This window comes from Lissotriton helveticus, chromosome 2_1 (assembly GCF_964261635.1).
Source record: "Lissotriton helveticus chromosome 2_1, aLisHel1.1, whole genome shotgun sequence".
Taxonomy (NCBI): Eukaryota; Metazoa; Chordata; class Amphibia; order Caudata; family Salamandridae; genus Lissotriton; species Lissotriton helveticus.
In genome coordinates this window covers 1,887,092,761-1,887,236,939 of record NC_136059.1, presented here as the reverse complement: position 1 = coordinate 1,887,236,939, position 144,179 = coordinate 1,887,092,761, and positions in this window count along the sequence as shown.

Below are 144,179 nucleotides of genomic sequence, written 5' to 3'. Positions count from 1 at the left end.
CAATGCATCAGGACAACATCAGTCTGCACTGCGTCACATTCATAGGTCATGCCCATACCAAACTCTGCAGCTGACAAGTGCACAAGTACGTCCCCTGCCATACACTATTCTTGGACTATGATGAACCAACATCACTAAAATCAGGCATATGAGGGACTGCAAACAGAACTACCTGAACATGAGCACCTCACAGTCTGCTGCTAATGACACACAACTGTGTGAAAGTCACTTTTGCATAAAGCAATGTGCACAGTCAACTGACCACACCCATATATGCTACACAGGTATGATCCCCATTGTCACAACTCAGATGTCCTGCTGACACTAAAATCCTCGACACACCAGTTGTCAGAAAAAGGAAGCCATACCACAATAACATTGTGTCAGACAACTGATAGCACATTTCAGGAAGCACAATCAGTAGGTCCATACATATGAGTGTGAGTACAGAGTCTCCCAATGCCCAATGCCGTGGAGTGGGCATGACTGACCAGGTAAACCTGTAACTGTGTATTGGTCTGGACAGTAGGCATGGGTCTGGGCTAGTGTGACATACTTCCTATACATACTCCTGAGGACACTACATGGACTTACCTGCTGCATGGGTATGAGACCAGGCATAGTGCAAAAAATAGACCCACCCACGAAGCACACATCAGAGTCCCAGTCACATGTGCTGTGCAGGACCCTCAGCATAGCTGATTGAAGGGACACAGTGCCCAAGTGAAAAAAGTCACAGACTGTAGGGGCCACAACTATGGATCAGATGAGGAGTGTGACTTACACAATTGAGGGACATGAGTCCTGGACTCCAAGACCAACGTAATGTGGAAGTTTGACCAGGCCAACCGACTGCAAATAGCACGTCAGACCTGTTCACAGGTCAGGCATGGACTTACCCCTCCTTGCTGCTGTCAGGCCTTCAGTTGCCCATCCATGTCCGGGAAGACCACTGCTAGAATCCGGAGCATGTGGGAGTCATAGTCCGGTGTCCGCCCCTATGGCGAGGAGGCAACAGCTTCAGCTGGACCCTTGCAATCCTCCGGGTCCAGCCACGTAGGTCCTGCCACCTCTTCTGGCAGTTGCGGATCCGGCACTTGTAGACCCCCACTGATCTTACTGCCCGGGCGATGGTCAGCCAGATCTCTTGCTTCTGGTGGGCATCAACCTGTGAGGATGACAAAGTGAAGAGGACATTACCACACATGCCACATAATTGTGCTGCATACAGTTGAAAATACATGTAGTCATCACAAAGCTAAAAGAGGTAAACAGGTAGTGCACCCATCGAAATGTGCATTTGTGCTGCAGGTCTGACATGGTAACATTGGCTAGGAATTTAAGGCTAGCACTACTGCACTACTGCAGCAGGACACCTGTTCATCACATCTACCCACATAAATTGCTTGCTGAAAGTGCATATGCCTCTCACTGCTGTGCACACTTCTATTAATGCTAGTCAGACAACTTGCAGAAAATTATACGCAGTGGACTGCACACTCACCTGCTCCCCTGGTTTCCCATACAGCTTGCTGTACTGTGGGAGGACCCCATCTAGCAGGGCCTGGTTCTCCTCCTCTATGAATGCTGGGGCCCTCTCCAGAGTACGTGCCATTGCAGGATCCTGAGGAAGCATAGACAGCAGCAGTGGAATCTGAAATGTGGCCCTGTAGCAAGTAGTGCAGGCAAGTGAGCTCCCTAGGGGCCTGTAAGCCTTAAATCAGTAATGCAGAGGCAGATTCTGTGACATTGCCCCTTACTGATAGGCCAGTCACTGTTGCATTCTATGAATCTGTCCAATCCATGGAAATGTAAGACTCCTACACGTCTTCCGCATCGTTTAAAACTCTCACCTTCAGAACACCCTAGGATTGCAACATTGTTGTAGGCATCCAAATGAATTTCCAGCGCACGTCTCGAACGATTTTTGAATTCGCGTCCATCTCCATGACAGCCCATTGCAAATGAGTGCGCATGGCTTTGTAAACTGACTATACGACGCGTATTTTTTAAACCAAACGCATCAGTCTCAAGACGATTCTATGGGCTATGCGTGCGCACATCTCAGACCAGAACAGCACGACGCGTCACTGTAGAAGTCACCGCGTCGGGTCACATTGCATACTGGTCGTACATGAATGAAACAAGCCGTGCGCACGCTTTGCCCATTGTCATCAATGTGATCCGATGTGGGTGACTGTACTGCATACGCATCGTGCAGTCAATGGACAAGGTGTGCGCACCACTCGGTCCATGCATATATGACGCGTCTGCATACAAGTCACCCGCGTCGGATCACATTGGTGTGACTTGCAGACGGTTTACACACAGATTACATTGCCATGGCCACACCTTCAACACCACTGCATGTCCCACACTGCATCCCATGGCATGTAAGGCTGCCTCACCTGTGTGTGTATGGGGGGGCAACATTTCTATTCTTGTGTGGCACTTAGGTGCATCCACTCCCAGGTTGGGCACGGGTTCATGGGGACAGATTCGTTTTTGTGTTGTGCACCTCACAAATGTAATGTCCAAGTGTTTGCTTATGGAAATGAGCCATGGACACAGTACCAGTTTGGAGATGTGTATGACCTGTCACATACATCATGAGTACAGGGTTGCATTTCATGTACATCACAGCAAGACCCATGGCCACAATCATGGTGTACCCCCACAGTCTGTGTGCATGTTGTGTCTCTGATGTTTGTGGTTCCATGTGCCCAATGTGAGACAGTGTCCACCATGTTTTTGTGCATCCACATTTATGCTGTGTGTGTGTCTCAGGGACTTCCATGTATGGCCTGCAGGGACCACAGGAGCCACTACCTGTGTGACTCATGATTGGTTGTGGGATGTTCATGATACACAATGTCATTCCAGTGCACATGTGGCAATACTGGGACCATGGCTATCTCCCTGACATGGAGTTGTGATGCCTGTGAAACATCAGTTCTCACTTGTCACTGTGTTGTGTGTTGTGAACATGACAGCAGTAGATACGTACTGTGCCACAGACCAATGATTTGCCATTGCACTCCATGGAACTCATGTACACATGTCTCATTGATATGTGAGATGATGGGCATGAAAGTGACATATATGTCCATAACCAACAGCACACACCTCCGTTAATTGTGTATTGCTATGATGTATCATGTGATTTTTTCTCAAGGTGAGTGTCACATGGGTAGCTGAATGTATAATCGTACTTTACCCATCTCTATACTGCAGGGCACCAGCAGTCCATAGACCGTTTCCTGTTCTTGAGACCATGGTGGAACACGACAGCATCCGACGGTACCGCTTCACCAGGAGACTGATCGATTAGTTGGCAGAGCAGTTAGCGCCACATCTGCTACCTGGCCGGACATACCCGACATTACTGACACCAAAGGTGAAGGTGATGGCATCCCAGCACTTCTTTGCGACCGGTACCTTCCAGCACACCGTGGCTAGTGCTGGTGGTATGTCACAAACTAAGTTCAGCCGTGCGCTTCGTGATGTCTTGGAGGGGATGTTGAATTACCTAGACCCCTAAATCAAGTTTCTTAGCGCGGGGGAACTTGCTGACATTAAGGATGCCTTTTATAGACTGGGGAGGTTGCCAAACGTGATTGGATCAATCAATGGCACACATGTGGCCCTGATACCACCAGGCGCACATGAACAGACATACCGCACTAGGAAACATTTCCACTCAATCAATGCTCTGGTGGTATGTCTGGCGGACATGGTGATCACACATGTGTGTGTACGTTTCCCTGGTTCTGCGCACGATGCCTACATCTTGCGTAGGAGTTGCATACCGTTGATGATGTCACAGATGCCAAACCAGCGTGCCTGGCATGTTGGTGTGTACTGTTTACCATTGTGTGTGTTTGGCAATGTTGTCTCTCACCCCCTTACAATACTCAACTAATGTGTAATTCTTTGTATGTAGGTGACTCTGGATACCCCAACATGCCGTGGTTGCTGACACCCTCCAGGAACCCTGTGACAGCATCCAAGATGCGGTACAGTGAGGCACATGGCAGAACCAGGCGAGTGATTGAGCGTACCTTTGGTCTCCAGTGATAAGCTGCTTCCGCTGCCTGGACAAGACCGGAGGGGCCCTCCCATATGAGCCTGCAAAGGTGTGCAAGACCATCATTGTCTGCTGCATGCTCCACAACATGGCAGTGCGGAAGAAGGTGCCTCTCATACAGGATGACGATGACCAACATCCACCACCTGTGGAGGATCCTGGCCTGGGGCACGAGGCCAGTGATGATGATGAGGATGTCGTCCGCACACAGCTCATGAACGCTTCAGCTGAATGTGAGTTCACAGCGTTGTCATGTCAATGTCCTGAGTTAGCCTTTGATGTGTTTGTGCACCCAAGTAAAAATTAAAAATGAATTATAACTATATGAAACCAATAATAGTTATTAATTAAAATATAACTTGGAAAATTAGGATAACATTATTTTTATATTTTTAGGTCAAACATAGATCCCAAAATGCCAAATGTATCCACTTTAATTTACTGTCAAAAGGAAAACCACTCCTAATATTACCTTTGCAATACATACAACAAAGAGCACAGTAGCTCACCATATTGCCACTAGAAATGTATTAAATGTTATTCTAATGGTTGTTATGGAAATGCTACCTCTGCACTATAAATAATCATATGGAGAATGTAACTCACTGAAGTCTCCTTCCAAACACGGTAGAGATTGAGGACTACAACAAACACAAAACATAGAAAGTATCTACAAGTTCCACGGCTTCAAGCCAAACTATACTAAAAGATTATGCATATAAAGTACCATGCAACATTATAGCCGAACCACACTCTGTACCCAAAATGAAAGGACTAGGAAAAGAAGAAGAGAAACAATAGCTAATCTTGCCCCTACGACTTTTGAGAAAATGGGTATTTCTCACACCCAAAACTCATCCATACAAAAGACGATTTCATTTTATTTGCCAACTTAAAATAATTAAAATCATTCTTACAGTGTAAAACCTACTAATTCTAATAAAGTCTCCCACCTGGCTAATGGATGGAACTTTTAAAACCTGCCCACCTCCTATTGATCAATCATACAACTACTAATCCACCAAAACAGCTGTTGATTTTGAATATGCAATTATGCATACAGGATCACCTTTCACCTTCAAATGTCCTAAAAAGAGAGCAGCAAATTTGTTCCCACACCCACCCAAAACATATATAGTACCATTTAAAACCCTAAATAAAACAAAATAACAATACCACATTACACCAATAATGAACATATAATATACATTACCTACATCCCTAACAAATAACATCCTTAAGATGAAAACACCAATAAATGTACATAAACACCAAATGACTACTTTAAAACAACAAATAAACTCCATACACCTTAATCAACATAAATACACCTACCCCTAAACATAAACTATCTAGTAAAATATACACTATAAGCAACCTTAACTGATTCAAAGAGCTGAGACCTGACCTCAATCTTTTCCTTTGATCTCAGTTGAATTAAAAGAAATAAGAAAGACTGCAATGCAGCATTACCAGTAAACAAAAAAAGCAGTTTATATAAAACAAGAAAGTCTTTTACTAGATGCAAATAAGACGAAAATATTATTTTATGTTAACAAATATGTAAAACGATACAAAAATGTTAAATGATCTGTTACTTTTACATTTATTTAAAATTATTGCATTTTATTTAAATTACAACTAGCAATGTATAAATAAAGCAATGTTTAAACAATATATATCATTTTGTATATATAGCTACAAAATGTATTATTAGTGTATTGAGGTAAATGAAAATTACATAAATGTTAATGAATGATATAAAAAGATTCAAATTACTAAAACATGAGAAGTCTATGTTTTACATTTCAAAAACTTTATTTGGGTTGTTTACTTTAAATATCAATCATGTTAAAGTATAATATTGTTTCTGATTACATTAAATAAAACTAAACAAAAAACGAAAACTAAATGTTAAATAATATAATATATCTGAAAACAATTGTCTTACCTTTTTTTATTGAGATCCATTCAAATTTACAAATTCATCGATATATCACAGTGTCATATCAAGTAATGCACTTCCGATCAATAAATATGGCATACATATTCAAGAGTAAAGAGGACTACACAATCAGAATAAAAGCCAGACTAACTTTGGACTAAAAATCATAAGAGACCCGATACAGCACTGTTAGAACTGGGGGTCTCTAGTTGGCTGAGGCAGTTACCTTAGTCCAAATAGGGAGCCTTGCTTATAGTCAGGGAAAGGAGTGACACCCTCTTTGATGACCCCTGCTCACCCCCTGGTACCTTGGCTAGAGCAGCCAGGCTTATCTTCAAGGCATTGTGTAAAGTACTTGCAACCACAGTCCCAGTGACAGTGATAACACAAGTGGACACCACACTGATGTATGAAAATAGCGGTATCTTTATCAAGAAGAAAAATACGATAAGATCAAATGATAAAATTCCAACATATACATATTCGTAATATTTCACTTCGCCGGTTATTAGGCCATGAAACACTTGTAGGTTCTTGGTACTAATGAGCAGTTCACGACATTCAAATGCAGTCCTAATGCAATGTTATGCAGTTCGTATCGTCAGACTAATGCAGTTTGTAATGTAAGAATAATGCAATCCTCAATACACGTAATCAGGCAGTTCGTAATGCGAGAATAATGCAATCCCCAATTCACGTACTCAGGCAGTTTGGAATGCAAGTAAAATGAACTCCTTAATGCAAGTAATAAGGCTGTTCGGAATGTGAAAATATTTCAATCCTCAATGCACATAATCAGGCAGTCCGGAATGCAAGTATAACGTATTCCTTAATGCAAGTAATAAGGCCGTTCGGAATGCAAGAATAATACCAGGCCAATCAATTCGATTAGCGCGGGCAGCACTAGGCCCCAACCACTGACAACAGTCCTGAACTTCCGAGGGTGGCCCCAGTACTGCTGGGCAGGTCCGGGCCACTTGATTACTCAGTGCGTCTAACGTGATGCAGCAGGAGAGAGACGGGAGCACTCCTGTACTCCTCCAGTGCCTCTCCAGGCCTCACACGCTTGCAGCTCCCAATCGGAGTCCAAGCCTTACCTGGGGGATGCGCTGCCTAGCTCTCTCTCTCTCCCTGCTCGTCTGACGTCCTGCTGGGGGATCAGTGACTAAATATCGAGAGACAAAATATCGACTACAAAAAATATCGACCCCAAAATATGGAAAACCACAATATCGACAGGCAATACTTAATTAAAAATATCTATATATATTGAACCCACTATATCGACTTAAAAAAATATATTGTTTCTAACATTACCGAATGACAAAATATCGAAATTACAATTATCGCAATTCATACAATTAAAACACAAATACCCATGATATCGAAAACAAAAATATAGAAAGCCAACAATATTGATACTAGAATATTATCGATTAAATATAAAACACTTTATCACATATAAATTCATATAAAACACACATATTTATGACACAAACATACGCAATACAATTAATACATATAAATAAATATTTTTAAAACACATTCACGCCATATATATATAATATTGACAAATATTACTTAAAAAGAAAAATAAATAAATACTTTACTAAATAAACACCAAAATATTTAATACAAAATTATATGTAAATAATATCTAAACTATAACATATACTTAAAATGAATTACTATGACTTAATTAGCATCTTTCATATATTGAAACACCCCAAAAAAATTCAAACTAAACACAACAACAAATCAAAATGTTTCACAAACAGAAATAACCAATAACAGAAACTAACTAATTAAAACAACATCATAAAAGCCCCAAAAATGTTTTACTCTTTTCCACTTCAACAGCAAAAGAAAGCAGAAGTGGAAACGCTACCAGTTTATTTCCTGATAACAGGGGCCCCATTAGGATGGCGGGTTGGTAGCCACCGCCGGCCCAGCGGGGGCGATCCGCCCGCCATCTTCCCATTAAAGACCCCCGTCATATTACCATGGCGAGGGTCCGCGGCGGATGGAAAGACCAAAGACACCGCCAGCCATATTACAATGTGGCCTTTCACATGCCTTTCTGTGATGGCATTGCCACCACGGAAAGGCATGCGGAGTCTGGGGAGTCGTTGCACGCCCCCATGGACTCCGGGGGGTGGGGGTGCACATGGGGGGTACCTATCAACGGACAGCGTGGCAGGCACCGCGTGGTGCTTGTCACTTTGTGCACTGAAAAGCACAACATGCATTTTTAGCAGTGCGGCGGGCAGTGCATTCAGAACCTCCGGCCGCAATGTTAAAAATACGGGATGTACCCTCCAGTGTGGCGGGTGCATCCTAATGGGATGTACAGGACCGCCACACCCTTAGCAGGTGGTCCCAGTTTCCACTGGTATGGCAGGCGGACTTTGTCCGTCCGCCATACTAATGTGCCCCCAAGACTCCAATTTAAAGAAAACTTTAAACTAAAAGAAGTAAATAATCTTTTATAAAACTTTATAGTGCTAACACGTTCTAAATAATGCTTCTAAATTATATCAAACTAAAATATACTTTCATTTATGTATATATCCACTACAGATTCTTCCAGCCACAAGAAGAATTATCTACAAGTTCGAAAATAAAAGTAAACAAAAAGTAACTAAATAATCTTTTGTTACAACATTAATAATGTTAAAATGTTCTTAAAAAGAAAACTAAATAAAATTAAACTAAAATATACTTTCATTTATTTATATCTCCACTACAGATTCTTCCACCCACAAGAAGAATTATCTACAACAAGCAAGAAAATAAAGTCAAACAAAAAGTAAGTAAATAATCTTTTGTACAACATTAATAGTGCTAAAATGTTCTTAAAAATACAACAAAATGAAATTTAACTAAAATATACTTTCATTTATTTATATATCCACTACAGATTCTTCCAACAACAAGAATAATTATCTACAACAAGCAAGAAAATAAAAAAGTAAGTAAATAATCTTTTGTACAACATTAATAGTGCTAAAATAATCTTAAAAATACAACGAAATGAAATTAAACTAAAATATACTTTCATTTATTTATAACTGCACTACAGATTCTTCCTGCCACAAGAAGAATTATGTACAACAAGTCAGAAAATAAAGCTAAATAAAAAGTAAGTAAATAATCTTTTGTACAACATTAATATTGCTAAAATGTTCTTAAAAATACAACTAAATGAGATTAAACTATTAAACTTGGTAAGTGGCCCTGGGTGTGGGTGCTGATAAGTCACCTGAACGCTCCCGGTGCCTTTACAGTCTGTGCTGATCACTAGATCTGTAAGGATGACCAGCCTCACCCCACCTGGCAGTGGCTCAGGGGAAAGATGAAGCACCGCTCTCTCCGTCGGTACTCCGTGCCGGCGTCCTAGCCGACCGGGAGCGTTCAGGTGACTTATCAGCACTTGCACTGTTACCCTGGTGTCATCTTTCACTTATTATTTTTAATTCACTTGGTGCAGTAGTTTTTATTTAGATTGGTCCTGAAGAATGCAAGGGAACTATAGTCCCAATATTGCAGAAACTAGTTGACCTACTTTAACCTAGAGCAGTCTACCTTATGAGAAGGCCTTAGGTTATATTTGTTTTTATACTTTGGTATGTTAGGCAGACACGGAATAAACTTTTTTCAAGTGCCTATTCAAACCAATTTTAAACATACACTATATGGGTTTCTTTCACGTTATCACTTTTTTTAGCACTGCACACCCCAGTCCCACACCCAGGGCCACTTACCAATATCAAGTGGTCTACCACACTGTCACTGCCATTCTCCTTTGAGGAACCCCCTTACCACCGGGTTGACCTCTCAGTGTGGCACCGAGCTCCTCAGACGGGTGGTACAGATAAAATCCCAAATGATGAAGGGCGGATCCACATGGTGACTGATGGGTATTCTCCTCATCCTGTTGAGAATCTTCTGTGTTGTATCACTGTGGTTCACTGGGAAAGGTTGGCTTTCTGTTTCATGTGGGCACACTCCTCGAGACCCTCTGGTACCTTTTGTTGTTGATATACCACAGTTTTAGAACACGTTCTCTGTCACAGAGCCTTGTGACTGAGAAGTTCTTAAAGCACATTTTCTGAATTCTCAGATATCAGAAAGATTTCTAGGAGTACTACTGGGTAGTTACATCTATAGGAGTGTTTCAGGAGTACATTTGGAAATATGTGAACAGATGTAAACAATTTGCTTACAACGTCATTAGGTTTGAAGTTGTTTCCTGCCAATTACCATTCTGGAAACAAATTTACTCCTGTCGTCCTTCACAGAAGTAAATCTCCAATTGTTTCCAGGGTGTGAATGGGCAATGAAAATCTTGTTAATAAATATGTTGGTGCACCCATATGTTCAAGTGCAACACAACACTGTTGTAATGGGATCACTGACATAATATCGACGGACAGAATATATACTAGCAAAAATATTGATGCCAAAATATCGACAGACAGAATATCGAGTTTGTATCTACAAACAGGTAAGTACAAAAATATCGAGTCAAAAATATCGTTTACAAAAATATAGTTTATTAAAATATCGACTTTATTGAAAACAGTGTTAAATTAAATTAATAGTTAAAATTAATTACTAAAATATACTTACAAATACTTAAATTAACTTATAATATTTAAATAATTAATAAAAGTTATAAAAAAAATATTTTTACAATCATATTTGTTAAAACATATATATATAGTAACATTATATAAATAAATAATATCCAATATTATTACCGTAGGATAGCAGAAGTGTAAAAAATACTATTCCCACTCCAGAGAGTGTAACAGTAGGGAAAGCGTTGGATAGCGTAGAGTTAAAAATTACTATTCCCACTCCAGTGAGTGCAACAGTAGGGAAAGCGTTGGATAGCGTAGAGGTAAAAATTACTATTCCCACTCCAGTGGTTGCAACAGTGGGGAAAGCGTTGGATAGTGTAGGGGTAAACATTACTATTCCAACTCCAAAGAGTGCAACAGTAGGGAAAGCGTTGGATAGCGTAGGGGTAAAAATTACTATTCCCACTTCAAATAGTGCAACAGTAGGGAAAGCGTTGGATAGTGTAGGGGTTAAAATTACTATTCCCACTCCAGGGAGTGCAACAGTAGGGAAAGCGTTGGATAGCGTAGGGGTAAAAATTACTATTCCCACTCCAAATAGTGCAACAGTAAGGAAAGCGTTGGATAGCGTAGGGGTTTAAATTACTATTCCCACTCCAAAGAGTGCAACAGTAGAGAAAGCGTTGGATAGCGTAGAGGTAAAAATTACTGTTCCCCCTGCAGTGGGTGCAACAGTAGAGAAAGCGTTGGATAGCGTAGGGGTAAAAATTACTATTCCCACTCCAGTGGGTGCAACAGTAGGGAAAGCGTTGGATAGCGTAGGGGTAAAATTTACTATTCCCACTCCAGTCGGTGCAACAGTAGGGAAAACGTTGGATAGCGTAGGGGTAAAAATGACTATTCCAACTCCAAAGAGTGCAACAGTAGGGAAAGCGTTGGATAGCGTAGGGGTAAAAATTACTATTCCCACTCCAGTGGGTGCAAGAGTAGAGAAAGCATTGGATAGCGTGGGGGTAAAAATTACTATTCCCACTCCAGTGGGTGCAACAGTAGGGAAAGCATTGGATAGCGTAGGGGTAAAATGTACTACTCCCACTCCAGTGGGTTCAACAGTAGGGAAAACGTTGGATAGCGTAGGGGTAAAAATTACTATTCCAACTCCAAAGAGTGCAACAGTAGGGAAAGCGTTGGATAGTGTAGGGGTAAAAATTACTATTCCCACTCCAGTGGTTGCAACAGTGGTGAAAGCGTTGGATAGTGTAGGGGTAAACATTACTATTCCAACTCCAAAGAGTGCAACAGAAGGGAAAGCGTTGGATAGTTTAGGGGTAAAAATTACTATTCCCACTCCAAATAGTGCAACAGTAGGGAAAGCGTTGGATAGTGTAGGGGTTAAAATTACTATTCCCACCCCAGGGAGTGCAACAGTAGGGAAAGCGTTGGATAGCGTAGAGGTAAAAATTACTATTCCCACTCCAGTGGTTGCAACAGTGGGGAAAGCGTTGGATAGTGTAGGGGTAAACATTAGTATTCCAACTCCAAAGAGTGCAACAGTAGGGAAAGCGTTGGATAGCGTAGGGGTAAAAATTACTATTCCCACTCCAAATAGTGCAACAGTAGGGAAAGCGTTGGATAGTGTAGGGGTTAAAATTACTATTCCCACTCCAGGGAGTGCAACAGTAGGGAAAGCGTTGGATAGCGTAGGGGTAAAAATTACTATTACCACTCCAAATAGTGCAACAGTAGGGAAAGCGTTGGATAGCGTAGGGGTTTAAATTACTATTCCCACTCCAAAGAGTGCAACAGTAGAGAAAGCGTTGGATAGCGTAGAGGTAAAAATTACTGTTCCCACTGCAGTGGGTGCAACAGTAGAGAAAGCGTTGGATAGCGTAGGGGTAAAAATTACTATTCCCACTCCAGTGGGTGCAACAGTAGGGAAAGCGTTGGATAGCGTAGGGGTAAAATTTACTATTCCCACTCCAGTGGGTGCAACAGTAGGGAAAACGTTGGATAGCGTAGGGGTAAAAATGACTATTCCAACTCCAAAGAGTGCAACAGTAGGGAAAGCGTTGGATAGCGTAGGGGTAAAAATTGCTATTCCCACTCCAGTGGGTGCAACAGTAGAGAAAGCATTGGGTAGCGTGGGGGTAAAAATTACTATTCCCACTCCAGTGGGTGCAAAAGTAGGGAAAGCATTGGATAGCGTAGGGGTAAAATGTACTATTCCCACTCCAGTGGGTGCAACAGTAGGGAAAACGTTGAATAGCGTAGGGGTAAAAATTACTATTCCAACTCCAAAGAGTGCAACAGTAGGGAAAGCGTTGGATAGCGTTGGGGTAAAAAGTACTATTCCCACTCCAATGAGTGCAACAGTAGGTAAAGCGTTGGATAGCATAGTGGTAAAAATTACTATTCCCACTCCAGAGAGTGCAATAGAAGTGAAATTAAATACTTCATATACTATTTCAATAAATATAAATTAATATCTATAAAAAATTAATTAAAAGTAATTACCAATTTAATATAATATAATAATTAATCAATTAAAATTACAAATTAAAAATAAAGATTACAATTATTTACCTAATACAAATTAATTACAAATTAACAATTATTAATTTAACATTTAAAAATTAATTAACAATTAATTGTAATTAAATACAATTAAATACATTGATTTATTTAATTAATTATAAATAAATAACTTCCCACCCTATTCCCCTATAAACCCGCTACAGAAAATAAATTAGTAAAATTAACATAATTAGCAAGTATTCAATTTATTAAAATTAATTGCCAATAAAAATGTAATTAATTACCAAATATAAATTAATTAACAATTAATTAAAATAAATACCAATACATAAATTTACATATTTAATTAATTATATTTAAATTACTTCCCACCCTATTCCCCTATACACCCACAACCCGCTACAGAAAATAAATTAGTAAAATTAACATAATTAACAATTAATCAATTAATTAAAATTAATTGCCAATTAAAATTTAAATAATTACCAAATATAAATTAATTAACAATTAATTAAAAATTAATACCAATAAATACATTTACATATTTAATTAATTATAATTAAATTACTTCCCACCCTATTCCCCTATAAACCCACAACCCGCTACAGAATGAAATTACGCAAAAATGTTAAAAACAAATTTCATTAATTAAAATAAATTATAACATAAATACACACTTTCCACACATATAATAACATAAAAAACACTATAAAAAATTAGATATTATTAAAAATTCGATAATTTTAATAACCTATATTATATACTTCGATATTTTAACTGTCTATATTTTTAACATTCGATATTACATTACTTACCTTAAAAACTATATTTTTGATGTCTATATTCTGTCTAGTCGATATTTTGCCCAATCTATATTTAAAACTCGATATTATGTCCATTCGATATTTTGCAGTCGATATTTTGACTGTTTACCGTTGTAATGCTAAGTGTGAACACACATATTTAGATTTTGTGACTACAAAATGGGTATTTGCACTCATAAATCATGCCATTATCCACTAGTAAGTTCAATTTAGATTCACAAATTGCTTTCAGAACCAGGCCCAGAAAGTTTGGTGAAATGTCAGGGCTGACACGTGCAGAGTGCCAACACCTGTGAACACCGTGCTAACAATTCCAAACAAGGTACTGTACATTTACAAGTATGTCTCCTCTCCCTTAATCCTTGTGCTGTTGAGAAATCCTTTGAAGCTATTGTTTATATGGTGCGGGAAAATGTTAAAATTTCAAAGAAACCCCATCACTCCCAAGTCTTCAGGAAGGATATGAATTAACTTACTCCTTGCAAAATCATCTGACAGAAGAACTTCGCATGTCAATTGAAGATTATGAGATATGTAGAAACAAATAGAATTGTAGAAATTAATTTTCTGGCATTTTGCAAATCTGTGAAAGCATATTAATTTCTTCATTGTTTATTCTTTCACTCCTTTGTAGAATTAGGAACCAGTAGACCATTGTGTTAGGGTATTTGCAAACTTTAAAAAGCCCATCAATCAATTGTTAATACTAAGCCCTACATTAAAAGTAGTGGCAATTCTACAGGTGAAATTATGTATCTTGCATTCCGAGTCTCTAGAGCCCTAGAATTATTGGGACTACAAATTCTGAAACCGATAATTTCAGGACCAGAGACACTCAACCTCACTGTGTTGCTGCAGGGGCTGCTGGCTCCCGCCCTCGCTTGACCCCTACAGCAGCACAGGGAAACAGAATACTTCCCCGGACAGATAGAAGGCTGCCCTGCGTCCAAAACAACAGGCCTCCCCCCACTCCCCACCTGTAACTGGCCCTCCTGCTGGCATTTTATGCTTTCTAATAGAAGATGGAAAATGTAAGCAATTGGTTCAACAAGTATGAGTAGCCAGTTCTTTTTCAATCATGAGAGGGAATGCAAATAATGTTCATGGCCAATGAATTCATAGTAAGTGAAGGTCAGAACCTTGTGTTGGTTAAGTCCCTGCTTTTAGTACACACCGCCTGAAGCAAGTTAAAGTTCGTTAGTTTATTCAAGTTCGCCAATTGGTCCTGCTGGGATAAGCAGCAGCCCTGAAGGGATGAAAAGAATAAAACTTAACAATTTAAAAGAAGTAAAGCTTGTAGCAAGGCTTATGCAGATGAAAGTGCTAAAGGGTCATTAATGGTTCTGCAGCCTGAGTGATGCTGTCTGTTCAAAATTAGCTGTGCCTGAGATGGAACCAGATACAGAGCTCAGTTCTCCTATGATGTGGATTTTCTGTGGACATGAGATACCTGGTCAAGGGCTAAGCTTTGGGAGGCCTGCCACCCAACTAACCCAATTGACATGACTCAAACCTTGGGCTGGCAAGACAGAGAGCTAGGCTACATGAACTGGGACTTTCCTCTTGGCACACAAGTGATAGTTGAAGCAGTCAGCTGAATGTCATGCTTGAAATGGGTTATGACCATGAGTCTGGCTTTCTCCCGCTTGGAAAGAAGGCTTGGGGTTCTCCTCATATGCAGGCTGGTCTATAGAGTAGCCTGGGCATATAGGTAGAGCTCTGACCTGCCCAAAAAAGACTAGAACGTATACTTGCCTAGCAAAATGTGGGGACTAAATCACTGCACTCTTGACCTACCTGAGATGCCTTGATGCTTGGGCTTGCAACAATATTCCCATGTCCTTAAAGCCAACGACTCTCTAAAGGCACAAAGATAATTCCCAGCTCATTTTGATGGAGAGGGAATGCTGATCATACCTTAACCACTTGGATGCTAAGGCTGTTTTGGATCATTAATGCAATTTCCATTGAAATCAATGGAAACTCCATGACGAGCTGGGTTCGTCATGAGCGTCGAAGGTTAATGGACAAACCTCAGCAGCTATTTAAGAATTGCCTTGAGGGCAAGGAGATAGTGGTGCTGTTCAGACGGTTCATAGAAGGTTTGGAGAACGCAATATGCAAAAGCCCAAAATGATCCAGGAAACGAGCTTCAAATTTTTGGGTTAAGAGATTCTAATATAGAAGTATGTGACCCTAGAGTGCAGGCCTCACGTGGTATTTGTGATGAGTTGCATCAACCACTCATGCATTTTAAGCACACCCCATTAGGGAATTCATTGAATAGAGTTACTTTTGCTACAAATCTGATATTTGCTCAAGAATATGATATGTCAAATTTTGTATAGACTCCAACATATGTAGGGGCAAGGTCAAATTCAATCATTGATCACATATTAATTGAAAAAGAAGTATCTCAGTCTTGAAAAGGATGTAAAGTATTGATCAGTTGAATAAGTAATTGCAACCCCTTAATATAAACCCTAGACCTAGTTTTGGTAAGTAAGTCGGGCAAAAAAACACAAGAAAGAGTACTATATAATAAGAACAGGAGTGTAAATATTAAATGGAAGAAAATTTATAAGGAGGCCTTTTTAAGAGATTTTGTAGTCAAAAATCAGGTACAAATTGAGGCAGCTTTATTATATAACCTTAATCCAATTGATGGTATACAGGATTTTGCATCCTTAAATAGATATATGGCAGTTGAACTAGCTAAATGTGCCAGTAAAATATATGATACCCTAAATGGTTTAATAGTGCCTGCTCAGAGGTCCATAGAACTTTAAAGCGAACTGTAAGCAAAAATCCGAGGAACAAGGAGGAAGTAGTAAAGACCAAAAAAGCTTATGAAGAAATAATTAGCAAAATGGACTTGAAGAAGAAGGCCTGGGAAGACCTTAAAATAGCATGCACAAGGAAACCTTAAAACATCATGCACAATGAAAGATCCACAAGATTTTTGGAAGGTCGTGAACTCTACTACTTTGCTGGGGGACAAAATGCCTAACTAGACTACTGTACTAGCTAAAGATTGGATAAACCACTTCTCAAAAATATCCCCAGACTCTTAATCTGGCTTTGGACCCAAAAGTTCTATTTGATAAAAAAGCAGCTCAGGCCCTGAGTGATTCAATTGAGGTAGCTGATGTATTTCTAGCTATAGAAAATAGTCACTCAGAGTAAGCTCCGGGACCCAATAGAATTCCAATAGATTTGTATAAATATTTATGACAATATTGGGCCACGCTGATAACTAATGGAAAAAGAGCTGCAATAGTGGGATCTCTAGTTAAGACCAGCACATCCCATTGTTGTCCCGATTTTCAAAAATGTTGACAAGAGCCAACCTCACCGTTACTTCCGTATCTCCCTGCTTGATGGCACAGTAACATTTGTGGGCAGGGTCATTTTGGCAAAATTAGAACTCAGGAAGTCTGAGACTCAAGCGCTTTTGGTCTTTCAATTTGGGTATTGACCAGGTCTTGGAACAGTGGGGATGTCTTTAAACCTTGTCCCAATAGTCCAAAAATACACAAAGGCACACAAAGACTGTGCTCATCTAGCATTCATGGATTTAACGTGTGCGTTTGACCCGGTGGACCATTCTAAATTATGGTTTCTTATGGATCCGTTAGGATTGATGGAGTAAATATCACTCGGCTCAGTAGGCTCTAGAAGTGTACACCAGCCAGAGTCTGTTACAACAGGGATGTGGATTTCACAGAAGAATTCCCTTCTGATGTGGGGGTTAGACAATGGTGTGTCCTGAGACCATTCCTCCTTTTACTTCATATTAATGGGCTGGGAGGACATCATTGTGAAGTGGGGAATGATATCTGGAGCGCCAATTCATGTCAAATCCCTGTGTTATTATATGCAGATGATGCTGTTCTCATAGCGAGAACAGCTAATGGCCCACAAACTCTGCTTGATGCTTTTAATGTTTTTAAGAATAATTTAGGACTTAAGACAAATTGCAATAAATCGTTTATAAGGAAATGTGGGCCAAAAATAGCTGAAACAAGAACATTATTACTTGAAGGTGGAGAAATCAGAAAAGTCCCTCATTTTACATATTTGGGAGTATCATTTGATGTGGATATTAATCGGAAGTTTTTATTAAGTGTCAGAGCTATGCTATTCCAAAAGTTGATTGAGCTATTTTTAGTTTTGCTAAAAGACTATCACACAAGCAAATCAAACTATTGCTCTCTGTTTTCAAGAGTACATGCCTATCAGTTGTCTCTTTAGGGGCTGGAGTCTGGGGATACATAAACTGTATTTCAGTACAAGTAATAGAAAATAAGTTCTGAAGGAGATTGTTTGCAGTGCCCCAAACTACCTCTGTATCTTTCACGTCTCAAGGAAAGTGGACTGAGTTCCCTACATGATTATATAAAACTGCTACCCTTGTTGCTCTGGGTAAGAATCTGGATTAACCCAGAGACACCTTTTTGTGCAATAGTGCTAACAGATCGTATGAAACTGGACAACTGTTTAGAAATACTGCAGTTCAATTTAATCAAAACAACTTTTGCCAGGGTGGGCACTCCGTAATATTTACCAACTCAGATACTATTAGCAATGTTTCAACTGCTACAATTAAAACACTTATATACCAATGTTCTGAGCTGTCACGGCTCGCAATTTATACCGTTAGGCAGATGGATTTTTATCGACAGCCCCAAATACAGCCTGCACTTTATTTGCAGCTTAGCCTGCATGAGAGGCAACATTTTTTGCTGACTAGGTTTCAATTAAAAACAATGCACTTTTTTGCAGATTTTTGAACTCAGGGTACGTGGATTCCCCCCCTCCCTCCCTCCCTGTCCATATGATGGCTCTGCATATCAAAACATCAGTGACTTTATTTTATTTTGTATTTTTTATACCCCCAGAGTAGGCAATTCCTTGGTCCGTTACTATTAGCACTGGGGATATGGTCTCATGAGTTGTCGCTGGCTTATTTATTATCTCTAGTTCTTATAGATGTTATATATGGAATACTAAATTATATCTTAACTGTGTTTAGGACTCACAGCAAATATTAGATTATGACTCTCTTTTAAAGTGTTTTCATGGACATATATTTTTAATTGTTTTAATTTCTATTTATTTATTATTAAGTCTGGAACTGTATATGATTTTATCCAAACTTTTATGGGGCAGCTGAGTTGAAAAGTATCTTTGATGTGGACTACCATGAATACATGATTAGTGTCCATTTCATGAATTCATTCAATGGCAGTACATTTGGCTCCTTTTATTTGGCATCTCCCTGGCTGAGAGACCTAACTGCTCATTTGCTTTGAAGTTGCACCAAGGTGACTCTCATCCTGCATAAGTGAGTCCTGTCCCCACAGTCTAGTGATGTCAGATAAATGTCCAATGAGGAGGCAAGGTGACTGACCTTCCTGTATTGCTGGATATGTGGTGCTCGGTTCAGTGCTGCCTCTTTACATTTTAAAGATTCTAAGAATGTTACCCAACTTATGCTACAACAGGTTGTGCCCACATGAGGTCATCATTGCGAGGTGTGTCTATTTGTGTCTGAGTGGGTTAGCTATGTAGATGCTTGCTACCGAAGCCTTTCACTGGATGGTGGATCAATTGGCCAGTATGGGCTCTCATGCAGAGCACCTAGAACATTTTGAAAATCTAGATCAACTTCCACCAAGAAAGCCTGACAGAGTGCTGGTCCAACCATCCACATGGGAGGCATACATGCAGTGCTACTATCATCCTAACTCTTCAGTTTATGCAAGTGGATTAGTAAACCAAAGGTTACCTGTAAATCTTAGCCATGGATCACCTTTCAAAGTGTGAATTAGAGGATGCATTGATCACTGACACCGTGAATGCAATATAAAACACTATAACGCCTGTGGGTGTGCTTGCCTTAGGGTTATTTGAACATCTCTCACCTAGTGAACCCACTGTATATCCAGGATGCGAGGTTATGCACTCAAATGCTCATATAGGCTAGGACATCATATTGCAAGTGCATGGGGACTGGACTATCAGGATCTTAGCTCCAGTTAAGTAGGCCATTTGGTTGTTGACTGCAGGAACCTACACCATTTGGTTGATGGCGTATAGACCAAATGATTGGAGTGACATTTGGACCAAGTAACTTCAGCATTTTACTCTTCCAGTGTTCTGTAAATTTCAACATTATTGATAAAACAAATGGTTTCTAGTTGCAACAGGATGGAGCAGGCTTTTAGTGCCTTCTCCACTTCCCTAAAATGTGTTTCAGGAAGCCAACGACATACGTAGGTGCTCCCCTCCCCTCTATCTTCCAAGAGACAGAGGAAAGTTGACTGCCTCTGGCAACGTGGGAGAACTGTAGATAGATGTGAGATACTCCACATAAACGCACAGAGAGTTCAATGCAGACTATGTTGAGCTTCTTTGGAAGCCACAGTCACCTTCACAATGGTTTTCCTACTTGCTGTTGAGAGACAGAGAATGACTCATAGAACTTCACTTTCATTTTTGTGCTTCGGTTGTGGTGCTTGGGTTTTGGGGTAGGACTTTAGTTTATTTGCTCAGGAAGAGAACTAGGCCAATGCGATATTGGTCAGCACAACCTCTGGTTCACGTGCATTAAGAGGTGCCAATGACTGCCTACCTTGAGTTGATGGTGTCAGGTGAGGCAAGGAAAATCAAGAGCTCAGGGCATTCCAGGCATGGGCCGAGCTAGAAGGTTAGAGGGCCTGCAGAGACCTCTCCATTGGCTGCCCAAGGAAGCACCTACTTGTACTTGCCAACTTAACATAAATTATGCAGTCTTCTCTCTTAGTACTTTTGCTCACATGCACCTCTGGTGTTTAGTGCTCCTAGCTTTGATTTTAGTTTTTGTCTGAATAAAATTCTGTCATATAAGCAGCAAAATCAGTTTGGGAGTTAAGCAAATCATAAGCATCACTAAAGAATGGTTCTAGGGCTGAATGATGTTTGAATTGTATTCAATTCAATAAGCTTTATTTGGTTGAAATAAAAACGACCATAAAAGCAAATATTAAAACATTGTTATAAACCTATACAATTCATTATATCAATGGAATACATTCTTAACTGTTAATGCACTTTAAAACATCATACTTTTCTTTAAATTAATTGATCTTAAAATATAAGTTGCAGTATAAAAACAAATATCAGGCTCTTGCATGGTAAACAGCAGACTCATAGCAGCATTCGTAGTTAAAGTGCGATGTTTTTTAATCAAAGGTTCAAAGAAAGCAATACCGAGGTTCAAATACAAGTCACATATTAGGAGAAAGTGCAAGGTGCTCTGTTTAGAATGTCCGTCACATGGGCACGGGGAAGCGGGATACTTTTTAAAACAAGGAAATGCTACCAAATGGTGGACAAGGTCTAATCTCAATCTTATAAGAACACATCGATGTGATGATCTAGTTACCTGGCACAAATAAGCCTGGAACCCCTCAGTTTCTAAATAAGAGTAATAGAACTGGCAAGTTGTCAAATGCCCACTCCTTTTTTTTCAGGTCACGTTTTTTCTCCCGCAAAAATTTACTTTTCAATTCAATCTTGGGAATTTCTATTACTCCATTGGGGTTTTCCAAGATATTTATATTAAATAGATCTTTGAAATTTGTACTATATAGTTAAGCCAAGGAATCTTTAAACAATTATCTAATTGGAGACAATCTTTAATAATGTTTCTGTTAAATGTAGTCTCTTCTTTCAACCATATAGATCTCCATAACAATAATGGTCTTAGCCCAATTAGATCTGTAAGGTAATTAATCCCCACTTCGCTGTGTATTAAATCAGAAGATGCAGAAGTGGGTAAACAGAGCAGCTTTTTAAGAAACGTATTTTCCTCTGTTTGCAGGTCATCATGATTATAATGGCCCCATACCTCCACACCGTAAAGTGCGATTGAGGTACATCTAGATAGCAAACCTAAAAACCCGTGCACACTTTTTACCAATTTGGACCTAACATTCATTGTTTCCTGCGACCATTTACTGTTACCGGAAAAAAATTATCCCTAAGTAACAGAACTTATCTACTGTTTGTATTTTCTGGCCTTCTACAAAAAAGTATTTGGTTTTCTTGGGCCTCGAGAATAAGTTTTGGTCTTATTGATCTGCAATTTTCTACCCTTAATAAAATCAACAAACATATCTATTAGCCTCTGTAATCCTATAGGTGTTTTCGATAGAAGTACGGCATTATCTGCATAAAGCAGAAACGGCAAATCTTCACCTTCCACCTGGGGTGCATACGACTTTACAAGTTTAAGTTCTGCGTCCACTGCGTTGATAAAGAGTGTAAAGAGCAATAGAGCAAGGACGCAGCCTTGCCGGATGCCTGATTTAACTTCAAATTTGGGGGTACACTCACCCCTTTTGCCATACCGCACAGATATCAATAATTTTTCATAAAGCCTAGCCAAAAAAAAGATAATAGACCCTGGGGCACCAAGACCTAGTAAAATCTCCCATAACAAGGCATGATCCACTAAATCAAATGCGCTGATAGATCAGCGAAGCATAGGAAAAGGGACCCTTGCTTTGCACATGTATATTTTCCTATTATTAAATCCAAATTAAAGGCACTGTTCAAGGGTTCCTCCCCCTTTCCTAAAACCGTATTGGGACTGTGTTAAAATCCCATTTTCCTCAGCCCACTCCTCTAACCTAACTAGTAGGACCCTACTCATAATTTTAATTGACGAGTCTAAAAGAAAAATCGGCTGGTAATGTTTTGCTTCAGATGTATCCCCTTTCTTAAATATGGGAATATTTATTGATTTGCCCCATGTAGAAGGGGCTCCTTCCATTACAGCAACATTAAAAACTCTATTTAATATGGGGCCCCAGAGAGCAGGTATGGCTTTATAAACATCTATTGGAACACCATCCGGGCCAGGTGCTTTCCCTCCCTTGCTGCTGTTAATACCTTGTTCTACCTCCTTTAGTGTAATATTTAGTGGTAAAATTGGCCAGATGCCTGAATCCCCGGAATCCGTTGTAATTACATTTCCTGGGTTAAAAATACTAGAGAAGTGTGCAACCCATGCCTCACTACTGACGTGTGATGTCATTTCAGGAACCTCCTCATTTTTTAAGAAAGGTGAGTTAACTGTTTCCCAGAACAACTGGCTGTTAGATGTTTCCACGGCCAGTGCTAATTTGTCCCAGGCCTCCTCTTGGAGCTGTCTCTTTCTCTGATTCAGTTGCAATTTGTAGGTCAATCTTAAATTCTTAACAAGCACCATATCCCTACTCCTACTAGACAGTGCGTGTTTTAACTGGTTCAGGGAGTGAGTACATGCATGGTTAAACCATCCTCTATTCTCAATCGGTTTCTTATTAGAAGTCCTAGTCATAATACTATTAATAAATCCATTGATTTTACAAAAATTCATTCAAATCTGGGCTGATTCGACATGAACTTCCAAACTCTCCATGATCTCAGTGTAACCAACTGTAATAATATTTTTTAGTACCTTGTCCGGGTTGACCCCTTTCTATTTTATCCTGGTACCATTAGATCTATATGGGGCTATATTGCCAATCATTGTTTGTATTACTGGGCATCTATTGCCCCAATCCAGCTAAAATCATATTAATACAATTGTGACAACTTAATAATAAGTCTTCTACCCGGGGTGTGGTACATAAAGAGACAATGTTTGTTGAGACCAGTACATGATCTATAATGGTGTTAGTATTTCTACCTTTAAAGGTAGGAATCAACTTACCATTGCCGTCTTTTGCACACTGCATTATGTTCGAGTCAAATTTAGCCATAAATGTATTTAAAATTTCACCATAATGGTTGTGTGGGAAGTGCACACAGTCATCTCTTGTATCATTCCTAAACCCACATACCTTGGTTGCAGACAGGGGGCATAATTGTGTATTAAAATCACCCACCCAAATTATATCAAAAGTAACGCCTTAATCACTACCCAATTTATCCACTGCATTCTCCAATTCTATAACTATCTTGTGACGTGTGTGATCAAACAAGTTAATATAAAAGTTGATTAACAAAACTTCCCTGCCATTTTTCTGATGTAGCCAAAGTACCTGTGAGTGGCATCCAACATTAATAGATATTTTGACTTCTATAGGTAGGTCGATGGACATAAGTATTAACAACCCCCCTTTGCTCTACCAGCTGTGGAACGCAAAGCAGGTATATTATAGGAAACAAACCCATCAAGATTAACATGTTCTAAACACCAGGTTTCCTGGAGATAAATAATGTCATGTCTGTTAACAAAGTCCATCCATCCTAACATATCTCTTTTCTTGGTCAATCCGGCTATGTTCCATGAAGCTATACTAAACCCTCTAATTTTGGGTCTCTCTGTGGTTTCTATTCTCTGGGTCATTAGCGACTGGTCGTCCCCAGTCGCATTAACCATATTGGTCGCAGCCTGGATCAAAAGATCTGCCTCTATAAGTTTCTTCATATTACCATCTATGATCTCTCCCTGTTCTTTACTCAGATTCCTACCTTCCAAAATGTTTATATCCCCCTGTGGACTTAGATCCTGACTGGATGACAATTGCCCTACTGACTTCTCAGCCCCTTTTTGGCTGAAACTCCTAAAACCCGTCATTCTTTTATTGTGGCGGGCGGGGCTGTGTCAATCGTTCTCCTCGAGGGTACTAAGAGGTAGAAATCTATTATGAGTAGGGAGGGCAAAGTGTTGCGAAGATGGCAATGACCAATTAGCTCTTGGATAGGCCCGATCTGATCTCATGGGTGTATCTTGTTTTAAAGGACTATAGAAAAAACCAAGGGGAAGGGCTAAAATACTTCCATCATTATCTGTCAGGGCAGAAGCTCTCTCCAATGTAATCCTGGCATAATATGGGTGCTTAAAATTCACAATGACACAGTCCCCCTTCTTTGTTTTCCTTGTAGGACCGATCCAATTTACTCTTCTGGTCGTAAGGATCTGGTTTGAATGGCTAACAGGGAAGCCACAATTACGATTTAACCAATCTACCACTTTATTTTTTAGGGATGCATGTGTTTCTGTTAAGCTCGGGCTAAGGGGAGGGATGTTCACTAATACTGCCACATACGGACAGCAATCCGGGGGCAAATTAATGGATCTAATCCTTATTCCTGCCTCTGGGTCTTTCTCTGTCAGATTTATTGGTACCTTAATAGCCTCCTTATTCCTAATACTCTGGCTCCCTGCCTCACAGGGGTAACTATCCCTTAGTAATTCCTTTCTTTGTCCTACAGGGACTAACTTATTTACTGCATTAGACACTCCAAGATTAGAGCTTACCAATGGTCCAGCCCTTCCATTCCTTGGGGTATCAGATACAGCCCCTGGGGCAATTGTTGTTCCCGTACCTTGTAAACCTTCCTGCTGGCTATTAATATTATCTTTAAGCAACTTTTCTAAATTGTTAAATATCCTGTTAAGTCTAACAACCTCACCATTAAGTTTATTTATTCTGTCTTCCAATGGTTCAAGATATTTTTCTAATGTAAGGGTTAAGGCTGTTATGGTCTTATTGACCTGCACCTCACGGGAAACATCCTTTACAACGCAACTTTTACCACGCAGTGCCTTTATGACGCAACTTTTACAACGCAAACCATTACAACGCATTGCGCTGGGGGGCGCTCTAGGATAGGGAATAAGTTTACTTTACTGTCCAACACCTTCCCTAGTGTCCACGGGGACTGGAGTTGGAATAGTAAATTAAACTATTCACTATCCAGCACCCCAAAGCGCTATGCGTTGTAAAGGTATGCGATGTAAAAATCGCGTTGTAAAGGCATGTGATGTAAAAGTATGCGTTGTAACTTCATACATCCGCACATCACACATAATCCCCATATTAGATGGATCTTCTGCTATAGGATTAGGAGATAGAACCTTTGTGCCTTTAGGTATCCCCTGTTTTTGCTGGACTTTCCTACAGCTCCTTTTCTTTTTAGTGGTAGGTGATCCTTTACATTCCTGTAAACTGTGTACTTCTCTGGATTCAGAAGAATCTGGAGCAGGATCTGAGCATATAACATTCAAATGGGGGGTAATGTCTAGTTCTTTACTTATATTAGGCTCAATATTAGACTCCAATGGTGAGTCAATCGCTTTAGTGGGAACGGATACATTCCCTGGTCCTAGTGAGAGACGCCGCTCAGCCTTATCTATCTCCACGCTAATGGCGCTAACCGCCTTCACGAGATAGCATTCAAAAGTGGAGCCTGGGGTCTCAATAAGGTTGTTATTTCCTTTTGGTGTTTTACGTTTCGACATGTTGTTAATGGCGTGTTAAGTAAAAACCAAAAATTACATTGAATAGAGAACCCCCATTATTAAGATTTTTTACTTGATACTAATAGAGACACAAGTACCCCTATACACTGGATGTTATAAGTGTAGTACTTATTCCAAAAGCTAGGACCTAGTACTCTGATGTAACCAACACTCGGGAAAGATAGTACAGAATGAAGATAAATGTCCAATCGGATATCCTGATCACATAAACACCCTTAAAATTGTAAAAGTAAAAAAGCTTATTGATCATCTAAATTCCAGAAAAAAAAGAAAACAAAATTACATCTACTAATATTAAAACTGCAGGGCGATTGAGCATGTCCGGAGGAGCCGGTTGCATAAGTTTTAACAAAACACAAGCATAACCAGTTACTCACGGGTTACTTTTCGGTCTCCAATTGCAAATCCAGGGGTATTGGCCCAGCCCAGCTAAGACGGGCCCACCCTTGGACCGGGTTTCGCCCGGCGCACACCCGCGCAGCGGGGGCCGCGAGAAGTGATGTAGGGCTTGTGGGCGGGAGAACAGGCAGCACAGGTGGACGAAGTTACGGGGCTCCTGGTCCTTGGAGTCCCTTGCTCAGCAGCCAGTCCCTGCAAAATCCCAGAAGCGAGTGGCTCCCGCGCAGCGGGGGCCGCGAGAAGTAATTAGGGCTTGTGGGCGGGAGAACAGGCAGCACAGGTGGACGAAGTTACAGGGGTCCTGGTCCTTGGAGTCCCGTGCTCAGCAGCCAGTCCCTGCAAAATCCCAGAAGCGAGCGGCTCCCATGCAGTGGGGGCCGCGAGAAGTGATGTAGGGCTTGTGGGTGGGAGAACAGGCAGCACAGGTGGATGAAGTTACGGGGCTCCTGGTCCTTGGAGTCCCGTGCTCAGCAGCCAGTCCCTGCAAAATCCCAGAAGCGAGCGGCTCCCGGCAAGCGGGGGCCGCGAGAAGTGATGTAGGGCTTGTGGGCGGGAGAACAGGCAGCACAGGTGGACGAAGATACGGGGCTCCTGGTCCTTGGAGTCCTGTGCTCAGCAGCCAGTCCCTGCAAAATCACAGAAGCGAGCGGCTCCTGCGAAGCGGGGGCCGTGAGAAGTGATGTAGGGCTTGTGGGCGGGAAAACAGGCAGCACAGGTGGACGCAGTTACGGGGCTCCTGGTCCTTGGAGTCCCGTGCTCAGCAGCCAGTCCCTGCAAAATCCCAATAGTGAGCGGCTCCCGCGCAGTGGGGGCCGCGAGAAGTGATGTAGGGCTTGTGGACGGGAGAACAGGCACCACAGGTGGACGAAGTTATGGGGCTCCTGGTCCTTGGAGTCCCATGCTCAGCAGCCAGTCCCTGCAAAATCCCAGAAGCGAGCGGCTCCCGCGAAGGAGGGGCCGAGGGAAGTGATGTAGGGCTTGTGGGCGGGAGAACAGCCAGCACAGGTGGACGAAATTATGGGGCTCCTGGTCCTTGGAGTCCCGTGGTCAGCAGCAAGTCCTGTGCTGCCAGTCCCAAAATCGTGTCCATGGAGACCTCCTGACTGCTGCTCATCCAGTATCCATCTCGTTAAATGCTCAGCAACATTCACTATAATATGATTCCCTTGGTGTTTTAATATGATCAGAATTTTTACAGTGCCCTTTGGTGACAACATATTGCATTGTATGACATTTGTGCCATGGAGTGAAATGGATTTAATGGGACAGTTGGAGTTTCTGTTTTGTAATTTCAACATTTGTATTGATGTTTCGAAGCAGATGAGCACTGGAGAATTAACAATTATGTAACAACTCAATGATGGCACCGGATACATATACACTATCTTCCATCATACATGACGTTTATAGAGTGTAGTAAAAGGTTACATAACTGTACTAAACTAGTAATTCTCACATGCTTAATTATTGAGATAGTTGTCAGACCCCATTTGGAAGGCCACAGAGCTAAAAAGTGTTCATTTTAAAAGTATCAAACTGTCACAAGTACAACTAAAATAACCACACAAAATATCATTAACCAGCACAAATGAATGTTGAAAACAACATGAATAAAATGAATATTTCAACTAGAGTTAAAATGTTGTCTAAAAACCTAACACCCTAATACTTACCTATAAGTGCTACATTAGGATAGCATGGACTAGCACAACTTGCACCTACGGAAAATTAATACACAGCATACTTATATACAGCTAAATGCTGTGGTTATCAGCAGTCAGAGAGACAGTATTCCATGCAAAAGGAAAACATGTCACATCAGCTCCTCCCTTCCCCGACGTTGTTCGGTAACAGCATAAAGCTAGATGAGCAGCATCCAGGTAAACTAGCAGTCAAGATCTTCTCTGGCAGAAACTTATGCAATAACCTGCCATGAAGGGCATCATTTCTTAAGTGGTCAAGTGGCATCCCTTTTATATTGTATCTTATCTGAGAAGGGAATTTCTGGCATACCCTTAGGAATGCCTCACATGAGCTATGCACATCATGATACATTCTTACAAACAAATAAGGTAAATACAGGTCAATTCAGATGACATTATTTATGTTCTTGTTTGTGTCTGATCTTGAAATAGAAATAACAAGGCACTTATCCCAGACTGATGTCTCATAAAGTGTTCTTATCAATGCTATTGCTTGTGCGTCTATGTCATTGTTTGAATGACTTGACAATTTCACAGGTTCTTGAAAAGATAAGAATAGACAACATCTGCATCAAAGGTAGACATGTTAATGATTTTGTAAAGAATAGAGAAAATGGAGTCTCGACCTGCTCAAGATGGGGTCCAGCCTCATAGACTTTATGTCAAGGACTCTGCAATTGGGGCCATGTGAAATCCTCCCAGGGAACTGAGGGTGAGAAATTAAGGCTTCTTATGGAGGTATGGTGAAAAGCAAGATCATCTTAGAATTCAAAAGCCAACCAACAGAAACAATAAAGTACTGTCCGCCCAGTGTCAGTCTTTTAAGTAAAAGAAAGTACTTTAATCACACAGAATTGCTAAATACTATTCATTCTGAAGGTCTTTCAGTTACAAGGTTGCATACCCCTTATGGGATGTAGTGAAAAACAATTACCCGTATGGTGCCTGTTTCCTCCTCTTCTCTCTCCTGTGTGACTCGGGCAAAACTATGGGTTTAGGCATAGGCTAGGCACAGATGCAGATCCCTAGTGATTATCCAAAGATTGGCCCATAGTTCAGTTCAATTGTCTTTCAGTCCAACAAAGTTGTGCAGCAAAGGCCAATGTTAGCAGCAAGAGTTTCCCTCTACTTGCATTAAAGCATAGTCTAAAGGCCAATGTTAGCAGCAAGAGTTTCCCTCTACTTGCATTAAAGCATAGTCTCTTAGTTTGGGCAGATTCAGTACTGTGTTACCTGTTTAGTGATGCCGGTGAGTCCCAGGAGTGGACTGGTGTGAACAACGTCTTTACACTCTTGAGATTTGGTACTGGGGTGTGACACTATGGATGGCCCTCTAGCCCACTACAGGATCACGAGTGCTGAGCAACTTGTTTGATGGGCTTGCTGTCCATCGTGGCCTTTCGACGAACACAGTTTAGCTTTTGCCTTCAGTAGTTGTGGTCCTTAGGACCAGTGCATGCAAATTCCATCTTCTGCAGTTCAGGTCTTGGAGGTTGATACAGGTGGTCACTTGTCTTCCGCAGTTGTGGCCCCAGAGGCCAAAGCAGGGGGTTTCTCCTCTTTGGTAGTTGTGCCTTATGAGTACAACAACTCCTCTCAGGTGTGATCCTCAGGTGGCAGCGACAGCACCAGGTCCTCAGGATTGATTACTTTAACATCGGGCCAAAGAGTGACAGTTTGTTGAATACTTCGGTACACAACTCACGCTGGGAACAGCAACAGGAGACTAGGGGTTCAAGCCAGGACCAACATTTCTCCCTCTCAGCAGTCAGCTATTCAAGGGTGCCTCATGCTCTGTAAGAACACTGGACTTCACCTCCTAGACAGTCTCTCTGCTTGCAGGGCTGGGCACTTTCCTTTCCTCTCTGAACTGGCAGGTAGGCATTCAGGCATTTAAGAAGACCCTCAACTTCTCCAGCAAGTTGCAGAATGTTCCATCACCCCAGGGAGACTGGATGTCATGCAGACAAATAGTCTAGTCACACAACAGTCCTTCGGGTACTCTGGGGAACACTCTCTTCCTTGGTCATGAAGTACTTGGTAGTGGGTGGTTTAGTTTCTATTGTATACATAATTAGCAGGCATTAGGTGTGGATCCACTGTATCAGGCTTCAGCACCTGTTTCAGTTGGTTCTCTTTTTTTTATTATTTTAATGTCAGCAAACAGATGATAAGCAAATTAATTCCAAACAATCCCCATAATTCATACAGTTTACATTTTAACATTTGTATCAAACATGATTCCTTTAAACATACAGCAAGAATAAATTAACGTCAGTCCACAATCCGCAGCCTCTTAGAATCATATCCAATTTGTTATGGGAGACCACAAATTTACCCCAAAAGTTTTATTTCGAATACCTTTCACTTTATACAGAGACATCTCTAAATGATATATGGACAATAATCTGGATTGCCAGTTAAGAAAAGTTGCTGAATCGGTATCTAACCATGAAGATGTGATACATAGACGAAAAATAGACATACAAATAAAAATAAACCGTTCTTCAGCTACCGAGCACACTCCACCAACATTTTCTTGAGCACCAGAAATTACCAACCCAGCTGACAATTGCAATCGGATACCCAGACTATTTGTAATAAAACACTCAACTTCATGAATAAATTGAGAGAGCTTGGAACAAAAAAAACCATATGGGGTGCGTCTGCCGCCACAAATCCACATCGGTTGCATTTATCTCCCCTGGTTGAGTTCCATCTAACTAATTTACCCGGCGTATAATAAAGCTCAAAAATAGACATAAAATGTTGACTTTTTAACGAGCCATTAAATAATACATGAGTGGATAGTGCAATACTTCTTGCCATATTAATACGTTCAACCCCCAGTTTTTGTCGCCACTTTAATTCCCAATCTTCTAAATCGTCCTTCATTTTATCCATAAAAAATTGGTATATAGGCCCCATCTTAGCTCTTGATTTAATTGCTTCCAAGATTTCTATGTTATTGAGTGTAATCTGATTTTGGGTTATTTTCTGCTCTACAAAGCTCCGTAACTGGAGATATTTAAAAAAGTCAGTTCTGATTCGTTTTTATGTCTTTTGTAAATATTCAAAATATGCCATCTGGTGCCCCTGAAATAAGTCTCCCATGTTATTTATTCCAACACTATACCATCTAAGAATTACCTGATCTCTAAATATCTCCGGTAATAAGGGACAATCCTTCAATGGAGTATAGAAATTCAGCTTAGCGCAAACTCCCAAATATTTTTTTGTTTTTCTCCATACTTCTGACGTGGACATAACAACTTTAAATTTTGTTCTCTTATAGTAGCTGGGCTCAATAATCCGATTAAGAGATTGCCTCGCCTCTGATCCCAGTAGCATCTCATATATAGAAGGAGGTGCAAAATCTTCTGTGGGATCTTCCCGCAGAATTAAGACCCCCATATGCTGAAGAATAGCTATCCAATGATATAAGCGAAAATTGGGAACACCCCAGCCTCCTCTTTCTCTGGGTTGCATACAGTATTTGAGGGCTCGCCTAGAACGATGATAGCTCCATAAAAACCTCGAGCACATTCGCTCAATACGGGAAAAAAAGTGGGTAGGAATAAGTAAAGGAATTGCACGAAATAAATCCAAAAATATAGGAAAAATAAGCATTTTTAAAACCTTACTACGCCCATAAATAGATAAATGTACATTATTAATCCTTTCTAGTGTCTGGCTGACAGAACCTATAATTGGGTCCAAATTAATAGGAATAATATCGTCAACTTTAGCAGTTATTTTAACAGCAAGATAAACTGCCTCAGATTCAAAAAGCATACCTGCTGGACGGCCTGCCTCTGAGTGAATCATTTGTGTCTTGGAGACATTTAATTTATATCCCGAATACTGACCAAAGACTTCAGCTGCCTCGATAATCCTTGGGAGAGCTGTAGTAATTTCCGCGGTCACCACCGCAATATCATCCACATATGCGAATACTTTAAATGACCCATTATTTATCTCAACCGGTTTAATTGCCCTGTTCTTCTCCAAAGTAGCTATAAAAGGATCAATATATAAGGCGAATAACAAGGGGGAACAAGGACAACCTTGTCTTGTCCCCATTGCTATCGCGATCTTCCCTGACACGTTACCCGCAATACGGAAAAAAGCCGATGGATGACAGTATAATGTCTGAATGGCCGTAAGACATTTTTTCGGAAACTCTCGCCACGCCAGGACCGACCACAAAAACCTCCACGAGACCCTGTCGAATGCTTTTTCAACATCCAACAGGTCCACGCCAACTGGAGAGTTAGTACCCTGCGACCAGTCCAACATGGAGATAATCCTTTTAATATGGTCTGTGGTATCTCTCTTCTGAATGAAACCATGTTGTCTTTGTGACACTAATCACGGCATGAGTTCATTCAGCCTGTTAGCAATAAGCTTCGAGTATATCTTACTGTCTGTGTTCAGTAATGAAATAGGCCTGTAAGACCCCAGCTCAGTAGCAGCCTTACCTTTTTTCTTAAATACAACAATGGTTGCATTTGCCCACGAGTCAGGAGCATTACCAGCATAGGCTTGTTGGCAAAATTCTAATAACTCATTTTTCAAGATATCACTGAATGTGCGGTAGAATTCTAGAGGATTATTATCGGGGCCCATGGCCTTTCCTAAAGCTAAGCCCAATAAAGCCTGCTCGACCTCACTCCACACTGGAGGAGCCGATAAGATCATTTTTTCTGTATCGGACAAAACTTCTGGTATCAGATCTTTCAAGTATTCATCCTCTTCCTCTGTAGCTAAATCTGGAGCCAACTGACTATATAAGGATTGATAAAAACCTTGAAAAGCTTCCAAGACACCCTCCTTAGATTCCTGCATCACTCCATTTATGTCTGTGACTTTCTGAATATTGTTATAAACTGCCTTCTCCCTTAGTCTCTGTGATAACGGTAGTGAGACAAAATATCGAAATTAAAATATCGATATACATTAATATCGAAGTTTTAATATCGATGGTATAGAATATCGATGTGTAAAATATCGACAGACAGAATATCGTTTTTCAAGGTATGTATGTTACTAATATCGAAATTTACTAATATCGAAATGTTGTTTAGTGTTATGTATTTTATTATGTTGTTCATATGTTTGTTAAATATGTTTTGTAATGTATGTTTGAAAATTACTAATTTTGTTTACATTTTGCGTTTTAGTATCAGAGCGGAGTGGGTTTATAGGGGAATAGGGTGGGAAGTAATTTAATAATAATTAAATAATTAATATATTTTTGTAAATATTTTTAATTAATAATTAATTGGTGATTAATTAATATTAATTAGTTAATTACATTAATTAGAGTTAATGTGCTAATATATTTAAATGTGGGTTATTGTTAATTAATAATTAATTGGTGATTAAATAATATGAATTAGTTAATTAAATTAATTAGAGTTAATGTGCCAATATATTTAATTTTTTGTTATTGTTAATTAATTAATTGGTAATTAAATAATAATATTAGTAAATTAAATTAATTAGAGTTAATGTGCTAATATATTACATTTTTTGTTATTGTTAATTAATTAATTGGTAATTAATTGATATTAATTAGTTAATTACATTAATTAGAATTAATGTGCTAATATATTTAATTTTGTGTTATTGTTAATTAATAATTAATTGGTAATTAATAATTATTAAGTGATTAAATCATTAAGATGAGGAGCAGGTCTAGGAGCCTCTGGAAATAAAGAATAGATGGCTGCTACCTGATTGAGGAAAAATGTACCTAGAATTTTGCACCTATCCTCCAAGGAGGGGTGGAAGCAGGCACTCGATCCAATGATGAGAGAGCGTTAACAATAGTAACAAGCATTTGCAATGCAATAGGTCTCGCATTTGGAAAGTTTGAGCTATTGTTTTTTTAAATGACAATTTTTGCATTTATGTATTGGTTTTGAAAATAGCAAAATTAATAGCTTTGTCATTTACAATGCCATAAGCAAATGTGACACCTATAGCATTTGTAATGCAATATGTGTTGTATTTACGTGACTTAGATGTATTGATATTACAAATAACAATGGCTTTTAATTTTTTTAATAATGAATACTTAAATAAAAGTTATTGTAATTTAATGACTGCAATAGCTTAAACTTTTGTAAATAACTTTTGTGAAGATTATGTTCATTGTATTTTATTGTGACAAAATCCAAGAACAGAAGTGAAATATTGATTTTGGAAAAAGGGGGTGGTGATGGACAGAGTTTCTGAATGATGCAGAATACTCTTACCAAGTCAAGAGATCATGGTTTTAATCCATCACCTGTTTTTTTAGCTCATTGCACCATCCCAGCTCAGAACCTGGCTATATGCAAATTAGTCTGTTCCTGTCCCAGTGCATGATGGGAACAGTGCAAACCAAACTACCAAGCCAATTCTTATACTGGGAAGGAGACAAGCTTCCGGGGACCGGTTTCTGGCATCACAGCCTTCGTCGGCCCGGCTTGCTTGAATCCTGATGGTGCAATGAGCAAGCGACTCACGTCTGAGTATACCCTCCCACACATAGTGTGGATAAAATCGATTTTGGAAAAAGGGGGTGGTGATGGACAGAGTTTCTGAATGATGCAGAATACTCTTACCAAGTCAAGAGATCATGGTTTTAATCCATCACCTGTTTTTTAGCTCATTGCACCATCCCAGCTCAGAACCTGGCTATATGCAAATTAGTCTGTTCCTGTCCCAGTGCATGATGGGAACAGGGCAAACCAAACTACAAAGCCAATTCTTATACTGGGAAGGAGACAAGCTTCCGGGGACCGGTTTCTGGCATCACAGCCTTCGTCGGCCCGGCTAGCTTGAATCCTGATGGTGCAATGAGCAAGGGACTCACGTCTGAGTATACCCTCCCACACATAGTGTGGATAAAATCGATTTTGGAAAAAGGGGGTGGTGATGGACAGAGTTTCTGAATGATGCAGAATACTCTTACCAAGTCAAGAGATCATGGTTTTAATCCATCACCTGTTTTTTAGCAGTGAAATATTAACATCTTTTTGTGACATTTGTAATAAAGCTTGAAACATTGAGAGAACATATTTGAACCAGTTGTTGTTGAATGGTTGCACAGATTGATGAGGTGGTGGCACTGAGTTATGTTGTGGTGGTGATGAGTGATGCTGTGGCATTCAGTGATACTGTTGTAGCGCATAGTGATGTTGTGGTGCCCGTGAGTGATGCTGTGGGGGTTCTGAGTGATGCTGTGGTGATGCGATAGATAGAGTGAGTGTGATGGATAGAGTGAGTGCGATAGATAGATAGAGGGACGGTGATAGTTAGATAGAGGGAGGGTGATAGATAGATAGAGGGAGGGCGATAGATGATAGAGAGAGGGCGATAGATGATAGAGGGAGGGCGATCCAGAGATAGATAGAGTGATGCCGATAGATAGAGTGAGTGCGATAGATAGACAGATAGAGTGAGGGCAATAGATAGACAGAGTGAGGGCAATAGATAGAATGAGACGAAGGGATAAAGAAGAAAATGCAATGACACGGTGAATGAAGGAGAGAGGGGAGCATGTAAATGGGTCTAAGGTGACGTTAGTAAGAGAGGCAGAGAACAACAGAAGTGAGTGGAAGGCAGAATGTTGAGAGGAGAGAAAATAGAGAAATATGAGGTGTTAATGGGAGAAGAAGGGAGGGGACAGCAAGGCAGAAAGAAGGAAAGAGGGATAAAAATAGAGCACGAGGAGGCTGGAGAGAAATTGTAAAAGGGAATGAAAAGACATAAAAATAACAAGCTGCACGTTTCCAAACATTAGAAAGAACACAAAGCAACCAGTCAAATTTTGTTTAACAGTGGTAGTTGTGCTGGAAACATTTTTAACCGCTTGTACTTGAAGGTTTGCGCTTATAAATTGGCTTGACCTAAAAAGAGGAGGCGGATGTAAAAAACGAGGAGAGAGAAGAAGAAGTGGAGGTAAATGAGGAATAGGTGGAGAAGGGGAAGCAAAGAGACATGATGAAGTGATATGTAGAAAGATGGAGCAATACAAGTGATAGTGGAGAAAGCAGGGCAGCGAGATGAAGGGAAGAAGGGAGATTAGTGCAGAGATTATTGTTAAACTGTGACATGGAGGCAAAAGCAGTTAATAACCAGCCTGCACCGTGGCTTACAAATCCTACGTTCTCCATACCCCTCAGCCCTGTTAGTCATACAAAGGGGACAATGGCTTGACAAGTGACTTCTCAAACAAAAAGGAGGTACCCTTTGAACCAATAAGGGACAGGGTATGTACAATAAATTACAACAAGAGCACGTCCCAAACAAAGACCCACAATTTTTATGAGTCAAGTTACCGTCTGCCACAGTGTAACTGTGGGAGGCAGTTGTCTACTATTAACTAGGACAGATAAAAGCTAATGCAGTCCTACATGAACCAATATACAGAGGATATATATAATCGTCAGAGGAACAAAAACTGTGAGTTGCAGTGTATTTAGAATATAAAGAACAAATAATTAAAAACATGAGAGTTTTATTAAAACGTTACAAAGTCCAAGGCATTACCTTGGTATCAATACATAGATCAACATGTTCATAAAAACAATCATAAAAACCAAAAAGTCGACGCGCGTTTCGGTGCTTTGAAATGATGAGACACCATCTTCAGGACGGTTTTTATCTCTCTATTCTTTAAAGACTAGTGTGAAAGTTACACACAGCAGTAGAGAGTGTATGACACCCTGGTCATTGCAATTCGAGATACGAGGATGGTGTGAGTCTATTAAACATCCACCTGTAAATGAAGTATTCCTTGCTTAAAAATGAAGACTGTACCCTGGGTGACCACCGTTTAGTAGCATCAATGTCAATTCAATTTCGATCCCTCTGATAAGGTATCTGTTAATATATTCCCATTGTGGAGTCTGGCAGATAACAAACTTCCAAATCATTGGAAAACACGGTGGCTTTATTCCTTTACCCCCTCACTGGTTCTGGCTTTATTTCCATAGACAATGTATCCGGACGGCCTCCCTGTCACCGGATATGGGTACAGCTTCCTGGGAAGCTGTACCCATATCCGGTGACAGGGAGGCCGTCCGGCTTGCTTAAGGTTTGGTTTATGACAGACCCATACCTTACATTGTCTATGGAAATAAAGCCAGAACCAGTGAGGAGGTAAAGGAATAAAGCCACAGTGTTTTCCAATGATTTGGAAGTTTGTTATCTGCCAGACTCCACAATGGGAATATATTAACAGATACCTTAACAGAGGGATCGAAATTGAATTGACATTGATGCTATTAAACGGTGGTCACCCAGGGTACAGTCTTCATTTTTAAGCAAGGAATACTTCATTTACAGGTGGATGTTTAATAGACTCACACCATCCTCGTATCTCGAATTGCAATGACCAGGGTGTCATACACTCTCTACTGCTGTGTGTAACTTTCACACTAGTCTTTAAAGAATAGAGAGATAAAAACCGTCCTGAAGAAGGTGTCTCATCATTTCAAAGCACCGAAACGCCGCGTCGAATTTTTGGTTTTTTATGATTGTTTTTATGAACATGTTGATCTATGTATTGATACCAAGGTAATGCCTTGGACTTTGTAATGTTTTAATAAAACTCTCATGTTTTTAATTATTTGTTCTTTATATTCTAAATACACTGCAACTCACAGTTTTTGTTCCTCTGACGATTATATATATCCTCTGTATATTGGTTCATGTAGGACTGCATTAGCTTTTACCTGTCCTAGTTAATAGTAGACAACTGCCTCCCACAGTTACACTGTGGCAGACGGTAACTTGACTCATAAAAATTGTGGGTCTTAGTTTGGGAGGTGCTCTTGTTGACAAGTGACTTACAGAGTCTGACCCCTTTATGTAAGCCTCCTGTAGACAATAACATTACCTCCCAGTTTAAACCTAATTTCAACAGTTTTGCGTAGTGATCAATGTTTGCGCAAAAAAATGCGTACATACAGAGGAGCAGACCAAAAGGGTGCAGCAGCACTATGTAAACATTGAACTCCAGGACCTCAGAGAGCCACAGAGATTGACTTATGTTTTGTCTCTGACAGACTGCTGTGCCAGGGAGCCTGTAAAGGGTGGCCTCGGGAGAAGCCTCGGGTGACTCACGCCTCGGAAATCCTATGGGGCGAAAATTGGTGGTCAGGTACCAAGAGGAGTTGGAGATAAGTCCAAATAGAAAACAACTCAGGCGGCAAACAACACTGTGAACCTTACTCTGAGCATCCCTTGCCCTACCAAGAACATGACGTATAAATACAGAAAATAACACACTGGATACCTCGGCGTGTCAACACCCCTGTAACATAGGGGTGTGAATAGCCAATAGAGGTCTGATTCTGGGGTGGCAGCCTTATCCTTTCTCTTTCGCAGGGCAACTTAAGGAGTATTATAAAGTCGGTTACCAGTAACTCATGTTTTCCTCAGTGGCATGAAGGGTCGCCCTGTAATTTGACTGTCTCTGCCCCAGCCCAAAGAGCACAATGTGCGACTGAGCTCAAACGGCGCGGCATATCACTCACTGTCTCTGCCAGTCCGTAAATTACTAAGTACCGATCTTACATGCCAGCAGCCTTTGATTTCCCAGCGGAGTGTGTCACTTGACCTGCTATGACTGAAACTCATTGCCCTGTAGAGCAGATAAAGAGTGCAGACCTGTGCCCAGACTGTCTGATCTGCAGGCTGACACTCAAACATGGGACCCTTCCCATGGCCTCTGCCGTTCCAGGGCTCGTGGACTCTCTCCTCTCCAATTGGGAGGGGGCAACTGGGGAGTTCCTCGCGTGCCTTTCATCTGCTGCTCAGAGGCCATCCATCACAACAGCGTGGTTCCCTTTAAGACATTGCATGCTTTGCAATCTTAATTGGCATCCGTCAGAGCATGTTTGTATGTAGCACCTGGCGCGCAGCGCCTCGGCGATGCAGATAGACTGGAGTGTTACGCTGACCTGTTCGCGCAGTCAGGAGCCTATTTTTTATTGTAAAAACGAACTAAATAAGCAAGATAAGATAACCCACACAAAGGCGCAAACGCAATCCGTTAGCAGATGAGATCCGCAATGTGCTTGGAATCAAATGCACTTGAAATAAAAAAGCCAGGGAGAGCAGCTGTGCACCACAGAGCAGTAATAAAAAACAAGGAAGCAGTCCCTATATAAAACATGTATAGGCGCTGTACCTGGATCTGCGGCTCGTGCCCACATCCGGGCCGGGGAGGAGACGGGGGTGGGGGGAGCGAGGGCTGCTTGCGCATGCGCTGTCCCTGGATCTGCGGCTCGTGCCCACATCCGGGCCAGGGAGGAGACGGGGTGGGGGTGCGACAGCTGCTCGCGCATGCGCTGTCCCTGGATCTGCCGCCGTAGTTAAGGGACTGCTGTGAAACTCATGTGGCCTAGGGAGGGGGCTACTAACTCGTGCAGCCGCCACCACCGTGGGACGAGAGGAGTCCGACAGACCCGGTGAGTGGGGGGGTGCGCGTGTGTGTCTGTGTGTGTGCGCGCATGTGTGTCTGTGCGTGCATGTGTGTCTGTGTGTGTGCGTGCGTGTGTGTCTGTGCGCGCGTGTGTGTCTGTGTGTGTGCTTGCGTGTGTGTCTGTGTGTGTGCGCGTGTGTGTCTGTGTGTGTCTGTGCGCGCGTGTGTGTCTGTGTCTGTGTGTAAAATCCACTTTCTCATAATCTGAGACAGGAGATGTGCACAGCGTGTGGGTGAACGTGCGCGCTCACATGGGGAAATCGCCTGCCTGTGCCCATCCCCTGTCTCACATTCCCAGGAAGTGGATAACAAAAGATGCTTCGCTGGACGCAGCGCTTCACCCTCCTTACACCAGCTCGACCTAAAAATCTCTCTAGATCTGTTATGAGCCTCTCGATTTTATTGCCATAGAATTTCTGTTCTCTTTCTTTCTTTCTTTCTTTCTTTCTTTCTTTCTTTCTTTCTTTCTTTCTTTCTTTCTTTCTTTCTTTCTCTTTCCTTCTTTCTTTCTTTCTTCCATTTTTTCCTTCTTTCCTCTTTTCTTTCCATTCTTTCTTCCTTCCATTCTTCTTCCCATCTATCCATATTTCATTCAATCTGGTTTTGTTTTGTTTCCTTTCCTCTTTCCTCTTTCTTTCCTTTCTTTTTTCTTTCTTTTCTTCTTTCTTTCTTTCATTGTATTATGTTTATTTCGTTCCTTCTTTCTTTCCTTCTTTTCTACTCTTTCCTTCTTTCCTCTTTTCCTCTTTTCTTCCCTTCTTTGCATCTTTCTTTCCATCTTTTATCCTTTTTTCCTAGATTCTTTCCTTCTGTCTTTCATCCTTTCCATCTTTCTATCCTTCTTTTTTGCTTCTTTCCTTCTTTCTTGCTTTATTTCATGTTTTCTTATCTTTCTTTCTTTTTTTCTTTCTTATTTCTTGTTCTAAGGGAAGAGCTGGCAGCTAATGGCAGAACGATTGGCTTCTTTAGGTCTGTGTTAGCCAAGATCTTTTGGTTTTACTAGAATTATGTGTATGGCACAGTTACTTATAGGGGTTTCCTGCCACACGTCATCGATTTGGCAAATGTTGAAGTAGAGTTTTCAAAGTGAATCCTGCTTTGGTAATATGCATGTGTATGATGTTTTTGAATCCTACTGATTTTCAATTTTTGGGCAGCAGCAGATTTGTACATGACAGAACAGGAATTATATTGTCTGATAAAAGTGCTGGCCATTTTGGAACCGTACTGTTTCCCATAGATCAAAAAATATGCTGTATGAAACAGAATGGCTCTTTCCATGCTTATACAACATACCCTGTATTTGCTTATGGTTGAAAAATCAAAGGGCCTTAATCATAGAGTCAAACTTACACTTTTGGTGCACATTTACTACTTTTTTGCTATTCACAAACTAAGAGTGTTGTATCTTTATGACTGCAGAGACTGTCCTGTCTTTTATGTGCAGAGTTCTCTGCATTCGTAAAGATACTACACATAAAACAACATTCGTAGTAAATTGTAAACTTACACCAAAAGTTTAGATTTTCTTTGTGAATATGGCCCATGGTGTTCATCAAAAAAGTGTGCTTGTTTACCCATATATATTCAAGGTGAAGCCCATGCCCAGTATACAGTTTTGAATCCTCTTGCTGTTTTCTAATATGGCAGTCAGGAAGTACTATAAATACCTTACCACTGGGGAGGCCACTTTCCCATACCATGTCTGGTTAAGGAGAAGGACATAGTCTAGCTGATGCTGCACCTCAATTCAGATGAGAGACTGACCTGCCGAGTATATTTTTAATGTTACTACAGTTGGCAATTGTAATCCCAAATGCCACCTTGACTCTACACTGCCCTGTACAAAGTGACAACCTCCTTCTGCTTTGCCTAATGGCGTGCAGCCCTGAGGGGGTCAAAATGTCCTGGAACAGCCAAACCTCAAGCTGACTGTGAATAGCCCTTATTCATGAGTAAATGCAGTATAGCAAGTTGTGCCACAGCAAGACCATTGGTCAAAATGTTGACCACCTACACTTGACATGTAGACCCTACCCTTCTTTAAACTATTCTGTTTGTTTTCCAGATGTGCTATCCGTGAAGTGGACATCATAAATGTGTGGACTTTTTTTGATGTGGGATCATGGATGGGAGACTTGCCAAAGCATCTTCATGCACTCTACCTTCTGCTTCATTTCCTCTGATGCCACTTTAATCAGGAGGTGCCACTGAGAGAGATGATTCTACAGCCACTATCTGTCTTCTGACTTTCTGAATACTTGGGGTCTGCATGGAAGAAAATATGTTGTAGAGAGGTGTGCAGTGCTTGTCAATGGAGGAAGAGGAAATATTTTGAAAAGTCCTCCTATTCCTCGCTGGACAACGACTTAAGAAAAATACATGATTGTGAAGAATAACATGTTTTTTCATGTGGCTAAAAGAGATCTGCAAACTCCTTCTGTGGATGCTTACATATTAGGCGTGCACAGCTGTAATCCTTAGTAGTGAAAACAACTGAATGTCTGCACGTAAATGCAGATGTGGAGGGACCTTTTGTTATTTTCCCCAAAATACTAGGAATGAGAGTCGTAGCAAACAAGGCAATGGGACTTAATGTCTGTCGAACTGCGTCATCAATAAAATCAGAACTTAACCCATTGAAACAACAAAAGATGCAAGGTGGAATGTTTTCAAATGTCTCAGCCACTAGCATTCACTGAGACCACCTTTCAGTCTGGTTGCATTTTGCCCACTTTGTCACTCCAGAAAAGGAGCAATCATAAACAAGTCTGTGTCGGTCATTCTCCAATAACAGTAGTGTGACCCAAACTGTCATGCCACATCCACTCTGAATGCGAACATGAACAACCCCAGACTGGTATTATTAGCCTTGTTGGGCCTCATCAGTGAGGTGCATCTCGGATCTTATGACGCACTGAACAAGGACCCCATGTCTGGGCATACCACACACTCAGGACATCACATTAACACAGCTAAAGAAGATGCGTGTAATACTTCACATTACAGTAATACCTCGTATTACACTAATAATATAATTCATTATTGATGAAGACCTACAAAAGAAAAATGGGGATGGGATTGCTTGTTTACCTTGCGTTCTCTTCTAGAGGGATGTTGTAACACAAAGTCCATTAGCCGAGATGTATATACTATAGATGGTTTATTTAAGCTTAGTTACAAGGTAAGTTCCAGGTAAGTAAGCAGATGATAACAGATTGCATTTAGATAGCTGATAGCCCCACCAGAAGCAGCCTCCCTGCTGCTCAGCCTGCACACTCTAGCTGACACTCAGCACATCATCAGGCACCCATGCATTCTATGACATCACCAAGCATTCAGCATTCCACTCATCACCAACCACTCCAGCACTCACCCTGGCTGAGCAATAGGGAAGGTGGAGGTATGGAAAAGATATGGAAACACTTAAGTCACAACAAGGGTGGCCCAATCGACTACCACTGGCTGAGAATAATTCAAGAATGTCAACCATAACATTTATATATCTATAGGAAACACCCTTAGTGTGATGGGTATGCCCAGAAGTGGATCCTGTGACATAAGACTATATGAATCTCACTGGTTATTGTCTAGTAGGCCTACACCAGTCCGGGTTGCTTTTATTACTGTCTGGGACTGCAAGATTCCTATTGCAGCAAAGCCAATTCCGATTTTCTCATGGCTGACACTTGTCTGGAGGAGCATCGTGGGAAAACCAGCAATGAACTCGAATGTGGCCAGAGAAATGACCAAGTATTCCACTCACCACTTTTTAGAATAAGGAAAGTTTATTTCGAGTCCTTCGTATCATTAAGAATGGGAAGATTTTGGCATGGCCTAACCTTCACCTTGTGAAACGTTGTGTTCATCACTTTCTGTTCCTTTTAACTCTGTAATACTAGATAAGACACAGTTAAACGCCTGTCATCGTCACTGTGTAAATCGCCTCACAAGTTCTTGTGTGGACAGACAGACCTCTGAAGGACATCGCTATTGAACTAATCATTTCCATGTGGGTAAAAGTCAAGATTTGGAAATGTACACAGCCAGGATGATAGTGAGGAATTCAAAGAAGTCGTTTTGGAGAGCACCTGAAAAATTGAGTGAGAAAAGGACTGATTGTGACTTGGATGTGCAAATAAAATCCCCCGGGAACATTGCAAAAGAAATAACATGACACATTACGGATTTATTTACATTGATATAAGCAGAACTGTCACAGTATTCTTTTGAGAAATTATCCCATACTAATGCAGCTAATGTATGTGATTTTTTAAATATTTTATATGCATTTGTTTATTTATCATCTCAAACAAATAGGCTGCACATCAGAGTCACCGATTATGGTACGAAGGATCTGGTAGGTGCTTACAAGCATAATCCAGGATGAATGGAGGCATGTTGAGAAATGATGTAACATACGAAATTGCAGCATTTGCATGCCAATCCATGCAGTTTTCCATGATTTTTCATTAGGTAGCAGGGACTCCCCCTCCTGAATTTAAAGCCTCAGACTAAAAATTTTCCTCAGTCACGTGTCTTTCTTCACAAGTTGTTGCCCGGCCCGTCTGAATCTTGGTCTGTGAGGGTCAGCGTTGCAGCAAATGAGGAGAAGCCGTGTTCATCAGAGCATGGGTAAACAATCAGTATAAACACATGTGGGGGCATATTAACCAGAGGTCAAAAATAACGGTAGTGAGGCACATTAGTAACAGTTTTTAACTTGTTTACAAACAATTGAAGTTCTTGGGTGCACACGAGGTATCTCCCTCTAACCTTCAGGGAGTAAATCCAAAATGTATATAGCACTGAGTAAGGGTACTTAGGGGCACATGCATCAATATTGCATTTTGCGATTCCTTAATGGTGAAAAATAAGGAATCGCAATTAAGGAATTGCAAACTGCAATGCATCAAGAAATCGCTATATAAATAGCGATTTCTTAAAATTCCTTAATTGCGATTCTCTAGCTGAGAATCGCAATTAGGGAATACCTCCCCATCCATTCCTATGGGCCTAGAGCCCCATAGGAATGAATGGAAAGACATTCTTAATTTGCAATTCACCATTAGAAATTCGCAAATTAAGAATGCAATTTCAAGGGTGCAGGAGTGTCCAAAGGACACCCTGTTGCACCCCTGAAATCTGCTTAGAAGTACATTTTGCACACTCACATGCCCCAAGGGCATGTGTGTGTAAAATGGAACTTTGAAAAATGCACTTTAGTGCTTTTTTCAAAATTTTCGCAAATTACCATGAAGGTCAACTTCATGGTAATTTGCTCGCAACTTTTTAAAGTTTGATGCATTGCATTTAAGGAATCTCAATTTGAGATTCCTTAAATACAATCGCAATTTAAGAAATCGCAATTTTTCGATTTCTTAAATTGCGAAAATTACAAAAATGTTAATGCATCCCAAAAAATGTAATTGCATTCGCAAACGGCCGAATTTTGCGATTCGCACCATTTGTGAATGCAATTTCCATTGATGCATGTGCCCCTTAGTGTCCCTCTGTTGCACTCCGTAAATGGTCGTGAAGACCTTCTAGAAATTAAAGGTATTCCACGAATAAATTCGTACTGTCTTGGATTCCAAGAATAATCTTGTTTATTGATCAGTGTAACTCATCATAATGAAACTTCTCATATATGAATGTTCATTTCAGTTTAACCATGCATGTCAGATTTCAACGCATTGCGTGTGTTATCCTTTGGATGATCCCAATGCATTTCGAGTCAAGAGACTCTTCATCAGGGGATAATTATCCTGATGGTAACCAAGCGGAAAAAACGTGGTAGGTTAGAATCAACACTGTAAAGCGTATGTTTACATCTGCGTGGCTTCATGGTGAAACGACCAACAGGGTAAAGTGGTGAAGTATGGTGACGAACACCGTGGTTTAAACGCGTCAAGAGAGGTTCACCCTCTCTTGACGCATTTAAACCACGGTGTTCGTCACCATACTTCAACAGTTTACCCTGCTGGGCATATTAAAAAGCCCATTATCACTGCTTTAGTGGCCGTTATCGGCCGAAAAGTGGAGATAATGGCATCGCAGTATCAGCAAGGACACGTTAGCGCCTGTTTCCTTGTCGTAGCACCGGTTTTTCTTATGCCTTGCATCGCATCTCTAATGAGATGCAAAGTAGGCGTTCCCGAGCAAAATCACAGGGAATAAGTCGCTAACCGCACATCGCGGTATTTACAAGGCCTGCCCAGACACATAGCGATGTCAAAACCTGCGCTAACCCCAGTTATCTCTGAAAGCCTCTGAAAGCTAACGTCTGCTGAAATTCAGACTTAGCTATATGTGTAATGGGGGTGGAATCTCAGGCTACAACCACCCAGGCTATTTACAAGTAATTCCCTATCGCCGCAGGAATATCGCTGGATTTCCAATGATATTCCCACATTTCGCCGGCTATTGCTGGATTTTTATCGCCGGGGTGATAAGTGTTGTTAATAATGCATTACCCGGGCGATAAAATCCAGCGATAGTCGGCGATAATTGAAATCGCACTACTCGCTCATAGCGATATTTAGCGCCGGTTGTTGGTAATATGCCCTGTGGTTCCGTCAAAATAACTTCAAAAACATTCACACAATTGTTGAGTGCATTAATCTTTACTCCCAGCTGTTTCATATCGAATACATTAAATAATGGCAACCAGAATCAATGACATATTACCCATTTCATGCTAACAATATGTTTTTATAAGTATCAACACATAAATAATATATATATTTCTCAGAAACAGGATGTGCCGATGTGCTGATAATGAAGTGGTCGTGCAGTGCAGAAAAGGTGGTAATACAAAGCAACAACAATTTCTAAGTGAAAATATTAAGATTTTTTGCAAAAAAAATGGTTACGAATATGTTATGTTATGTATTTGTAAAGCGCTCTAGGGGCCCGATGTAGGAGCCCTAATACCGGTCGGAAACGGCCGATTTCGGCCGTTTCCGACCGGTATTAGTGTTTTCTAATGTAGGAGCATGCTTTACAGAATCGGTATTTTACCGAATCTGTATTTACAGATTCGGTAAAATTACCGAATCGGTAAATACAGACTCGGTAAAAATACCGATTCTGTAAAAGCACATGTAGGTAGCACATCTTTGAGTGCCGCAGGCCTTTCAGATTCGGTATTTTACCACCCAATCCAATTGGGTGTTAAAATACCGAATTCAGGTGTGCATGCACATGTGTGCATGCACACCTAGCCATGTGACAGACAGACATGCCCTTAGGGCATGTCTGTGTGCCACATGGCGCACATGCCTATTTTGGGGTGCCAGAGGGTGTCAAAGTGACACCCCCTGCACCCTTGCAAAATTCGGTATTTACCGATTCTGTAATTACAGAATCGGTATTGCCCATTGATTCCTATGGGCTTCAAGGCCCATAGGAATCAATGGGCAATACCGATTCGGTATTTACAGATTCGGTAAATACCGAATCTTAAAGATTCGGTATTTACAGAATCTGTAATACCTACATCTCCCCCCTTCATATTTACCGACTCTTAAATACCGAATCGGTAAAATTCGGTATTTAAGAGTCGGTAAATATGAATTACCTACATCTGGCCCTAGATATGTTCAAGCTTTGGCAGAGAAAGTGAATGCTGTCTCCTTTGTCCTGTTGGTGCCTCCAGCATATGGGTGTCGTAGACATTTTCGCCCATGTAGTTTGTAGGGAGTCCAGTCCCAGGTGAGCTACCCTGAGAGCCTTGTCATATAGGGACATAAAATCAGCCCAATCTTCTACAGAGAATGTTTTTTGAAGCCTCAAATACCATTTAAGTCTGAGGAGGCGTTCTGTAGATGTCAAAAACTCTTTTGTCATAAGTTTCTATACTCCTGAGATCAGTTTTTTTTATAGTGATCCATTTTCACCAAATAGATAGGTAATGAAAAGGGCATCTTATGTCGTGATAGGTGTCCCAGCTTTAGCATTAGCCAGCACAGTAATTGTAAGTGTTGCTATAATTGGTTTTCTATTTAGACCAAATTTACCCATCATTGTTGCGCATGATTTCAAGGTGTTTTCAGGGCACACCTGATCAGCAGTGTGGATTCCTTTTGGATCCATTTCTATAAGACGAGTTTATTCCTTATCGCGGGGACAGCGTTGTTCTAGAGTGAGGCTTCGGAGTGTAGGTGTCCTTCTTCCCTGAGAGATCTCTTTCTCTCAGTAAGCGGTTACCCGGGGTGACTCACGAATTTGGTGTCTTTGAAGAGAGTGTCGCATTCGGTTGTTTCTCGTTGCAGGGGGCTTTCTATCAGGTCCCAATCTGGTGTCGCAAGATGGGTGATGAAGCAGTATGCTTGCTGCGAGAGGTGGGGTGAGCAATGTAATATGTGTTATGTGAGGACGTGTCAAGAACCCCGACCTGATCGTAGCATACATTCGTGTTATGGCGAGTCTTATTGGTATTTGGGCCCTAATATATTTCCTGATTGAAACATTTATGGATTTCAAGACAGGGTCTCGTACTTTAGGTGGCAGCATGTGAAGTAAACAGTTAAACCTAGGGGTACCACCATTTTCACTCTGCCCCAGAGGCACAATTGACGCTTTTCCCATTTGACAAAGGGGCATATTCTCAAGGAGTTATCACCAAGTTAATGGCACTTTATTGCAGCCAAAGTGGCGATAATTTTATCGCCCCATTCACAAGCTGGTGCTAACAGCCCATATCACCAGTTTACGTGTGATAGCAGCCGTAAAAAACATCGCCACAGATGACTCCCGCAACTATCCCTAATGAGATGCAGAGTAGGCGTTCCCATGCCAAAAGCCGCAACAACACCACTCCGCAACATTCTCAATGACCTGCTAGATCGGCGATAAGAACCCAAAACAGGCGATAAGGCACGTTAGCAGCAGGAAACTAACTGCTGCTCTGACCTGGTCTAAAGTCAGACTACAGCCTGCATCACAAAAGGGAGCCCAGGCTAGAGCCACACCTGAAGGGCAACAGATGCCATGGAGGCAACGATCATGCAGCTGGGAGCCCCAACAGGGCCACAACAACCACCCCCCTCCACTCCCCTGGAAAGACATGCCACATCAACTACACAAAACGTGTACCAAAAAAATCAGCCTGATGCTGTCGCACAATCACATCCGGTGGCATGCATGTGTTGTCACAAACATGAGCATCACACATTCACCTTCAAATTAACAATCAAATATTTATTCAAAGAAACGCAGAACAGAAATGAAGACACATGGAGGCTCTCCTCGGGACAATCTGTAGGTCACATCCTGCAAGACAAAAAGCCAGATGAAAAGGTGTGTCTTGGGCTCATCCAAGGACAGAGAGAGAGCGAAAGGAGAGAGAGAATGATGGACTGAGAGGGGGAGCGAGAGAAAGACGGACAGAAAGGGAGAGAGAGAGAAAGACAGACAGAGAGGGATAGAGAGAGAAAGATGGACAGAGAGGGGGAGAAAGAGAAAGATGGACAGAGAGGGGGAGAAAGGCAGACAGGGAGGGGGAGAGAGAGAGAGAAAAACAGAGAGGGGGAGAGAGAGAAAGACGGACAGAGAGGGGGAGATAGACACAGATAACAGAAGAGATGGACAGGGAGAGAGAGTACCCACACTGCGTACCCAGGCCTCACTCCTCACCTGCTGACACCGGTGTGTCTCCAACCACATGCCGGTAGTAGTGCAGTTCACCAGGTCCCACATCTGAAACAGATCCGTCATCTGAAACAGAGTCCAGATATGTGAATGGCAAAGTACATACGATTGCACACAACATCATCGCCTGTCCGCCCCTGCACACCCAGGCAGCTGGACCCCAGCCCCTCCCACCGTCCAGCGTTGCATGCCCACCACGTGCCGGTGCAAGCCCCAAGCCCTGGCCCATGGACAGGGCACCCTCCACATCATGCAGCCCTACTCCGCAGGCCACCAGGTCTCACATTTGATTCTGGGTCTTGATTTCACCATGGCAGAGGACATACCAGTGCACCAGTATCATCGCAGGCTGCACATCCGCTCAGCCCTTGAGGTGCCACTAACTCTGTGAACCAGGAGGCCATGCCATGTGGTGGTAGGTCTGCGCTGCCCGCTGGCTCTGGCCTACACTGCAGTACAGCAGGGCACACAAATCCTGAGCAGTCCAGACAGGGCATCCTCGCATTCTGCACACCCGTTCAGCACTTAAGGTGCCCCTACCTCAGTGCACTGAAAGTCACCTTCCCAGGGCAGTGTGCCTGTGGCGGCCGCAGTGTATCAGTGCCTCCAAGTCTGTGCCCCGCAAGTCATGGACCCTGTATGATTGGGTATTGTGGTGCAGACGCCATTATGTCACCTCTGGGCCAGAGGAATGTGATGTTGCAGGGCCCTGGGAAATCAGGCCTACATGAACACCACACAGATACACCCAGAGAGAGGTTGGAAATGGTGTCGAGCAATGTATGTGCAGAGAGTTTGTAGCTGCCAGTACTGTCAATCATTTACTGCTGCTATAAGCACTCCTGCTCCCCCTCCCACTTCGCTGACCAAGTGGTTATTTACCTGTCCTTGTTTGCTGGTAACTATTTCTAAAACTCGTACTCCCTATTTCTGTTCATGTGCTTACACTGCACAAAACCTGTATTTAAAGGGCACTGGTTTGTGAAGCCAGTGTACTTCCTCCTCCAACACTTTGAGAGTGCTGTGTGGATGTGGTCCCACTCATGAGTGATTAATAAACTTGTTATTCATTCCTACTCCAGTGCTGATCTCTACTTTGTTGGTTTTTGAACCAGTAGACAAAAGGGTGACCCTGCACCAATGTACCCCTAAAGAGGTATATTTCCACAATATGGCATCTAGGTTGTCTGCCATGTGGTCGAAGCCCACCCACACCTGTTCAGCCAGTTGCTCCTGGCACCCCAACACACAGCGTTGGAAGGCCTTGTGTTCTTTGTGGGGGTCCTGGGAGGCAGCCGTGGTGGTGGGTGCTGTGTGCTGTGTGGTCTGTGCAGGGGGTGGGGTCTCCTCGTAACTGCTGGGCTGCCTAGCTCCCGGAAGTGGGCTACGTAGGCTCTCCACGAGCTATTGGAGGGCATCAGTGTTGAAGCTGTGGTGGTCCTCTTCATCATCAGAGAAGAAAGTGGGTCGGACTTCTCTGCAGGAGGTGTTGATTATCCCTCTGCAATGTGAAGGGGAGATGCAGTTTAACAATGTGTCAACATGTATGTTGTCGCATTGTACATGTTTTCATACAGACTGCATGACTTTGTACATTGTGACTGTTTGAGAGGAGCTGTCTATTTGATGGGGGACAATGGACATTTCGACAACAGACGTGTATGTGTTTGGATTTAGTACATTATCAACACACATTTCCCTGCATGCCAAATGTGGTTGGCCAGTGTCTACACCCAAGTGGCACCAGTTGTGTCCTGCGTTCTGTTGTGGACGTGTTGCGGTTTGTACCACATTGTTATCAGAATTGATGTGCTCTGCATGTTAGGTGTGTGTGCTGCATTTTGGGGGAGTGGCCCCTGCAGCTCTGATTTTGCTGCCCCTTATCCCTTTCATGCAGTGTGCCTTTGACATCCGTGCTTGTACAGTGCTGAGATGTTGTATACTTGGGTACATTGGTCTCTTGGTGGGAGTCTGTGGTCTGGGGCATGGTTGTCCGCAGATGTGCTATACTTAATTGTGCATGTGTGCCATTGTGCCCATCTCCCCCGTCCCCCCAGTCCCTGGTCGTTACTCACCCTGGTGCTGTTGTGTCCGGTTATGTTGAGCAGTGTCTCATCCCCCAACTCCTTCCACTGTCTCCCCGCTGATGACTGTGGACACCATTTCCTCCATATCGTCCTGCTCCTCCTGTGGCGCAGGACTCCCACCTCCAGTCTGCAATGCTGCCTTCCGGTTATTGGCGAGTATCTGCTTGGTTTTGTGCTTGACATAATTCCAGCACCTCTTGACCTCTTCCATTGTCCTCTTCAGCACTCCCACTGCATTCACCTTGTCCACGATGGACTGCCATAGTCCATTTTTGGTTGCCAATGACACAGTGGAGGTGACGAACAGTTGTTGATGGTGTTCTACCACCTCCCTTATCAAGATCCTGTTTTCCTGAGGGCTGAACCGCTTCTTGCTACTCTTCTTCTCCTTGGCCTTCTCTAACCCCGAGGTCCCAGGCTGGTCCTCCGAGGGGCTTGTGGGGCTCTGGTTCTCCTCTGTACTTGCTCTGGCAACATCCATTGTGCTTTGCTGTTGTTTGGCAATTGTTTCTCTGGTTTTTTTCTACTTTTATGGTGATTTTTCCCACCTGACACATGTGAATTGCAGGCTTGTCGCTGGTTTTTGCAGATTTTTGTATCACAATTGTCCTCATCATGGCTTTTTTCTGCGTTCATGTTTTGCATTTTTGTGGCGTGGCATTGATTTTAACGCAGTCATTTGACGCTTTATCTGGAGACTATTGCATGGTACCGCCGTGTTGTGAATACTTGGTTAACACAGCGTAATTGTCTTGCGATAGGCTGCGATGTTGAGAGTTGCATTAAGTTACATTTGCGAATTCTTGAGTTCTTGAGAATATTGAATATGCCCCATAGTCTTTAATCATCTGGTCTAGCGTGCTTTGGATGTTGTCAAATACCATGACCCAAACGTTTGTGCTGATGAGGATACCTATGTATTTAGGACCTATGAGGTTATGGTGCAGGGCAGCCCTGCTTCGAAACTTGCTGCGCTGCTCTGCATCAAAACAACAGGAGAGGAATGCGCCATATCTATGATATATCTATGATATACAGCACATTCCTGTCCTTTTCCCTTGCACTGGCGCACAAAGGGCTGTAATGTGCCAGCACAGGCAACCATGCGCCATGGTGCAAGGGTGTCAGCGTTGAAGGGGTTATTGTTTTTACTGAGGAATGGACACCTTCATGCACAAAAACAATCAGGAGACGTGTTTTCCTCTTTCTTTGGCGCCTCATTTACTACAAAAGGATACAGCACGGTGTCGCAAGCCATTTTGCTGCACTGAGCTACATCATTTTAAAAGCACAGAGATGCATCATATTAACAGCAACACAACACATCCATGTGCTTTCCCTTGTGCTTCCTCACAGTTGGCTGCCATGCGCCAGCGCAGGCACCCGTGCGTCTTGTTGCAAGGGTGCCTGAGTTGCTGGGATGTTTGTTTTTGGGCAATCTTCCTGCACATAGACAATAATTGACAGCATTATCCTCTTTGTATGCATGCAGCATAATGCAGGACGCATAGAAAACAAGATGAAATAAAAGTATTACTCCTTGCTGCACCACTTCTACACCTCCCCTTGAGAGGTGTAGGTATCTGGGGCATTCCCAGGTTTACAAAACCTTGTAAATCTGGGAATGCTTCAGATTCCATAGATGCGTGGAAAAAACACCCACAGCAACACCCATGGAACACCCATTTCATGCAGAGTAATGATTACAAATATTTAAAAGGCAATGAAAAGCCATGCAGGGTGACTTTACGTGGCCTTGGAAAAATGGGTGGGCACACTGCGCCACTGGTGCATCTAAATAAGTGATGCACCAGCGGTGCAATAGGCTTGTAAATAAGCCCCCCCCCCCAAAGTTTACCGAGTTCCCACTTGAAAACTAATTATAGATGATTATGCAATGAAATCTGATATAAAATTGGATGATGACACATGCATATTTTTTGAGGTGAAGATTTATTCCTGGGCTTAGGTGCCGACATTTCCACCTGTAGTTATTTTATGAATGGTGCGCTGAATATTGAGTATTAACAATTACTTGTGTATTATGTGCTATATGAATGGGTATTGGTGTAATTGCACACAGAAACATACATTATTGAGCTTGAAAAAGTTCTGATAACAGTTTTTGAGATGTCCTATGTGCTCCAACAAAAGGAAATGCGGATTGTCTGATTAATGAAAGTTATACGTTAGCTTGTCCTTTTCTAGATAAATTGACATCAAGAGAGAAAGGACAAGAGTCATGCTCACTTATCAGCTGATATCAGAATTCAAGGACTTTGGTCCCCTATTTATTCATAAGCTGAAAAATACTCACCCTCTTGCTTATATTGAAAGGTTTGATGCCAGTTTAAAGCACAACGTTAGCTTTGGAGATATACACATTTTTCTTTAACTCTCTTTTTGATTGAAATGGTTGATCATAAAGCATACATTTTGTTAGGTATTTTAAATAGGATGGTAAATATGAAATGCAATAAGAAATGCTATTTCAGTCCATTTATTTTTCTTCTTTGGTATTGTTGATTACCTTCATTGATTTTAATTGGTATATACAACATACACATGAGAAACATCTTTAACTAAAATTAAATCAACTCTGCAATTTTTCCTTTCAGCAATACCAGCAAACTAATGAAATACATATGCATACTCACTTTACAGTTACTATATATTGTGCCATCCTGTAATTTGGGATGATAGCTGTTCTAAAATAATAAAACATACACTATGCCATAAACAATATCCCATCTGTTTGCAATCAGTGCAAAGACAGCCTTCTTAATTCATGAATATACGGACAAAGAGACACAGACATTTGTATTCAACTCTTAATGCATTGTTAGTGTTTGCAGCACAAATTATTATCATGGTGAAAAACCATATGAAATCCCCATTTTCACACACACACACACACACACACACATACACACACATATATCCTATATACATTTAGATATGGCCTCCATATATATTTATATATAACCCAGTGGCGGTTGCCACTGCTTAGTTATAGTTAGGTCAGGGTTTCCATAGGAAATGTGTTTTTTTGTGTTGCTAATAACCTTAGCACCGTTGACGAATCTCCATGACACTTTCCAAAAAAGTGCTCTCTTTTCTTAGTTGTGCATGGAAAGGTTTGGGGTAGTTCGACAAACTGTGAGAGAAATAGGAGGGTCTCAAAACACAACATCCCAATGCATTTGCCATAGACATTTTAAGAATCACTACCACATAACCGCTGAAAGGAATTACACCAAATTTGCCAGGACACTAGATCTCAGTATGCAGATTATGCTTTTTGTGATTTGATGTAAATCTATAAAGTAGTTTTGGAGAAATAAAGGTTTAAAAATAATTGTATATCAGGACAGTTGAGTCGAGAGAAGCTTTTGAGAGTCTCACCAGAGCGCCACTTTTAAAATAGGCACAGGGAACTTATGTTTTTTTACCTTTGAGCCATCTTGCTCCTGTGGGAGTCATACTCCAGCAGGAGTGAGCGCAGTGATTGGCTGCTAGTAACATGAGAAAAATGTTGCTGGCAGCCTTTACAGGGCTTGAGGACTTAGTCCCCTGTCCTGAATAAAAAATAAAAAATTATTTTATAAGTAAAAAAAGAAAATGGCAGCCCAGGCTGCATTCCTTAATTCTTTAATTAAGGGGAGGGGGCGTGCAGCACCCCCTCTCCTAGATGTTTTTGCCCTGGGGACCACAACCCCCCAAGCCCAATTGAATTAATATGGGGAGGGGATGCACAGTCAAAGTGTGCTTGATGGGTGTGCACCGGGCCACCCACCTTTAAATGATGCTGGCCCTGGGGGATGGGGTCGCCGGGACTTAATAAAGCTAATAAAAGTTTGAAAAAATGGACAGCCCTGGTGAAGAGGAACCTGGGGTCTGAAAAAGCTTTGGGATTGGGGATGAATGGTCCCCAACCCTTTTAACAAAATGAGTGGCCCTGTTGATGGGGTCCCCAGGAACTAAGAAGGCACAGGGAGAGGGCCATGCTGTCCTCTTCCCTTTTTTATTATATTTGGTCCCGGGAGATGGGTATCCCTGTGACTATTAGGGCTCGGGGTGGGACCCACGTGGGTAACCTTCCCTTTTTTCTGTATTCGGCCCTGGAGTATGGGCCGGGGTCCCAGGACCTCTTTAGGGATCAAGAAAGGAGGTTACAAGCCTCCTTCCCCTTAGATTTCGGTCCTGGTGTGAGGTTTCCATGCCCAAGAAAGCTCCGGGAGGAGGGCCGAGTGGCCACCTACTCTTTTTATTGTATTTAGTCCTGTGGGTTTGGGTCTCTGGGGCATATTAAGGCTCTGGGATTGGGCTCCACAACCTCCTCCCCAGTTTAATTGTATTTGTCCATGGAGCCTTTTATGGCCTGGGCATGGAGGCCATACGGCCCCCCTCCACTTTCTATTGGAACTGGCCCCGGTGATGGGGACTCTCGGACCAAAGAAGGCTCGGGCAGGGGGTTGCACGCCCTCCTCCCCTTAATATTTATGTTTTGCCTCAGCGGACGGAATTCTCAGGGTCCAAATGCCAACCCTATGCTGCACACACCAACAGCTGTGTGCAGTGTTGGGTTAGCAGCCTGCTCGGGATTTTTGCCACAGTGTCTGGCAGCAGACAAAGCTCTGTGGTCAACACCCCACCTCACATGGCCAGAGCCTGTGTGCAGTGTGTGCTGGGCTCCCTGTGGGGAGTTGGAAGCCCTGGTTTGGCTTCAAGACAGGCCGCCTGGCTAACCTATGCCATGTGCAATCAAAGGTCGTATTCAGTGTGGGGTTAGCTGCCTGTTGGGGTGTTTGGCTGCCTTCGGGTGGGTCAGCCACAGGGCCTGGCTCCAAGCCCCTGCTGTGCACGGCCAAAGGCGTGGGTTTGTCTGCCTGTGGGAGGTTTGATGCTGAGCATGGCCACAGGCCAGGCCCTGTCGCCAACTCTCTGCTGTGCATTCTCAAAGTCTGTGCTCAGCATGTGAATGACTGCCTGAGGGTGGTTTTGTAATGGGCCTGGTCACAGGCCAGGCCCTGTGGCCAACCCCCGACAGCACACGGGGAAAGGCCATGCGTGGCAGGGGTTTGGATTTATGAATGTTGATAAAATATTACTTTGCATTTAAAAAAATGCTAGAAATTCACTGAAAAAACAATGGTTAAAGTATCATTATAGATAGGTGTGATAAAAAAGAACTGTTTTTATTTTTTTTTAAACCTCAGGAAGTCATTGAAAAACCAAAGGTTAAAGTTCCTCAGGATATTCAAAATTAATGCCCTGCTATGGACATTTTATCTGTATCAAACCATTCACAGTCACCAAACCTACAGTGAGAAATTAAGTTAATTTGATTAGAAAAGTGGGTACCGTAAACCGTGATTACGCTTTGGAGAGTTTACTCAGTTCCACCATGTTTACAGGAAGTGAAACTCTCATGAGCAATACACCACAGAATATTTAAAATTAACTAGTAAGAACAGTGTACACTCTATGCAGCACTTGACAAAAAAGACACTATTCTCTTAAAATAACCAATGTCTGAAGGTTCTAAGGATTATACTACCTGATATCTTCCTACTGTGGTAAAAACGTTATAGCTAGCCCATCTCTTGAAGCAAAGTAGCACATGTACTTAAGTTAGTACCTGGTGGACACAGTCTTCTATGTTATGTAGAAATTGTCATGCTGAGACAATTCTGTCTAATAACTCAAGGCTGCTTACAATAATTAGAATATCCTATGTAGATCCTTTGCCCTTTTAGAAACTTCTTCTGCCAACCAAAAAACGTATGTGGAACATACTGGACACATATCCTCAGCTGTCATCTACACACAGAGTTACTCATCAACTCAAAGATTTATATTATGTTCAATACCTCTACAAACCTGCGATGCATTAGAAGCACATGACATGTGTAAATACTTACACCCATTCCCTGGACACAGGCTGTACATAATAAGGTAGAAGAGTAATATGGTAGTTACCCGCAACAATGAAAACTATAAAACAAATTAACACTAATTGGATGATGTCATCAATGATGCAGTAAATTATGTCAAAACATTTCATGGGTGATGTAATATGTCAGATCGTAGGCAGTGCATAGTGGGGGTTCAAGGTAGAGTTATCTCTGTGGTATCTTGATCTCAAAAAGTTAATGTAGTCACTGACATATACATCTAACTATAACATTTCTTTAACCTTTGGTTTTTCCGGTGAAAACATATATATAGGGTGGGAGCATTATTTAGCTTTGTTTCCCTGGCCGCATCACTGCGGGCAGGGAAACAGATCTAAAGTCCTGTCTCAGCGGGCGGGAGAATTTTTTAAGCTGCCGCTGCTTGGTGTTTTCTCCTGCATGGTGGAAGATTTAAAAATGCTCCAACCAAGTTAGAGAAAACACAGAATTCCCTGCCCGAGCCGTTGTGGGCAGTGAAACCTCTATGACTCTGCGTGGGCTCCCCAGGGCAAAGCCTGTGAGCCTTCCCCGGGGGATGTGGTTCCAAAGGTAATTGATGACTTAGGGAGGGTGGGTCATGTAGCCTCCTCCCTTACAGGGATTGGCTCTGGTGATGGGCTCGCAGGGCATTTTGAGGCTGGGGAGAGTGAGACATGAGGCCCCCTTCTCCATTTTATAAAGCTTTGCAACAGGGGGTGAGCTACATGGGGCATTTTGAGGCTCAGGAAGGGGAACTGCACTACTCTCTCCTCATTTATTAAGGTTTCAGCCATGCAGGGTGGTTTGCCCAGGGCCGTTTCAGGCTGGGTTGGGGGGGGGGTGCGGCCCCTCTCCATTTTTTACAAACTATCAGCCTCAGAGATGGGTTTCCTGGGACCTTAAGACTCTCAAGTAGAATGGGCGCGCAGTCCTTCTCCCATTCATAAACACAGCCCCAGGGGTGGGTTCACAGGGGCATAATGAAAATAAATATACCCGGACCCCCATTTTGTTTTTCTGATCTTGTGAGGGTCTTGTGGGATTGCAGCATTTTTTGCCATTGTATTTTCATTTTGGCCCCAGGGCGTTCCACTCTAGGTTCGCCCATGGGGCCTTGGCATTCAGGGTTAGGCCGGGGCAGTGGACTCATCTCCATTCGTGCAATTTATTGAGTTTTCTACACTCCGCAGAGCTTGCGGAGTGCAGCAAACTCCTCTCCGCAGAGTGCTGTAGAGTTTTTTTCGCGCACGTATTTGCCAATGATAAGTTGGCGAGCGCGAGCTGCCGCTCGGGTAGAATTTCTACTTGAGCGGCAGATAGATCAGCACAAATGTCAGTTCATTCTGCACTCCGCCACTTGTGGAACTCTGCAGAGTGTTTTTGTCACTAGAGGACAGCTTGATTCAAACTCTGTATCTAGAATTTTCTCGGCCAAATCAATAATCATGCCTGCTTGACTGTAGGGAGGGAGTGATTGGGCAAAGGGCAAGTTTAAGGATGTTGCACTTCAACAACAGCACACTAGGTGCAGAAATAAGACACAATCAAAGCCAAGTGGCGCAAGAGAAGGGGGCAAGCTGCAGGACATGACCCTAAGACACTCACCCTACTACACCCAGGGGAACAGGGTAGCCCTACCCTGCCCTTTCATGATATTATGCTTTTTACTTGTTTTTCAACATGTGCTTTATTAGGACACAGTGACCCAGCCCCTGACTTCTAACATGGTGCCTGCAAATGTTTCTTCTGGTTGTGGCCAGTCAATCAAAAAGTATAATTTGAGATTGCGGACCCGTGGATCTCTGCGCTGGGTCTGCGGATGTACTGCGGCATGAAATATGCATACATTTTAAACTTTAATTCCTCAAAAACTACTAAGCATATTTCAATCACAAAAAGTAAATTTTCTGTATAAAGATCTATCTTTCTACCAAATTTGGTGTAATTCTGTTCAGTTATTTTTTCTGAATCACTGTTCAATTTTCCTGCAGAAAATTGTATGGGGAATACACATTTTGGGACCCCGTCTGTTTCTCATACCCTGCTTGATGGTTCACTCCAAGCTTTTCTAGGAAGGAGCTGATGTGTATGAGAATTTCTTTTTTAATTAGTGAAATGCACCAAACAACACCAAAGTTAACAAATAAAAAAAAATACAAGTTCCTATGGAAACGTGGTCCTTACTGGTGACCCACTAGGATATATTTATTGCTGGGGTTCAGGGATGCCTGTCATTTTCAATTGTGGAAGGGCATTTCTCGATAAAGGCTCTTGGCTCTGGAACTCAATTTTATTTAAATACCCTATCACAATCTCTTCAAGGTTTCAAAATGGCTCTGGGGACACACCTTTTTAATCCTATTAGTAAACTATTAGACCCAGGTTAAGAGACCTCACCTCCAAGGTAGATTGTATGTTATAAATGCATTAACTTCAGGCAGTTTACTTTTGCTCTCCCTCATTTCCCAGGACTCTGGGTACTAGCAAAGAAGTAGCCTGCTGTTTTCTGGACTCCCCAAACCTAGCTATGATGGAGCAGTGAAACCTTAGTCAGAGGGGGTGTTTTGAGGCTCATATCCATACCTGGCAGACCTAAAATGGCCCCTTCATATTCAAATTAGTATCCTTTCCAGTTAAGGCCTTCACACATGCCATTAAAATTGTCTGCATTGCCTGTATTTTATTTGATATATTAGTGAAGTCCGATATTGACTGTTTTACCAGTCATTAGTTTTCCACCATGGGATTGTTTTTTTCATTGTTTTTTTCTTCAACACATATTACCAATAGGGAAGCATAAACTGCTTGCTTGAAAAACTATTTTTGTGCCTTACCTCCAACAGTTCTCACGCCCACACAAACTACAAGACTGACAAGTTCCTTCCTAGCACTTTCTCCAAGACAGGCTGGTTTATCCCCTCCTGCTTCCATTCATTGATTACTTAACCATACCTCCAAGGTCATTCTGCCCAGAATTTCAGGCAAAATACAGAGCAGTTAATGGTGTCTGCAGATTCAACCCTGATTGAGTATTTAATAACAAGGTAGGGTCTATCCCCACTAATTCTGCTTAAGCGTATTGCTTTGTCATCATTATCAACTTCATATTCCCCCTCCAAACCTCTTAAACAAACCATTTGTCCATTCACAGGCTCAAGGATTTATGCTGTCAACGTCTGTAACACCCAAAGAAAACCATGATTTTGTGCCAAGTCAAGCGACTTTTGAAAGGAAGAAAACAAAAACTCCAAACTGGTTTCAGCCTTGTTGGATCCCATCAATGAGGTGTACCTTGGATCTGATGTCATTTAGACATCTGAACTTCTGGATATAAATGCCATATTATGGGTGTCAAATTAAACGAACAAAATCTCCTGGGTTCAATTCCTGGAAAGAGTCTCAGTCACTAGCAATAACTCTGGCCTCATTTCAGGTCATTGTTTATTGTCGAATCTGCATCTCCAGATGGGAAACAACCATATATCATTCAAACATTGTACTGCTTCAGTAGAAGAAGCCCTGCCTGAACTGCCAGGCCAGGTGTTTTCCAAAGAGCAACACAAGCACACCCAGACTGGTTTCAGCGTGACCGGGCGTCATTAGTAAGGTGCAGCTTGGATCCTGTGGCACAAAAATCACAGGACACACATCTGTGTGTACCCATGCCAATTAGGATGTCACATAAAAACAACAAAAGTTTCAGTCACTGGCACTCATAAGAGCAATGATCTAATCCACAGTTGTTTGCCCACTACACCACTTCAAACTGAGAGTGACCATATGCCAATCACTTGTGGTTTTGCTGCAATTGTGAAAGTCCTGCCGAAACTGTCAGGCTACATTCACTGTGAATGAGGACACACCAAGGTAGGCTGTGGTATAATCTGAGTAGAATGTTTACAGCATTGGTGGGAACATGTGACCAGCTCTCACGGTCTTCGGGTACACATCTACCCATTGGCTGGTGCTGATTGGCTCCATTAGAGAGGTCTAGGTGGCTAGGAACGGGAGAGAGACAGAGGACAGATGGCTGCCCTAATGGGGGGGGGGGTGTCATGTGGCCAGCAGCAACATTTTTTGAGGCAAATCTTCTTAGCTGCTGCAGATGGAGTGCATTAGTAGCATATTTGGTGGGAGTCAAATGACTGACGTTCAAAAGACGGTGCATACTCAAGGTAGATACATTTGTAGCATGCAGATTACTCTAGGGTGGCAGGTACTTGTATGCTCTTGTCTTTTTTGCATGTTTGTTTCAACACCTGTCTACGATCAGCCTTGCGGGAACATGAGCAGAACTTTCTCTGCCATACATGCATGACCTGTAAACACTTCCCAGATAATCTAGAATTCACTCATGCCCTCTTACCCCTCCACTCGCCTACTTTGAGCTTTAGTGCCTTACCACTCAGTACATTTGGCCACATGCCTAAGTGAAGTGTCAAACTTACAATATGTGCACAACTCTGGTCCTTTAGAACAGCATCAAAACATTACACATATATGACACATGACAGACACACACTTTTCAAACTATAGCACTTCAACAAAGAAGAATGTCACTCATCCACCAATATGCCTCAGTGGCTCGTCAGGGGTATGAAGCACTACAGAAATGCTACAATGGCGGTTATTGGAATTTGATCGTGGTAGGGCACCTCATATGCTTTTAACAGGCAGGAGCATCTCACTTTAGTACATCAGTTCATGTCACTATATTGAGAGGTATTCATTAACAGTTTTAATAAATACCTCTCAATATAGCGACATACACTTATATGTCAGTTCTAGATGTGAATGAAGTCAATTGCTCTCATGAATATCTTTATTTTTACATTAGAAATTAAAGTTCAATTTACCTAGTATCTCTGGAACTGCAAACTGCATGTATATTCTGCAGTGGTGAAGGGAGGCCTCGCCCTGGCTGTCATGCTAAGGATGACCATAGGCCACCTCGGAGCTGCAGAGAGTGGGGTCTGGGGGCTGTGAATATTCTCTGTTCAAGCAGCTGTCATGAATGTTAGTGTCACGTCGGTCAGCAGCATGAACGTAAGGGCACACATGTTTTTCATTCTTTAACAGGTCCAGTCCTCTGCTTCCGGCTAGAGAGCGCTACCAGACCTCCTCCCACTCCCAACACGACTCCTCAGCACAACCCACTCCTATATTGACATCATAGGCCAGTCGTAACTCCACCCATTTACTTCCATGGTGCTCTGTTGACTCCGCCCTGGGCCACAGGAATCACGCCCTAGGGCAGACTTATGCAGAGCTTCTGAAACAGGCCGTACCCACCACTTCTAATGTCACTGCACTAGCTTGGGTCTTGAGGACGAGTTAAACCTCACCCTGCAGGTGTACAATAGCTCTCACTTCTTCTCCCCTGATCAAAATTCAGGCAATGTCGACTGGTTAACTCCAGACACTCTGCAGTCCCTAATTTGAATTGAAGCTGCTTGGTGTGCACCTCCTACCATCTCCACTATGAATGGCAGCACAATGTTCCTTAACACCAGCTGCCCCTGAAATGCAACTACAATGCAATACAATTGTTAAACCTCCTCATCTACTAAAACTATTAATTCATATCTTAGAAGTGTGCTGGCAGCAGCACTTCTGTTCGTTTTCTGTTAGTGGCTGGAGATGCAGGACACCGTCTCCACAAACCTGAACAATCCGCACCCACTCTAAGTTGTCACACATTCCAACCATTTTCACCTGCAAGGCAGCCATAGATCTGACTTAACATGGCGGAAAAAGAGTACAGTCGCTGGCAAAATCACTTGGCCGTCTGGGAAGGGTCACATACTGGGTCATTATCGGGGTAAGTCCCTTACACTTGCATTAATAACCATGAGCTGTCCTCACTAGACCCCATCTCCTCATCCATCACAGGAGCCTGTAGAAGGGCATTGCACAAACAGCCAATCACCACCGACCACTCCTTCTTTATCTTCCAACCACAAAATGAGAAACCACAAAAAAGCTCTAGTCTATCAATTTATTTCACAAAAGTATGCTGGACGTGAAATCTAGTTGTAAGGGCCACAAATTCAGACCAAGAAGGATAGCGCCTCAGATAAGTCGTCTCCACCAGGCCTCGTGAAAGATTAAGACTTCAAACAAACAGCCACAGTAAGGAGACATGTCGAATAATCAGGTTATAGCTCTCACTTCTCCAGCCAGGGCTGACTCCGGGGATGTTGGCTTCTTCTCGCTCATCTCCACTCATTCCTCCCAAATGCCGGGCTCCTCACTCAGCATTCCCCGCTGATTGCTACCATCTGTGGTGCAGGGAACTCCACCTGCATTTTCGCTTCAGTTTTTTCGACCCCATCTATTTCTTCTTGGTAGAAACGTATCAGGTAAACCAGTTGGGCTGCGGCCGGTGAGGACTGTAAAGTGACAGTTGGCCATGTGTTTCCAATAAAAACGAGGGCCCTGCTTACATAATTCATGAATTAAATATGTCTTTGCTGCTAGCCGGCTACCCAGATAATTATGGGTGTGGGCTGCTACTTGTCACTGCGTTAAAGTGAATCGATTTCTCTGCGTGTAATAATCTTGGAGTGCTGTGTAAAAGAGATTATCTCTACAAAACAAAAATGCCAGATTTTATAAATGGCTCCGTTTGAACGGTCTCGTATGTCCAGTTTGGTTGCCAATCCTTAATTAGTGGATTTCAAAATGCATAGAGTATGCAGTGACAGCGCAGAGCGCGCGCCTCTCGTCTTACAGGAGGCTTATGGTCTTCGTGCAAGGCACGGGGCTAATACATTTATAAACTTAATTCAAAGGCACGCACGCAGCTGATTCACCGATTCTGACTAGAGAAGTGAGTAGGCGAGACTTACTGCTTGTGACAAATGAAACTTAAATTCATCCGAACATTTCAAACTAATATATTTTTGGTTCCTGGTCATGAAATTCGCTTTTCATTACATCAAATACAGGCAATACAAAAGTACTACTCAAAGGATTTTGTTGGAGGTGACCTCTTTTAGACAATAGCCGTAGTGGCAGACAGTTATAGTCACTCCTCGAGTTTAACAAAGGACTGATACACGTACGAAGGTCGCAGCAAACAAAGAAACAATATAGGAATGATTTCATTATACCATTGTTCTAAATTATTGCCTTCAGATTTTACCCAGAAAACAGTCCGAATACGCTCAGGGCATCAAATAGCAATCAAGCAACATCAGAGTTTACAGGTAAAAAAGAGAATAAAGCATTAACTGGAAAACAAATAATCTATTTCAATGAAAAAGAATAATCTGGCGTTCTTACACACAATACGTTAACTGCATTCTATCTAATTAAGACAGACGTAAGAGCAGAAGAGATCTAAACTAGAAACATTATTCTTTTCAAAAGAAACCTCCAGCAACTTTTAAATTATGTAAGGTCTCTATACATTCTGTATAACTATTTAACATGTGGGACTATGTGTGCAATGCATGAAGGCGCTGAAGTCATATGATTCGGAATCTGAGAAGAACTTCAAAATTCCTAGTGGAACTTAAAAAGTAGTGGTTAGAAGGCTTCCGTATTTTAACATCAATATTGGGCATTGGAAATAAAATGTAATCTCTCTACTAGTGTTTTAAATGGGCAGGTACTAACCGGTGCTGAGTACTTGCACTTCTTTAATTTGAAAGGGAGAGTACCTGCATTTCTCAGCACTGTTTCAATACATTTAATGGGAGTGTCCCGGGACTTCTCGGGAGCAAAAAGATACTCCATCTAGAGCACCGGTACTCGTAGTACGGCACGCGGGCTGCCTGCAGTCCGGCAAGCCTGCCTTGGCGGCCCGCGGACCTTGCAGACATCGTACCTGTGTTTTTGAAAACATTTTTTAAGAGTGTCCGCAAACACTGACGGTTGCACAAGTGCGACTCTGAGAGACTCTGCTATATGGGGGCCGGGCGATTCCAGTGATAGAGTGGAGACGAAGGGGCTAAGAAGAGGTGAAATACAACAAAGCCTTTTTAGCAAGTAAATGGTCTTTTAAAGACCTGTGAAGTACTGGGGTGCCGCTGTGTGTGTGCCTGGAAAGCTGTTTCAGCCTGGGCTGAAACACGCAGGGTGAGGAGACAGAGGGTGACAGAGGGAGGGAGACAGAGGGAGAGGGAGGGAGGGAAAGGGACGGAGGGAGAGGGAGACAGAGGGAGGGAGACAGAGGGTGACAGAGAGAGGGAGACAGAGAGAGGGAAACCGGGAGGGAGACAGACAGAGGGAGGGAGACAGAGGGAGGGAGGGAGACAGAGATAGACAGAGGAAGACAGAGGGAGGGAGACATAGGGAAGGAGACAGAGGGACGGAGACAGAGGGAGACAGACAGAGGGGAACAGAGGGAGAGAGTGAGGGAGGGAGAGGGAGACAGAGGGAGGCAGAGGGAGGGAGGCAGAGAGAGAGGGAGACAGATAGAGAGGGAGACAGAGAAAGGGAGACAGAGAGACAGAAGGAGACAGAGGGAGGGAGTCAGGAGGAGACAGAGGGAGATAGAGGGAGACAGACAGAGGGAGACAGACAGAGGGAGACAGACAGAGGGCGACAGAGGGAGGGAGACAGATGGAGGGAGACAGGGGGAGGGAGACATAGTGACGGAGTCAGAGGGAGACAGAGGGTGACAGTCAGAGGGAGACTGACAGAGGGAGGAAGACAGACAGAGGGAGACTGACAGAGGGAGGGAGACAGACAGAGGGCGACAGAGGGAGGGCGACATAGGTAGGGCAACAGAGGGAGGGTGACAGAGGGAGGGAGACAGAGAGAGGGAGATAGAGAGAGGGAGACAGAGGGAGAGAGAGAGACACAGAGGGAGACAGAGGGAGGGAGTCAGTGGGAGGAAGAGGGAGACAGACAGAGGGAGACAGACAGAGACAGAGGGATGGAGACATAGAGAGGGAGACAGAAGGAGAGGGAGACAGAGTGGGAGACAGAGAGAGGGAGACAGAGGGAAGGAGACAGACAGAGGGAGGGAGACAGAGGGACGGAGACAGAGGGACGGAGACAGAGGGAGACAGTGGGTGACAGGCAGAGGGAGAGAGACAGACAGAGACAGACAGAGGGAGGAGGGCGACAGAGGGAGGGCAACAGAGGGAGGGCGACAGAGGGACGGAGACAGAGGGACGGAGACAGAGGGAGACAGTGGGTGACAGACAGAGGGAGAGAGACAGACAGAGACAGACAGAGGGAGGAGGGCGACAGAGGGAGGGCAACAGAGGGAGGGCGACAGAGGGACGGAGACAGAGGAAGACAGAGGGTGACAGAGAGAGGGAGGGAGACAGACAGAGGGAGACAGTGGGAGACTGACAGAGGGAAGGAGACAGACTGAGGGAGACAGAAGGAGCCTGACAGAGGGAGGAGGGCGACAGAGGGAGGAGGGTGAAAGAGGGAGACTGACAGAGGGAGTGAGAAAGACTGAGGGAGACAGAAGGAGACTGACAGAGGGAGATGGGCGACAGAGGGAGGAGGGCGGCAGAGAGAGGGAGACAGAGGGAGGGAGACAGAGGGAGTGCCACTCTGTCCATGGCGATGGGAGAGTGAGTTTTAGTGCACCCATGTTGACGCACCTCTGTCCTCCTCTTCTTGTGCAGTTCTTTGCTCATAATGAGTGGATATAGGTGTGACTATCATTTAGCTCAGAATCACAGATGTCATTCTATATTATAAATGGTAATTCACTTAGGCTTTTGATGAGCTAATATGGCCATTTGAAGGTGAACAATGATGACTGACTCATGCTGTGGTGGCTATTTACTAAATACTAGACTGGTAGTGGCCAATCCTAATCCTCACACAGCGCCAAGACGCCTCGGCAATAGTGCGCTTAATAAATAATTCAGTAAGTCAGGCAGTCAGTGGTCTTGCCAGGGCTGTCAGGCCTGTTATCTTCATAAGTACTCCATGACATTGCTTATTCTTTCTAAGCACTAGACAATTGTATTCCTTGTAATGTGTCAATGTGTTAATCATGACTACTTTTATTTCTGTTGCCTGTTGTTGACTTGGCCCGTTTTGCAGGATCATCCCTGACATTTTTGCCTTCCTCCTGGTATTTAGTCTGACCTGGTGTTGGTGGTTTTCGGGCTCTGGGCACTTTATCATTGCTGTCCGGTGTAAAGTGCATGTGCTCTCAATGGTAAACGTGGTAAGATTGGTCTACACATGTTTGGCGTACTTAATTTACCTATCAGTCCCCTGTACATTGGTATCTCATATACCCGGGGCCAGTAAATGAAGTGCTACTGGTGGGCTTGCAGCGCTGCTTGCGCCACCAACCAAAGTAGCATTTCAAACCTGTCTCAGGCCCCTGCCAGTGCAGGGCCTGTGTGCACAGTTTACTGCAGCTGTGACATGGCACATAAAGTGGGTGCCACATCTGTGACTCCCCTTTAACTGCCTATCAGTCACCCCTAAGGTAGGCCCTAGCTAGCCCTATGGGCAGGGTGCAATGTAGGTAAAAGCAGGACATGTGCCTTAACTGTATGGCATGTCCTGGTAGTGACAAACAGCCATTTTGGTTTCTCACTACTGTGAGGCTACTCTCTCATAGGAATGCATTGGGGATTCCCTGATATGTGTGTCAGTGGTCATTCCTGATATGAGAGGAGTATCGTTATCAAGTTTGGTATATTTTGAATAGTGGTAATAAATGCTGCGTAATGGTGTGCACTGATTTATTGACATTATTTTCTAAATGCAACTTTTAGAAGTGGGCATATCTGTGTGCTTTGTGTCTTTGTGCCTGCCTGTTGTGTATTGCGTGTCTAGCTCTGGATTGACCGGGGCTGGTGAGCTGCAGTGGCTCCAGACGGGCTGGGCGAGTCAGCACTATGCTGAATTGGCCAATCTGCATTTGGAGTAGTGGGAGGAGTAGCCCCTGAACATGAATAGATCTGTGCCTGAATTGTACAATGCTGGCTCTGCCCCTCTGTGGTGTGTCTGGGCCAGGACCTACACTGTCAATGGGGACTTTTGTGCACTTGTTAAGTGCCCCCCAGAACTGGTTTGAACTGGGTCCCCAAGCCCTGTGCCAGGGCAGAACAAAGACATTTGTGGTATAAATATTGAGGCTGTGACCCCATGTTCTGTTGTACCTGCTTGGAGCTGAGGGACTGCTGGGAGCCTGGAGGAACAACTACCCGCCTGTGCTGGATGGCCCTGTGAGCTGGCCAGCCTGGGCCCAGCCCTGCCCAACCTGGAATCCAGCAAGAGGGGAGCAATGTGCCATCTGCCTCCTCTAACTGAACATGGTGTAGTGGGTGCTTTAATCCGTCCCAGGAACTAAGAGTAAGGAGGGGGCTGCAAGTCACTCTTCCTCGCAGCACCTTGAACTCAGGGAGCCCTGCAGGCACTTCCCCAGCTGTTGGGGAACGTCTAGAGCCCTTCGTAGTTTTCTTTGCGCTCACGGGTGCTGTGCCTGCACCAAGGGAAGGAAGCCAGGTGGCTGTTGCCTGGTTGGGGTGGGGCCCTGACAGCGAGAGAAAGCCAAGCCTCGTGAGCTTGCTTTTGCCTTGGGCTATGTAGGCAGAGCTTCCCCCTTGGAGAGAAAGTCAGGCAGCTGCTAGGCCTGGTGGTGGGTGGGGCCCACTGCCACAAAGAGCTGAGCGAGGAGAAGCAGAGGCTCCAGGCCTACCATCAGCTGAGGGCTGCCGGAGGTCTGCAAGGAAGATTTGAGACTTCGCTCTGTGTGCCTCGCCAGAGGCAGGGCCGTCTGGCACCGCAGCAGAGACAGAGCCTCACTGGCTTCTGTTGCCCCTAGAAGAAAGTCAGGCAGATGAGACTGGTTTGGAGGTGGGGCCCGGCAGAAGGTGGAGCCGGTGCCTCACGGGCTCCGAGACGCGAGAATGGAGGAGAAGAGTAAGGAGATGGCCTTCCGCGGCTACACGGCCTTGCGGAGACTGTTGCTCACTATCAAGAAGGATTCCTGCTGGTATCAGATGACAAGACGTGCCGGCACAAGAACTCCTTGGGCCCCTGGGGGCCAGCATCCATGCACGTTGCTGAGGGAGGCCTGCGAATTACACTGTTGGTGCCTAATTGTGTCCCAGCTGTGCTGCCGGATTGCGGGGAGCTGCAATGTAGAGGGCACTGCTTTGATCACATAGAGCAGCTGCCCCAAGTGATAGTGGGCAGCTGCCCTTACAGGAATCACTTTGGTGTATGTTCTAAGTTTGGGGGTCTAAACTGGGGTTCCCAGATGCACCGCCGGATCGCGGTCAAATGCTTGACGGACACGCATTGGCCCAATCCCCCACTTGTGTATAGGGGTTGTGCGGGGTGGGCCCAGGACAGGGCCTCCACTTGGGAACTCTGACTTGGAGACAGTAACCCTGTGGCAGGTGTACTAGGGTGCATGACTGCTGATGTTATACATAGTGCGCTATGCTGATTATGTTTTACCTTACAGGCTGTCCAAGGTGATGTTATGACTGGCACTGATGTTGGTGTTATGCCATACTGGAATGCTTTTGCCTAATGTGTGCCCTCTGAAAGTGGGCACGGTGGTGCACTGCTGCTAATGCCCACCATAATGTGTTTGTGCTAAGTGTACCCTATTGCCAGTAGTTACTGGTTGTTTTTACTGTCTGTGAGATATGTGATGTTGGGAAAGTGGCCTGATTAGCCCTGTTGTGTATATAACCCTCTGTAAAGTTATACCTAGTGCCAGGTGGCACAGTGTATATATGTAATTATGCTAATGTGTTTCATGAGTAATACAAAGGCTATTTTTTGTATAACCTGGTGTGGAGTGTCTTTTGTCGTGTGCCTAGTGTGTTGCTGCTGCGTGAGTGTGCTGTGCAAACGCTTTACACATTGCCTCTGGGATAAGCCTGACTGCTGATGCCAAGCTACCAAGGGAGCGTGTAACTCCCTTGCCCTGACTAGGGTGGTGGTTTCTACCTGGCTAGGACTTAGGCACAAGCCGTAGACAACCACAAATCACATTTCTAAAACCTGTAAAGGCCTTGTTTCATCAAGGGCTTGACAAACCCCCTCATGCCACAAAAACCTGATTCTTTAACAACTGATCAGGCCCTGCATCAAGACCCTGAGGTAAAAATGGTAGCAAACTCCAATATATCAACATTTAAAGTGCCACACTGGGGCAACTTGGTCACCACCCAGGCAAAGGTTTGTGCACCAAATAACCAACAGTTAGCACATGGTCAAGAACACAGACCCACCCCAATGCCTGTTTTACAGTCAGGTTGCAACTTTATCCTGAAACAAGTACCGCCACACATCCGAAGTACCTGCACTCAACACTCAGAGCGGGCAAACCTCCAGCACCCATCCACACACCAACAGGCAACTCAAAAGATGACCTGGAGAATTCATGGCTCCGCTCGACACTGATAACGAACAGTATGAAACTCATCCGAACCCTGGGGTTTAAAACCATTAATTTGACTACTAATGATGAAACGTGTGTAACCTCACCATTAGAGAATCTAGTCAACCTGGCCACTTGCCTCAAGTTGAATCCATCAACATCACAGGGACAACAAAACACAGTGCAGTTTCTTCAATTATAGAAATTCTAAGCCATTCGGTATCATCAGCCCATGCGATCTAACCAATGTCCCTAAATCATTAACAAAATACGACCCACCAGGTCTTATGTCTGATCAGCTTGGTGCATTAGGTAGAAACTACAGTCCCTCTTTCAGACCACAGCAGATTTATCTCATGAACATTATGGCGACACACACTGCCAGTATTAACAACAAAATAGAAACACTCACCCATTGGATCACGACTGGACAGACAATAGCCCCGTCACCCCAACAAGAAGCATGTAGGAGCAGCCCAATCATCGACATGTTAAGTGTCCTACCAGTGATCTTAATTGACATTCTAGATCAAATGAAAAACTGTGAGAAGGCAACCATATTGACCATTCAAACTTTGTCAGTGAATACCGGTATACAAGAGTCAATAACATACAACAATCCCAAAACAGAAGAAAAACTGAAGCAAAAAGCACACCTATAATTTCTTCCTTTAAACCAGCTACATATGGAATCACCTGTGTCCAAGATAGCTGAATTTGGCAAACCCATGTCTCTTGCTCAAACTGAAAGACAAAAGAAATGTACAACGAAGGCAAGAACACACAATAATAATCTATACCCATTTTTTCCTGTCAAACAGAAACATCATGACTCCTCAGCACTCAATCTCCCAATGATTTTGCTAAATACCAACGCACCCGAGATACGCATTAACCAGAGACAAACATGACCTTTTGAGCCACCCTGGACGAATCTCAAACTACAGTGAGGAAGCCAGATACCGACCAGGAGGCCCACTCAGCAAACTCCGATCAACCTAGCGGCAGTCAACAAAACAAACATTTTTGGTGGCCTATGAAAAGCGACCGTGTGTGCAGCTGATTACCTTATGGAGCAGTGCCCGTTCTCGAACACTCAATGCAGTGATACGCCACGTTTTAGTACAACCTTTCTGTGGACCACTGGAGAAGCAATTGCTCCTGTGTGGTTTGCATACCCTCGAAAGGAACTTAACGGACCAGACTACATCTAATAATCAACTATTGTAGTCACCTACATAGCATCCTTAGGGTCATTCAACATATGAAATTACTGTCATGAAGATGGTCTAGTAGATGCCTTCACCACATAGACCAAAATGTTGACAGCTGCACCTATTTTATTTTTCACCATAAGAATTGTTTTCTGTATGATTAGTTACAATTTCCTTATGTACATAGTGTATAGAATCGGTGACCACACAAGTGACAATGAGATAAGAGCGACAACACAACATTTATAAATTCCTGTCACTGTGTGTCTATATGTGCTATCTTTTTTGTACCCTCTAAAACATTTTCTCAACATAAATTTGTGTTTCAAGAAGTATACACCCGTCTGTGTTTTGTTCCTTTACAGTTTTTCATATACCTTCTTGAAATAATTCAATGTAAGCTACTGCTCCGAGCTTGCTACAGATGATTTCTACAAAATTAGAGAATAGTAGAAGAAAGAATCCCTTTTAGGTACTCTTACCTGTTGCTATGAAAAGCGACAGCACAGATGGGATCGTGCCTGCAAATGGGAAACAAGGCCCTATGGTTAGGTGGGTAATAGATGACACCCCACCCTCGAGACTTTAGCAAGTAAATGCTCACGAAAGCTCGAAAAATAGCACACCGCTAGAAAATACTGATCTGCACACATTCATTTTATGCATGGGGGTGCAGCCAAAGTAAGGACTCAAGAGCTGCCTCAAGTAGAGGGCTTTTCAAGATATTGACAAAATCACGTCCAAAGTCAACATCCAAAGAATAGCGAGGACAAACAACAAAAGGCAACCACACAATACATTTCTGGATCATTCATTAAACTCCTCGTACTCAAGTACTTTGTCCCGAGCCATAAACAGTGAAACTCAGCAAAGTGTATTTACACCCCAATATGTTTCACGAGGCAAGCAGGATATCCTAAATAGGAGAAACATCATGAGGCTGTTTGCTGTGATACCGACTCTGCAGAACATTCAGTCTACAGATCTAACATCAGTCAGATTCCTGTCTAACGAAGATCGCAGTCTTCCAGAGCAAACCCTCACCAATGGAAATCAGAGGAGATAGCCCTCCGAATTAGAAGTGCAATGGTTTGGATCTTGGTGTCTAGTTCTTTCAACACCACTAATACCGTGTTATCCATCACCCTTCACAAAAGTGGTCCTAATGTCGCGCACCTGCCAGGGGCCCTTCCCCATATATTCTGTACTACAAAATGCTAGTGACCCAACTGGAATCAGTACCCAATCGGAAAAACACACATCAGACAATATTTGAGGTCAACGGCGTGCCCACAATATACTCATGCCCACATCAGACCAAGCATGCAACTGAAGAAAAAAACAACAGATGAGAGTCAGGACAATGATGCTAGCTAGCAATTGCTCTAAACGTACCAAGGAAAGAGTGACTTTTAAGTCGAGCAATAGACATTGCGTTGTACATTTTCCTGAGGATTATTTCCTGCAATATCGCTTGTGCAACGCTTAAGCTTAGTGATGTTGCACTACAAGTAAATTGGCAAAATTATGAAATCAAAGCTCTTCAAGAAACATGGCTGATCTGTCCACTGCAACTGTCTGGCTATGTCCTGCACCACGTGGATACAACAAGAAGAAAGTCTCCCTCTCGACCTATATTCCTTTTTACTTGATATGGCACAAATACAAAACTTGAGCTAAGAAACCCTTGATAACAAAGTACTCAGACAGTTAACAAAAATATATTATTTTATTTCATTTCTTTTATCAAAAATGTTTTCATCATGATTCTGTTTTTTGACCGGGTCGACTAGAGGGCGTGTGCATTCGTGTGGACGGGCAAAGTTCATTTTGAAGCTTCTAAAGAAATATATGATGAAGCTCACGGCGAATTAACTACTGCCTAGAGTGGTCGTAGGAGGACTTATCGAGGAAGGTTGGATATACACAGTCACAGCGGACCTTTGCTGCTAAGGAAACTTTGTTTTTGCATTTACGTGGAGAAATAGGAGATGCTATGGTGAACAGCTATTCCGCTTTTTTAAAAAAGTTACGTCGTATTGTGATTGTTGGAGAACCTTTGTGCCCTATGTACACTAATAGGAGGAGTCATCATTCATTACAATTTTGCCCTCAGAAAGGAAATGAGAGCATGATATTGGGGCAATCTTCACTAGAAGTGGTATCATACTGTCCTCAGTCGTCTCAGCATACTGAATATTTGGATAATTGAAACAGCCAAGTTCACCAAAATATATGACAGTGGAAATATTTCACCAGTTTTGTTCCCCCCCCAGGTTGAGCAGCCTTTTATGGTTCTATATCTGGCAAGTCCTGAGGAAGGTGGCATCTCATTGTTCTGCAGACACCGAAACGTGTCGACCATTGCCTTTTAGATCCTGCTATATGCAGTTGTTGTATTTGGTCACCCAGACTACTATGTCATTCTGTAGTTGGCTCCCCAGATATAAGTAATAATGTGGAGGCTGTTTTGGGAGTGTAAGGTATGAATGAGAGTGTGTGAGTTTGTTTTTTGTCTCTCTACCTGGGGATATTCTTTATTTATTGTCCTATTGTATTTTCCACTGATATGTGACCATACAATTGTCTGAAGTATTTGTGTGGAGTTGTTTTTATACAGTAAAAATAAAAAAAAACTGAATCATGATGAAAACATTTTTGATAAAAGAAATGAAATAAAAGAATATATTTTTGTTAACTGTCTGAGTACTTTGTTATCAAGGGATTCGTAGCTCACGCTTTGTATTTGTGCCAAATCAAGTGAAAAGGAATATAGGTTGAGAGGGAGACTTTCTTCTTGTTGTGTCATATTTTCCCCTCTTCTCCCTGACCTAGTATGTATTTTCAAAGGGGGTCCCTAACATATTGCACTGCACCACGTGGATGCCAATAAACTCCATCGATCGGGCAGGTTCAGTGGGGAACTCACACTATATGTCTTAACAGCACTAAATGTTATAGCAGAGTAATTACCAAATTGAACTTCTGATCTACAGATAATTAAGCTTTATTTTACCCATGGCTATGTGCCGTCCCAGGTAATGTTATTCAACATATACGTGCATCCAAATGCTAAAAGCAAAACAATTATATTCAAGAAATTAACCAACAAGCTAACAGAACTAAGATTCAGGAATCATGCTTGGGAAATACTGGTGAAAAGAGACTTTAACACCAACTTGATATAGATACTGGATGAAGATGAAAAATTGGCTGCAGAAAATGCTATCTGGGCTGTTTTCCCACAGGCTAGCCACCCCTGTAAACAACCTGTACAACTAGGGTAAGATCTGGTTTCCACACCTAACACCGAGGCCTAAGTGTAGTTAATGGTAGAATTCAAGATGCCACCCCTCCTAGCTTTACATATCTTGGAACAACCTCAGGATCCGTTATTGACTACACAATACTCTCTTTGCCACTATTAAACCAGCTAAAAGAATATAAAATCAAAAACACCTTGAGGAGTGATCATCTGCACCAACCACTGGTGCTGAGGTTAAAACCCGCAAGACACCTGGAAATTTAGAAACAATAAACTTGAAACGTTTAAAATACTCACACCGAACACTTCTAAAGGTAGCTGTCAAGGCAAAAGAAATACTTGAGTCTAGCAAACCTCTTCAAGCTGCACCAACAATAGAATGGTCACTGTTTCTGAGAAGATTGTTAATGCATGGAGCAGCATTAAAGGCAAGAATAAGGCAAACACCCTGGCAACCAGAGACTCTGATGGAAAAAACTTTAAATCTGAGGAAACAACTCAGAAGCACAATAAAGAAGCTCAGAAAACCCAATGCTACAACAGCCACTTGGGAGAGTATGAAAAAACTAAAGAAGCTTTCTAAAAAAACAACTCTGGGTAGAACAGCAAATCGAATCCGACGAGTTCTGGGCAAAGCTCCTCCTTAATTCTAAACAAACCAATAAAAGAGCCTTTTGGGCAACCGTCAACAGGATTGAGAGAGAAGCAAGAATATTAAATAGCTCAAGTGTCCCTGAGACGGATTGGGCAGCTCATCTGCTGATGACCTTCTCAGTAAAAAATTATACTCCAGAACAAGAACAAGGCAATGACGCTAGGGTAAAATTCACCCACGATTTGCCAGCCCTACTAGAAGGATGTTGCTGCAGTTACTGGCACCAGCAAATCAACATTATACAATGGTTAGAGTGGCAAAAGTGAAATCGGCAGGACAAAGTGATGGAGCTCCAGGCCCAAATGGCATCCCACAGGCAATTTACAAGCTAGATCCTGAACACTGGGCAAATCAGCTAACTGTGCTGTACAATGAGGTGGAGTCAATTATCCAAATCCCTAGTGGATGGAGAGGGTCAATAATAAACCCAATCTACAATGGTGGGGATCGATCAAACCCTGCAAACTGCAGTGTCATCGCGCTCATCAACTCCGATGCTAAGTACTATGCCACACTAATTCTGAAAGATCTAGCCGTATGGGCCAATGCCAACAAACTGGCTCCTCTTTACCAAACAGGGTTCCAGAAAGGTTATGGAACCACTGTCAATTTGCTAGTGGTTACAACAATTGCAGACAAATGCAAGCGCCTAAAGAAGAAACTACATCTACGTTTTATAGATTTTAAAGCTGCATTTGACCAAGTGGACAGATCTCTCCTATGGGCAAAACTTTGACAAATCATTGCGTGTCATTAAGCAACTGTACACAAGCACGTGGATATGAATTAAGCTGAGAGATAGGTCAAGAGTGTCCAGCAGAATACCTACAGCCATTGGTCTCAAAACTAGGCTGCACCCTGGCCCCTCAGCTCTTTAACATTTTCATGGGCGATTTGACCCCCACGCTTGACCAGATTAATAACCATCCCCCGAAACAAGGGTCATTAACCCTTGCCCATCTCTCCTATGTGGATGATATCATCCTACTGAGCCACATGACAGTGGGCCTACAGATATCTCTTGCTGAACTAACATAATATGCTGCAGCTAGAGATAAACACAACCAAGACAAAAATCATGTCCATTTGGAATGGCTCTGCTCCCCTCTTATAATCAACTCAGGTGATGTATGTCTGGAAGAATTCAGCAAATTAACTGGGTGTGTACATCAACAAGAAATTAAGCTTCCTGGCTCATAAACAGTACATGGTAAAAAAAATATTAATAAAGCGCTGACCTACGCCTTCTGTGCTCTTGCTAAAAATCTGAATGGTCCTTCCTTCAAATCATTACTGGGTGTTATTACAGCGAAATTCCTTGTTACAGTAACCAACGTAAGTTTTGTCAAGCGTGGGAAAGATGCACCATTGCTGGACAAATTCAATAAGTGTTTATAAGCGAGCTCTTGGACTACCACGGAATGCCTCGCCTGCACAAGCCCGACTAGATTCCGGGCTTGTGCAGCAAATCATAGCAAGAAGCTACCTCACCATTAAAACATGGTACAAAGTACCGTTCAATCAAGGTAGCCCTCTGGTCAGAGCTTTTTGGCAGTACCTGGGAAGTGGCCCACTTTCAGCTTACAGCAAAACGCCTAAAGTCTTCACTGCAACAAACAAATACAATAGACTTATGGCACCTAGATTTACCGTACATGATGTTCTGCTGTGCCATCAATAAATCCACCAGATTGCACTCCCTAATTGATGATGAGCATACATGTACTGCTTGGTCCCATGCTTAGATGACAATATGACATCTTAAAACCAGCAGCATTGTTCAGCACGACTTACCCACCACATCTAAAGAGGAAACTGTTGGCCATCAGGCTTGAGACCCTGACATCTTTGGCCGATCAACCAGTATTGATGCCCCTAAGGAAGATATTATCTGTTTTGCATATGTCCAGTGCTAGACAAACAATGGAATTTGCTACTGATATCCCTCTCCAATGAATGGGGCAAACAAACTTGTAGGACGGCTTGTCATAAAGTGTCTCGACTCTACGGATCCGCAGATTAACTGTAAACTATTGAAATTCCTGGCACCACATGGAAAACTAATCTCTGGATCAGTATAAACCATTGAGGCTTTTGTGCAATTTCGCAGTGCAATCACGCATCAATAATCACGTCACCAAGACACATAAGACATTCTGGTACTTCAAGTTCAACTGGTTATGCAAGAGCGGATATAGGTAGAGGTATTCTAATTCTATTAAGGCGGTCCAGCTCTTTTTTTATTAAATATATATTAAGAATTTTATGTGTGGGTAAAACCACCTTCTGGCACTTTTCAGCACTTTACCAAACTAGCACTAAGACTGGTGACCCTCATTAGAACTTAAAAAAAGCAGAGTACAGTGGTCTTTTATATTACTTTGATTAATTTATTGTACAGTACGGTATAGCTGCAGTACAGTTTTAAACGCTAGTAAGGTTTAGCCAACATGAAATAGAAATGTTTTGTGTACCATTTGGCATTGTTTTAATGTGTTTATCGTTTGTATTTCTGAATATGGAATGGTTTTAATTACTAGGCATGATGAACAAATAAATAAATACATAAGATTCCCACAGTTTTGTTTCACACATTCAGCCCATTTTCTAAGTAAACATATTGGGAGTGTGGTTTAAACACACAACTTGTATTTCTGATGCACCAAAAACTCCCATTTTCTCCCACTTGGGAACTTGTACTTGGGCTTCTTTTGATTCGGAGTCTTGTGAGATAGAATTTGAGATATTACACTGTTCAAGGCATTTCTGCTTTGTCCCAACCTTTCAATTGGTTCATGATTCACCAAAGTCTCACTGTATTCATCCATTCGAGCTGCTTTTTGGGCGTGGATATGAAGAATGCTTGAAGCCATAACAAAGTTTTCTTCTTATGGGCTATTCCTGGGAGTAAGGGAATCAAGTAAGAGTGTATGTAGTGAATGGGGGTTCTACAGGGTCAATGAGACTCATGGTGGGCAGCTGGCAAGAATTGTCTGGTGTCCATAGAACCAAATCAGCCAGATACTACTTTAAGCTCACTTAATTGCCACAAACCCCTTGCTCTAATATGGAAGTTAAAAATATTGCATGGACAGCATATTGTAATACTACGTCTGATGCCCAGGTATATAAGGGTTATTTGGGTATACCCCCGTTGCTTCTGACCAGGACAGCATATTGTGTAAAAAAAACTGAGTGCCAAAATATTGAGAACTTGAGTGCAAATAGGCAAGTATAGATTTACTATTCCTAACTCCACATCTAGGTACCTTGAATATATACATATCCTCAATGTACATATATGTGGAGTTAAGTATAGTAAAAGTTTGCGTACCCATACAAACTTATCTTCACAATATTTTTGTCCTCCATATTCTTGACACAATATTTTGTCCCACAATATTTTTAACTCAATATTTTGCCCAAAACACCCTGAATTTTAATGTGTAACAATGTCAAACAGTCACCGCTTACACTTGATGAATGGTGTAGGGTAATTTCCAAGATAGAGCTAGTACAATGATAGCACTCAGTAATTGTATTGATAAGTTAGTGTTATTCATTTTAGAAAATAGATAGGACTGTTGTTCGTCTTTAGCTTGGTTCTATAGCAATGATTTTCTGTGAGCTGACAGTGAAAGTTCCCTTTAATAATCCAGCAACGCAGGGAAAGGGCCATGCTTTAATCAGGAAATAAGCTTTGTTTAACAGAAACCTACTTCCCAGGCTAGACTGCATCCTCCCGCCCCTTTATTTTTTTTATTTTTTTTATTTCAGGTTTGTATGGCGCTGTGAATCGATTCCCGAAGGAATATCTCCGCGCCTTAGGCCACAACCAGAGAACAGAAAAACTCGTCAACATTTTAATGAAATCGGCAAGAGATCAGTCAATTAGAGATTTGAAGAGGAATGTTTTAAGTTTTTTCCTAAAAGGGAAATGTTCCCTACATACTCTAATTTCCTTCGGGAGTAGGTTCCACAACTTTGGACCCGCTACCGATAGGGCTCTTCCCCCCTTTCTTGCCTTCATGGCCCTGGGAACACATAGTAGTTCCTGATCTCCTGATCTCAGGAATCTGGACGGTACATAAGGGATAAATTTCTCAGTGAGGTAACCCGGACCAGTTCCAGTCAAGCATTTGTGGATGACGCAGCAGATCTTAAACATCACCCTCTGCTTAACCGGAAGCCAGTGCAGTTTGGCCAACAGTGGTTTTGAGGGAGTGCGGGGCGGGACATTCAGAACCAGTCGTGCAGCCGTGTTTTGCACAACCTGTAATCTAGCGAAGATGCCCTCGTTGGCAGCTAACATTAACCCGTTGCAGTAGTCCAGCCTGCTTAAAACTAGCGACTGGACCAACGTTCTCCTGGTGGTATCTGGTAGCAGGGGGAATACTTTCCTGAGAAGCCCGATGACATGGAAGCATGAGCCCACCACTTGATTAGTTTGTTGTGTGAGGGTAAGCTCATGGTCCAGTTTGACTCCCAGGTCTTTTACCACGGTTTTGGGCACAGGGACCGGGCCAAGATCTTGAGGCCACCAGTCCGGGGTCCACAACCTTTTTGCCTCTCCGAATAGCATAACCTCCGTTTTGGAGACGTTGCACTGCAAATAATTAGCTGCCATCCAGCGGGACACCTCCCTCATCCCTCGGGCGAAGGAGTCCCGCACCTCAGGAGTCATTGTTTTAAAAGGGAAGAGGAGTTGGGTATCATCCGCGTATGATACCGGGATGAATCCGTGGGATCTCATGATGTTAGCTAGGGGGGCCACATAGATGTTAAATAACGTGGGGCTCAAACAAGAGCCCTGTGGCACCCCCTTTGAGATCACCACCTCCTCTGATTGATATGGTCCCAAAATGACTCTCTGGGTGCGTTCGCTGAAAAAACTCCTAAGCCAAGCCAGGGCCTTGCCTTCCAGACCGATGTCAACTAGTCTGGAGGTCATGATGTCGTGTGACACAGTGTCAAACGCCGCTGACAAGTCCAGAAGCACCAGAACAACGGAATAGCCCTTGTCCTGTAGCCTCTGGAGATTGTCAGCGACAGACAGCAAGGCAGTCTCAGTACTGTGCCTGGGCCTAAAGCCCGACTGGGAGGGGTCCAGTACACCTGCGTGTTCAATAAATTTTGACAAATGCTGATTCACATGCCTCTCAGCAAGCTTCCCTATAAAAGGGAGAAGAGAGATCGGTCTCAGATTTGTCAACTCAGACCAAGGGATCGAGTTGTTCTTACGCAGAGGTCTCACAAGTGCCTGTTTCCACTCCAACGGTACTTCCCCAGTAAGCAGAGACAAGTTAACTATTTGCCGTATTCCAGCCCCCAAAACCTCCAGCAAAGTTGGCATAATACGTGCTGGGATGATGTCAGACTGGCACCCACTCTTTGTTTGCATGACAAGGGCAGTCAGCTCTTCCATAGAGATAGATGGGAAGGCGATAAGCGTCTTAGCCTCGTTGTTTGAAGTCATGGTATATGACGGGGTTTGACAGTCAGTTGTTATCACTGGGTCATTAGAGAGGGATTTGGATGTTAGTATTTTATTATAAATGGCGTCAATTTTCCTTACGAAAAACTGTGAGATGTTGTCACAGATTTCTTGGGATTCGACCCCATCCGTGTCACAGGCAGTGGGCTTGGTGAAAGTCTGCAAAATTGTATACAGGGTTTTTGCATTGGAGCCAGCAGCTGATAATTGGGCTGCTATGTGTTGTTTCCTGGCAGCTCGGATAGCCTTATGATATTTTTTTGACGACCTCCTGAAGTTCTCCTTATCGTCTGCCTTATGTGTGACTCTCCATTTTTTCTCCAACCCTCTCATGATCTTTTTTTGCTGCCTGAGATCTCCAGTAAACCAGACTTCTTGTTTGGGGGCCGGTCGTGGTTTATAGGTTCTTAGTGGGGCCACATGGTTGATAGTTGTTGATACAGCGTCACTGAAAGCCTTTAGAGCTAAGGTGGCGTCATCACCAAATGCTTCCCACTTGGGTTCCGAGTAATTGGCCCTGAATTTGTCAGGGGTTAATCTGTGCCAGGGCCTTCTAACATTGGCCATCTTCTTATGGATAGCTATGGCTTTGTTGTTGGCACGAGTGTAAAACACAATGACTGAGTGGTCAGTCCAATCAACTTGGTTGGGGGTAAGACAATTGATAGCTACTGAGTTGTAAAGCACTAAGTCGAGGGTATGTCCCGCAGAATGGGTCGGCCCCTGATTCTTTTTAGTGAGTCCAAGTGTGGCCAGGTCTGTTAGCACAGTCTGTGCATCAATGCACGTGGTGATCTCACTGTGGATATTAAAATCCCCCACCAGAATGAACTCAGAGTTGGCTTGCATGTGTGGTGCCAAAAGTTCCATTAATTTAATGGAAAAGGACCCGCACGAGCCAGGAGGGCGGTACAAAAGTGCACCTTTCCTCATTTCCCTAGCAGTAGGGTTGATTGTAAAAACCATGAGCTCCATATCTGGGGTGCACACAGTTTCTATAACTGCGACCTCCATCTCCTGTTGAAACACAATGGCTAGCCCTCCTCCCGTTTTAATCGGGCGGTCCGACCTAGCTATTTTATACCCCGTTGGTACCCCCAGTGTAATAGCTGGGACTGTGTGGGGCTTGAGCCAGGTCTCCGTTAAGAAACACAGATGAGGCCTCTCCGTTGTAATGAGGTCCCAAACCTGTGTAGCATGAGAGACTAGGGAGCGGACATTACACAACAGGTTTTTACATGTTAGGGGCGAATTATTAGGGGCATTAGAATCAAGTATTACAGAGTTGTTGCTGTGGGCTGAAATAGCACACTTTCCAGGGCTAGGTGTAATTACCCCGGTACTAGAAAATTGGGTGTGACACCTCAAGCAGGTGAAGGGTCCTCCCACACTGGAGCATGTCCGGTGGGGGCACAAAGTAGTAACATATCTGCCTATATCCGTGAGACTCCTACGTGAGTATGACAGAACAGTGTCCTGACCCCTCTCTGCTGGAAGTGTACTGAATGCCATGGCCCCCTGCCCCTAGCCCCGTCCTGTCGCGGACGGGCGCAGACGGGCTGGTCTTTGGCTCGTCTTAGGTGCAGGCTTAGGCGCCACACTGCGCGTCAACACTGCGCGTTGGACCGACGAGTTGCTTTATGGCCCTTGAGTTTGGGAAGCTAGAGCGCTAACCGCTCCCCTCCCACGATGTTCCTGGCTCTGCCCCGCCTTCCGCACCCGTGATAGGCTGGAGGGTCGGACTGGGCGGGCAGGCACAATCAACTTACAGCAAGAGCTCGTCCCTCAGTGCGTGTGGGTGAGTGGTTTTTCAATATTTGTGCAAACTAGCAATCAGTCTAACACAGCGAGGCTATACTTTCACAGTAGAAATAATTCCTAGGATTTTACAATTTTAAAATGATAACGAGCAAAACGCTCTAAAATTGGCGCCAAGCGGGTTTAAGGAAAGCTGCCACCGTCCCCCTTACCGCGCTGGCGAGTGCCTCCTCGCTACCTTTATGGCCCTTGAGTTTGGGAAGCTAGAGCGCTAACCGCTCCCCTCCCACGATGTTCCTGGCTCTGCCCCGCCTTCCGCACCCGTGATAGGCTGGAGGGTCGGACTGGGCGGGCAGGCACAATCAACTTACAGCAAGAGCTCGTCCCTCAGTGCGTGTGGGTGAGTGGTTTTTCAATATTTGTGCAAACTAGCAATCAGTCTAACACAGCGAGGCTATACTTTCACAGTAGAAATAATTCCTAGGATTTTACAATTTTAAAATGATAACGAGCAAAACGCTCTAAAATTGGCGCCAAGCGGGTTTAAGGAAAGCTGCCACCGTCCCCCTTACCGCGCTGGCGAGTGCCTCCTCGCTACCTTTATGGCCCTTGAGTTTGGGAAGCTAGAGCGCTAACCGCTCCCCTCCCACGATGTTCCTGGCTCTGCCCCGCCTTCCGCACCCGTGATAGGCTGGAGGGTCGGACTGGGCGGGCAGGCACAATCAACTTACAGCAAGAGCTCGTCCCTCAGTGCGTGTGGGTGAGTGGTTTTTCAATATTTGTGCAAACTAGCAATCAGTCTAACACAGCGAGGCTATACTTTCACAGTAGAAATAATTCCTAGGATTTTACAATTTTAAAATGATAACGAGCAAAACGCTCTAAAATTGGCGCCAAGCGGGTTTAAGGAAAGCTGCCACCGTCCCCCTTACCGCCCTTGGATTGATAACAGTCTCTGAGGAGGAAGCTGTGTAAGCATCTGGAAAATAACTGGGGAAAATCCTGTGATTAGGAATATAAGCTTAAATATAGATCAGCATTGAAAGAATACAATAAACTATTTATGCTACTTTCAACTCTGATAAAATCGTTGCTGATCAAGTTTTGCCCCAAAACTCTTTTTAGAGTAGTCAAGCAGCTGTCAGACCCTGGAAAGATGACCCCCCCCATCCTCCCTTTCACAGGCTGATTCTTTGAAAAAAAGGTGACAGATATTCAACAAACATTAACCGCTGCCCAGATCACCAAGCCTCCAATTGATAATAAGATCATTGACACCAATCATTGTCAATCTGACCCATCATCCTAATTAATGTCTAGATTCATTTGCTCCTATCGATGTCTCTGACTTTTGCACTTTATTGCAATCTATAAAATCTGGCTCTCATCTAGACCTCCTTCCTCCAGGCCATGGCAGCAAACTCTGCCCTGAATCATTACAAACAATGACCACTCTTCTCAACTCCTCACTACAAGAGGGTCATATTCCCGAAATGTGGAAGCATGCTATAGATCTGCCCCTAAAGAAGAAACCCAGCCTGGATCCTGCCAATCGGTCAAACTACAGGCAAAACTTGCTGCTCCCCCTGCTCTCTAAAATCTTGTAAAAATATGTTAACCAACAAATCTCATCTTTTGTGGAGTTGCATGATCTTCTCCACACGTCGCAGTCTGGATTCCAGGCTGCTTACAGCACTGAACCTGCTCTGCTGGGAGTCACAGAGCTCCTCAGATTGTACTTGGATAGTGGCAGCACGGCTGCACTAATCTTGCTTGATTTGAGCATGGATTTCAACACTGTGTCCCAGAAAATACTCCTGCAGAGACTAGAGCACATGGGTGCCAAGTACATAGCATTGTCCTTGTTCCTGCAGGATCAGATCGTTCAGGTCTTTTCCCCTAGCTGACAACGTTGAAGGCTATGGCCTCTCTTTATTTGGTGCACTGATGACACTCCGATCATCTTTCCCCCTCATCGACTGAGGGTCACAGCGTAGATATCCTGAATTCATGTCTCCTAAAGGTTTCCACCTGAATGAGCAGTAACTCCTTGAAGTTAAATGGTGATTAGATTGAGGTTATGGTCGTAAGCAAGAACCCTCAATTGTGGGGGACTCACCATTGGCCTGATATCCCGGAGCCCCTCCTATGCCAGTTTCTAATGTAAAGAACCTAGAAACAAACTGCCTATGACAACCCAAATCTCCAAGGTAGCCTCTACCTGTTTTGCAGTCCTAAAGTGGCTAAAGATAATGTTAGATCTGGGGATCTCTAGTTGGCAATGGTATTCACCTTTGCCCAAATAGGGACCCTTACTTCTAAGTCAGGATAAGGTGATTACACTCCTTAATAACCCCTGCTCACCCATTGGTAACTTGGCACGAGCAGACAGGCTTATCTCAGAGGCAGTGTGTTAAGCATTTGTGAATATACACAGTAATACAGTGAAAACACTACAGATGGACACAACACAGGCTTTTATAAAAATAAGTATTCTTTGTATAGACTTAACACAAGACCACAAACGACAAAAATCCACAATACTACACTTAAAATTGCTTAACAATGATAAAACGTTGCTCAGTTCAAGTTGATGATAAATGCAACAAATTTCTCAACAAAGTACCTGGATGCGTAACGCAAAGTAAACCAAAGGCTCGTAAAAAGGGGAGATGCATCGAGTAGGGGATGCGTCGTGATCCTTACCGGTGCGGAGGTGATGCATAGATTCTCGGCCTGCGGGCCCGTTGCGGTGCGCAAGATGGCGCCTTGATGCGATACGATGATCCAGTTGAGATGCGTGAATATGGTGCCCTTGATGCCACAATTCGATGTCGATGCATAGACGCCCTGGCAGCCTTGCGACAACTCTGTACTTTGGAGCCACGACAGGCCCTTGGATACGCCTCTCCGGTGATGCGATGGCGACTCACTCGATGGCGTCACACTTCTCCAGTGATGCGACAGCAGGCAGTTTCGATGAACACAAGCTTCCAGGGAGATGCGGCGAAGACTAGCTTCTCCGGCGATGTGACGATTTCAGCTGCTGCAGTGGCATGCTTCTTCTTGATCGGTCATGCTTCCAGCTCCGAGCGACATGCAATTGTCTGGAGTTGAGAATTCCCAGCAATGAAATTCAGAGGGGAGCTGGAGATTAAGTCTTTTGTCCCTGAGACTTCAGCAGTAGGCAAACACAGTTCAAGCCCTTGGAGAATATTCTGTAAATGATGAAAGTCCTTAAAACGTTCCTTCTCTTTTCCTTGGCAATGAAGCAACCACTGCAGGCCAACCCAGGAAACAGCACACTTGCAGAGGAGCAGTAAAACCCCTGCAGCTTCCTTTGTTCTTTTACTTGGCAAAAGATTTCTTGTTCCAGAAGTGACCTAATTTCTTGGGATCAGGGTCCCAATATGTATACCCTAAAATCCTTTGTTCTCTGAAGGCAGAGAGGCCTCATCCTAGTGCAAACCAGTTCCTGAGCACTTTGTTTACATGACTCTCTTCTTCCTTTCACTGTGCAGGGCAGAGACATCAGTCGCCCCACAGGAGGTGGAGCCAGCACAGGGGAGGGAAGATATAGCTCTGGAGCACTCTGTTGACATGATTCCTTCGTTCCTTTCACAGTGCAAGGCAGAGACATCAGACAAGCCACAGGAGGTGGAGCCACATTGTAGAGGGAGGGTCCAGCCCTATTCAGGTCCCAGGTGCAACTCCTTCCTCCCATCTAGATGCAGATTTCTCTATTCACCACCGGGCTACCCCAGCCTGTCTCCTGCAATCCCCCAGCCCTGTCACTCACAAACCCAGACAAGGAATGCACAACCTAGCAGAGGCAGGCCTGGACAGTTAGGCAAGAAAATACCAACTTTTTAAAAGTGGTATTTTCGAACACAGAATATTAAAACCAGCTTTACTAAAAGATGTATTTTATTATTTTGAGTTCAGGCATTCTAAATTTGAATTTCTACCATGTTCCCTGAGTCAGTTAGGATTATAAGAATGTAATAATCTAACTGCCCTTTCTGGCCTATGGTGAACAGTTAGCCTTCAATAGTGAAAAACGAAAATGGCTGTAATTCACTATTAGGACATGCTGCACACACCAGAGCATGTCCTACCTTATACTGACAATGCACCCTGCCCTTGGGCCTACCATAGGGGTGTCTAATATGAAGCATACGGAGGGTTTAGGGACTGGCAAGTGGGTGCACTTGGCCAAGTCGACATGGCAGTGCTAGACTGCATATAGGCCTTGCAATGGCTGGTCTGAGACATACTTTACAAGCTGCTTCTGTGGGTGGCACAACCAGTGCTGCAAGCCCACCAGCGGCATTTGATGTACAAGTCCTGGGCACAAATAGTGCACTGTACTAGGGGCGGACAAGTAAATCAAATAACCCAATCATGGAATCACCAATTAATACATCAATTTAACATAGGGAGCACTTGCACTGTGGCACTGAGGCACTGATTAGCAGTGGCACAGTGCCCAAAGCATAAATCCAGCAAAAATATATCAAAACAGAGGAGGCAACCTGTCAAAATGGAAGGGAGACTCAAGCCAATGATTCCAGGTCTAACAGATAATTATCTGGATGCTTCCCTATTCTGCTCAGTGGACGGTCATGCTGTCATGTGTCCTAGTTAGGCCTATTAGGACCTGTTGACATTTTAGATGTACATGGCTCTCTTCTAAAGTTGCCTTGACTGTGCCACAATTTTGCATTTGTGACACTTGGGTTCGTTTCTTGGAATCAACAACCTTGCTAACATGAATAAACTTCTTTTTAAGTTCAAGGAAGTTTTATTGAAGAAAGATAAGATGTCTACATACAGCATGTAATATTAAAATAGTATCTATTCATCACAATATTAACCTGTTACAATAAAATCTTATGAATCGTACTTAACACTGGAGGAGAATGAAATCAAATAACTAAATATGATGTGCATATCATTACAATATAAAAACCTAATTGGAAAACATTAGAGGATCAAGGTGGTTTCGATACTTCTTGCTGGGATGGCCGAGGTTTGGAAAATCTTTTGGCACATATATCAATATTCGAAGTAACTGGTGACCATAGGTCCGAGCGTTTCATTGCCCTACATAAAGGGTAAACAAAGGTGGTGTGCAATCTGTGATTATGGCAAACAGCATACCACCAAGCCTCATATGAAATCTTATTGGAGCCTTTCCAATTAATAGTAATTTGCTGAAAAGCAATTGCTAATAATAAGTCAATAATTTTGACATTAGATACTACGTACAAACGGAAGAGAGGCTACCCAAGAACACATGTTTAAAGGAAAAAGAAAATTTGGTTCCAAAAATCATGTTAATTTGAGACCATACTTGTTGCCAAAAAGTATAAACAGAAGGACATGGAAATAACATATGGAATAAATCAGCCATTGATGTTTTACAAGTCCAACATGAGTCCGGTACATTCGGAAATCTTCTGTTCAAAGTAACTGGTGTGAATAAAAGTCTATTATAAACAAAAAACAATGTTTGTGTTGTATTTGCTGCCCTGGATGACCTGTGACATTTTTTCCATATTTTCTCCCAAAGAGGTACTGGCCAAACCGTAATAAAATCCCTTTCCCAAGCTTCTTCTGTTTTGGACTTTTGCCTATCAACAACAGAGTCATGCAAAAATCTATAAATAATAGATGCTTTGGGGACTATTTTTAGTAAAGTATGTAGTCTTAGAGAAGGGTCCAAACTGGTAGGATTATCGTGTGATTTAGGAAGATGAGTGTAAACATCCATAAGGGAGAGGTGTGGCGCCGCGGCCAGGGCGACTGACGCTGGAATCTGGGGATCAGGGTTCGATCCCCGGCTCCGGCGGCAGGTTAGCCCAGCACCATGTGACTCTGGGCAATAGCTCGCTTAATCTTCCCGACGGCCCCCAGCGCCTAGAGACCCTTACGGGTGATTGTGCGCTTTACAAATGTGGATTATTATAATCGTCTTCTTGAGCAAATCCTATTTGTGTATAAATGAGGAGGGCAAACTGAAAGAATGACTAAGCGAATTAAAGGAGACAAACTTCAAGTGTAAGAATAACTGATGAATCCTTATTATTACCTTATGTCTCCATGTTTTCCAGTAAAAAGGTTTACCTCATATGGTTAGATTTTTGTTGTGCCAAATCATTGAGTTAAGAAAAGAGTCAATGGTGAGGTGAGTTGAAGGGGAAGCTGAGTTAAGGAGTTTGGAAGTATGTTTTATTATAGGTGTAGAGAGATGTTGTGGTTTACGTGAGAAGGATAAGTATTCGTGAAAAGAAAAGGGAGATAAAAAGAGGTGTTCAATGGAGGGCCATAAAGGGCAATCTTCAGTAGAGTCAAGCAGCCAAAGTGAAGCTTGCCGTAGAAGAAAAGCTTTCTGATATGCCTGGAAATCCGGTTAGTTGACACCACCTTCTGCCTTAGGGCGTGATCATTTTGAAATACATGTACGGGGCTTCTTATTACTCCATAAAAAGGAGGACAATATGGAATTAGCTTTTTAAAAAAGTTTAGCAGTGACAGGAATTGGGATATTAAAAACTTTATATAAGACAATGGGTGTTAACATCATTTTAATAGTGTCTAAACAGCCCCACAATGATAAATATAGGGGATGCCATTTAGCCGTTAAGTCAGAGATTTTTTTAATACATTTATTCATGCAAAGTGTTATTGTCTCCGAAAGTGAAGAAGTGTAGAGGGCGTGTGCATTCGTGTGGACGGGCAAAGTTCATTTTGAAGCTTCTAAAGAAATATATGATGAAGCTCACGGCGAATTAACTACTGCCTAGAGTGGTCGTAGGAGGACTTATCGAGGAAGGTTGGATATACACAGTCACAGCGGACCTTTGCTGCTAAGGAAACTTTGTTTTTGCATTTACGTGGAGAAATAGGAGATGCTATGGTGAACAGCTATTCCGCATTTTTTAAAAAGTTACGTCGTATTGTGATTGTTGGAGAACCTTTGTGCCCTATGTGCACTAATAGGAGGAGTCATCATTCATTACAATTTTGCCCTCAGAAAGGAAATGAGAGCATGATATTGGGGCAATCTTCACTAGAAGTGGTATCATACTGTCCTCAGTCGTCTCAGCATACTGAATATTTGGATAATTGAAACAGCCAAGTTCACCAAAATATATGACAGTGGAAATATTTCACCAGTTTTGTTCCCCCCCCAGGTTGAGCAGCCTTTTATGGTTCTATATCTGGCAAGTCCTGAGGAAGGTGGCATCTCATTGTTCTGCAGACACCGAAACGTGTTGACCATTGCCTTTTAGATCCTGCTATATGCAGTTGTTGTATTTGGTCACCCAGACTACTATGTCATTCTGTAGTTGGCTCCCCAGATATAAGTAATAATGTGGAGGCTGTTTTGGGAGTGTAAGGTATGAATGAGAGTGTGTGAGTTTGTTTTTTGTCTCTCTACCTGGGGATATTCTTTATTTATTGTCCTATTGTATTTTCCACTGATATGTGACCATACAATTGTCTGAAGTATTTGTGTGGAGTTGTTTTTATACAGTAAAAATAAAAAAAAACTGAATCATGATGAAAACATTTTTGATAAAAGAAATGAAATAAAAGAATATATGTTTGTTAACTGTCTGAGTACTTTGTTATCAAGGGATTCGTAGCTCACGCTTTGTATTTGTGCCAAATCAAGTGAAAAGGAATATAGGTTGAGAGGGAGACTTTCTTCTTGTTGTGTCATATTTTCCCCTCTTCTCCCTGACCTAGTATGTATTTTCAAAGGGGGTCCCTAACATATTGCACTGCACCACGTGGATGCCAATAAACTCCATCGATCGGGCAGGTTCAGTGGGGAACTCACACTATATGTCTTAACAGCACTAAATGTTATAGCAGAGTAATTACCAAATTGAACTTCTGATCTACAGATAATTAAGCTTTATTTTACCCATGGCTATGTGCCGTCCCAGGTAATGTTATTCAACATATACGTGCATCCAAATGCTAAAAGCAAAACAATTATATTCAAGAAATTAACCAACAAGCTAACAGAACTAAGATTCAGGAATCATGCTTGGGAAATACTGGTGAAAAGAGACTTTAACACCAACTTGATATAGATACTGGATGAAGATGAAAAATTGGCTGCAGAAAATGCTATCTGGGCTGTTTTCCCACAGGCTAGCCACCCCTGTAAACAACCTGTACAACTAGGGTAAGATCTGGTTTCCACACCTAACACCGAGGCCTAAGTGTAGTTAATGGTAGAATTCAAGATGCCACCCCTCCTAGCTTTACATATCTTGGAACAACCTCAGGATCCGTTATTGACTACACAATACTCTCTTTGCCACTATTAAACCAGCTAAAAGAATATAAAATCAAAAACACCTTGAGGAGTGATCATCTGCACCAACCACTGGTGCTGAGGTTAAAACCCGCAAGACACCTGGAAATTTAGAAACAATAAACTTGAAACGTTTAAAATACTCACACCGAACACTTCTAAAGGTAGCTGTCAAGGCAAAAGAAATACTTGAGTCTAGCAAACCTCTTCAAGCTGCACCAACAATAGAATGGTCACTGTTTCTGAGAAGATTGTTAATGCATGGAGCAGCATTAAAGGCAAGAATAAGGCAAACACCCTGGCAACCAGAGACTATGATGGAAAAAACTTTAAATCTGAGGAAACAACTCAGAAGCACAATAAGGAAGCTCAGAAAACCCAATGCTACAACAGCCACTTGGGAGAGTATGAAAAAACTAAAGAAGCTTTCTAAAAAAACAACTCTGGGTAGAACAGCAAATCGAATCCGACGAGTTCTGGGCAAAGCTCCTCCTTAATTCTAAACAAACCAATAAAAGAGCCTTTTGGGCAACCGTCAACAGGATTGAGAGAGAAGCAAGAATATTAAATAGCTCAAGTGTCTCTGAGACGGATTGGGCAGCTCATCTGCTGATGACCTTCTCAGTAAAAAATTATACTCCAGAACAAGAACAAGGCAATGACGCTAGGGTAAAATTCACCCACGATTTGCCAGCCCTACTAGAAGGATGTTGCTGCAGTTACTGGCACCAGCAAATCAACATTATACAATGGTTAGAGTGGCAAAAGTGAAATCGGCAGGACAAAGTGATGGAGCTCCAGGCCCAAATGGCATCCCACAGGCAATTTACAAGCTAGATCCTGAACACTGGGCAAATCAGCTAACTGTGCTGTACAATGAGGTGGAGTCAATTATCCAAATCCCTAGTGGATGGAGAGGGTCAATAATAAACCCAATCTACAATGGTGGGGATCGATCAAACCCTGCAAACTGCAGTGTCATCGCGCTCATCAACTCCGATGCTAAGTACTATGCCACACTAATTCTGAAAGATCTAGCCGTATGGGCCAATGCCAACAAACTGGCTCCTCTTTACCAAACAGGGTTCCAGAAAGGTTATGGAACCACTGTCAATTTGCTAGTGGTTACAACAATTGCAGACAAATGCAAGCGCCTAAAGAAGAAACTACATCTACGTTTTATAGATTTTAAAGCTGCATTTGACCAAGTGGACAGATCTCTCCTATGGGCAAAACTTTGACAAATCATTGCGTGTCATTAAGCAACTGTACACAAGCACGTGGATATGAATTAAGCTGAGAGATAGGTCAAGAGTGTCCAGCAGAATACCTACAGCCATTGGTCTCAAAACTAGGCTGCACCCTGGCCCCTCAGCTCTTTAACATTTTCATGGGCGATTTGACCCCCACGCTTGACCAGATTAATAACCATCCCCCGAAACAAGGGTCATTAACCCTTGCCCATCTCTCCTATGTGGATGATATCATCCTACTGAGCCACATGACAGTGGGCCTACAGATATCTCTTGCTGAACTAACATAATATGCTGCAGCTAGAGATAAACACAACCAAGACAAAAATCATGTCCATTTGGAATGGCTCTGCTCCCCTCTTATAATCAACTCAGGTGATGTATGTCTGGAAGAATTCAGCAAATTAACTGGGTGTGTACATCAACAAGAAATTAAGCTTCCTGGCTCATAAACAGTACATGGTAAAAAAAATATTAATAAAGCGCTGACCTACGCCTTCTGTGCTCTTGCTAAAAATCTGAATGGTCCTTCCTTCAAATCATTACTGGGTGTTATTACAGCGAAATTCCTTGTTACAGTAACCAACGTAAGTTTTGTCAAGCGTGGGAAAGATGCACCATTGCTGGACAAATTCAATAAGTGTTTATAAGCGAGCTCTTGGACTACCACGGAATGCCTCGCCTGCACAAGCCCGACTAGATTCCGGGCTTGTGCAGCAAATCATAGCAAGAAGCTACCTCACCATTAAAACATAGTACAAAGTACCGTTCAATCAAGGTAGCCCTCTGGTCAGAGCTTTTTGGCAGTACCTGGGAAGTGGCCCACTTTCAGCTTACAGCAAAACGCCTAAAGTCTTCACTGCAACAAACAAATACAATAGACTTATGGCACCTAGATTTACCGTACATGATGTTCTGCTGTGCCATCAATAAATCCACCAGATTGCACTCCCTAATTGATGATGAGCATACATGTACTGCTTGGTCCCATGCTTAGATGACAATATGACATCTTAAAACCAGCAGCATTGTTCAGCACGACTTACCCACCACATCTAAAGAGGAAACTGTTGGCCATCAGGCTTGAGACCCTGACATCTTTGGCCGATCAACCAGTATTGATGCCCCTAAGGAAGATATTATCTGTTTTGCATATGTCCAGTGCTAGACAAACAATGGAATTTGCTACTGATATCCCTCTCCAATGAATGGGGCAAACAAACTTGTAGGACGGCTTGTCATAAAGTGTCTCGACTCTACGGATCCGCAGATTAACTGTAAACTATTGAAATTCCTGGCACCACATGGAAAACTAATCTCTGGATCAGTATAAACCATTGAGGCTTTTGTGCAATTTCGCAGTGCAATCACGCATCAATAATCACGTCACCAAGACACATAAGACATTCTGGTACTTCAAGTTCAACTGGTTATGCAAGAGCGGATATAGGTAGAGGTATTCTAATTCTATTAAGGCGGTCCAGCTCTTTTTTTATTAAATATATATTAAGAATTTTATGTGTGGGTAAAACCACCTTCTGGCACTTTTCAGCACTTTACCAAACTAGCACTAAGACTGGTGACCCTCATTAGAACTTAAAAAAAGCAGAGTACAGTGGTCTTTTATATTACTTTGATTAATTTATTGTACAGTACGGTATAGCTGCAGTACAGTTTTAAACGCTAGTAAGGTTTAGCCAACATGAAATAGAAATGTTTTGTGTACCATTTGGCATTGTTTTAATGTGTTTATCGTTTGTATTTCTGAATATGGAATGGTTTTAATTACTAGGCATGATGAACAAATAAATAAATACATAAGATTCCCACAGTTTTGTTTCACACATTCAGCCCATTTTCTAAGTAAACATATTGGGAGTGTGGTTTAAACACACAACTTGTATTTCTGATGCACCAAAAACTCCCATTTTCTCCCACTTGGGAACTTGTACTTGGGCTTCTTTTGATTCGGAGTCTTGTGAGATAGAATTTGAGATATTACACTGTTCAAGGCATTTCTGCTTTGTCCCAACCTTTCAATTGGTTCATGATTCACCAAAGTCTCACTGTATTCATCCATTCGAGCTGCTTTTTGGGCGTGGATATGAAGAATGCTTGAAGCCATAACAAAGTTTTCTTCTTATGGGCTATTCCTGGGAGTAAGGGAATCAAGTAAGTGTGTATGTAGTGAATGGGGGTTCTACAGGGTCAATGAGACTCATGGTGGGCAGCTGGCAAGAATTGTCTGGTGTCCATAGAACCAAATCAGCCAGATACTACTTTAAGCTCACTTAATTGCCACAAACCCCTTGCTCTAATATGGAAGTTAAAAATATTGCGTGGACAGCATATTGTAATACTACGTCTGATGCCCAGGTATATAAGGGTTATTTGGGTATACCCCCGTTGCTTCTGACCAGGACAGCATATTGTGTAAAAAAAACTGAGTGCCAAAATATTGAGAACTTGAGTGCAAATAGGCAAGTATAGATTTACTATTCCTAACTCCACATCTAGGTACCTTGAATATATACATATCATCAATGTACATATATGTGGAGTTAAGTATAGTAAAAGTTTGTGTACCCATACAAACTTATCTTCACAATATTTTTGTCCTCCATATTCTTGACACAATATTTTGTCCCACAATATTTTTAACTCAATATTTTGCCCAAAACACCCTGAATTTTAATGTGTAACAATGTCAAACAGTCACCGCTTACACTTGATGAATGGTGTAGGGTAATTTCCAAGATAGAGCTAGTACAATGATAGCACTCAGTAATTGTATTGATAAGTTAGTGTTATTCATTTTAGAAAATAGATAGGACTGTTGTTCGTCTTTAGCTTGGTTCTATAGCAATGATTTTCTGTGAGCTGACAGTGAAAGTTCCCTTTAATAATCCAGCAACGCAGGGAAAGGGCCATGCTTTAATCAGGAAAGAAGCTTTGTTTAACAGAAACCTACTTCCCAGGCTAGACTGCATCCTCCCGCCCCTTGGATTGATAACAGTCTCTGAGGAGGAAGCTGTGTAAGCATCTGGAAAGGAACTGGGGAAAATCCTGTGATTAGGAATATAAGCTTAAATATAGATCAGCATTGAAAGAATACAATAAACTATTTATGCTACTTTCAACTCTGATAAAATCGTTGCTGATCAAGTTTTGCCCCAAAACTCTTTTTAGAGTAGTCAAGCAGCTGTCAGACCCTGGAAAGATGACCCCCCCATCCTCCCTTTCACAGGCTGATTCTTTGAAAAATATGTGACAGATATTCAACAAACATTAACCGCTGCCCAGATCACCAAGCCTCCAATTGATAATAAGATCATTGACACCAATCATTGTCAATCTGACCCATCATCCTAATTAATGTCTAGATTCATTTGCTCCTATCGATGTCTCTGACTTTTGCACTTTATTGCAATCTATAAAATCTGGCTCTCATCTAGACCTCCTTCCTCCAGGCCATGGCAGCAAACTCTGCCCTGAATCATTACAAACAATGACCACTCTTCTCAACTCCTCACTACAAGAGGGTCATATTCCCGAAATGTGGAAGCATGCTATAGATCTGCCCCTAAAGAAGAAACCCAGCCTGGATCCTGCCAATCGGTCAAACTACAGGCAAAACTTGCTGCTCCCCCTGCTCTCTAAAATCTTGTAAAAATATGTTAACCAACAAATCTCATCTTTTGTGGAGTTGCATGATCTTCTCCACACGTCGCAGTCTGGATTCCAGGCTGCTTACAGCACTGAACCTGCTCTGCTGGGAGTCACAGAGCTCCTCAGACTGTACTTGGATAGTGGCAGCACGGCTGCACTAATCTTGCTTGATTTGAGCATGGATTTCAACACTGTGTCCCAGAAAATACTCCTGCAGAGACTAGAGCACATGGGTGCCAAGTACATAGCATTGTCCTTGTTCCTGCAGGATCAGATCGTTCAGGTCTTTTCCCCTAGCTGACAACGTTGAAGGCTATGGCCTCTCTTTATTTGGTGCACTGATGACACTCCGATCATCTTTCCCCGTCATCGACTGAGGGTCACAGCGTAGATATCCTGAATTCATGTCTCCTAAAGGTTTCCACCTAAATGAGCAGTAACTCCTTGAAGTTAAATGGTGATTAGATTGAGGTTATGGTCGTAAGCAAGAACCCTCAATTGTGGGGGACTCACCATTGGCCTGATATCCCGGAGCCCCTCCTATGCCAGTTTCTAATGTAAAGAACCTAGAAACAAACTGCCTATGACAACCCAAATCTCCAAGGTAGCCTCTACCTGTTTTGCAGTCCTAAAGTGGCTAAAGATAATGTTAGATCTGGGGATCTCTAGTTGGCAATGGTATTCACCTTTGCCCAAATAGGGACCCTTACTTCTAAGTCAGGATAAGGTGATTACACTCCTTAATAACCCCTGCTCACCCATTGGTAACTTGGCACGAGCAGACAGGCTTATCTCAGAGGCAGTGTGTTAAGCATTTGTGAATATACACAGTAATACAGTGAAAACACTACAGATGGACACAACACAGGCTTTTATAAAAATAAGTATTCTTTGTATAGACTTAACACAAGACCACAAACGACAAAAATCCACAATACTACACTTAAAATTGCTTAACAATGATAAAACGTTGCTCAGTTCAAGTTGATGATAAATGCAACAAATTTCTCAACAAAGTACCTGGATGCGTAACGCAAAGTAAACCAAAGGCTCGCAAAAAGGGGAGATGCATCGAGTAGGGGATGCGTCGTGATCCTTACCGGTGCGGAGGTGATGCATAGATTCTCGGCCTGCGGGCCCGTTGCGGTGCGCAAGATGGTGCCTTGATGCGATACGATGATCCAGTTGAGATGCGTGAATATGGTGCCCTTGATGCCACAATTCGATGTCGATGCATAGACGCCCTGGCAGCCTTGCGACAACTCTGTACTTTGGAGCCGCGACAGGCCCTTGGATACGCCTCTCCGGTGATGCGATGGCGACTCACTCGATGGCGTCACACTTCTCCAGTGATGCGACAGCAGGCAGTTTCGATGAACACAAGCTTCCAGGGAGATGCGGCGAAGACTAGCTTCTCCGGCGATGTGACGATTTCAGCTGCTGCAGTGGCATGCTTCTTCTTGATCGGTCATGCTTCCAGCTCCGAGCGACATGCAATTGTCTGGAGTTGAGAATTCCCAGCAATGAAATTCAGAGGGGAGCTGGAGATTAAGTCTTTTGTCCCTGAGACTTCAGCAGTAGGCAAACACAGTTCAAGCCCTTGGAGAATATTCTGTAAATGATGAAAGTCCTTAAAACGTTCCTTCTCTTTTCCTTGGCAATGAAGCAACCACTGCAGGCCAACCCAGGAAACAGCACACTTGCAGAGGAGCAGTAAAACCCCTGCAGCTTCCTTTGTTCTTTTACTTGGCAAAAGATTTCTTGTTCCAGAAGTGACCTAATTTCTTGGGATCAGGGTCCCAATATGTATACCCTAAAATCCTTTGTTCTCTGAAGGCAGAGAGGCCTCATCCTAGTGCAAACCAGTTCCTGAGCACTTTGTTTACATGACTCTCTTCTTCCTTTCACTGTGCAGGGCAGAGACATCAGTCGCCCCACAGGAGGTGGAGCCAGCACAGGGGAGGGAAGATATAGCTCTGGAGCACTCTGTTGACATGATTCCTTCGTTCCTTTCACAGTGCAAGGCAGAGACATCAGACAAGCCACAGGAGGTGGAGCCACATTGTAGAGGGAGGGTCCAGCCCTATTCAGGTCCCAGGTGCAACTCCTTCCTCCCATCTAGATGCAGATTTCTCTATTCACCACCGGGCTACCCCAGCCTGTCTCCTGCAATCCCCCAGCCCTGTCACTCACAAACCCAGACAAGGAATGCACAACCTAGCAGAGGCAGGCCTGGACAGTTAGGCAAGAAAATACCAACTTTTTAAAAGTGGTATTTTCGAACACAGAATATTAAAACCAGCTTTACTAAAAGATGTATTTTATTATTTTGAGTTCAGGCATTCTAAATTTGAATTTCTACCATGTTCCCTGAGTCAGTTAGGATTATAAGAATGTAATAATCTAACTGCCCTTTCTGGCCTATGGTGAACAGTTAGCCTTCAATAGTGAAAAACGAAAATGGCTGTAATTCACTATTAGGACATGCTGCACACACCAGAGCATGTCCTACCTTATACTGACAATGCACCCTGCCCTTGGGCCTACCATAGGGGTGTCTAATATGAAGCATACGGAGGGTTTAGGGACTGGCAAGTGGGTGCACTTGGCCAAGTCGACATGGCAGTGCTAGACTGCATATAGGCCTTGCAATGGCTGGTCTGAGACATACTTTACAAGCTGCTTCTGTGGGTGGCACAACCAGTGCTGCAAGCCCACCAGCGGCATTTGATGTACAAGTCCTGGGCACAAATAGTGCACTGTACTAGGGGCGGACAAGTAAATCAAATAACCCAATCATGGAATCACCAATTAATACATCAATTTAACATAGGGAGCACTTGCACTGTGGCACTGAGGCACTGATTAGCAGTGGCACAGTGCCCAAAGCATAAATCCAGCAAAAATATATCAAAACAGAGGAGGCAACCTGTCAAAATGGAAGGGAGACTCAAGCCAATGATTCCAGGTCTAACAGATAATTATCTGGATGCTTCCCTATTCTGCTCAGTGGACGGTCATGCTGTCATGTGTCCTAGTTAGGCCTATTAGGACCTGTTGACATTTTAGATGTACATGGCTCTCTTCTAAAGTTGCCTTGACTGTGCCACAATTTTGCATTTGTGACACTTGGGTTCGTTTCTTGGAATCAACAACCTTGCTAACATGAATAAACTTCTTTTTAAGTTCAAGGAAGTTTTATTGAAGAAAGATAAGATGTCTACATACAGCATGTAATATTAAAATAGTATCTATTCATCACAATATTAACCTGTTACAATAAAATCTTATGAATCGTACTTAACACTGGAGGAGAATGAAATCAAATAACTAAATATGATGTGCATATCATTACAATATAAAAACCTAATTGGAAAACATTAGAGGATCAAGGTGGTTTCGATACTTCTTGCTGGGATGGCCGAGGTTTGGAAAATCTTTTGGCACATATATCAATATTCGAAGTAACTGGTGACCATAGGTCCGAGCGTTTCATTGCCCTACATAAAGGGTAAACAAAGGTGGTGTACAATCTGTGATTATGGCAAACAGCATACCACCAAGCCTCATATGAAATCTTATTGGAGCCTTTCCAATTAATAGTAATTTGCTGAAAAGCAATTGCTAATAATAAGTCAATAATTTTGACATTAGATACTACGTACAAACGGAAGAGAGGCTACCCAAGAACACATGTTTAAAGGAAAAAGAAAATTTGGTTCCAAAAATCATGTTAATTTGAGACCATACTTGTTGCCAAAAAGTATAAACAGAAGGACATGGAAATAACATATGGAATAAATCAGCCATTGATGTTTTACAAGTCCAACATGAGTCCGGTACATTCGGAAATCTTCTGTTCAAAGTAACTGGTGTGAATAAAAGTCTATTATAAACAAAAAACAATGTTTGTGTTGTATTTGCTGCCCTGGATGACCTGTGACATTTTTTCCATATTTTCTCCCAAAGAGGTACTGGCCAAACCGTAATAAAATCCCTTTCCCAAGCTTCTTCTGTTTTGGACTTTTGCCTATCAACAACAGAGTCATGCAAAAATCTATAAATAATAGATGCTTTGGGGACTATTTTTAGTAAAGTATGTAGTCTTAGAGAAGGGTCCAAACTGGTAGGATTATCGTGTGATTTAGGAAGATGAGTGTAAACATCCATAAGGGAGAGGTGTGGTGCCGCGGCCAGGGCGACTGACGCTGGAATCTGGGGATCAGGGTTCGATCCCCGGCTCCGGCGGCAGGTTAGCCCAGCACCATGTGACTCTGGGCAATAGCTCGCTTAATCTTCCCGACGGCCCCCAGCGCCTAGAGACCCTTACGGGTGATTGTGCGCTTTACAAATGTGGATTATTATAATCGTCTTCTTGAGCAAATCCTATTTGTGTATAAATGAGGAGGGCAAACTGAAAGAATGACTAAGCGAATTAAAGGAGACAAACTTCAAGTGTAAGAATAACTGATGAATCCTTATTATTACCTTATGTCTCCATGTTTTCCAGTAAAAAGGTTTACCTCATATGGTTAGATTTTTGTTGTGCCAAATCATTGAGTTAAGAAAAGAGTCAATGGTGAGGTGAGTTGAAGGGGAAGCTGAGTTAAGGAGTTTGGAAGTATGTTTTATTATAGGTGTAGAGAGATGTTGTGGTTTACGTGAGAAGGATAAGTATTCGTGAAAAGAAAAGGGAGATAAAAAGAGGTGTTCAATGGAGGGCCATAAAGGGCAATCTTCAGTAGAGTCAAGCAGCCAAAGTGAAGCTTGCCGTAGAAGAAAAGCTTTCTGATATGCCTGGAAATCCGGTTAGTTGACACCACCTTCTGCCTTAGGGCGTGATCATTTTGAAATACATGTACGGGGCTTCTTATTACTCCATAAAAAGGAGGACAATATGGAATTAGCTTTTTAAAAAAGTTTAGCAGTGACAGGAATTGGGATATTAAAAACTTTATATAAGACAATGGGTGTTAACATCATTTTAATAGTGTCTAAACAGCCCCACAATGATAAATATAGGGGATGCCATTTAGCCGTTAAGTCAGAGATTTTTTTAATACATTTATTCATGCAAAGTGTTATTGTCTCTGAAAGTGAAGAAGTGAAGTGTAGACCTAAATATTTAATGTGAGTGGAGCTCCAAGTGAAATTAGAGGCAGTGAATTCTGTTTTAACAGTGTATTTAGTTAAGGGCAGAATTTCGCATTCATCATTGTTTAATTTATAACTGGATACTAGGGAGTATGACTTTACGCTGTCTAAGAAAGCAGGGATTGATATGTCTAGTTTTGATAGAAATAGCAGAATATCGTCAGCATAGGCTGCAAGTTTAATATGGACATTGGAAGTTTGAAAACCCTTTATATTTGGATTTTGGCGCAGTTTGGACAAGAAAGGCTCTAAAAAACAAATTAAAAAGAAAAAAGAAAGGGGGAAACCTTAGCGTACCCCTCTGCCTAAATTGATATAAGGGGAGATCAAATCATTGGCATAAACTGCAGCACGAGGGTTAGAATAAAGGAGAGAGATTAAAGATATAAAGTTCAGACTGAAACCAAACCATCTGAATAAATATTTCCATTCAACTCTATCGAAAGCTTTTTCTGCATCCAAAGCTATTGCTGCTAGAGAGTTTTTGAGACGGGAAGATTTGAATAAAACATTAAAAAGTAATCGTGTATTGTCTGTTATGACCTGTCCCTTAACAAATCCGGATTGTTCTTTCCCTAATAGGGTCAGTAAGTGAGAGTCTAAACGTATGACTAATGCTTTGGAAAAGATTTTATAGTCAACTAGCGGCCCGTCCGGACGTTGTCCGGGTATGACAGAAATTTCTGCAATTAGAAAGCGCCCCAGCGATATGTGCCTTTTGCCGTCCTGCCGTGCACATCGTGCCCGGGCTCTGCATCTGCTCATTAAGGCGCCGACGCGTGTGTACGTGCTCTGAAGTTCTGGCCTCACAGTCTGCAAATGCGGCAAAGCCGTCCTGCCGTGCTTATCGTGTCCGGGTGTCTTCTGTTTGGCCTCTTCACGCACTTCACGGCGCGTACTAAACAACACGGCGTGGTGCACTGAGACGCCACACGCCGCGTCAATGTCATCCGACGGCGTACTCAGCCGCCACACATGATAGAATGCTATTCTCATGCTCCACGGCGTACTCAACCGCCACACATTTATAATGCGATAGAACACTATTCTCACGCTCCAAACGTACGCACACGCCCACATCAGAGCTGGTGCTTCTTCCAACGGACTACTTTGTCCCACAACGTGCTTTGTCCCTTCCAAAGTATATGTTGCGCCAGTGTATAGCCTATGTCCATCTGCTTTGCCTCACCTTTCCAATGCTGTATGTGGTGTTCCGGTTGGCGCAGTGGTTCCGGAGCTTACCCGCCTCAAAGGTTTGGTCTCTCTCTTTATAATATTAGTATGGATATTGATCAATGAAATGGGCCTATAATTTTTACAAAATTTAGCATCTTTACCTTCTTTGGGAATGAGGCAGATGTGTGCTTCTGAGAAAGAACGAGTGGAATCGTTTGCTGAATGAAAAAAGTGTATCAAGGGATGTAATTTAGGCAAGAGAAGCTTAGAGAAATACAAATAAAATTCAACTGTGAAACCATCTGGTCCAGGTGCTTTGTCTTTTTTAAGGACTTAAAGAGACTTTTGTATTTCTAGTTGTGATATTTCTGTTTCTAGGGGAGATAATATTGATGGATCATAATGTGGCTTTTGAATATTGGAAAAGAACTGTGACAAGGAGGTTCTGCTTCAGATCGTTTTTGGGACTGATAGAAGAGGGAAAATTCATTTAGAATTTCAGTATCCTTGAATTTTAGAGAGGATTGATTTTCGTATACAGATTCAATATTTAATTTGTTTTGTAGCACTTTAAGATAATAGGCTAAAATCTTCCCAGGCTTATTTTAACCACCATAAAACTTTGCACTTGATTGGAAAAGGTATAGAGCGGCATCATCAGTTGATTTTTTGTTACATTGTAATTTGGCATTTATCAGAGCTGCTAAACTTTCTAGCGAATGCGAGACATAATAGGAGTGCTACAATTTCTTAAAATCATTAAGGAGGTCAATAGTAAGTTTACATGTAATTATACAAAGCTAATGATGAAATCTCTGGCTGAATCTTTGAAAGCATCCCAGATAGTGGAGAAAGGTAAGGAATCAGCCTGATTTCTCATAAAACACTCATTAAAAAATTCAGTGAAGGATACAGTAAATTTTGGGTCTAAGAGGAGTGTGTTGATAAAACACCATCGTTTAGGAGAATTTATCTTGGGTAATATATCTATGCCAATTAAAACCGGGGCGTGATCAGGTAAAAGGATAGGGCCAATATCAGCATACGAAAGGGACTTTGAGATATTGTGGGAAACAAAGATGCAATCAATCCTAGATTGAATTTGATGCGTTGGAGAATAAAAGGTATATTCCCTAGTGGTTGGATTGCATCGATGCCAAGCGTCCAATAGTTTGTGCTGGGTTATAGTATGGACAAAAGATTTGTGGGGTTTATGTGGAACAAAAGGCACTTTGGAATTTCTATCTATAAATGGGTCAAATACTTGATTACAATCCCCAGCTAGTACAAAATTATCCTCAATGCTTTGGGAAATTTGTTTAGCTAGCATAGGCCAGAATGAGGCATCTGCTACTGTCGGAGCATACACATTAGGAAAAGAAACTGGAACACCCATCAGTAATAACTCAACAAGTAACCATCTGCCATCAGTATCTGCTTCTTGTGAAACAATCGTAATTGGGAGAGATTTGCGACAAAAAATCATAACTCCATTTCGTTTCCCGTCACCCTGAGAGAAACAAATTTCCCCAACCCAACCTTTTTTTAGTTTCAAAGATTCCGCCTCCGTAAGAAGACTTTCTTGCAGAAAAACAACATCAACACCTAATTTGGTGAGGTAGGTTAAAACTCTGTCGTTTAATGGGAGAGTTTAATCCTCTAACATTCCAAGAAACTAGTTTTAATTACATAGTAGATTAACAGAACAATGACAAACAAATCGACAGCAAAAGTCCAATTCAGTAAAATCGTATTGAAGAATGCATAAAAAAAGATAAAGAAGTAATTAGACAGAAAATCCCCATGCCGAAAAATGTTAGGAGAAACCAGTGACTGAATCGCATGAAAAATCTTAGTTAAGATAGAGCGTAAAGAAAAATAAATCATTAGTGGCTGATAAAAGAGAAATAAGAAAGAAGAGTTCAGGGATATATTGATATAAAACATTTCTAGTATAAGAATGAAGAGAGGGAAAGAGAAAGTGTAGACATCTTAAGAAAGAAGGATAAAGACAATAGGAACAATACAAAGAACCACAAGCAAAACAAATAACATACCTACAAAAAGGGAATACATATGTGGGGGAGGGTAGAACCACATGGAATAGACGGATCGTCTGAGGAAAACCAGACAGAACCAGGAAAGCAGCACTGCAGACCATAGACAAAACTATTGAAAGAGAGAGAGTACCATATTAATACAGTAAAAAACACAGAACAAGGTACAAGGAGTAATAGATCTAAAATAACATGGGGTCCTGAAAACATGAACCCATAACATCTTTAACACTTTTTAGATTTAAGATATCTAAGCACAACTGTACATAAAGCAACCAATTGAATCCTGCAATGTAAGAAATGAGGACACATTAGGAGTACATTTCAAAAAATTCAGGTGATACTGAAGTAGAGCCAGAGGAATCCATAAGAACCAACTTATTTGAGTTAATAAAGCTCTGTAGGTGAACTGGGTCCTCATAAGAAGTAGTTTTATTATTGTAAGTGACTTTAAATAAGCATGGATGGAAGAAACCATATCTAGCACCCACAGAGCGTAGGTCTGGCCTCATATTCAGGAAAGCCTTGCGCCTGGCAGCAGTAGCCTTGGAGTAATCTTGTGTGAAGAACAATGCAGAGCCAGACCATGAAATATGTTGAATAGCTTTAGCGGCTGAGAATACTTCAACAAATCTGTGTGCTCGAGGAACTACAGGATGACACCTCTAGGCCGTTGAGAAGAGGAGTTGTTAATGGAAGCTCGACCCAGTCTGTGTGTTCATTGTATATTCAATACTACATCCTCTGGTAAATGAAGAATCTTGGGAAGGAAAGATTTGAAGAAGCCAATAGGGTCTGCCCCTTCTGCTCCCTCCACCAGACCATAAATACGAATGTTATTTCTCCTGTTTCGATTTTCAAGATCCTCGAACTGCTTTTGAAGCCACAATACTTGGGTCTGCATAAGAGACACACATTTGGAGGTTTAATTGAAGGTAGAGACTTTTTGTTCCACTGTCATGAGCCTAGTGTCGAGTAGGGACCAATTCTCAGAAATAATTTGCAATTTGGAGTTTGTTTCTTTGACAAAAGGTCTAAGTGCCCTTATCTCCTGTAGCAGTAATTCCAAAGAGACTGGGGAGGGTGGTTTCGGCGGTGAAGGTGGATCTTTCTTTAAGTATTTTACATTTGATTTACCCGCAGTAACTAGGGTGGATTCCATAGTTGTAGTGTTATCCTCCAACTGAAACACACCTGAGTCCTCAAGTCTAGAAAGCTCTGAAAAGACTTTTTAATTCTCAATAAAAGACTGCTTAGGCTTAGAGGTGGTGTAAAAATTCCCTTTTATCCTACCCATCAATTTATAGAATGGATGAGGTGCGCCGACAAGCTATCCAGCATAAAACGTGTTAAAATGACAGAAATGGCAGATGAAGAAGATTTGCATTACATGAGTGAATGAGCTTTACGAGCAAATGCACGAAGCAGAGTAAACACACATTGTAATCACTCCTCAAGATGCTGAGAATCCAACAAATGACAAAATACCTGTAGTTATTGCCTGCTCACCAAACCACCTCGCCTTTTTGAAAATGAAATAATCCTGAGCGCAAAAATAGGACACTTGCAGGAAGAATTTCAAGCCATTAGCACTAATACAGAAGACATCATTATGTTTGGTAAAAAGTAAAGTCCATGTGTGAGGAAGACTACATTTCGGTGTAAAATATGCTCCACAAAATGGCGGATGCACATTATCGCCTCAGAAGCTTTCTGAAGTGAGGCAAAACAAAACTATTGCGCTTCCTTTCATTCTCCAGCTTCTGGAGGACACACAACCCAGAGATGGCCTCTAATCAGGCAAACAGGCGTAAAAAGTACCTTTTAAACTTCAAATAGCGCTGTAATCGGAAGAGGAGCAGCTGTAGCGCGAAGACCGAATTCAAAATGGCGGACTTGGCAAAATCAGCACTGCTGCTGAAAAACGATTGCCAAATGAACCATCATTACTCCCTGGAACGCGATGAACAAGGATTCCTGGAGGTGAGACTCCTTTCACGGTCACATTTCCTTGTTGCAAATCGCGCTGGAGGCTGCTTTCCCTCGTCGACTTGTCATGTATTCCTATAGGTTCTGAATCGATCCCCCTATTCCTGACCCTATTCTAGTTAAACAAACCAACAAGTTAACTAGCAGTCAGCCCATGAGGCAGAAAACCCCCATGATGCAGATACCGTTATCTGACGCAGTCACACTACGGCACAGGAACGTGTTATCTGATTAGGTCATAACACTTGCGATCTAATTAGACAAGCGATATTCCTCCAGCCCCTGATAAGGCATACGGAGTTCTCATAACAAATCAAACCTATGACGACCTGGCAAAACCCTGCGGCCATTGTTTTGATTTCACCGAGAACTTTAGTAAAAGAATGTGCTAACGAGCAAGTCGTATGACATCTTTATTGACGTATCTATGTCCATCCTTACGTCAATCTCGGCACCTTAAAGGTATAAATATTACCGATCTTGCCATATGCAAAACACATGCGTGGTGACGAGACGGAGCAGCCATACTTGCCGAAGCGAAGAGCAGAGCAGACCCCGCTGGCAGCAGCCCCGCCTTCCTGACGCGCTGAGAGAAGCTGCTTTCTCCTGCCGAGAATCCAGCACCAGCGTTTCCGGGTAGCCCTCGCAGGCAGCCTGGAATATCGAGACCAGAGAAAGAGATACCATTCCTCATTCATCCTAAATTCCAGGTACAGAACTGAATAACCCCTCACAGAGAATTCTTTAGTTATTCACTTGGCAAAAACAAACTTAACTTAAACTGTAACTATCTATTCCCGCCCACGTATTAGACTTAGGTCAGGTACACGGGGTAGGCGTATCTAGAAACACCAGTTGAGTACGTTTAGTCAAATGTATATGTGTATATAATATATTTTATTCATTTTAAAACATCTTATGGCTTAGAAACCATATCAATGTTTTTACAGTATTATTTTATACTATTGCCTTTAATGTATGCACTTTACTTAGCTATAAGTATTGCAATAATATCGATCCATTTCTCTTGTATGAGAAAAGAGACTGATCAATAAATAACACCTTTTTATTGAACACGCCCGTCTCTTCCTTTTCTCTACATTCTGATGAGACTAAGAATGCACGTACTGACTGAGTAAAATAATTTGCCTTTTGTTCACACGACTCTCGAGATTGACTCTTGATTAGGGGAGAGCAAAGTTGTCATGTTCTATGGTTGTCAGAAACTAAATCCCTTCTTGTCTAATCAGGGAAGTTAATTCCTCCTTGAACATTCGAGAAAGTTTCTAGTGAACTCTGAGCTAAGCTGGCAAACCCAAAACTTTAAGTCTAGTATCGACAGTAGTAGACCTAGTTAACGTCTGGCCTAGGCCTTTACTGCTGTAGGTATTATTCCAATGCGCAGAGCCTATTGGGAAGATAGGAACTACACTACATGGCGCCCAACGCGTTTGGAAAGGGCGATAAAACTAACGTAAGACATTTAGAGTAACTCAGTCGTGCTTTCTCACTCAGACCCCTTTTCCCAAATACTCCAAAGACGTCTGGAGTGGGTGAAAGGTTATATCCGCCAGACCTCGCAGGAGGGAACTCCTATGTATGGTTCTTGGTATAGTCAACGTTGAAGGATAAACAGTTCCAACATATTGTGCATCTAATCTTTGTTTCCATAAGAAACCTGATCTGCAAACAAACAAAATAACCTTCAGGACAGTAAAATGTCAGAAAATGAAGAAGAAAGAGAGGCAGTTAGATTACCAGCTGACATAGCAGAAGCTGATACTGCACTACAAAATGCAGACCCGGATATAATACTCATCCCGGTCATTAAAAGAAAATCTATAACCTTGAAACTTATAGAAAATGGACTGACACCTAGAGGTGGCACAGTCATATTCGTAATTGAGGCACACGAATATCGGCAGACAGAGGTATATTATTCATGGATACATTTTCCAGCAGCAAATGCTGTAACAAAGTACTTCCACTATTACAAAATAGAGGAACCTCCTAATGAGTACACTCCTTTCGAGGAGGTGGAAGTACCACTCAAATTCCAAGAGCATTTGCTCTTATTTGATGGCGCCCTAAAACATAATAATCACATCACCAGACTCGGTCCTTTAGGTAGACCAACGTGGCCGGTCCTAGCCGGATACACACCACATCCAGACATCAATGGGATGTCTGCAGCAGAACTGTTAACACAGCTAAAACAATTAATAAAAATTCATAGACAATTAGTTCAGTATGTGATGCGGACATCAACAATTCAGCCAGCGATTAAACTTCCACAGCTGACCCCTCAACAAGGGAACACAAATAAAATTACACCACAGAACATCCAATCCTGCCTAGGTAAAGTACCGACTAAACGGGAACAAATACCATTCTGGTTGGCACAGAAAAGTACCCAAATAGAGGCGGTGTTTCCTGACACCACCCCGCTAGAAAAACACAGGATTCTGACTATCTGTCTCCCAATGGGAATCGCACCACACATAGAGGACTGTGACACTTGGGGTACAGTCTTTGCTTCCATCTACACAAAAACGCACGGTGTTCCATCCATTTCGGTGATACCAGATGTGCTAAAACAAATTCAAGACGAATACGGTCCAGAACCCGCTTTAACTCTTGGTATGAAATTACTGAAAGACTTCAAGCAGGTCTCGGCTATATTATTAGCCAACATAAAAGGTGAAGCAGCCAACGTGGCGATCCGCCAGAGGTTAAAAGAGACAGATATAGCAGACCAACCAGCTGAAATTGCCAGAATCATAGAAAAATCCTATGAGGAACTAGGTAGGGACAGTTTAGGTGGAATACCGCAACTGACTGAAAGTCCTGAAAAAATATTTTTTAATAATAATTCACCAAAAAAGAACTGGGATGGAAACAAACAATCCAATCCTAAAGAAAAGAAATTCCAGTCCAGAGGAAGGTCTCCTAGGCGAAGGGAGAAATCTCCGAACCAAAGACACAGGTCACCCCAGAGTGACCCCTCTGGGAAAAGATATAACCTTAGAAATAGGGATAATATAAAAAAACCTGATAGATATCAAGACATTGATACGCGTCCCTCTCAATCTTTTCAGACTTCCTCGCAGAAATCGGAAAGAAGAGGACGATCAGAACAAAGAGAAGAGCACGCCAAGTCCAAAGACAAGGAACCTGCTCAGCTAAAAAAGAAATTACAATTTCCAAAAAAGAAGGTAGCCAGTATCAAGGTAGTTAACAATGCCGAGAATACTGAGGACACAACTGAAAAACGGAGAGTGGGCTCAGACAATGCTAGACAGCGCAGCAGAAGTGAGCATAGCTCGCAAAGTCCTTATGAATCATCTGGAGACAGTGGACACCAATGAATATCTTCAAGTGGAAACTGCAGACACCAGGGTTAGCAAACCTCACAAGATATACGAGATAACATTACGTATAGAGGGAGATAAGACTAGGAAAATAAGGGGACTATTTTGGGATAACCTCTCCAAGGGTTATGACATCCTTCTAGCTGAAAAAGACTGGCCACCAGAGTTTGTCAGGGAGTGCCCTCATGGCGAAGAAGTAATTATGCCTGCCTTCTCAAATCAAATTCCAATTCATAAAAAATACACACTTGCCAGAAAGTGGGCAGTGGCTCTAGCACCTGCTTTATATAAAAATCATGTAGGATGGGATGAGGACTCCCCTCCTCACAAAATCCAGTTAAAATCACAACCTACTGCACAAAGGCAGTACCCAATTAAGCAAGAAGCTAAAAAACAGGTAAATGAAATACTAGATCAGCTAGAATACCAGGGGGTGATTGAAACTTGCACCTCACAAATGAACAATCCTTTGTTTCCGGTCTCCAAACCAGACAATTCATATCGTCTAGTTTTGGATTACCGACACCTTAACACATGTTGCAAAACTTTTGCAGTGCAAAACTCACACAGTGCTGCACTAATGAATAACATAGTGCGCAAAAAATACAAAACAACCTTAGACATCTCCAATGGATTCTTTTGTCAAAACATAGCACCAGAGAGCAGATATTTAACTGCATTCTCAGTAAATGGCACTCAAAAACAATTCTGTCGGTTAGCCCAGGGGTACAAGAACAGCCCGGGGGTATTCTCAGCGAGAGTAACAGAATTACTTCATCTATATGATGATGAAGCATTATCTTATGTCGATGACATTTACTTAACAGATGATGACTTGGAGACTCACTTGAAAAGAGTGAACACCATAATACTTGGGTTCGCTGCAGAGGGTTACAAATTCAACTTTAAAAAATCCAGAATTGCCCATCTGACAGTCCTATTCTTAGGATATGAGTTATCAAGTGAAGGCAAAAGCCTGGCTGACAATTTCCTAGAGAAATGTGCCGTACTCCAAGCACCTAGAACACTAAAAAACTTACAGTCGATTCTAGGCTTCCTAAATTTCGGAAGAACATACATTGCAAATTACGCAGAAAGGGTCAAACCCCTTTATGATCTAATTAAACCAGATTTTAAAAGATCCAATTGGACTCAAATACACACAGAAATTTTGAGATCCTTACAAACAGACATGCTAATTAAAACAAAATTAGAAACACGTGATAACACACGCAATCTTGTGATTCGAGTCATCCCAGGGAGATGTGGATTCACATACCTGACCTCTAATGAGGGAGAAAAGGTACCAATTGCATTCAAATCACACTTGTACACAGAAGCTGAACAGAAATTCAGCAACAAAGAAAAAATTGTTCATGCAGTTCAAACCGCAATAGCTAGAGAGAAAGATCAAGCGGACAGTAGACATATCACAGTCAGAAATGCAAAATCAGCCTTTGAGGCACTAACAACACCGTGGAATTTACCAACAACAGCATTGAATCCGGAATGGATACAAAGGGTGAATTCTATCACAACGGACAAAGTATACTACTACTTTGATCCAGAACTAGAAGAATTAAAAAATCTAGAATATGAAGAAACATACCCTCTGCCAATCGACATTCTGCCTTTACGACATTACGCCTGTGTAATCTATACAGACGGACATGCTCAACCCTCCGTTTGGGGAGAACAAGCATACAACCCCACATGTGAGATTACAAAAGAAGTGTGGCGCGGAGGTAAACTAAAACCTCTATTAACAAAGACACACTCAGTAGAAAGTAATTCAGAACAACAAACTGAAATATTAGCTTTAAAAATGGCGCTAGATAATGCGGATCGCGAATTCCCGACACTTATAGTGTCAGATTCATATTACTGCGTCAAATCATATAACAGCGATTTGCAGACATGGATTCAAAATGGTTACAAAGATGACACAGATGCACCAATAAAGCAGAAACTGCTCTGGGAACAAATAGCTCTTTTACAAAAAGAACTACCAAAGACTCACGTAACTCACTCACTGAGTCATCAGCGTGATGGCGTTCACGTTGTAGGGAATTCATTGGCTGAGACAGCCACAGCGGCAGCCACTAAATCGGCTCCCGTAGATCGAAAAAAGCGTACATTAAAATACATTGACGGTGAAACAGTGCTGGCAGTGAAAACGTCATCAAAAGGCGACTGCTCAGCGTTACCGATCAACTATCCACTCAATTATACATACATAATCGATGCAAACTCCGTCCCTTTTGCTCGAATCCCTGGAGTGGGGGATAGAGTGATTCCAAACATGGACAGGAGAAACTTGTTAATCGCAGACGCACACATGGGCGAGGGTCTCAGACACCTTAAAATAAAAGATTCTCTGGAAGAATTACAATCACGGTACTGGTGGCCAGGCATGAGCCTGCGTCATACCATGTTTGTAAAAAACTGCCCAAACTGCAACAGAGATCGCAGTGGGGAGAGAAACAGTTTAATACCTCGTTGTTCTACTCCAGGAAAAATCAGGAGTAAAAAGGAAGGGTTGCGATTAACATATACAGGCTAGTTCCACTTATAATGTAGATCACCAGCACTCGGCTGACGTCCGGACTGTTATACAAAGATTTGCGGGTCTAAATGGCATATACGCTAAGCGCATGCTACGTTTGACTATTGTTTTCACTCAAGCCCTCCTGCCTGGGGGGAAACATGGCCAAATGAGCATAGTCCAGCGGGAATCTTCTCACTTCCTTCCTGAGGGTACGGGACGGTGTAAAGAAAAAACCAAGGCATAAAGCAATCTATAGCGGAAAGGATATTAGGTTCGGGAGCTGGGTGGGTCAAACATCTAATAAGTGTCCAACGTAGTCTCAATAACTTGCCAAGAAATTCTCTGAAGGGATTCAGTGCGTACGAATTATTATTTGGAACTAGGATGATGATCTCTGACATTGATAGTCAGACTTCAGTGGTGAAAGAAAAAAGCTTTGATATCAAAGACCGTTTGGCTATTTTGCAGGACTTAAACAAAACAAGAAAAGACCTGAGCAACATAAAGTTGAAACAACAGCCAACAACCACTGAAGAACCACCACCTGTCCCAGCAAGACCTGTCTGGATTCCAAAAGTCGGGGATCTAGTCAGGGAAAAGATCGCGGTAAAGAAGGAATTTGGGCCTTCTTACAGAAAAGCAGTTCCTGTCTTGTCTGTCAACGGGACAAGATCAGTTGTACTACCGCCACTTGCTGGTAAAAAGGAGAACCGAGTTGTATCAATCGACCTGGTCAAACCACAACATGTGGCCGATAACAAACAGTAGGCCAAGTGGACTCCCAATAAGTAGCAGAACACCAAGGTTTGCTACCAGTACAGAGGTCCTAACGAAGAGGATCATCACATTCGAAACGCCTACAGAAGAACAACAAGGACTATGCAACAATGCAATAGAACTAAGACCTCTGAAAACCCAAATAAAAACATTTAGCAGAGACACACCAATCTATAATGAAGTACCAAGTGAAAATGCAAGAAACAGAAATCCTGAACCAATTGGAACAATTGACAGAACTGCATCCGGCTACTTCATTAACTTTGATGATTCCTCTGAGGGCTTCAGCGAATCAAAGACACAGCCATCATCAAAAACCTTTAAAGACAAAGCTAAGGAACTTTTGAGACAACTGAAAGAAACATATCTGATTTCTCCATGGATTGAATTTTGGGTGGGTTTTGGTGCATTTATCCTCATACTTTGGCTCATCATGGTACTTACTTTGGGACGCTTCATTGAGGGAAAATATGCTAAAATGGACACAGCAAGTCAGAAAATCAACTTGATCCTCAAACCACACACATCTTCACACGTCGAGAAAAGAGAACTTTCTTCAGCCAACTTCACAGCCAATCCGATACCTGGTGGGGTAGCTTGGGACAACACTGACTATGAAATTTATGGTCCGGTCGAGATCCTGAAATATCCACACCAAATTAAGATCTCATTGAGTGACTTTGCAAAACCAAACTCATTTGCTGATGATTGGGACTTCGAAAGCATTAATAACATGATGTCTGACTTAGTAATGTCTGCTAAATTTACCAAACATGATTATTTGCAGGGTTCTACAAATTATGACAGTATGTATTGCTATAACCACTATGGTAACCACTTTCTACATAGATCTGCGCAACCTAGAAATGTTTTAAATTATAATCAATGGGAACATTGTGCAACACCTCCAAAAGGGAGCTCAAGAACCGTTTACGACAAATATTCATATTTTTCAGGTTTTAACACAAGTAATGCTGAAGCATTTTATTTTAAATTGTCAAACAAGACAGGAACCAAAACCATGATAACCAACACAAAATTGTTATATTCAGACTCATTTTTTGAACAAATGAATACTTTTGGATTTGATTATTGGGACAAAAATGTTGAATTGAAAAGTGTTTGGGGTACAAAAGAATGGCAAGTACAGGGTATAGAAGCTTTGTTTAGAGCCTGCATGATCCCAGAACAAATGATATTTTTAAATGACACTGTTCAACAGACCACCTGTCTTGGCTTAGCCAAAATCAAAGATTTAAATAAACCGTCTATTCCAAAGCCAATAATGTTTAGCAATAACTCTGATACAGATGAAGAGATAGACGTAAACCATATATTAAACCAAAACAGAACACATCCTGATTGGAAACAGTGGTTGATCTGGCCCACAGATACTAATAACTGTCAAGACAGATTCCTGAACAAAACACAGGGGTTCAAAATGACCAGGCCAGACCCTAGATATCCTCAAAGACATCACCCAGGGATAATAACCACCTACAGTGTGGGCAAATTATGCCTTCAATGGCTACAAACTTCCACACTGGCAGAAATTAAGCAACACCTAACTTTACTTACTGATGGTGCTGACTTGCGTGATTTCACTTTGGGACCACGCAAACAGCGTCAAAAGCGTTTCATAGCAGCCTCTGTATATGCAGCATACAATGAGGCCTGGAAGGTTACTCAAATTGAAACAGCAGAGAGAATACGGGAAATTGACAGTATTAATTTGGAAAAATCACTTTCTGTAGTGGACAATGGGTTAATGACTCTGTCCTCCAGAATTTTTTCTTTGGACAGCATTGTGTCGTCAGCAATCGATATATTATCGCAAGACTTACTGCTATTACAACACGGTCAGTCACAATTGCGTTCTATTGTACAGCTTGGCTGGACGTTACAAAATCTGCGTTCAGGCTATGTGCCTTGGCGTTTAATCAACACAACGTCACTATTCCAAATCTTTAACCTTACTGATAGACAAATCAGTATGGCGCAAAAGGGTGCTGATTATACAATCTTGAGCATTGAAAAACTAGAAAGATTACCAATGACAATGTCAGAACGACCTGTCAATGAATGGATAATACATGGGATAATAAATATTCCAATCTCAACCTTCAGGTTTCAATACTGCCAAAAATATATACAGGCTGGCATGTACGAGAAATTGGGAAAGGGGTACCTTAAAACAACATGGAACCTGCCCTATTCACATGCATGTGTCAGTAATAAAGGACAGAAAGTGTTTCTTAGTGGCAACAATTGTGCGATGTCACTAAGTGGCACACTTCTGTGTAACGGAATTAGTTTGCATGGAGCCTGTGAAGTGAATTCATACAACCTTTCATGTCACCAGCAAGGCGCACCTGCAACAGAAATAGAACCATTCTTTCAAAGACTCTATAATGGGAGTTACATTCTTATTGTAGACCGCAGATGTTGTAGTCTTATGCCCGGGACTCCTTATCTAGTAACTACTACTGCGAAGGTCAAGTGCTGTGGACGCACATTGTTCCCCAGCTCCTTCCCAGACAGGGAGGCAAGGGCATGGCCCGATTTGAAAATTACTTCTATTCGAATAGATACTTTAAGCAGAATGAAAACAGTCCTTCTTCAGACGCCTACCAGGCTCTCGTCATCAAAAGAAACGTATGATCTACAAGTCGCAAGGACGACTGCAGAGATACATACATTATTATCAACTAATTCCCCCGTACATTTCGCGGAAATCCTGAATGAAATCTTAAATATTTCTGATACCAATGGGGTCTCAAAGGTATTTAAGACAGTATTTTCGATGGCATTAACACCATTCAAAGCCATACTGGGTATTTTTCCAGATTTCGTCCATTCGATTTTTGGCGGACTTCCCCTGATCCTGGGACTAATTGCAGGAATCCTATTCTTAGTCCTTATTTTTCGTTATGGCAACCCATGTCACAGACAAAACTCTTGCGACAAGGGAAGAAACAATCCTAGCCATTGGATACCGGGACCGGATATCAAAAATCCTGGGACTCTCCCGGCTTAGAGACCTGAACATGACTTGGTTTCTATCATTTCGACCAATGTGGCAAAGATGTGTTTTACCTGTATTGAGGTGTCTGCTATGCGGAGAAGAATGCGTGTTAGACACCTGTCTGACGCTACAATCGGATGCGCCGATGGATGCAGAAACATTGTTGAGCCCGATCAAGGTTCATGCTTTGTGCTGCCCTCAAAGGCTACCAATCCTGATGACGGCATTCGTGGAAGCTTCACCACTACGATTGATGGGTAGTGAAGTTCAAGATGAAAGCAGCATCGAACAGGTACGACCTTCTGTCAGTAATGCAAATCAGAATGTCAATGGAGACAATCATGCGCAAGAATGCATGATTACACCTATTTCCGAGTTAGTGGAACTTTCCCAGGAAGCTGTTGACAGTTTTTTCGAAAGCCTAAATGATATGATGTTCTCACCCGAACAGAAATAGAGACTTTTGAGCAAGCTCGCACACGGCGTTCCCTGAATTCGGCCTTCAACTTTAAAAATAAAGTCACATGAACATTTTTGCTCCAGTTTACGGACAGCAGTTTTTCCAGCAGCCCCAAATATTTTTGCATATTTTTCGGGACACTATCTTCTGCTTAAAGTAAGAACTATTCTTAGAGAACTAAGGTTTCAAAATTTTAGAGAGCTTATAGACATTAGCTGCCCGCTGGCTTGTTCATAAAGATATTTTATTCTGTGATGGAATGGTCTCGAAACTTTTTTCTGTAAGAAACCATTTCATGTGTAATTCTCATATACCAAATAAGCAATAATGTATACAAATGCGATTACTTTGGCATTTTTCTACAGCTTGAGTGCATACCATATATATATGTCTGCAATTTTTTTTCAGTATATTTGAAAATTTCAAAATGCATTTATGTATTTTGGGGTGGTAAGGTATACACACTACTCTATAGTATGTTGTACTATGTTATACTATGCCTAGATTAGTAAATATGTCCATAGTTAGCGTGGAGTGGGTGTCATGTATTCCTATAGGTTCTGAATCGATCCCCCTATTCCTGACCCTATTCTAGTTAAACGAACCAACAAGTTAACTAGCAGTCAGCCCATGAGGCAGAAAACCCCCATGATGCAGATACCGTTATCTGACGCAGTCACACTACGGCACAGGAACGTGTTATCTGATTAGGTCATAACACTTGCGATCTAATTAGACAAGCGATATTCCTCCAGCCCCTGATAAGGCATACGGAGTTCTCATAACAAATCAAACCTATGACGACCTGGCAAAACCCTGCGGCCATTGTTTTGATTTCACCGAGAACTTTAGTAAAAGAATGTGCTAACGAGCAAGTCGTATGACATCTTTATTGACGTATCTATGTCCATCCTTACGTCAATCTCGGCACCTTAAAGGTATAAATATTACCGATCTTGCCATATGCAAAACACACGCGTGGTGACGAGACGGAGCAGCCATACTTGCCGAAGCGAAGAGCAGAGCAGACCCCGCTGGCAGCAGCCCCGCCTTCCTGACGCGCTGAGAGAAGCTGCTTTCTCCTGCCGAGAATCCAGCACCGGCGTTTCCGGGTAACCCTCGCAGGCAGCCTGGAATATCGAGACCAGAGAAAGAGATACCATTCCTCATTCATCCTAAATTCCAGGTACAGAACTGAATAACCCCTCACAGAGAATTCTTTAGTTATTCACTTGGCAAAAACAAACTTAACTTAAACTGTAACTATCTATTCCCGCCCACGTATTAGACTTAGGTCAGGTACACGGGGTAGGCGTATCTAGAAACACCAGTTGAGTACGTTTAGTCAAATGTATATGTGTATATAATATATTTTATTCATTTTAAAACATCTTATGGCTTAGAAACCATATCAATGTTTTTACAGTATTATTTTATACTATTGCCTTTAATGTATGCACTTTACTTAGCTATAAGTATTGCAATAATATCGATCCATTTCTCTTGTATGAGAAAAGAGACTGATCAATAAATAACACCTTTTTATTGAACACGCCCGTCTCTTCCTTTTCTCTACATTCTGATGAGACTAAGAATGCACGTACTGACTGAGTAAAATAATTTGCCTTTTGTTCACACGACTCTCGAGATTGACTCTTGATTAGGGGAGAGCAAAGTTGTCATGTTCTATGGTTGTCAGAAACTAAATCCCTTCTTGTCTAATCAGGGAAGTTAATTCCTCCTTGAACATTCGAGAAAGTTTCTAGTGAACTCTGAGCTAAGCTGGCAAACCCAAAACTTTAAGTCTAGTATCGACAGTAGTAGACCTAGTTAACGTCTGGCCTAGGCCTTTACTGCTGTAGGTATTATTCCAATGCGCAGAGCCTATTGGGAAGATAGGAACTACACTACAGACTGGAGCTCTACTCAAGCGCCGCAATACTCAATGGGCACAAGCCACGCCCCCACATGAATAAACTTCTCAAAAATACTATCACATTGCTTTTGGCATTGTGTACAAGGCCCTCACATACATTGTGCAAATATATTTGTTATTTGCGTCCATAGGGTGACACAGCTATCTGTGGAATACAAACAATGTCAGTTGATCACAATCTCAGCCAAAGGCAAGGATGCGGTGTTTAATATATAATCTTTTGTTTCCTAGTATAATCGGAGGAGACACTTCGGCTGAGTTCAAGGGGTCCCTGCATGCTGAAGCTTTCACCCAGCGGCTCTCTGACATCTCTGTGAGGGGTGTCCAATTTGTGACCAAGACGGGTTCCCACATCTTACCCATAAGGTAACAGGGTTGGATCATTCAGTCAGCAGTTTCTTGGCAGGATACATATTTCCACCCTAGACATGTAGGTGACTGTTTGCATAGTAGTAGCTTGCTTGATTGTTATACTGTTACATGTGCTTATATATATTAATTGTTGCAGCAAGATGGTGGAATTCTTCATCCTGTTCACTTATTATAACTTTTGTCAGTTTCTGTTTATTGATCATTGCAGCACATATGTTCTATAAAAGAAGCACTTCTGGTCAATAAATATTGGAAATGTCCTTTTGTGTATTCTTTGTATATTTCTCTTAGTGAAAGAGAGCACAAGTGTCTGAGCAAAAGGTTCCAGGTCTATCACCATGGCTCCTCGGGAAACAAGGTTGTCATGATCAGAGGTTCGCTCTCTGTCTAGGTTTGGGGGGTTACGATGGCACTGTGAGATAGCTGGTCTAAGTGACAACATATCCTATGGGGGTGCACGGAATCAGTCTGGCACCATCCCAAAGTTTGTGTTGTCCACAAACGTGCAGTTCCTATTGCTAAGTGGAAGCATGGTGCCACCATGTGGTAGGGAATAAATTCCTCAGCTGAGTAGGTATGGTAGGGAATAAATTCCTCAGCTAAGTAGGGATATCCTATGTATTGGCTGTTCGTGATTTCAAGCTTAAAAGAATCTAATTTCCACTGTGTTAGCCGAACTCTGTACTTCATTTTCCTACATATATCATGGCACAAAAAATAGAGAACTGTAGCTATGCAGTCACTCAAAAACTACTACAGCCTCTCACTAGACGGTGGGGACATTACCTTCATGGTAGAGGCACTCAAAGCATATAGAACAGAGGTATTTTACTCCTGGGTTACATTCCCTGCTGAAGAGGATGCATTATGGGTATTTCACGAAAATACACTGAAGATAAAATACCAGATGGCTACACTTCATTTGAGGCAATTGAGGTTCTTAGCAAGGGAATATTAATTGGATTAAAGGAGCCATTCCCCATACCATACAAAAAGTGAGACTGGATTGGCTCAGCAATGAGCTGGCGACATGGCCAGTACTAGCCAGTTATACACCAAATTCTGGTATGGACATCTTTACCGCAGCCTAGCTGCAGGGATTATATAATAATCTAGTAATGATATACAGATGCGTTAGTCAGTTCATAATGCGAGCATTGTCACTAATTCCTACTTGGGCTGTTCAAGCTGCACCACCACAATTAGCTGTACTAGGCATTAGCCCACAAACATTAAATGCAGTCATGGGTGAGGTTCCTATTAAGAGGGAAGAAATTCCGTTTTGGAGTGCACAAAAATAAGCCAGCTTGAAGCAGTGTTTCCCATATGTGCCCACAGGAAAAACATAGGATATTAATGACTTGCTTGCCAATGGGGGTGGCTCCCCCAGTAGAGGACTGTGTCACTTGGTGTAGGTCTTTTCTACAGTATATACAAGAACACATGGTACAACTTGTTGGGCGTTCTAACTGAAGATTCAATACAGGTCTAGAATGAGGATGGGGCAGCACCTGCCCTGGACTTAGGGATGAAACTGATGGGCAGTTTTGCCACGGTATCGGCCATAACGTTGAGCAATGTTAAAGGGGAAGCAGCAGTGTCAGATATACGCCAACACCTAAGGGATTTGCTTTCCACACAGCAGTAGCACAAATTACCTAAACTTATCGAAGACACCTATGCTACGCTGGGTAGAGCTAATTTGTGAGCCAGACCTGGGAAGCCACAATTGGAGAGTTATTCTGAGAAGGATAACTCTAAGCAAGTACCCAACTCCTTAATGATGAAGAAGTAGGACAATAAGAAGAATAAGGATAAAACAAAATCATGGGGTGATTCTCCTACACAGGAATCTACTGAAAAAGTTTGCATCCGTAACCATGATAATTTTAAACTGCCTGTTAGGTGTCAGTATTGTTCCTTCTCGGATTCATCGATAAATGTTAGGGGAGAGGGCGATGATCAGAGCACAGATCAGAAGAGCACATGAAACCAAGAAGGACTCACAATGCTCGTCTGACTGTACAATAAAACAAGAAGACAAGCCTAAAAAACTAAACCTCAATTTAAAAAGAAGATGGTAGCTGGACTTAAGATCAGTCATGCCCCGAATATTGAGGATTCTTATTCTGAATGGGAATGGGTATTGACAATGCTGGACAGCACGGCAGAAGTCACAATAGTGTGCAAGAACCTGATGGATTGCCTGGTGAGAGTAGCACTGAGTGAGTTTATCACAGTGTCAACACCAGATAACTGGTTAAGCGTCCCTCATTGTTTATACAAACTTCAACTATGGTTGGAGGAGGCGTAGCCAGGTTTATCAATGTCCTGTTTTGTGAGGAACTCACTCAAGGATATAATATTCTACTGGCCTAGAAAGACTTGCCACCTGCTTTTGTAATAATTTGCCCAAAGGGTGAAACAGTGATTTACCTGCCTTTTCTGACCTCATTCCAGAATCAATTAAACACTCAAAAGCCAGGAAATGGGCTTTAGCACTGGCTCCTACATTATACTGCAACTATGTAGGATGGGATGACAGGTCCACTTATAATGAAATACCATTCAGAATAACCCCACAACCTCAAACACAATATCAGATACAAAACGAAGTAAAACAACAAGTTAAGGGAATTCTAGAACAACTTGAAGACTAAGGTGTAATAGAAAGTTGCACCTCCTCAATGAATAATCCTCTCATTACTGTGATGAAACCAGATCAATCATATTGTCTGGTATTGAATTACAGACAGTTAACCTCGGCTACTCACACTTTTGCAGTTCAAAACACACACAGTGTTACACTCATGAATAACATTGTCAACAAAAAATTCAAAACAACACCAGATATTTCAAATGGATTTTTCTGCCAAATATAGCACTTGGAAGCAGATATTTGACAACCTTCACCATGCTAGGTTCTCAGATCAATGTTGCCATTTACCACAGGGTTATAAGAATAGCCCTGGGATGTTTTCAGCCAGAGTTACAAAAGTACTTGAAAATTGTGATGATAAGGCATTGTCATATGTCAATGATATATATTTGATGGACAATGACCCGATGGAACACTTAGCCAGATTAGACTGCATAATCTTGCGTTTTGCCCAAATGGGCTATAGATCCGATGTGAAAAAGTCAAAGATTGCCCACTTTAGTGTCCTATTTCTGGGAAACGAATTATCAAGTGAGGGCAAACGCCTATTACCCATTTTTTAGAAAAATGTTCATTGCTCCACCCTTCAACAACTCTGAAAAGACTGCAATCCATATTGTGGTTCCAAAATGTTGGCAGAACAGGCATTCCAGATTACGCAGAATGAGTAAAAGCATTCTAAAACTTGATCTACTTAGACTTTTCAAGCACACATTGGACACAAGAACACACTAACATTTTACAATCTGTTCAAGCTGACATGATAGCTTTAAAAACCTAAACAAAAGTGTGAACACAGCAAACCTGCTGTTCTGTGTAATCGCGGGTATATCTGAATATACATATATCACGCTCAATGAAGGTGGCAGTGTACCGATTGCATATGAATCACACTTATATACTACTGCTGAATTGCGTTTTACACCTTACTGAAAAAATACTGACAGCGGCACAGGTGGTTCTAGAGAGAGAGCGTGCCCTGGCTCAAGGGAAACGTATTAGTGTAATGACTCCGGTACCGATCTTAGAGGCGGTTACCAAAACAAGCATTCTAAACACTAAATCTCTACATTCATGATGGATATCAAGGGCAAACTCCCTCACTGCAACAGATGTAGATTACAAATTTGACCTTACACTACAAACACAAGCATTTCTGTAATATGAACAAGAATATCTTCTGCCTAATTAAATTATGCTTCTAGATTCCTCTGAATACATCACTTATAGGGATGGTTCTGCTCAGCCTGCTGTAGGGACCAAATAGCAGTATTCAGTTGCAACCTCAGTTGTAAAAGGGCGTATGCATGATGGAGCTTCCCATCCTGATAAAACCTGCACACAGTGACTAGGTGATTGCATGGTAAACCTGGCAGAACTGAAGGCTCCAGTACTGGCACTACAGAATTCAGATGCTGGATTCCCCCATTTTATTGTGCGTGATTCGTATCATTGTGTACAGTCATACAATGAGTACCTTTATTATTGGAGCCAAAACGGATTCAGGGATTTAAAAGGCTGCACAGTGACGCACAAGTTGCTTTGGGAACATGTGGTGAAGCTGAAAGAATGCTTGCCATGGGCTCATGTCATACATACATTGAGTCATAAATGTGTTGGCGTTCACATTGCGGGGAAATCATTGGCTGATGAAGCTGCAAAAGTGACTGTTCACACTGCTGAGGTTGCTGCAAACACTCGTTCAAGTATGAGGATAAACAATGACACACACCTGCAGAAAGGTTTTCCACTGAAGTACTCCTACAAATTACATGTACAAAAAACACTGTATGCTTAGATTCCAGGAGTGGGGAACAGAGTAATACCAAACAGTGACTGCAGACAGGGGTTAATTCTAGCTGCAGATGAGGGTGCCTTCTGCACACGAGGGGGTGGCTGCTACAAGTTAATTATAACAGCAATGCTATTGGTGGGCAGGTCATGCAGACCAACGACTTTGCCCTCTGGGTTGACATCTGCCAGCAGATGAAGGGTTTCACCATGGCGCGTTCGACTCAGACACCACTAGTAATTTCTACCAAGCAATTGGCTTGTATTTAATTTAATGCATCCCCCTATCGTCAAACAGGCTTACAAGTACATATTGGTAGCAGTGGATTCCTGCTCTAGATTCCTTTTTGTCTGACCACAGCGATCGACTGATGCCCAAACTGGTATAAAGGATCTGCTATATGAGAATCACTTTTTTTTTGCAGAGTTTTTTATATAGCGCGAACTAGAACCGAACCGAATCAGTTATCAGAGCGCTTTACATAGCACCAGTTACGTTACATGAGGACACACTTTCATTTTAGGCACGGGGGGATTAAGTGATTTGCCCAGAATCACAGGGGGTTTTTGACGTCGTTACCGAGACTCGAACCCAGATCCCCAGGTCCGAGGTCGAGCGCCTTAGCCGTTAGGCCAACCCCTCTCCCCACTTCAGTTCAATAAATATTGAAAACATCTCTTTGTGTATTATTTGCATATTTATTTGACCAAAAGAGAGCACAAGTGTTTGAGTGAAAGGTTCTAGGTCTGTCACCATGGTTCCTGAGGGAACAGGGTTGTCATGTTCAGTGGTTGCCAGAACTGTTTGATCCCTGTCTAGGTTTAGGGGGGCTTATGGTGAAACTGTGAGCTAGCTGGACTAAGGGACAACATATCCTGCTAGGGTGCATGGAAGCAGTATGGTAACATTCTAAAGTTTAAGTCATCCACAAATGTGCAGTTCCTACTGATTAGTGGAGCCTGCACAAAAATCTAGGCCTTGATTTTATCAAGGTTAGACCATGGCAATATTCTTTACCAGGGGGCTGGAAAGACCTCAATCAAACGCCTACAATTGATCCAGAACTCAGCCACTCGATTACTATTTCCTCTCCCCAATCATGCCTCCACATCCAGCCTTTTTAGTGACCTTCACTGATTCCGTCTAAAAACACATACTGCTCAAAGCCATATGCTTCATACATACATGCATGAACTCAGACAAAATTGAGATTCATTTTTTTGGTACTAAATCTATCCCTGATCCTAACACTGTGGTGACCCTTTCCACTAGCGCTGGGACACTTTGGCAGGTAGATGTGCACTTTAGAAATGCATTGCGTTGTATAAAGCCAAGTCTAATACAGGCCCACACTATCTGCAACACTTAGTGAAACCCTACCGACCCAGCCGTTCTCTTCGGTCAATCAACCAGAATGTTTGCAAGATCCCCAGATTTAAAAATACCCATCAGGGTGGTCGCTCATTTTTTATCTATGGTCCAAGCTCTGGAAATCACTGCCCGACCCTCTGAGAAGTTTTCAATCCTTAACCGCCTTTTGCAATCTTTTAGAAACATGGCTCTCCTAACTCTTGCTTGCCACTGGCTCAGTCACCTACCTTACATGAGGAAACCCTCAGGGTTACCTATGTGCTCAACAAAACAATGTAATATTAAGAATAATGAAGCAGCCTAAGTGCAGTGCCCAATCTGGGTGAGTCGGGCATAGTGTGTTGTTCAGCACATTCTTATTCAGTTCTGCGATGCACACTGGTTTGGTATTGTGGGTTGTGGTCTCATGTCAGGTTTTTGGTGGAGGAAGAAACATGCAGAGGATGCTTCAGTCTTTCCTACCTGGGAAAGAGCACCTTAGGTCAGTAGGCTCAAGCACACAAGACTGGCAACATCACTGTAAATGGGGGACTTGCAGGCAGGAAGGGATCTGTACATCACTGTCAGACTTGCCAGTGCTAGGCAATGTAGCGGAAAGTCAAATATATGAAGAGTGGGGCTTTTTGAGCACACAACAAAATGGGGAATGCTGGTCACAAGGAGGACAAAGATTTTCTTGAGATGCCTTGGTTTTTTGTAGTGGGGTGCCCCGCACATTCTTGAACAAATTCCCCTTTAGACTGCAGGCTGGGTTGCACAATGATTCTCTCCCCTCTCTGGATGATATTGAATAATTAGGCAGATTTCTGCCTTTTTCAATAATGATCTTAAGTTTGGGCTAGGCAGCAATAATTGGTCTCGAACATTGGTCAATTCTTCATAAAAGAAGTATCACCACAGCACAAGAAGCACTCGGCTTCCAGTTCAATACGTCCATAAAACAGGGTTTCACTGTTTACTTTCTTCTCTTTCAGATGTCAGCAGTATTAGACTTTTCTCCTGTCCTGTGTTCCTTATTTCTTAAGCAGAGCCAGACAAAAACTCTGGTTCAGGTTTAGATATTCCTTTGGCACGGGTTCACAGAGCTCATCAATGAATACTTTATTACATCTCTACAGATTATATAGCACAGACAGGGGCAGTTGTTGTCAAATTCATCAGGAACTAACATTGAATGTTGCCATCAAATAATTGAGATTCAATAGTTACCAGCTAATTATTACTGAAGGTTTTGTTTGTCTCTCAGTGGACCCCGCCATATCATACTATTTCTGGGGTGTGCTCCCCTTGTCAGAGCTAGCTACAGAATAGGGAAGATATGTACTTTTTGTAGGTATTTTGCATTGACCTTTCCCTTAGCCATGGCCATGTCTTTGAGGGCAGATGCTAGCATGCTAGCATGCTTGAATTGAACCACTGATGGGAATGTTATCTCAAACTAGAAGCACAATACATTGGCATTTAGATGGTGGCAATCATGAAAGCAGGAGGCAGAAACTATTGGGCCAGCCTTATCCCTATGACCACCCTATAATCTTCGGACTACAAATACTGAAGGGGACCTCCATGCTGAAGTTCCCTAGGTCTCACATATCCATGTACTACTTTTGGGCACCCTGAGTTTTTTAATAAGCCAGAGACTCTGACAACAATTTCCAGGAAAGAGTTGAGATCTATCTGCATGGAATATCTGGCGGATAGTAGGCTCACAGGTAACACCGGTAAAGCTAGAGTAAGATCCCACCAGTTATTGCTGAGTATGTCTGGGCTACAAGCTTATGTGAAAGATATAGATGGATCTTATGATAGGACGTTGCTTTTATACCTACGCCTTGATCTTGTGCACATATGGGTTACCTTTCCTAATACAAATGACTGGTCACGTCACCTTTGTGTATGCTCCTGCGACCATATCTCCGCTCAGTTGACTATTCATGTTGTATTGCTCTGCAAGTATTACAGCGTAATTAGGAAAAAGTGGATCCTTCCAATTTTAAGACAGTTTGACCTCAGACAATGTCACCCTGCTTTTATTAAACTTCAACTGTTGGCAGATAGATCACAGACTGTGCAAATTGCGAAATTTCTGAAATTGATGGTCAAAACTAGGAAAAAAATGGATGGTTTTTAAATACTTTGTATTTATTTAAATTTTATGCTGTTATTTATGCGCTTTTATGGTTAATTGATTTTATACCGAATAAAGCATATTCTGAATCCATGCACTACTCAAAGGCCACTCTCTTGATCAGGGGTGAGATAGACACTAGGCCTAAGCAGAACTTGCAGAGTTTTGCTCCACAGAGTTACTTGAAGTGCCAAAAAAACTCTGGAAGATTCAGAGAAATTTTTCCAGTTGGCAGAAGTGCATGACCACCTATTCACACTGCTTTTTTATAGTCAAGTAGCGCAATCCGTGCTTCCACACTGAAAAATCAACATGAATGCTACCAAGGGGGCCATATGGGAATGGTCATTTTGTTTCACCGGCTTTCCTTTTTCTGCATGGTGCATAGTCTGATGTTTGGATGCATTTCAATCCTCCCATGTCATACTCATCTTCCCCTCATTTCGCATTTTCTTTATTAGTGTGTGTCTTTATGTTTGTGTATTTACGTGTTTGTCTTTTTTTACTGTGCTGTGACTTTTTGTACTTTTTAGTTTTTGCTTTCTATTTCCTTTATTTTTTTATTTTCTGCTTATTTTCCTTATTTTCAAAATGTTCCACCCTAGCTCTTTTTCTGAGGCGCACCAAGGAGCAAGCAGCAGCACCAGTGTGGCTGCTACAATCTGCAAACCTTGTGATCACCAACGCCGCCAAGGGGTGCAACCCCTACCCATTTTTTCTAAGGTAGAGGTGACCACATTTGTTTTTTATGTGTAGCGCCACCTCCCATTCATGCTGGCTGCAGTCACCAAGCCTAGGATGGGGGTACTACCTGCTGGAGCTTCAGCTGCTGTGGGGGTGAGTACTTTGTGTATGCGCCAGAACACTGGAGTGCAGCAGCTGATGCACCGCTGAGCTTACAACATTGACAGTTAACAGAACCTGTGCGACCTTGTGGGTGTTGAAGTTGAGGGGCTCAGTGAGTAATTATTTATTGTTTGTTTTCTAAATTGCTAATTTGTTTTTCAATTAGAATGCTGCTCACATTCTGAGGTAAGTTAAGTTTATTTGATGTTAAAAATATTATGTGATTTAGCTTGAGCTAGCAAGGTGCTCAGCGCTTCCTAATCATACTCGTTGGTGCTAACTTGGGTTGATTATTTAGGAAGTCATGCAGTCTCCTCTGTCCTATCACTAAAATAGTGGTTCGAATATCAGTTAGCATTCTCTGTGCCTTTCTTTGTGTAGCTCATACAGTCACAATCTCCCAGTGATGTGTAGTATGCATTTATGCATTGAAAAGGGAGACTAAGTTGGCCCATCAAAGGGGTTGAGAAGCAATCAACATTCGCTGCAATGATTTAGTAGTTACAAATGTAGATTAGGTTTAGGAAATTAGGAACAGGGCTTAGGTTTAGGAAATTGGGAATAGGTCAACTCAATACTATTAGTTCTATAGGAGATCTGAACTAGTCTGTAGCTTTCTTTTGCTTTTTAGCAAGCTTTCCTTCTCCCCTTATATAGTGTGTGGTACTGTATGTGTAAGAAAACAGATTTTTGGTACTCAACAATGAGGAATGCAGGCCCAAGTAAGCTAGCATTATTCACCAACCATGTTTTTTTAAATATCTTTTTTATTGCCATTTATATTTTAAAACAGAAAGAAACACACTACATGTACATGTAGAAAGGAGCCTCTTATACATTAGATATATATAACAAACATCCTCTTTCAGTAACCCTCTCCGTAGGATAGCAGACTCCGGCCGTTAATTCAACTACTATACAAGTCTAACAATCTCAAAACAAAGTCGTCTTCCAGATTCGTACATCTTTAGGGATGATAATTAAAGAAAGTCCTTCTCCATGTCACGATTATCTATAGGGAGTAATCAGGTTGGTTATATGTAATGTCTACCTTAGCTGTAGAGTGTCAAAACCAAGCATGTTTGTTGAGAAAGTTTTCTTTTTCTTGCTCATGCTCAAACTGTTAAAATGAGAGAGTTGCCATGGTCATGGTGGACCCCCCCAATGTTGTGCTATAATTCATTTATACAATATACCAGAAGTTTCCATGACAGTGCAGCATGGCAGGATAGTATGAGGTCCCATTGCATTTGCCAGCCAAGACCATATGCCCTTCATTGATCATTATTTCACCCCTTTATTGTGATTCATTTACTTAGAGTCACCATAGCTCTGCCCCTCCATTACAGCTGTGCTAATAGAACTGTAGTGAGGATTTTACAGTTGGATTTTATTGAAATAAATAATAAGCGGATGCACATCTGGTGTTTAAGTTGTGCAATTTTTTTCTAGATGCACAGACTACTAGTGCCAGGGCCAGCGGAAGCAACAGTGTGCCAGAGGCGGAAGAGTTGGAGGGGGAGTTCCAGCGGTGGTAGGGACGGTTGATGTTAAGTCACATTGCTTGCTTATTGTTAGGAATGGGCTCTTGGTTGGCTAGGGTATGCACCTCAGCCAGGCAGAACCCACAACACTAGTCAGGGTAAGGGAGTTACACACCCAAGATAACCCCTGCTCATCCCCTTGGTAGCTTGGCAGAGCATGCACATATGGTCATAATGTAGTGTAGTTCCTATATTCCCAAAAGGCTCTGCGCATTGGAATAATATATTCAGCAGTGTAGACGTAGGACTGAGGTCGACTAGGTCTCTACTGACTATATTAGACTTAAGTTTTGCCAGCTAGCTCAGAGGTCACTAGAAACTTTCTCAAATAAACGAGGAGGAGTTTAACCTCCCTGGATAGACAAGAAGGGTTTAGCTTCTGACAACCATATAACATGACAACTTTGCTCCCTCAGAATAAGAGTGTATCTCTAGAGTCGTGTGAATACAATAGACCGCTATTTCACTCATTCAAGTGTGCATACTTAGTTTCACCAGAGTGCAGAGAAAAGAGAGACGGGCGTTTTCAATAAAAGGTTGTTATTTATTGAGCCGTCTTCTTTCTCATACAAGAGAAATGAATTGCCACAATTGCAATACTCATAGTAAAGTAAAGTGTGTACAGTAAAAGGAGGATTAAGAAATAATACTGTAAAATCATTGATATGGTTTCTTAGCCATAAGATACTTTAAAATAGATAAAATATATACATACTTATATACATTGACTATTGTACTCAACTGGTGCTTCTAAATACGCCTACCCCGGTGTACCTGACCTAAGCCTAATACGTGGGAAGGAGTAAGTAAGTAGCAGTTTAAGTTAAGTTGGTTTTTGCCAAGAATCTGAATCAAGAATTCTCTCTAAGGTTTTAGTCAGCTCCGTACCTGGGTTAATTGAATGCAGGAGGTCTTGTATCTCTCTCTCAGGTCTCGATATCCCAGTATCCCGCGAGGGTATCTGGAAACACCGGAGCTGGATTTCTCGGCAGGAGAAAAGACAACGTCTTTCTCAGTGCGTCAAAGAGGAGGGGCAGCGTCCGAGGGCTCTCGCATCAGCTGGGCTCTCGGGCAAGTAGATAGCTGCTCTGCACAAAAAACCACCACCGTGTGTTTGCTTAAGGCAGCGTTGGTATATTTATACCTGAAAGGTGCCGGGTTTTGACGTAAGGTTGGACATAAGACGTCAATAAAGATGTCACTAAGAACTGGCCGTTCTTAGAGTGCTCACAGGAGTTCTAGGACGAAATCAAAACAAAAGCAATGGGGAATTCCCAGGTTGCTGGAGGTTTGGTTTGTTTACAGAACTCGTTGTACTTGCTAGGTGCCTGGGGAAGTAGCCTTGCTTAATTTGGACAGCATGGGCTATGACTAAATATGGATATGATTCTTATGCCTTTATAAGGATATTATTGATTATAACCACATAAGGGCATAAGTCAGGATTATCGAAATCAGGGTCCTAGATAGAACTACAACAATAACATATCAAACCACAATCACATGAAACACTGAGCCACTAGGCGCTTGTCATAAAGATGCACAGAAGGTCAAAACACATCAGACCACAATCACATGAAACATTGGGCCGCTAGGCACTTGTCATAAAGATGCGCAGAAGGTCAAAACACATCAGACCACCATTACACCAATCGCTTGTACCACTAGGCACTTGCCATACACCCTTAGTGCCATAAAGAAGTACTTATAAGTGGCACTTGTCATAGAAACATCAGGCCTAACATCCCAGTTGGTGCCAAGGAGTAACTACTTATAGGTTGTACACCTTCTAAAACATCATGACAACATTGTGTATGCCACCACTTTACACCCTCACCATACAGGTTGTTCAGGTTCTAAAAGTAACAGTACTTATTTATTTTACCCAACGCTCATCCTACCTCAGGATGTTGAATGCAATAGGCCGCGGTGGATTCCATGGAAATCATCCATATTCCCAAGTAGCGATTTGGATAGTTTGCAAAAATGGCAGAAAGACATATCATGATTATGTAACAATATAGATTTCTAAAAAATTAAAAGCAATATACACTCGTTTATAGACCAGAAATCAAGAATTCATAAGTAATCCAAAACATATATATGACTATCAATTTGTCAGTATATGGTGCTGTGATATGCGATTACCAATTGCAAATGGACTCAACTTTGCAATTATTATTTGTCGTTCCCCATGAGAGAGCTATATGCATGGTGAAACATTGTTATGACATAAACCCAACATTTGAAAGTGCAGGAGGAAAGGCACATAAACATACAGTTATATATGTATGTTGTTGCTCTTACTCATCCTTACTGATTGTAAATGAAACTTTATGTTGGTGTGGTTTTACTTTTGAATGGATAAACTGTATTGTTGTTAATTTTTTATAACGTAGGCAACCACACTAAATTATATTGTTTGTTCTACTAATTCAAACAGCAAGATTGCCACATTTCACTAATGTTTATCTTGCTTGTTTGCTTTTAGGTACACAAGAGAAGAGACATCACCCATTGTACGGCCAGAGAGAAAACCTGTATAGATGACGCATGACCACACCCAACATGTGACGTCAGTACTCACATCTCTTCAACTTGTGAAGCTAAGTTCCACTACCAGGTGACAGCTTCAAGATTGCCCCAAAGAAAGGTGCTACCAAAAAAATGGCCAGCGATCAGAAGGAGCTTACCACCACTGGTATACCACCCCAGACCTTTTTTGGGCAACGTCATGTGTTTGCTGCACCAGCCTTCAGGGAGCAAGCTGGGAGTTGCACCACCATATAAACAGCCCCACCCAAAACGAGTTTCCAGCCCATGCATGGCACAGAGGCAGCCACTGTAATACCGACATATGCAAAAGAAACAACTGATGGACGGAATGCTGGACAATGCAAACATTCACACCCAGTCACAAGGATCTGGGTTAACTCCATCATTCTTTTGCTCAACACACCACCGGAAACAAGCATCCTGGGACATTCAAGACTGTATAGATACGGAAGGAGCAAATACAGTGGGTAGGAGCACAGTATTTAAGTGTACCATATCGTGTAGTATGACGAGCTAAAGACTTAGGAGTAATAAAGGGCAGGTGGAGTTCTTATAACAGGCCCATCTGTTTGGATATCTCCTCATGCTCATTCAGACCCGCTGATACAGAGTTAAGAACATGTATCCATTTACATTGTATCCTGTTGAGTGCAGACGTCACATAATCGCCCCTTAGGTTGGCATTGATTTTCTCCAGCACTCTCCAACGTATGCTTTCTGGACAATGGTCAAAGTTTGTAAAATGGTCCACCAGGGGTGCTCCCTGCACTTTACAATGGATTTTGCTCATATCCACAGCTCACCGTTTTACTATAGGTGCAACGTCCTATGCACTCCATGCACCTCTCTGATACACATACTCCTTCTACATTTCAGACTGTCTACCCCCACACACCTGTCTTGAAAAAGACCCGCCGCGACCACCGACTGGAGCGCACTAGGGTCGAAACGTCGACGCTTTCCTGAGGTCCAGACCCTCCAGGATCCATTATAAGAACACTAGGACTCCTTGGATGTGAAATAGCTTCTGGCCAATCTAACTCCTCTACATAATTGTGTATATGTATTACTTTATTTCACTGTACATTGCTTCATGCACTGAGCACTTTTCACCAATTGTCACCAAAATTTCACTGGTTATTGACGGTCTAATTAAGAATCAAATGTCATCATTGAATGAATTAATTCAGATGTAACATGAATGAATCCATACTAATATTATAAAGAGGGAGCCCAAACCTTTGAGGAGGGTAATCTCAGTAACCACAGCACCAATCACAACACCCAATACAGCGTTGGAAAGGGCAGTTGCAGCAGAAGGACATAGGCTATGCAGATGGATAAAAAAATGTATTAAAAAAATTGCAAAAAACGACATCATCCAGAAGGCTGATGGCCAAAGTAATATCAAACAGGAAATGATGTAATAATGTGACTCACTATATTGAGACTGAGAGCCTGGAGCCAAATTGATCGTGAACAAGGGATATGCTATCCCGAAATGCGTAGATTTGTGCCTGCCTGCTTGAGAAACTCCATGCTGTGAGGATTAAATAAAAAAGCACATACGTGAAGACAAACGCGAGTTCGTCCCGTTTTTCTCCCAGCTGGGGGAATTGGTTGTGGATTTAAATGCGGCGTGGTTCTGCCGCGGGGATTTACGAGCCGGCGAGAGAGCGCTGCAAATTCTGGAGAAAAGGAACCGAGGGGTATCAATACATATATATATTTAGGAATTAGCATTTAAAAAAACCTTTGAAATTCACTGAAAAAAACATAGGTTTCAGGAGTTATATAGTTAGGAATTAGTTTTTAAAAAACCTTTGAAATTCACTCAAAAAACTATAAGTTTTAGTGGTGTTATAGTTAGCTGGACATTTTACCCATACAAAACCAATGAAATTGCTCCTATATAGTTAGTTGTACTAACTATATTTCGCGCACCCACAATCCACTGCTGATGATGTCACATATTAGATCATTCATGACATGGTCAGTGACATCACTGATGACATCTCAAATGACATCACTGATGACATCACTGATGACATCATCCAGTGAATGTGGTTTGCTTCGTTATTTAAATATGCATTATATATATAGCAATTTACATTGAAGAATGAGTGGATATATATAAATACATATTTGGATGGAGGATTTAGTAGCAGTGTAATTGACTGTTTACTTGACCAATTTATAATGTCTCACTAAATATAGTGGATAGTGACTAAACTGTGTGAATATCTGTATCACTTTGTCAGTTGTTGTGTAAACTGATTCTACAGTTGGTTACTAGCTATGTGAAAGTCTATATTAGTTATTGATTAGTTAACTGAGTATTTGTATGGGAGTGTGAAAGTGTGTGTGGTTCGGTGGGGGGAGTGTGACTGTCCAAAGATGTGTGAATAGTTGATTCAGTAGATATATGAAGTTAAAACTACATGTTCTAACAGTTTGGGTGAGGGAATCTCTTTATGGGTGTGGTGATGAGCAAATATATTTCTCTTTTTTTTTTTTTTGAATTTTTTATTTGACAAGCAGGGCAAGGAGATCAACGAATACATTTTTAACAAAACATATAATATATAATCAAATACCCGTACAGATCTGAATACAAATAAAATAACGCCAGACTCTTTGCATTGCACATCCTTCAAATATAGTCATAAAACAGAGCAAAAAAAAACAACAAAAAAATAAAATAAAATAAATAAAAACGAATGGAGAAATTATGTATATTCCTGGATCCATAATGACAAGTTGGAAAAACACAGATATATATTCCCTAAGGCCTACTATTGTTACTGTCTTCTGTAGTCATGTACTATTCTAAAAAAGTGCCCCAAATTTTAACAAATTTTCCGGTTGCTTTTATTCCTCTGTTCCTTACAATTGAACCCTCCATGGTATAGATCTCATTAACTAACGCCCACCATTCCATTGTATGAGGAGGGTTCGGGGAGATCCAAGCTCTCGCAATGATCAATCGAGCGCAGGTCAGAAGTATATTTAACAAATCTATGTTGGTAGTGCTAGATGGGTATATTGCAAGTAAAATTGAGGTAGCTGATAATGCAGAGCTGATCACTTTTTGCTTATATAAAATATTTTCTATTACAGACCAATACCCTGTTAATACCGGACAAGTATAGATCATATGTACAATATCTGCGGCTACCAGCCCACACTTAGGGCATTTAGTACGGTCACTGCTCAGAGTATTTTGTGCCCATTTGGAGAATCTTAGAGGTGTATAATGGAGATAAGATATTGTTCTATAGGATTGAAGCATTAAACTAGATGAGTGAGTTACTCTGTTGATGTTTACTAAAGCGTTTGAGATATTCTGAGCTGTCACATTAAGCCCTAATATGGAGGTCCATTTTATCGCTAATCGAGGAGTTTCATCCATCTTGTTTTGATTTAAACACTTATAACTAATACTAATTAGTGATTTTCGATTTGTTGAGTAAAAACAGCTCCATATATCTGAGCTACTTACAGATATCAAGTTCATCTTACGGATTAAATAGTCCCTTATTTGAATGTACTTGAAGCACATAGTTTCCGGTAATTGGAACAAAAGTTTCAAAGTTTCAAATTGTAGGAAGCCACTTGAACCATATAAGTCTCCCAATTTTAGAATACCGTATTTAGCCCAATCTCGTCCCGTATTATCACTAAAAATTCCTGGGAGTCCAGGATTACCCCAAAGTAACAAATCAATGTGGAAAAAAGAACTTTCACAATTTATCATAATCATATTCCAGATACGTACTGCGTCCCGTGCAGTCTTGAATTTTACACGTTTAAAATAATTGGGGTCCTGCACTTTTGCCAAAAATTGTTTTGCCTCTCTACCAAGCATAAATTGATGAAAGAAAAATTGATTATAGCTAGTAAACAGACTACGAAGCCGGAGCAAATATATTTCTCAAAGGTACAGGTCCAACAAACTAGAAAAATAAAAGGCAGTGTATGTGTCAGTTGTTGTATATAAATAAGTATACATAAGACACAATGATTGTGTGAGTGACTGTATGGATAACTGTATACTTGTAATAATGATTTTATAATTCACTAAGTATGACTTACTATCTAAATGAATAGAAGAAGTGGTGTTTGTATAAGTGTTTTGCTAAGTAAATATGTAAGTATGATCAATTGTTTGCATAAGTGAGTAGGATGACTTCATATGTGAATAGGAGCCGTGCTGTTGTTTAATGTCAATATAGATGTACAAGTATTTTTGATGGTGTTCTATTGTTCATTGACAGCATGTATGAGTGAATCCATAGGTAAGTGATTAGATGTGTGTATGAATCACTGAGTGGATTTTTAGAGACTTGTATTGCTGTGACAATGGATTTAAATATGATACTCTGTATTTTACAAACAGTGATGAAAAATTGTAATAGTGTATGAAAAGGTGTATGTGATTGTCACGTGGATGATGTCATCAGTGATGTCATTTGAGATGTCATCAGTGATGTCACTGACCATGTCATGAATGATCTAATATGTGACATCAGCAGCAGTGGATTGCGGGTGCGCGAAATATAGTTAGTACAACTAACTATATAGGAGCAATTTCATTGGTTTTGTATGAGTAAAATGTCCAGCTAACTATAACACCACTAAAAGTTATAGTTCTTCGAGTGAATTTCAAAGGTTTTTTAAAAACTAATTCCTAACTATATAACTCCTGAAACCTATGGTTTTTTCAGTGAATTTCAAAGTTTTTTTTAAATGCTAATTCCTAACTATAAAAGGCCTGAAACCTATGGTTTTTTCAGTGAATTTCAAAGGTTTTTTAAATGCTGATTCCTAACTATATAAGGCCTGAAACCTATGGTTTTTTCAGTGAATTTCAAAGGTTTTTTAAATGCGAATTCCTAACTATATAAGGCCTGAAACCTATGGTTTTTTCAGTGAATGTCAAAGGTTTTTTAAATGCTAATTCCTAACTATATAAGGCCTGAAACCTATGGTTTTTTCAGTGTTTTTAAAAAAAAAATTGATTGGTTCACTGGCTTATTAAGTGTATCTTAGTGAATACATATATTAGCGAGTAATGTTTAAATATTTAAATATATGCATGAGTGATGTAATATGTGACATCATCAGCAGTGCATTGCAGACGTGCAAGTTATAGTGAGTCCAATTAACTATAACGTGGGAATTTCAATGGTTTTATGCGAGTAAAATTTCCAGCTAACTATAACTGGTGTGAAACCTATGTTTTTTTCAGTGAATTTCAAAGGTTTTTTAAATGCTATTTCCTAACTATAACTGGTGTGTAACCTATGGTTTTTTCAGTGAATATATATATATATATATATATAATTTCTATGGCAAAATGAAACCCCTCATTTTGTTCCTTTTCAAATTAAATGTATTAAGTGTTACCACTTTATTCCAATCAAGATGACTTCAGGTGTGCCATACTTTTGTCATAAGTAAGACTGTTAGCGTTCTAGTTGTTCTTTAGAACACTCTGGGACATTCTGTCATTGGGCTATAGTTGGGCTACATCTGGCGGATATTTGGGCTACATTTGGGCTCTTTTGTCTCTGGTGGCCATCTTAGGAGACTGCATATCAGAATTTTTTTAATGAAATATAAGAGGATTTGAGAAGTCACTCAAAATGTGCCCTCATTTTTCTTTCTTCAGCAATAATCATAATTTCTATGGCAAAATGAACCCTCTCATTTTGTTCCTTTGCAAATTAAATGTTTTAAGTGTTAACACTTTATTCCAATCAAGATGACTTCAGGTGTGCCATACTTTTGTCATAAGTAAGACTGTTAGTGCTCTAGTTGTTCTTTAGAACACTCTAGGACATTCTGTCATTGGGCTATAGTTGGGCTACATCTGGCTGATATTTGGGCTACATTTGTTTTTTTTGTCTCTGGTGGCCATCTTTGGGCTACATTGGGCTACATTGGGCTACATTTGGGCTCTAACATATATATAGCCCAAAGTAGCCCAATATATATTTTTTCAAAGTTAATTTTCGTAAAAACCACTGGAGCACATATCTTGAGCCATAGCAAAGGCACATCGGGCTACCAGTCCCTACAATTTTGCCAAGTTTGGTGGAAAACCATTTAGCCGTTCGGGCTAAAAGTGAGTCCAACTGTTGGGGAAAGCTGTTGTGGTGTACGAGTGCCTCCCGCTTTGGTCATTCCCCGGGAGCGTGAATAAATTAGCGGCCGTCCTGCCGCTGGGAAGGCACCACTCAAGAGAAGGGGGCCACGAAGCTACATCCAGTGGCTTCACTCTGTGGGACATTGCAACACGGACATTATCACGCTGCCTACGCTGGGGCTCATACGAGCTTTGAATCAGTATAATTGAACACCATGCAATAACTGACTACGCCTCCCACAAAGCAACGCAATTTGATCATCCAGATCAGCCAATCCCTGGCTTGCGATAGGGCTTCATATGGAGGCGGAGCTTTATGGTGTCTCAGGGACTGTATGCCGCCGAGGAAGGGAGATGCCCGAAACGCGTCTGGTTGAAGCAGCCCACTTACCGGTGAAAGCAGCGTTCTGTATCCATTAAAGGCTGTTGGGGAAAGCTGTTGTGGTGTACGAGTGCCTCCCGCTTTGGTCATTCCCCGGGAGCGTGAATAAATTAGCGGCCGTCCTGCCGCTGGGAAGGCACCACTCAAGAGAAGGGGGCCACGAAGCTACATCCAGTGGCTTCACTCTGTGGGACATTGCAACACGGACATTATCACGCTGCCTACGCTGGGGCTCATACGAGCTTTGAATCAGTATAATTGAACACCATGCAATAACTGACTATGCCTCCCACAAAGCAACGCAATTTGATCATCCAGATCAGCCAATCCCTGGCTTGCGATAGGGCTTCATATGGAGGCGGAGCTTTATGGTGTCTCAGGGACTGTATGCCGCCGAGGAAGGGAGATGCCCGAAACGCGTCCGGTTGAAGCAGCCCACTTACCGGTGAAAGCAGCGTTCTGTATCCATTAAAGGCTGTTGGGGAAAGCTGTTGTGGTGTACGAGTGCCTCCCGCTTTGGTCATTCCCCGGGAGCGTGAATAAATTAGCGGCCGTCCTGCCGCTGGGAAGGCACCACTCAAGAGAAGGGGGCCACGAAGCTACATCCAGTGGCTTCACTCTGTGGGACATTGCAACACGGACATTATCACGCTGCCTACGCTGGGGCTCATACGAGCTTTGAATCAGTATAATTGAACACCATGCAATAACTGACTACGCCTCCCACAAAGCAACGCAATTTGATCATCCAGATCAGCCAATCCCTGGCTTGCGATAGGGCTTCATATGGAGGCGGAGCTTTATGGTGTCTCAGGGACTGTATGCCGCCGAGGAAGGGAGATGCCCGAAACGCGTCCGGTTGAAGCAGCCCACTTACCGGTGAAAGCAGCGTTCTGTATCCATTAAAGGCTGTTGAGGAAAGCTGTTGTGGTGTATGAGTGCCTCCCGCTTTGGTCATTCCCCGGGAGCGTGAATAAATTAGCGGCCGTCCTGCCGCTGGGAAGGCACCACTCAAGAGAAGGGGGCCACAAAGCTACATCCAGTGGCTTCACTCTGTGGGACATTGCAACACGGACATTATCACGCTGCCTACGCTGGGGCTCATACGAGCTTTGAATCAGTATAATTGAACACCATGCAATAACTGACTACGCCTCCCACAAAGCAACGCAATTTGATCTTCCAGATCAGTCAATCCCTGGCTTGCGATAGGGCTTCATATGGAGGCGGAGCTTTATGGTGTCTCAGGGACTGTATGCCGCCGAGGAAGGGAGATGCCCGAAACGCGTCCGGTTGAAGCAGCCCACTTACCGGTGAAAGCAGCGTTTTGTATCCATTAAAGGCTGTTGGGGAAAGCTGTTGTGGTGTACGAGTGCCTCCCGCTTTGGTCATTCCCCGGGAGCGTGAATAAATTAGCGGCCGTCCTGCCGCTGGGAAGGCACCACTCAAGAGAAGGGGGCCACGAAGCTACATCCAGTGGCTTCACTCTGTGGGACATTGCAACACGGACATTATCACGCTGCCTACGCTGGGGCTCATACGAGCTTTGAATCAGTATAATTGAACACCATGCAATAACTGACTACGCCTCCCACAAAGCAACGCAATTTGATCATCCAGATCAGCCAATCCCTGGCTTGCGATAGGGCTTCATATGGAGGCGGAGCTTTATGGTGTCTCAGGGACTGTATGCCGCCCAGGAAGGGAGATGCCCGAAACGCGTCCGGTTGAAGCAGCCCACTTACCGGTGAAAGCAGCGTTCTGTATCCATTAAAGGCTGTTGGGGAAAGCTGTTGTGGTGTACGAGTGCCTCCCGCTTTGGTCATTCCCCGGGAGCGTGAATAAATTAGCGGCCGTCCTGCCGCTGGGAAGGCACCACTCAAGAGAAGGGGGCCACGAAGCTACATCCAGTGGCTTCACTCTGTGGGACATTGCAACACGGACATTATCACGCTGCCTACGCTGGGGCTCATACGAGCTTTGAATCAGTATAATTGAACACCATGCAATAACTGACTACGCCTCCCACAAAGCAACGCAATTTGATCATCCAGATCAGCCAATCCCTGGCTTGCGATAGGGCTTCATATGGAGGCGGAGCTTTATGGTGTCTCAGGGACTGTATGCCGCCGAGGAAGGGAGATGCCCGAAACGCGTCCGGTTGAAGCAGCCCACTTACCGGTGAAAGCAGCGTTCTGTATCCATTAAAGGCTGTTGGGGAAAGCTGTTGTGGTGTACGAGTGCCTCCCGCTTTGGTCATTCCCCGGGAGCGTGAATAAATTAGCGGCCGTCCTGCCGCTGGGAAGGCACCACTCAAGAGAAGGGGGCCACGAAGCTACATCCAGTGGCTTCACTCTGTGGGACATTGCAACACGGACATTATCACGCTGCCTACGCTGGGGCTCATACGAGCTTTGAATCAGTATAATTGAACACCATGCAATAACTGACTACGCCTCCCACAAAGCAACGCAATTTGATCATCCAGATCAGCCAATCCCTGGCTTGCGATAGGGCTTCATATGGAGGCGGAGCTTTATGGTGTCTCAGGGACTGTATGCCGCCGAGGAAGGGAGATGCCCGAAACGCGTCCGGTTGAAGCAGCCCACTTACCGGTGAAAGCAGCGTTCTGTATCCATTAAAGGCTGTTGGGGAAAGCTGTTGTGGTGTACGAGTGCCTCCCGCTTTGGTCATTCCCCGGGAGCGTGAATAAATTAGCGGCCGTCCTGCCGCTGGGAAGGCACCACTCAAGAGAAGGGGGCCACGAAGCTACATCCAGTGGCTTCACTCTGTGGGACATTGCAACACGGACATTATCACGCTGCCTACGCTGGGGCTCATACGAGCTTTGAATCAGTATAATTGAACACCATGCAATAACTGACTACGCCTCCCACAAAGCAACGCAATTTGATCATCCAGATCAGCCAATCCCTGGCTTGCGATAGGGCTTCATATGGAGGCGGAGCTTTATGGTGTCTCAGGGACTGTATGCCGCCGAGGAAGGGAGATGCCCGAAACGCGTCCGGTTGAAGCAGCCCACTTACCGGTGAAAGCAGCGTTCTGTATCCATTAAAGGCTGTTGGGGAAAGCTGTTGTGGTGTACGAGTGCCTCCCGCTTTGGTCATTCCCCGGGAGCATGAATATATATTACCTACTGGCGGTCGCCAGTAGGTATATATAGTTAGGATTTTTTCCCTATGGGATTTTTGAAAATTCTATGTCTAATAACTTTGGCGTTTGTGGACGGAATTGGCTGAAATTTTCAGGAAAATGGCACATTTTGTTTCTGAGCAGCCCTTGAAAATTTGGGGGGGGGTTCGTCAAGGGGGGGCCGAGAAAAAAGGGGGGTCCCAAAACGTGTTTTTAACATTGAGTTTTCCATAGGGCGGTTGGCCTCACTTTTAGCCCGAAGGGCTGAATGGATTTGCACGAAACTTGGCAAAATTGTAGGGACTGGTAGCCCGATGTGCCTTTTGTAGGTCTCAATATATGTGCTTCAGTGGATTTTGAGAAATTAACGTTCAAAAAAAGATATATATCTGTAACAGCGGACCGGGCAGCGCTCCAGTTCGCGTACTTTTTGCGCAACGGAGCTTTGTGAAGCGAAGCTGATTGGTTCTCCGGCGTCTGTAAACATTCCAAACAGTCCGTAGCGGCCGCCATCTTGTCTCTCGGTAGGATCGAGAGACAAGAGGAGGCCAAAGCGAAGGGGCAAATGACCATAAGGGGGCATAGTAGATTCTCGCTGACCCCCTAGGTTTGATGTGGAGGTTTTAAAAGGGCCCCGCGGGGCAAAAAAAAAAAAAATAATAATAATCGAACGGCTGAATGGATTTGCACGAAACTTGGCAAAATTGTAGGGACTGGTAGCCCGATGTGCCTTTGCTAGGTCTCAATATATGTGCTCCAGTGGATTTTGAGAAATTAACGTTCAAAAAAAGATATATATCTGTAACAGCGCTCCGCTTCGGAGCTTTGCGAAGCTGATTGGTTCTTCGGCGTCTGTAAACATTCCAAACAGTCCGTAGCGGCCGCCATCTTGTCTCTCGGTAGGATCGAGAGACAAGAGGAGGCCAAAGCGAAGGGGCAAATGACCATAAGGGGGCATAGTAGATCGTCCCTGACCCCCTAGGTTTGATGTGGAGGCTTTAAAAGGGTCTCGCAGGGCAAAAAAAAAATATATCGTTTTTTTAGTTTTTTTGCGTGGAGTGCGCCCGGTTCGCGAACCGGGAAGCGTTCTGGGGAGCGTACTTTCTTGAAAATTAGTGAAAAAAGTTAGAGTAAAATAATAATTGTGAGTGATCAGATGTAGGGTAGCTCTGAGAAGAGCTTTTGGGTTTATGGTACATTTAGGTACTTATAAGTAGGTACCAATGCACAGTCTTAAATTCAGAGTGAAAATTCTGTTGCCCTCATCTGAGAAGTGAACTCCATCTCCTCTGTAGATATCTTGCATGTAGTAACGCAAGTTATTGTTGTACAGGGAGCCCATTCCATGGTCTCTCATGTAAGCTGAAACAGATTTGTTTACATGCTTCCTCGATTTCTCAATTTGTGGACAAAATTGGTTCGACCACCTCCATTTTGGTCTTTGGCATATATTTGAATATACCAAGGCAGTCTGAGGAAAAAGTGCCATCAATTGCTCAAAGGTGTCCTTTAAAAGCATTTCCAGACCTACCCCAGTCAAAGTGCCCAAATCATTACCTCCACAGTGCACAATTAACAGGTCAGGTTTTGGCAAATGCATAAAGGTTTTCACCAATGGTATCAATTGGTGACATTTTAATCCTCTGTGGCCAAACCACTTAATTTCCACATCTTGTAAATTGAGGTTAGGTAAATTCCTGTTTTCAGCGTACCTCTGAGCCCAATAGATGTAACTATGTCCAACAATCCAGACAGAAAACATGGCGAGAGAAGGTTCTCCTGCAGTCAGATGAAGTGTGGCAATGAAATGGCAGTTGAAAAAATGAGAGTGTAAAATGAAAAAAACTGAGGAGTTTCTGTGTTAATGAAGCAGTAAGAGTGATTGGTGGATTTTGATTGCTGAAAACAGAAAGTTAGGGTGCATGGATGAGTTCGTTGAAAGATGTATTTTGAGTGGCGAAGAAAAAATCATTAAATGAAAGATTGCACTGGATATGCAGGTGCACTGAGAGTTCAGAGTTCAATTGCAACATTGTTGTGTGAACTTGGAAACACCAGAAGTCTTGCAAGAGGTGGTTGCTATGCAGAAAAAGCAGAGAGGGGGCAGAGGGGGGAAGGGTTTTGATTTGAAAAAAAGTGAGTGAAGAGTTTTGATTGGGTGACATGAGAGATATGTGTGAAGAATTACATCATTTCTGTGCT